Raw genomic sequence first — 144179 nt, forward strand, 5'->3', positions numbered from 1 at the left:
ACAACATGCAAATATGTCGAAGATATTGGAATTGAAATGGAAAGCTCCGTGGTCAAGCTTACGACGAGGCGAGTGCCATGAGTGGTGTTCACAATGGTGTACAAAAGCTGATAAAAGATCGCTCATCAAAGCCTGTGCCATTCATTCATTCATTGTGCAGCACACAATCTCAACCTTGTAAATAAATGATGCCGTAAATTCCGTAGTTGATAACGATAACTTTTTTAAAGTTATTCAATCCATTTATATATTTTTCTCATCGTCCATCAATCGGTCAAGAGATTTACAGTTGCTTGCTGTTAATTTGTCATTGTCTTTAAAAAAAGCTCTGCGTTACTGGGTGGTCGTCTAGGGTAGATTCAGTCCGTGGAGTACGAGACAGGTTTGTCGACATTTTGAAGCGACTGACAGTCATTTCGTTGACCAGCAAGGAAAAAAAAGAACGTGATGAAGCAGTTGGCATCAAAAAGAATTTTGAAAAAATTGATTTTATCATAAATCTAGTTTTCTGGGAGAGAATTTTGACGTGTACCAACTCCGCATCAAAAGAATTGCAATCGAAAAGTGTCGACCTCAGTGCTGCTTCGAGACCTTTATCCATTAGTTTGTCAGAACTAAAGTATTTACGAGATTCGTGGGAGTCCATTCGAATGACCGCAAATGCCCTTGCTGCGTCATGGGGCATACCCATCGAATTTGAGAAACGACGTAAGCGTGGGGTAAAAAAATTCTTCAACGAATTAGCCTCTGATTCTAGGATCGAGGATTCAGAAAGAGCTTTTAAAGTAAACATTTTTTACAGAACAATTGATGTTGCAGTGACACAGATAGAAGTGCGTTTTAAAGGAATGCAAATGGTCGCAGAAAAATTTGATTTTCTATTCCCAAGAAACTTCGTCAAACTAGAAGCTTCTGAAATTAAAGAAGCCACCTCGAATATACTACGTACGTATGGCGAAGACTTTGATGGTGATGACCTAGAAAGGGAGGTCCGTTCATTTCAAGTTGAATTTCTTAACGAACTAAAAGGGGAGGACGTTACCTCGGTGTCAAGCATTCTTGAAATAATTTACAAAGCCAGAATTGCTTCTTCCTTTCCCCAGTTATGCAAATTGTTATTGTTATTCCTAACAATTCCCGTGACAGTAGCATCTGCAGAAAGGTCCTTTTCAAAGCTGAAGATCATTAAATCCTACTTAAGAAGTTCTATGGCTCAAGAGCGCTTAGATGGTCTAACTTTGATTTCTATTGAGAACGAAGAAATAACTCAAACATTAAAAGATGAAGTTATCAATCATTTCACTTTTGTTAATGCCAGAAGGAAAAGCCGATTTTCGTGTTCATAAAGTGTATAGGGTTTTTCGGACGGGAAATTGCCAGTTAATTTTTTATTGTGACGTGTTTACGCGTAGGACACATAGAGGCATAATCTTAACAATGTAAATAGCTTTTCTGTAGCCAAAACATGCAAGTGAAGATTGCCATTATAATATATGTCGACAATTTTTTAGTGGACCAAAAGGGGGCCACATGTGGCCTATTGACGGGGGGCCTCAAGAGGTTGCGTTACGCCACTGACCTTACTATTGGTTTATTTGTTCAAAATACAATAGACATGTGACAAATAAGGAACAACTTTTTGCATAAATGTTCCCCGACATAGATAATGAGTACTATTGTACTTTTATGTAGTCCCCAAACCATGTATATTCTATTAACTGTGCTCAAACACACTTGCCAGCAGCAACCAAGCTTCATTTGTACATGGCATCTTTAAGAGCCAGGAAGACAACACATCAAAGATTGCTTGGCATGTTTCCACAACAATATCAGAAATTACCATCCTGCCGTCCTGCTAATTCTAAATTGGAACTCCGGAGACTTAAACAACTCTCTCGTTGCAAGATAATGTAGGATGAAAGCTAGTCGTTCATTAGGTTTGATACTTGGCCTCACGTAAGTTTCACATTTTCGAATCCTGCTTTCAAAGAGGTCAACAAGGAAACCAAAGTGTTCCTTTTTCATCCGAAAATAATTAAAATATGAAGCCTCGTCTCCCAGTTCAAGCTCAGGAATCAACTAAACCAAAAAAAAGACCGAAATTATCTAGAAGTGATCGTTAAAAAGCCGAGAAATTTGTACAAATCACATACCTGATGAAAACATCCTCTCTCTTCTCTTCTGGAAATCCATGGTCTCACCCAAACTTTTTTGTGTTGTTTTCGTTTTGCTTTTCATCGAAAAAATCCGTCATTAACAGGAAAATCGCAACTACTTTTCTTTTGCGCTTATTGTTGGGCGCCATATTGAACAGATTTTTGTTTTTCTCGACTGGCATTTGCAACTTGTGACATTTTTTTACCATGCGAGTTGCGTGGAAAACGTGTCCTTCATATATATGTATATGTATATGAAATGCTAATGTCTCGGACGTTTCAGAAAGTATTGGTATTGGACCTAGAAATGATACAGAAGAAAAAGATAGAAGGTGCAGCAAATGTGACGTTCTTGCAAACAGAGTTGTAAAACTTCAAAAGAAAATCAGTTGGCTAAAAAGATAAAAAAAAAGATAAAAAAAAAGCTAAATGACAGTTTAAACATGGTAGATATATTGACTTCTTTCTAGAACCTCGATACTAAATATTAGCAATCGCTTATATTGTATTTTGAATGGAGTTCATGCCCTTTTTTTCAACAAGTGTTTTCTTGATTTTACAATCCAGTATTTTCGTGATTTAAGTCATTTAACTCGACTGCGTGTTTGATGTGCCAGCCGCCGGGTCAGACATATGAGACATTGTTTACAAGATAAGGTCAAGTTTCAAGGCACTTTGCACCCGGCAAATGCCGGTCAAATTTCAAAAATCAATGTATGCTGTTTGCCTTTGAAACTCGCTATTTTAGCTATGTGTATGTATATGTATATGTATATGTATATGTATATGTATTATTATGATGTATATGTATATGTATATGTATATGTATATGTATATGTATATGTATGTGTATATACTGGTTATCTGATATGCATTTTTTTGGGACCGACTTTCGACCAATTTTGAAAAGCTGGCTGGGGGGGTGTCACACCCCCCCACACCCCCCCTAATGTGCGCCCCTGGTCAGATGCTGAAAGTGAGGATAGTCAATCGAGTACAGAAGAAAATGAGTTTTTTGATATTGATGACATCCAGGAGATTGTAAGTGATCAGGATAATACAGATATGGACTGGCAATATGAATATGAACAGTTTCAATGAGAAGCGGAAAATGTTGATGATTCCCAGTCACGAAACACTGTTACGTAAGTTAGAGAACATGAATGATTTACAAACAAAATTCAACTTACAGAAATATATATTTAATCATGTTTAGGATGGAACCTGGTAGCCTGCCATGCGATGAACCGAAATTTATTGGTTTTTACGGCATGCTACTATCGCTGTTTACTATGTTTTGCTTCAATTGCAAGAGTCCAAATCCCAAAGTAGATATCAAGAGGAATGGCTCAATGGCTGTTGTAACTCTATGTTGTTCAGCCTGTGGAGCTATGAAAAGTTTTCAGTGGAACAGTCAGCCATATGTATTAGGAAGGCATGCAGCTGGTAACCTTATGACAAGCTTTGCTATCTTAATGTCAGGTGTTAGTATAAGCAAGGTGTTTCTACTTTTCAAGCATTTGGGCCTTTGTTCAATTACCAGTAGAGCATATTACATACACCAAAACAAATTCCTGATCGCCTGTGTGATGACGCATTGGGAAAAGTACCAAAAAACCCTTATTGAGGAACTGAAGAAAATAAAGGATGCTACTTGGTCTGGCGATGGTCGTTTTGATTCAATGGGCCATAGTGCCAAGTATGGTGCTTACTCTATGTTCTGCAATAGTATTTCCAAAATTGTCCATTTTGAAATCAGACAGGTAAACTATAGACTATTTAAATTAAATGTCAAATTAATTCAATACATAATTAGTTCAATTTACTTGGCTTGGAGTTTCATAAGCAATGTTGACTACAGCAGGTTGTTGCACACCCTCCATTTCTTTTTGTATAGTCAAATCAGTCAGGTAGCAGCAATGCCATGGAATTGGATGGAGCTCAACGGTGCTTCCAATTTCTGAAGGATAATGGACTGAAAATTCCAATATTTATCAGTGATCGGCATAAAGGGATCGCAAAGTGGATCAGAACTACTGAAAAGGAAACCCAACACTTCAATGATTTGTGGCATGTTTCCAAAGGACTTTCCAAAAACATCTTGAAAGCTAGCAAAGAAAAAGGATGCGAGTTGTTGGCATTGTGGATGAAAGGTATCCGTACCCATTTGTATTGGAGCGCTATGTCTACAAAGATGGGATATGGGGATATGATTGTAGCGAAATGGAAATCCATTGTCAGGCATATTGCAAACAAGCATGAAAATCACCCTGATGAGTTGTTTCCACAATGTGCTCATGACGAACTTGATGATCGTCTTTGGATTCAAAATGGTATGTATTAACTTTTAGATAGTTTTGTACCTTCTATTCTTTCTATGAATTTGTTTATTTCATCTGCAGGAACAAAAGCCTTCCAGCAGCTTTCCTCCATTTTGCTAAAAAAAACAATGCTAAAGGATGTTAGACGACTATCCTCTGAAGCACAAACCAGCTGCCTAGAAGGTTTTCATTCAACATTAAATGGCTGGCATCCAAAGATGACCCACTTTTCATGGCTTGGCACCTACTGCAGGTAAAAGAATTATTGCTAAATCTATACAATATCTTTCCTGTTTCACTTGTAACTTTTAATTATAACTGATTTGCTCCATTTAGACACACCCTAGCAGTACTTCATTTTAATGAAAACCTTAACCGCCAACCGAAAACAACCAAAAATGGAACACCGTATTATAGTGTGACATACCCGAAATTTAAATTTGGGGAAGAAGTTGTGAGAACAGTTTCTTCAGCTCCATCATATAGTAAGTGTGGTGATGCTGAGCAATGTGAAGAGGAATCTATAATCAACCCCAGGTTTAACCAAAGTACTTTGATATTATCTTTCCAGACTATGTTAATGAAATAAAAATGGTCGTGATGTTTAGTTCTGAGGAAACCCTGGACAAGGTGACAAAGAAATATAAGGAAAACATCCCAGAAGCCTTGAATACAAGTTTCCCAGGTCGACTGTCCAAAACTGAAGCAATCAAACGCCAGTTGGATAGAAAGCAACTTCCTTCAACTCCATTGTTTCCTTCATGTAGGTTGTTCATGCAAACATATACAACAAGCATGGATAACACATTCTAAAAATTCCAAAATAAATTGTTAGCCTTATATTTGCAGATCAAGATGCGATGCAAGCTAGAGCTTTGGCTCTAGAAAAAGAAGCTGCTTCAACAGTTCCCACTAAAACAAGGAAAACTCCTTGCTGCAGAAAATGTGGACAGCCTATGAGGGGTCATTCAAAAAGTCAATGTTCACAAGGATCAACTGACAACCAGTCTTAAAAGCAACCTTTCTATGTAAATATAATTGTAAATACTACAGTGTAAGATAAATAATATAATTATGTGTTGAATGTTTCATACTTTCATTAGTTTCTTTGCTGTGAAGACTTGTAGCCAGCAAATTCATTGGGATTTCCTAGTGGAAATCTCTTTCTAATGTCTGTGTAGATGCATGCAGGTAAAGGTCTAGAATTTTCCCAACCAAGGCATCCACACAGCCATCGAATAATCCACCGGTATGCAACTGCTCTTAAGTATCTATAAAAAATATCCACTTATCAAAAAGTATCTATTTTGACCGAGTCAAATTGACTTACTCATTTTCATGGATCCCACGGCGCTTGTATGACCTTCCATCTTTGTCTCTCAAAAGTGGGCCAACATTTTTCAAGACTGTTGGATGGGTCATCACCGTATATTCCTCATGAAGGGTGACACAGCTTATTTTTTCAATGCTGCCATCGAACACCAGTTGATGCAAAGCAGGCCCTACCTCTCTACAACATCGGTATTCGATAGCATCTGTAAGCATTTCCGTTCGACACAAGCTACATGCGCACCTATAAAACAAGAAGTACTAATTTATTTCACAACGAAATAAGAGAAAAAACTTCAATTTGATAACTTACCATTCTTCCAATTGAGCCGTTCCTTCGAATCTCGCTTCCAACGTCCGAGGGTCGATGCCATCTGCGTCGTCTTCGACAGACACGAAATTCTCCTCGGCGTCGTTTGCCAAAGGCTCGTTTTCATAAGGATTCACAACCGAGTTTACAACTAGTGTATCCTCATCGCCGGAATCCGAACGCAAATTTTCATTTTCAGCGTCAGATTTCTCGCTTTCGAAACTCGTTCGCTCTCACTGCTTGATAAACTCATGTTTATTCATGAATATATTCAGCGCATCTATCAAAACACTAGCAAAGCTATGCTCTTACTTCGACTTCCGTCCTTTTAATTACGTCACACCGGCATCATATATCAGGAATAAAAATTCGCACGCATAACCTAACTTTGAGGCAAAATCTATTTGTGTTCCCATTATTCGATTTTGATAAAAGATATACCAAATTGATCAGGAAAGTTTGAATTATCCAATAAAGAAAAAAAAAAGGTACCCAAAATTTCGTTTCAGTAGCACTTTAATTCCTTTGCATGTTTATCCAGAAAGAGGGAATCTACAAACCAAAAGAGCGTAACGTTAGGAATAAAATACAATTAGTCTAAAATATGTCGTAAAAGAGGAGCGAGTACAAAAACAGAATAAAAAACTTACCAAATTAATGTGCTGATGATAATATTTTTACACATACAGTGACAATAAATATAATAATAACATAGAGAAACATACAATAAACATTAAGGAATAAAGATAATAATTTATTACAGAATAAAGGGGTTATGAGATCTACATCACAATCCGAAGTCCAATTTCAAACCTATAATATGGTTTGTCAATTTAAAATGCACTGCTGTTGGTAGTCTGTGCTAAATGATCTAGCCGGTATTGTAAATTAGCTGATGATTTCAAGCTTGTTAATCACTCATATGTCATGGGTTCAACGATGCAAGATGAAAGAGACTTCACTCTGCTTATAGCCACGTATGAAATTCCAGCAGTTCTTTTCCAATATCTATCCAAGCCTTTAGAAGAGTTAATCATTGTCTCTTGTGTATTGTTAGAGCCCAGGCGAGTCTTAGAGGCAACTGTTGCCGTTCATGAAAACCTGTTTCTGACTGTGATGAGACTGTGATGAGACTGTGATGAAACTGTGATGAAATTTAAACTGAAAATGCTTCAACCTATTTTAATATATACAAACAAAAAAAAACCTATAATTGCATTGAAATATTCTGTATGTTAAATCAGTTGTCGTCCATATCAATGTCCTCTTCACATTCACTTTCATTATCTTCACTATCACTTCGCTCTTTCTCATCATTTGATCCATCATCGATATCACCACTACCATTAAAATGCCACTAACCCCCTATTTTTTTTTCCCATGAAATAAATTACCATTATTTATGGAGTACAAAACTGGAGAAATTTTTTCAATCGATTAAATCCTCGCGATTTTATGCCCTCTCAAAGTTGGTAAAATTGCCCAAAAATCGTCGCCATTTTGTTCCACGAGCGCTAGTTGATTGATTAGAGCTTTGACGTCATTTGGTGAACCTGCTGTTTTTATCAACACTAATAAAAGTGTTAGGTTACAGTGCTATGCAAGTTTGCTAGGCGGGTGAACAAGGGAGAAAATGCCGAAAAGATGCGTTGTTGCTGGTTGTAGCAACATAGGAGATAAGGAAAAAGAAATATCGTTACATGCTATTCCTTTTTTGGGGGATGAACGAGCGGAAGCAAAAAAAAGACGAAAGAAATGGACTGACTTTGTAAGCCTCAAACGCGCAAAATGGACGCCGACGGCGTATTCAGTCATATGCTCTGAACATTTTAAACCTGAAGATTTCTCGCGACAATTTTCGCATGTCGAAGGTGAAAGCACCGTTGCCAACAGATGGCTCAAAAGGGACGAGATCGGTATTTGCGTATTCCCAACAATCATGCCACCGACTGACACGCCAAAAACTTCAGACAGGGACAAAAGAATGGTATGCTAATTCACATTTATTTTATTTACATAACTTTGCGTAACTTTGAATCTGTTCGACTGATATAATTTGAACTGATATTAAAAAGGCGCTTAAGCTGCCATAAAGTATAAATTGACCGAAGCATATATATAAGAAAAACACATTTGAAAGTCTGAACTTTGTTTGTCATTAGTTCATAGTAATGATGGTATCATGTGGCTTTTTGTTTCACATGCAACTTGATACAATTTTTAACTGTTTTGTAGATCTTAAAGGAAGCAATAACCATGCAAAGAGGGCCAGAATCGAGTTCTACCACTGAGCCAACCACGTGCAAAGAAATTGACCTATCAAACAATCCAAGCACTAGTCAAGAGAGGGATGATTTTAAGACCCCTGACCCTGAACCTGATCAAATTACTGCCTCATCCGAGTTGCCACCTGCATGCAGGGATTGTGAACACCTTTTAGCAGAGAACAAAAAACTGTCCAGAAATGTGACAACATTGGGGGCAATTGTAAAAAAAAGACAAAATGAAGTCAAAACATACAGGAGAAAAAGTAGGAATAAAGTTACCTTCTATTGCAATTTGCAAATCAGTTTAGTAGGACAGTTCTCAAATTTTCTGTTTGGAAATAAAAACTGCCTATGATGTGATGTGCCCATTGTATTGTTTTATTGTGACAAAGAGTCCTTTAATTTTTAGTTAAAAATTTGGAATCAAGAATAAAAAGGGTAAAAACAGCTGCAAACAGTGCAGAGAAATACAAAGGGGTAGAAGAAGCCATTGCTGTTGAAAGTGATGAAAATGAGGATGAAGAGGAGTATGAAATGGATGTTGAATACCCAGAAGAGGAAAGTAGCTCTTAAATATCCCAGTATGAAACAGAAACAGAAACTTCTGAAACTGAGGATTCAATTAACTTAGAAATGTAAGTCTACATTCGTATGAATTTTCAAAAGTTCAAATGGTTTTTTTAACTATCACAATTACAATTTTTTGTACATTCTTATTATTTGTTGAGTGATGTATTTTGCAATTTCTTTATCTTATAGATTACCTCTGGCAGGCACAAACCTTCGGACTGAACCTAAGCATATTGTGTTTCTTTCCAAGTTACTTCAATTGTTCAAGTTCTGTCAAAAATGCAAACATGACAACTCTGAGATAGAGGTGAAAGAATGTGGAACTAGTATTTCAATAAAATCAAAATGCCCTTCATGTAATCAGGAGATGGAATGGCATAGTCAGCCATATATGCCTGATTCCAAATCACAAATAAGAGCGGGTAATTTCCTCCTAAGCTTCTCAATACTAGTCAGCGGAGGATCACCTGGGAAGACTCTAAAGCTTTGCAAACATATGGGACTTGGTTGCATCAGTTTGAAAACATACTACATATATCAGAGGGTAAGTAAAAGGACATAAACATGTATATAAATAATTCAAAATGGATTGCCTAAATACTTTACCAGCATGTCCCGAACACTTCAATACCGGTACTATATTTATAGATGTAATTAGATAGTTAATACTGCAATAGTATGAACTTATACAATTGTGAACTGTGAATTAAAACTTGGCTCAAGTAACAAAATAAATTGGTCATTCCCAGTTGTACACAAAGGGTACTTATAAATACGAAGATGAAGATGAAGGCAAGCTATTGATTTGCGATGAAGCAGCAGTATGTTCCGAGCTATTTTACCATCGTAAATGCTACCAGAAACTGACAAATAAAAGAGTAATCGAAATGGCGGAAAAACGAGTGGGAAAAAAAGAGAAAAGTTTAGAGAAAAAAAACGAACCAGCAAGAAAATCACGTCGAAGCTCAACCGAGACATCAGCATCAACCAGTGAAAATGTTAAAGCGAAAAGTACTGGAATACTCCCACAGATATGTATAATATGCAAAAGAAAAGAATTATACTACAATGACAAGCTAGTAAGCTAGTAACTATGATGTATACAACACAAGGTATATAATAAAACATGCATACACAAGAAATTTCAAAAGGTTATGCTCTCTGAAGGAGGTCAGAAGGTCCATATTTTTATCATACAACCAACACCGTACTTATAAATAAGGGTAATTACTTTTTCTGGTTTAGGAGAAATTACTTCCAGCAATCAATATCTGTTGGGAGCAATACCAAAAAAATGCTTTAGAGAAAATTAAAAAGAAGGTGGTGATGAGATTGTTGTTGCTGGAGATGGCAGACATGACAGTATGGGTCATAGTGCCAAGTTCTGTGCTTATACCATGTTCTGTTGCAATATACCTATGATAAATCACTTTGGGATTGTTCAGGTACCTAAATATTGCATAAGATACTCTTGTATCTAAAAAGTAGTCCTATTAATATTATTGATAATGTATTGCATTTTAATTAAATTTAGAGAAATGAAGCTGGAAGCAGTCCTGCCATGGAATTCTTGGTTTTCAAGAAGTGCATAGACGACCTTATTGGCTGGGACTTGTTGATCACAACATTCATTTCTGATAGGCACAAGTCTATCTCCAGTCACAGGAAGAAAGTGTTGAAGCACATAACACACTATTTTGATATTTGGCATCTAAAGAAAAGTGAGTGAGATAGGGGAACATTGAAATAGTGTTTACTAATGATTTGAACTATAGTTGTTTCAAGTTGAAACAAGTTGTTTCCATTTTCATAGAAATTCGTAAAGTGCTGTCAAAGATACCAAAGGAGAAAGGCTTTGAATTGAAGACTTATAGGCCATCAGCCACTCACTAGATTTATGAATTTTCGTTGCACCCCAACGGAGACTACAATTTAACCATTAAAAATAACGCTTTTGTGTCCATATAACACGATTTAAAATGTGACTAGATTCGGCATGCAGTTTTAATCAAAATGAGCTCAAAGTTGAAGTATCTTCAAAATTTTCATCGCAATTTGCTGTGCATGTAGTTCCACGCGTTTTCACGAATGAGTTCTGGCATGCTATTGGACAACTTTGTATCTTGCCAAGGTCAAAACATAGAGCTGTCATGGCGGACACAATACAAGACAAAGAGAACCGATGTTTTATTCATTTTAATAGCACAATATCAAAGGATGACGAGATTTTAATTACGGCTACTAGGACGTCATTGTGTAAGATTGTTGAGTGTAGATCACAATGGATTGTTTTGAATGGCGAAGCCAGAGAAGTAAGTGAACAAAGTTTTGAATACATGAACGAAGATGAAGGCAAGCTATTGATTTGCGATGAAGCAGCAGTATGTTCCGAGCTATTTTACCATCATAAATGCTACCAGAAACTGACAAATAAAAGAGTAATCGAAATGGCGGAAAAACGAGTGGGAAATAAAGAGAAAAGTTTGGAGAAAAAAAACGAACCAGCAATAAAATCACGTCGAAGCTCAACCGAGACATCAGCATCAACCAGTGAAAATGTTAAAGCGAAAAGTACTGGAATACTCCCACAGATATGTATAATATGCAAAAGAAAAGAATTATACTACAATGACAAGGTAAGCTAGTAACTATGATGTATACAACACAAGGTATATAATAAAACATGCATACACAAGAAATTTCAAAAGGTTATGCTCTCTGAAGGAGGTCAGAAGGTCCATATTTTTATCATACAACCGACACTGAGCAAGGTAATAGGGATCTGATTTTTTTACTGACACCTTGCCAAATGTCCTACATAATGGCTTTATATTTATACCATTGTAACAAATATTATTTACCATTAATTTATACCAGAATTCAAGAAAACGCACAGTACAATATTTAACCCAGTGTGAAACAATCAATTGTGGTCAACTACGTGAGGCAGCAGAACAAAAGAAAGACGAAGATATTCTGATCCATATTAGAGATGAAGATGTGTAGCAATTGAAGTGTGCTACCACAAGACTGTTACAAGAACTATACGTTTTGTCAAAGGAAACATTGACGATCCTGTTGATTCAGATGATACTGTATAAAGTCTCTGTAAAGAAATCGTCGATGATCGAATTTGCAAAAACAAGGAACTTGTATTTATGACAAATTGGTGGAAAGTGTTTCGAAAGTACATTATTAGTATGAAGAAAATCAGGAAGATCACAGTACAGGGCAAGCAAATTAAAGAGACGGTTGCAGAAAAGTCCCACAGCTAGTGTTCATGCTCCGACAAGACGAAACAGAAGTGAAATTGTCTTTGCTGAAGACCTTTCAGCTGGTACATTCGCTGAACAGTTTAGTGATGCACCAGAAGATGAGAGTTCCAACATAGATGAGATAGAGGAGGATGTGTCAGTTAACCCAACCCAAGAAAGTGAATCAGTAGACTTGTTTCGAGCTGCTTTGGTCTTAAGGAACACTATAAAGGATGTTCCTTCACTTCAGTGTCAATGGCCCCCAACTACCGATGATTTCAATGAAGATGCAATTTTACAAGCGGTCCCTACACAACTGTTTAACTTCCTTTGCTGGTGCCTTGGTCTTTCTAATGTACCATCTTTGGAGTCATTAAGGGACTCAATTGCGGACAAAGATGCTTGTAAAGTGGATTCAATTGCACAGGACTTAGTGTACATTTCATTACTTAGATTATGCACAGAATGTATCTGTTTCAAGTTAAAATTACAAAGATTGTCTTGTCAGTAATGTAAGAGTTTAAATTATTTAAATCTATCCACGCCTTCATCGATTTTTTTTAAAAAATATTTGTTCATATTGTTCTGCCTGTGATAGAAAGCGAAACAGAACAGATTAGATATCAAACTACGCCCTCTTTCATGAACCCATATGGTCGAACAAATATTTTTGAAAAAAAATCGAGACGACAGACACGTTGCCTCATAGAGCGCTTCTACCGGTGGGACTATTGTTTGAAAGCGTCGGTTTGACTGTCCATCCGTAATTGGGCGTAGAGACAACACGGCGTTACCTCATTGAGCGGTCCCACCGGTCTTCAACTTCACCATTCATACACTATATACCATAATACAGCGTACGTACGTTATACGGCTACCAGCTGTGATAATGATTTCAAGGTGGAAACTCTCTAATATCAGCATTCATAAACCATATACCATACAGCATACATACTTTATACGTCTACCAGCCGTGAATATGATTTCAAGATGCAAAAACTTCAACTTCACAATTCATACACCATATACCATAATACTGGGTACGTACGTTATACAACTACCAGCCGATACCATACAGCGTACGTACTTTATACGGCTAATAGCCGTGAATATGATTTGATATCAGCATACAGCGTACGTACTTTATATGGCTACCAGTACTTTGTAGTACTTTGCAAAGGTTTTTGCATTCGACAAACCACCTGCTTTCAATATTTCTTGCAGTGTCAACCCCCCATTCATTCCTTCCATAAGACGTCGATGCCGGCCTAGCGCTATTTCCAGAAAATGTGGTCACATCGACACCCGCATCTTTTAAAACAGATTTTATCCACTTGCTGATTGTGCTACTCCCAACTGGCTGATTAGATTATGGACAGAATGTACACTTAGATTATGGACAGAATGTACCTGTTTCAAGTTCAAAGTACAAACGTATGATCTCAAGGTTTTTAAAAAGAAAATAAAATAGAATACAATAAAAAGAATAAAATCTTCTTATATGGGGCCATGTGGGTGATGGATTTGCTTTCAAACAAATAGCCCAATCTCACAAAATAACACAACTTACACAAGAAACATTTAAAATTTAAACATCAAATATGGTGACCAGTATGTAATTTGAAGTGCACCTACGAGGAATTTCCTTGATACAAATTGTGCAGCCATGCATGCTCGAGAAAGGATGGATACACTTACAGGTAAGTCGGCGAAAATAACTGTTTAATTTAAACTACGCAAATTGATCAAATTTACCGATAGAGAAAAGTTATCTGGGTAAGATAGCAGAAAATCTTTTAGATTTCGCGTATTTTACGGGCAACGAAGAACTTTGCCGAGCTGTCATAAATGTTAATGACATTCTTACAGACATACGTTTAGAGCGACAAAACCAAGCGCACATAACCGATTTTTTCAAGCCATCTTAGCTGAACTATAAATATAGTATCATGTTTACAACGACAATGTAGATATTAGATTGGTAATGTTTGTATATAAACTAGGAGCACATAGGTTTTACAGTGGGGTTTTTAGACTTTGTGATAATAGCTATCAATAATATTAATATAGTCATCTTTTAAAACATTATTAGAAGAATCATGTTTAAAGAAATACGAGAATATGGCATCACGGCAAAAGTGATGTACAGTCGAACCTCCCGTTAAGAGTCAGTTCAGTTTATATATCGAAGAAACGTTAAAGAGCCAGAGGTATTGGATCGGAAGAGCAAAACATACATAAAACTTACCCTGATCTTTCTTCAGATTTATGATTGTTTTGACGTGGTTTATCTACGGACTATTGTAAAGATTGCTTCGACTTTGGAAAACCTGTTTAGTGTTTATATCAAATTAAACAACACGTGCAATCCGTTCCCAGAGTCAGGAGGTCAGTCTATAAGAAAATTTCAAGAAAGAAAGTTTATTTTCGAGTCTAGGTTTCCTGCGACCCAATTGATGGCTGCGATAGTTTGTGCTGTGAAAAAGTCTTACGACTCAAGTCCACGTCAAAATGTGCTCCACAACAAACTCCTGGGTCCCGTAACTCTGGGGCGTAAAATGAAATATCTCCATTTTACAACCAAACATTTAATTTAAATGTGTGTTGCCATATTTCTTGTCCCTTGCGCGGCTAGTTCCGGGATTTGGGAAAGGGATAATTACGCTGTAATACAGTCTGGGGAAACCCACACGATTGCACTGTATCAGCGTAATTACAAGATGTACAGGCTATATTTCCCCTTGTTGAGGCTTAATTTTGTACTAAGAAAGCATTTATCACTTTGTGGTGGCGGATTCTTACCCAATGTGGTTGTTTTACATATTGAATTATTGGATTATCAAGCTGTGTATATCCTCACATCGCGCTGCCATATGTACGTTGTCAATGAACAACCAATCAGGATAGCTTGGAGGATTGGGTGCAGGATTTTTTGAAGGCTCAAAATAAGCATGTTCCAATCTCTTAGAAAGAAATCAAACGTTAATATATACTTCCATTTGCAAAAATCTGCAAATAACAATAGTTTGTATTTCTTGCAAGGTCCTGAAAAGAAAACAGTTTTTGTTAAGCTTGGTTTTCATCGTTGCATGGTGCAATAAAGAACATCGCTGATAGAGATACATTTATTAAAAAAGCAGTTCCTCAAAAAGAATCGAGCAGCTCCTCGAAAAGAATCGTTAACTTGGCTTACCTGGGTTGGACAACCTGCCTTGTATAAATTTGCTTGGACCCTACTGTAATACAGTCTGGGGAAACTCACACGATTGCACTGTATCAGCGTATCGGCTATGTTTAAGCCAACACACTCACGTTAGAGTTCTCTCTAAATCACCCTCTAACAATCACGACTTACACGATTCTATATCTAGATAATCATGCACCACCCTATATTTGTGTTCAATTGAATGCTCGTAATTCAAACATAAGATGATAAATTGCATAGATTCTCAAAGATTTGCTCGATTTTTACGCCTGGAATGTTTTGAAGCAATGCTCGTTGCTCCTCGTTTCTTTACATCGTGAATAATGTTCAAGGCTCTACAGCACATGCGCAGTTGCGACGTATAAGAAAGAATCGGGTATTCCGGGGGGCAATTCTGCGCAAATCCCCTTGAAACAAAACCCAAACCGCCGAAAAATTCCCCAATATCTTGGTGGACTTAGCAAAAGGGATGTAGAGCATTAATAAATAAAACAAGTTAAACTGATTTACAAACTTTAAATTACTGATCATATCATATACAAAAAGGTACTACACGCATAAAGCAAACTACCGACACTATGACTGACTGACTGACTTAGGGGCCGATTAAATGGACCAGGCTAGCCCGGCAAACCGGGCTGGCCAGCTTTGCCGGGCTAGCCCGTTTCCTATATTATCGCAAGCAATTTTGACGTTTCGATTACATGCGGACTTTCAGCCCGGTTATGTCAACCGGGCTAGCCTGTCTTGCCGGGCTGAAAGTTAGCATGTAATCGTTTCAGGGGAATTCGTCAACACATGCACAGTGTTACACACATGCATAAACACCAATGGCTTCTGCGTTTGCTAAATTTTCTTCGTTTGCTAAATTTCAGCCCGGCAAAAAATTACTCATATAATCGTTTGCTAAATTTCAGCCCGGCAAAGCGGGGCCCGGTCCACGTAATCGGCCCCTTACTGACTCGTTTGAATTTTTGCCACTCATCACAATGCCTGTAGAAGTTTCTGCAGGAGTGGCGCGTAGCTGGCTACGAAGATATGCCCAAAAATCATTCTCGCACTTTCCACTTACCCTTAAATTTTTTGCCCGGGAAGAAATGGCCATAAAGCCCATCCATGGATAACTTCGGGCTAGTTAGCTGATTATGTCCACTTAGTACTACTACTGTAAAGTATATTTGGAAGTAACATGAACTAAGTAAAAAAATGTATTTCGTATCCGAGAGTAAATTTGATTTTTCATTCACAGATGCATTGCCAGATATTATTCACAACTGGACAGTACAAAGGCAAAGTGAATATGGCTTTTCATCCATCGCGTGCGACCAGACCATAGAACAGACCTTCAATCGAGAGTCCAAAACGAAGGGTGGTGTCACTGGAATAATGCTGAATCGCGCTGCTCTAAACCGTTGGATTCTTTCACAGTCCCAAAGAGTTGGAATAGCCAAACAATGCAAAGTTATGGCCGGTTTAGAGAAGAAAACAAGGTTATTTCCGATTTATTATTTTAGTAACAAGATTCTGTTCCGGTAATCATGCTGTCACGCAAAGCAATGCATAGTTATACTGAGTCGCCATAGATTTTGTTGTAGTCTATCTTAGCGATGTCTAGCTAACATTAGTCAATATCTCACGCATTGAAAAAATAAAAAATTAAGTACAGTACCTCTGTTTATAGTTAATACTTAAATTAGCTTATAATTAGATAATAATTATTCAATTTCAGAGCGCGAAAGGATAACAATGTTTCCAGAATCAGTGCTGATGAAAAGCAAGTACTGCAGGTGATCGACACAATTCGCGAAATGGTAGATCCGTTCAAGAATGACCCAGAAGATAACGACCTCGTAAACCTTTCCAGTGGTGTTGTTGCACCGAACGACATTGTCGCTGATCTGTCAGGCGCATTTGACAAAGGGAATGAGGCGTTCGAACAGTTTGTTTCTAACAAGTTACTTGTCGAGGAACCAGATATATTTGATCCTATCCCTAAGCAGAAACTCAAAACATTCGCATCAACTAAGAAGCCAGTCTCAAGGCTCACATCAAAGGGTCAGGTTGTATCATTGAAAGCGGATAGAAGTACATTCGCCAGGCTTTTCATGATCGGACAGAAGAGATCGATCGATGTACCAGAGATACTCTCGTTTTGTCTTGGCCCCTATCCCCTTTTGTTGGCAACAGTGTTTGGAAATATTTGTAAAACAACGAAGTCGAAGTTATTACATATTTTCGAATCGGACTTCTCCGATTGTGTCGTAGATTCTGTTCCTCGTGGCGGTAGTGTTCTCCTCGATGCAATGGCCATACTACAGTCAACCGTCGTTGTACCAGAGACATATGGTGAGCTTGCTGATGTCATCCTTGCACAAATAATTGCTATTGCATGCAAGTTCAACGCATCGCGTGTTGATATAGTTGCGGACCGGTACCTGCAACACAGCATAAAAAATGCAGAGCGAGAAAAACGAGCGTCTTGTGGCACAAGTAACGTACGTATCTACGGGAAAGATCAGAAAGTATTTAAACCGTGGAAGAAGTTCCTTTCAAGTGGCAGCAATAAAGAGAATCTGATCGCCTTTTTGTTGGAATCTTGGTCAGTGGTTGACCAACAGTCTTTGGGTGGACTTCAGTTGTTTGTGACGCCAGGTGAACACTGCACGAAGCTATATTCTGTTGGTGACGGTATTGTCCAGGAGAAAGTGGATGAACTCTTATGCTATCATGAAGAGGCAGACACAAGACTATTGCTACATGCAGTGCATGCCGCACGTTCAGGCAACCAAACTATTGTAATTAAATCATCGGACACAGATGTGTTTATTCTGACATTATTCTTTAAGCTGACTTTGCCCGAACCTTCCATCTTTATGCACACTGGCACTGGAGATCGAAGCAGGATAATTTCAGTCGACATTATATCGAGAGGTATCAGCCATGAGCTGAGTTCTGCTTTGCCCGGATTTCATGCATTCACAGGTAAAGTATCAAACAAAAAGGGTTTTTGTCAAGCAATGATACAATATTTACACATCTTAATATAAACATTATTATATCATTTAGGTTGTGATTACACCAGCTCATTTCATGGTAAAGGGAAGGCAAATGCTCTTAAGTTGACTCGATCAAACGAAGAGTTTGTTTCAGCGTTTTCCGACCTGGGCTCTTCAGAAGTGGTTTGCGAACAAACAATCAACCACCTGGACCTGTTTACCTGTCGTCTTTTTGGAGATCAAACAGCAACAACCGTGAATGAAGCCAGGTATAACGCGTTCACTAAGGGAAAATTTGGCGAAGACTGTCCACCTCCTAATAAAGACGCTCTTCTGTTACACATAATTCGTGCCAATTAGGTCGCTTACATCTGGCGCCGATGCCTGAGTCCCACAATCAATCCTCCTGATTTTTGCAACCATAGGTGGCTAGTGGACGAAAGTGGCGATGTAAGAGTCAAGTGGTTGTCCTGTTTACCTGCGATGGACAACATTCTTGAAAGTGCCAGTTGCAATTGCAAAACTGGTTGCAAGAATAGAAAGAAGATCTGACATGCACCGAGTTATGTGGTTGCGCTGAGTGTGAAAACCAGAAAAAGCCAATGAGGATAATTACCAGGATGTCGAGATGGATATATATATATATATATATATATATATATATATATATATTATTTTGGATAGTACTATTAAGCCTTTGTAGCCCTTGTGTTGAAAGAATTTCAGGTATATATTGATGCATACTTGTAAATATTTATATACAATTTTTACATTACTTGTCTTAACTTATATGAGCTTTTTCACTGCACTGTACCTAGTTTAGAAGAAACAAAATGGCTGCCAAGATGGCGGAAAAAAGCAATTTACATAAAAAATTTTTTTTGAAAACTGCACGTTTTCGGCGGTACAACATTTGTGTTTTTTGATTGAAATACATAACTGAATGATATAACGTTGAAATTTTGTAGTCTCTGGGGGGGGGGTGCAACGAAACTTATTTTCCAGTCGTTTTCTGGCCAGTGGCTGATGGCCTATTAGCTGAATGAATCAAGTCATGTCTAAATCACCTTCACTGGAGTGCCACATCAACCTATGATTGTAATGGCTTGGTCATATGGGCCAAGTTTAAAGCATTTATGAGTCATGTTGTGAATGAGCACTGTGATTTAGAAGATCCTCTCTTCAACCAATGTGCTCATGGAGATATTGGTTCTAGGAAATGGCTAACAAAAGGTAATTTACTTGTATATAATATATCCACAGAGCAAATTTGGGTATATTAGCGGTACCTAATTTTTTGCCACTTCAAAATGTAACATTGTAAATCTCATTTGTAACATTCACCACATATAGGAACCTTATTACATGATCGACTGTGTGCAGAGCTGACAAAAAAAGCCCTGGTCGCTGGTATAAAGAAAGCTTCGCCATTAGCCCAAACTAGTTGTCTGGAAGGTTTCCATTCAGTGTTAAACCACTTTGCCCCAAAAATGTTGGCATATTCGTACACTGGAATGTATTGCCGGTATGTGTACTCAATGTATTTACTCTATGAACCAGTTCTAATCTGTGTACACAGTCCTTATTGCTAGTGATATTGCAAGTACTATCGCACAATATTACTTTTCAAGTTACTGTATTTTCAGTACAGGTTTAACACCAGATATTACATTGTTTTCCATCATGGTATGGCAGTAGACAGGATCAAAACATCCTTGAGACATACACTATTATAGTCATAATTTACATAAAATTCAAATTTGGTAGGCATATCTTGGCAGCTGTTCATTTCAACTGCAACCTTCAAAGAGATGTTCAGTTACACAAGACGACCAACCAGAAGAGGATTGCAGTATCATATCCAAAGTTCAAAAATGGTGAAGCAGTTGTTCGAGACGTCAGAGTAAAGCCAAATTTTGGTAAACTTTTTTTTTCTAATTTTATTATCCATCATGGATATCCATTATCGTACACTAATTTTAGCCAAACACTGTATTGATCCATGAACAGTATATACTTATTGATCCATGTACAGTATATCACATTAATAAATACTTTGATTTGTACAGAATATGTTGAAGAAATATTTCAGACTTTGCTCAATGCTACCAAAGACAATCTGAAAAAGGCAGCTAAGCAACTCAAAGAGCCACCACCTATGAATGTTATACTTAACAAGCAATCAAAAGGCAAGGCAATTAAAAAAGAGGAGAGGAAAAAGATGATTGTGAAAGATGTCCCTCCAACCACACCAGGTATTTATTTGTAAACATGGAAACCCATCATTTTTATTACACTGAATGGTGTCTTTGTGAGTTTGTCACATACACATCCACTGTAATCAAGCATGGTTGCTTATTTCAATTACATTTCTTACTGTAGTTTCACAAGTTGCACCGAAAAAGACAAAAACAGCACCAAAATGCAGGGCATCTAAACAACCCATGAAAGGACACAAATTTGTAGCAGACTGTCCAAGGAATGCAAAGAGCACATGATAGTGATCACAAATGAGGCATTTAAGGGAGGAAAACATATTATGAGACATTATTTCACATTGGACTATTGCTAATATTACAAAATAATTTAGGTTACGCTAATAAACAGGTGGGATTTACTGGGTGGATACTTTGTAGGGATATATTGGGAGGTTACTTATTGAAAAAGTGTTGCTTATTATTGAATGGGTTTAATGGGGTGGGATTTAATTTAAGGGTGGAGATATTTGTTTATTTAATTAATAAATTATAATTTTTGCCATGCATGTAATAATTTTAAATTTAATCAAATATTTCATCCTCATCCATTTCAAATCCAGTGAATGTTTCCTCTGTTGTAAGTGGGAGTTTTTTTCTTATTGCATGGTATGCACATGCAGGCAGTGGGATCCTTTTCCTTCCAATTACACCATACACCAACCTTGTAAAACTCCTGTATGCCACACTTCGTGGAAGATGTGAAGAAATATTATCTATAGCTACAAGAACAACTATAAGGGCATCCATAATTTCCAAATTTTGGTACATTAAACATTCTTTGTGAAATAAAATTTTATGATGTAAGAGATTCATAAAGATGTACATTAGCAATAACTGTTACAGCAACTTAATGGATAACAGCTCACCTTTCTTCACCAGCCAATTGTTTGTATCTTTGTTTATTTTTTGTCTTAAATGTCCATGCAGCCATTTGTAAACTCCACTTCTCAAGGCAAACAGGTCTGAACCCTGGATGCTGTGTAACACAAATAACGTTGTCCTCACCAGCCAAATCCTGCTGTACGATTTCACTGCACAAGGCCTCTTGGCACTTATCCAGCTCACAACAGCAATTGCATTCTTCCCACTTGCTTAAAAATTCTAGGCTACAATTTCCACATTTGCAACTAGTAAAATGTATGTAAATTTGCAAACATAATGACTTTGCTTATTAAGAGCCCATATGCCAAAATGTAAATAAACAAATTGAAATTGTATCGTATAGTTAGTATGGTATCATTCATCATTAATGTTAAATAGTTTACCATTCCTTAAGTTCTGTCGTTCCATGCAAACGCTTCGACATATTGTTTTTAATTTTCTCGTTTGCCCTCATATTTTCTTCATATTCTTTTGTCCACTCATCATCTGTAACAGGATCATCTACCCAAGCATAAGCGTCATCGTCGCTTGAAAGCACAAGACTATCAGAAGCAGTTATTTCAGCAGTGATTTCGTCAAATGTCCCGATTTGCTGCGCTTCGGATACATAGGCTTCTAAATTCTCTAGCTCAGACATTTCGTCATAGTCTGATAAATAATCGTTTTCGGATGCGAACGATGATGGTTCGGAAGACGAATCCGTCAAAGACATTAAAAAACTAATAAAATACCGCCAAATTTTGCTGCAAAAGAAGAACTTTGGAAAATATAGAATACTTGAGATACCTTATCACACGAGTTCACCAAATGACGTCACACTACTCTCTCGCCAGTCTCCCAAAAACTCGGTCGTGGAACAAATTTGTTAAAACTTTGAGAAGCCATAAAATCGCGAGGATTTAACCGAATAAAAAAATGTTTCCGTTTTTTTACTCCATAAATAATAGTTATTTATTTTGTGAAAAAAAAAATTGAGGGGTTAGTGGCACTTTAAAACACTCTTCAGGATAAAGGATAGCAAAAACTTTTTCATGAGCCTTTGCTGGGAGATTATTTATAACAAGGCTTGCTGCTCCATTGCTAAGAAACGGTTGTTGCAGCAAATGCGCTACACATTCAGCATCTCTTGTAAATAGTTCGGAGGATAAACTTTCGACATCTATAAAATGTTTTGGGACAACAACATTGGGTGGATAGGTAAGAATTTCCATCAGATCTGGAATTGGGCATTTGGCACATCGGTTATATACTCCTTAGGCGCTCTTCTGAAAACGGGTTTCGCTTCCTAGTAGCAGCTTCGGTTTTGTTTTCTTTTTTCCTTCTTTTCTTCTATCCAGAACCTAATAGCCCCTTCGTGTTGCACATTGACGCCTCCAAAAGCGGGTTGGGCGCTGTGCTTTACCAACGACAGAATGGTATTCTATGAGTCATGGCTTATGGTTCCCGCACTTTAACGACAGCTGAGAGAAATTACCACCTTTACTCCTGCAAGTTAGAATTCCTCACTCTGAAGTGGGCAATTTGCAAACAATTCAGAGACTACCTCTACTATGCGCCAGGTTTTGTTGTGTTCACCAATAACAACCCATTGACATATGTCTTGTCTACATCCAAATTAAACGCAACAGGACTTAGGTGGATAGGGCCGATTATTGGCCGATTTCAACTTCACCATTCGCTATTGACCTGGAAAAGCAAATGCTGACGTCGACACATTATCTCAAGCACTGAAAGATATGGACAACTACATGAACTTATGTACTGAGGAGACGGCACAAGACGAGTTACGGATCATAATCCAGACAGGGAAACTCCATGGGCAAGGAAAGTTGAACTGGGTATCTTCGTTAGTCAACGATACAAGTACCCTAGATGCTTACACATCAAGAACTCCAAAGAGCAATGGACCAACATTGGAAGCAGAGAACATTAGACAAGCCCAAATCGAGGATAGTGATATTGCTACAGTATACTCCTTTGTCAAAGCAAACAAGCGACCCACAGCCAGCGAGCGAACTCGCGAACCAACCAACACTCAGTTGCTTTTCCATGAATGGCAGAGACTGTCAATTGGCTCAGACAGAGTATTACGGCGGAAGAAAGGAACCCATGACCAAAGAAAGTACCATGCGATGGTACTAAGAGAACTTCACAACAACATGGGTCATCTCGGTTCTGATGGTGTTCTACATCTGGCCAGAGACTGATTTTACTGGCCCCACGTGCAGCGAGACGTTAAGCATTACGTAAAGAGCATGTGCCACTGTGTAAAACAAAAACCCCCACGGCTGAAGACACGAGCCCCACTGCAACCAATTATAACATCCTCGCCATTTATCGATTTTGTTCATCTAGAGAAGTCCAGTGGTGGGTTTGAGTACATCTTAGTGATCGTTGATCATTTTACGTGATACAAGCCTAACCCACCTGAAACAAAGCTGGAAAAAATGTGGTAGAGAAGGTTTACAACAATTTCGTGCTACGTTTCGGGTTCCCCGCCAAATTCCATCATGATCAGGGCGGAGAGTTTGAGAATCAACTCCTCGGTAGGTTGGAACAACTCTGCGGTGTGAGACATTCTCGGACAACCCTTTACCACCCACAAGGGAATGGTCAAGTGGAGAGATTCAATAGAACGCTATTAGATATGCTTAGAACACTCCCTGAAAATCGTTCATCCAACCACAGACGGCAGCGAGTTATCTAGTGATGACGAAGATTTACATGAAGCAGTAGTGAACGTAAACCCCAGCGATACAAGCCTTGACGTTCCCAAGAACGCAAACATAGTTGAGAATGAGAACGTAAATGTCGCTCAGAACGAGAATGCCAACGTAGTAGAGAACGAGAACGCAAACATAGTCGAAAACATAGTCGAAGGCAATAACACAAACGAAGTAGAGGATGAAAACACAGCTGAAATGGAGAACGCAGTTGAGACCGAGCCACCACAGACTGAACAGTCAAGAACAAGAAGACCAAGGCATCCACCTGACCACTTGACATACTACGCACCTGGCCAAGTTGACCCAGCAAATGTGTGCCACATGACAACAACAACCCCACCACGTCCTCCAGTTATGTGACCGCCTCTCATGAACATACCCTACCGACCCCCTCAGCCATCCAGCGTACCACTTCCCCGTTTAAGTGGCCCCCTCTCGTGAACATACCATATCCATTACCCCAGCCACGTCCTCTAAACCTACCTTACAACAATATATAATGACATTTACATAAAGTAATTGACATGTATCACATGACTTGTAAAAGCTCTTTCTGTCCTTGTGTGTCATGGCAACCATGTGTAGATATAAATCTTTTGTATTCTGTTTTATCCTTTAATATCTTGAAGAATATACATATATAAAACAACAGGTTATGGGCCCAGGAAACTTTAAGTGATCCTGAAGCAATGTATTTGCGAAATGATCTGCAGAAGATGCTGCTGAAACGGTGAAACAAGCTTTCCGAACTGGGGCAAAGAAGGCATGGACTTATATCTGTCTGGCTATTGAGCCTGAGCAACAGATTCACGTTAGAGACACTACTACTGCCAAAGCAGCGTGGGATGCGCTGAAGACCCAATTTGCATGAGAATCAATTCTACGAAAAGTAAGATTGCGACAACAGTATTATACTTGTAAATTGTAGGAAAATGTTAGAGCACATTAACCACATGAGATCACTCCATGATGGACGTCAACGTTGATGACAAGGAACTGGCAATGACGTTACTTGGAAGTCTTATACAGAGTATAAACCGTTAATTACAGCCTTAGATGCTGTTGGGGAAGATAATTTATCTTTTGAGAAAGTAAAAAGAATGCTCTTAAATGATGTAGACCGGATGTCTGATGCCAAGAAGATGGAGGATGCTTTTTCTGTACAACGCAAAAGATGGTCTCCACATGAAAATCCCAAGAAAGGTGATGGAAAATTTAATGATATCTGTCATTATTGTCAAAAAAGAGGACATATGGCCAAGAACTGTCAAAAAAGAATTGCTAAGAGCAACTCAAATAGCAAGAATAAGTCTGCTAATTTTGTAAACAAGGAAGAGCAAGAAGATCACGAAGATGCTCTCACAAAGTCACTGATCAAGTAGCATTATTTATTTCTAATCATGGTAACAATTTTGGGTAGATTATAGACTCTGGTGCAACACAGCATATGTTGTATGAGAGCCTTCGTTTGAGAAATTATGTTGAGTTTAAACGACCATGTGAAGTGAATCTTGGAGACAATCGCACCATTTTTGCATTTGGAAAGGGAGTTACAACCTTGTAGCTGATTTGGGTAATGGGCATACCCAGAACACATTGCTCTTAAAGACGTCCTATATTTACCTGATCTGAAGAAGAACCTACTGTCAAGTACAAGCAATGGGGAAGTTGGATACATCAATTCAATTTGACGGTGTCCAGTGTAAAATTACAAGAAATTCAAAGTTGTTAGCTCTCTGTGAGATGCACAACAAAGCTGTATATGCTAAAAATCATTCCTAATACGGAGTATGTAAACATTGCATGTGAAACACCTGACAAGAGTTTATGGCACTGTGGATTTGGACACTTGGGAATGAACAATATCACTAAATTAATCAGCGAAAATATGGTTGAAGGAATAAGTTGTTCTAATCATGATAAAGAGCCATCTCTATGTGAATCATGTGTGATGGGAAAGCAACATCTTACACCATTCCAAAAAGGTATTCCAAAATGAGCAAGTCAACCATTTGAAATCATTCACAGTGATGTATGTGGTCCCATGCATGTAAAGTCATTTGGCAATTCGCAATACTTTTTTACCTTTATCAATGACTATTCAAGGTATACACAAGTACATTTCCTTAAGACCAAAGATGAAGTTTTCAAAAAGTTTCAAGAGTTTGTGAGCTATGTGAATACACTTGGAAGCAAGGTGAGAGTTCTTCGTTCTGACAATGGAGGCGAATATTGTTCTATTGCATTCAAAGATTAGCATAAAGAGAATGGAATCCTACATCAAACAACTGTTCCATACAATCCTGAACAAAACAAAGTCGCAGAACGAATGATTCGTACCCTATTAGAAGCTGCACATTCTATGATGTATCACACAGGCATGCCTAAAGAGTTCTGGACGGAAGCAGTGGCGGGGTCCACCCAAAATTTTTACTGTTCTTCAAATTGCTATAAAACAGTCACTTTTGCTAAAAACCATGACAAACTATATATCATTGAGAAGCTTATAACTCATAGAAAACGAATATCCAATTTATAAATTCAATTTATACAATGTTACCTGACACCACTCGCCACATGCTGCGAGTAAGTAGGTTGCCTTTAAGAAAAGATATCTCTTGATCTATTCAACTAATGTTTTTTAGTGTTAAACAAGAGCTTATATAAATGTTTCTGGGATAACCATAGAACTTTTCAATTGCACAAATAATTTTGACAAAACGACTGTTCTATTCTTCATCCCTAAAATGCTAACATGTTCCTGGCCATAACTTCTTCAAAACTTATGTATAGGAAAAGTTCTATGCTCATCCCAGGTATCACCCACATTACTTAGCATCTGCGAAAATTTTATGCAAATCGGATAAATACATAAGAAGATATCCTTTCTCGACTGCAAAAAAGTCCGATTCCGGCAAATCAGCTTTAAAAAACAATGAACACTGAAAAAAAATGAATTATGATCAGTTTTGCCAAGATATGTCACTATACTTTCTTCATTAGTACAAACGGTTATCTCTAAAAGCCCCCAGCTTCATATGTCACCCCCTCAGCATCACACAGTGCTTCCTCTCTCCTTGTCCGAAGGAGAGCCTTTCCTTGGTGGCGTTTCTTGTTTTTCTTAGTTGCTTCGCGATCTGATTTTCTCAATCTCTTATCTCGTACATATGAAGCTTTGAGTGTATGTTGCCCAGCTGCTGTTCTAAGTCTCTCCATCACCCTTACTCTTCTGGCAGCACCACTGTGGAAATGGCAAAAAGCGGATTACTTTCACACCACGATGCTTGTGCTTTTGACACCGACTCCAAACCAGTGAGTTGATACTTTCATTTGCATTTGCATGGTTACTCTGACACATCTTTCCAGCAGTTTGGTATCACTCAATGCTAAGAAAGTTGGGCGAAAGACCTCATGAAATACTGGTGGTAAAAGATCATTGTCTTTGTAAGTGGTGGTGCCTGTTGCTTCATCCTGTTGCCACTGGCACCATGATTGGGCACCTGGTGGACAAAACCCATGCTGCTTAGTTGCATCTTCAGATTGTACACAGTGATGCAATATTGCAATTATGTTCTTTTTCATTTGGTATACTGCAACATCTACTTCTTTCTGAGTAGGATTCAATTTTGACAAGGTATTTTGTCAGATAGCAAGGCCGTAGTATGTCTGTAATTGCTTGATCTTGCTTTCAGTTAGACGACCTTTCCCACCAATGGTCTTTCCATCTGGAAGTTTGCTTTTATTTGTGGCTTTAAGGTTGAGAAGATGTTTTCACATTCTTTTCCGAACATGTCCAACACAGTCCATCTACTCAACTTTGCAATCTATGTAAACATCTTCTACGGATGCAAATGCTTTGCTATCGGCATCGCTGACCATCTACTTGTATCTGAAATTGTGTTTCTCTATCGATCTTTTCCAAAGTGTGACTGCAGCATCACATTCCATTGCTGGTGAGCTTCCCTCATAATTGATATTACACTCCCCAGCAGCAAGATGCTGGGTGCTCCACTCTTCAAATTCAGCATCATCTTTACAAACTGACCGCTTGAGAGAGCACTTCTGGCACACCTTTGACAACACATGATAGTCCAACACTTTTTCTGTGTCTACTGATATCACAAACACAATCCCTGTCAATGATGTGAAACCTCTTTTTGCCCAGGTCCCGTCAAAACTTACAGCCACATCCAAAATATCTCAATTGCTGGATTTGTCACTTCCTTTAGAAACATACTCATATAGTTCTTGTCCAGCCTTTTTCATTTCATCTTCAGCGTCCGCTTCTAGGGCACATAAAATGTGATCAACCTGCTTACGATATGCAGATTTTGAAGGGCAAGGCATGTTCATTATGCTACAGAATGTTACTAAGCCTTCATATCCAATTCCAGTCTCTATTGAATGGTAAACTGCTCTTCAGTTGATGTCATAAGATGTTCCTGCACTTGTCACACTGTGTGATGTCGGCACTACAACATCACTGTCACATGAGCTACAACTAAGTTAAAGCAAACTCATCAATCTTCTTGATGAAACTTCTTTAACAGTAATGTTACCTAGAATGTTCATATAAATGTTCATTGAAACTGTTAGAATACCCCTATAGTTATACACAAAACAAGTGTTAACAAATACCACTGCCTCTAGTCTATTGTAGAGATTCTCTAATACCATTCTATTGTAACAAATATATGCCATACATATGTCAACAACGCATATTCGAACTCTCCCCTGTTAATCACATTGTCAATTTGAGCTTCTTTGCTCTGACTTTTCTCTGAGTACCTCTGAGTACCAGAGAACCTTTTGCCTTCACGCTTACGCCTATAACAATTTTTTTCTCTGACCATCATAAACAGAATTTAAAATGCACTTCCTATATTATAAGGCCTCATGCAAATAAAAATGCCCCACAGTCAGCGAAAATGACCTATGCAGCGCCGTACTTCATGTTAGCAACGTACAAAGTTGTTTCCCGTGGTTTGGTAACAAGAACGGTGCAGTAAACAACAAAAAACAATGTTCGGTAACCATGGCAACCACGCTAAAATCTTTTGCCCATGATTTTCAAGCATGAAATAAACAACGAAAAACATTAGAAAAAGCCATTTCATGTTTATAATCACCTAAACAAATAGTTAAAGGGTAGGAATCCCAAAGAAGAAAAAATTCACTTTTTTTTCAAATTTTGGGTGGACTCCCACTTTCTTAACACAGCTTCTTCACCACCTATACCCGAAATCGAAGTCCTACCAGTGCTTTGAACCATGTTACACCGTTCGAATGCCTTTTCAATGACAAACCTGACGTGTCTAACCTGAAAGTTTTTGGATGTATTGCATTTGTACATGTCCCAAACCACCAGCGGAAGAAATTAGATGAGAAATCCCAAAAATGTGTGTTTATTGGATATCCCGATGGAACTAAAGGATTTAAACTGTATGATCTAACAAGAAAATCTTTCATTCAAAGTCGTGATGTTATATTTAAGGAGAAATGTTTTCACAACTTCAAATGCAAACAGTCATCTAAACCAAATCCTGAGTTTTATAACCCTGCAGATCATCAAGTCAATCAACCAGTAATTACTGATCAAGATCAGAATGATAACAATGAAGCAAATGAAAACCAGCCAGATCTCCAGAATAATGAACATCCACAAGTAGACCATGATAATCCAGTGGGAGCCACATACGAGGAAAATTTCATGCGTGAAATCGGAAATTTAAACCAACCCAGACAGCGAAGACCTCCCGAAATATATGAAGAGATTACATTATGGAAGATCTTACTGCAGACATAAACAAACCCCAAAACATTTCAAAAGCCTGGTCTGGGGAGTATAATAAACAATGGAAAAAGGCAACCGACTCAGAGTTTAATGCATTAATGGAGAATGATACATGGGAACTTGTACCTCCACCTGAAGACAAGAATATCTTTGGAAGCCAATGGGTTTTTAAAGTCAAACGAAATACAGATGGTTCAGTTGAAAGGTTCAAGACGCATCGCGTAGCACAGGGATTCTCACAGAGTCTTGACTATGTGTGTAAGCCAAAAAAGAGTCTGAATGGTCTCAAACAGTCTGCCAGATGTTGGAATTCTGCATTAGATATTTTCCTGAAGTCCAATGGTTACAAGCAAGTAAGCGCTAACTCGTGTCTATACATGAAGTCTGTCAAGATGCAGGATGGAAAAATTAATTTTGTTATTCTATCAATCCGTGTTGATGATTTATTGTTGTTCTCAAATAACTTGGTCACGCTTGAAGAAGAAAAGATAGCAATTGGCAAGAATTTGATTTGGGTGAAGTCAGTCGTATTCTTGGAATGTTAATTAAATGCAACTGAGAATCAAGAACACTAACCATTAGTCAATCTAAATACCTAGAGAGGATCCTGAAAAGACTCGATATGGAGGACTGTAAGCCAATCTCTACACCTTTGGAACCTAGGAAACAATTTCATGAATTATCTGAGGATGAAAGTCCAGCAAAAATTCATTAATATCAGAAAGTCATAGGCTGTTTAACCTACATTGCAACTGCGACACGCCCTGATATACAGTAGGAGGCAAAAGTTTGAGTCCAGTGACTGTATTTCATTGTTTTAGCAGCATATATTAATATTAATATTCTACAGAAAACTTTACCGATAGTGAACTAGAAAAAGTAAATAAGTAAACTGAATAATACATGCTGTACAACAACTATGAGATGTTATGATATTTATTTAACATATGTTAATGTGGAAACATGCATTACATGTCAATGCTTAGCATCCCTCTTTTTTGCTCTTGAAACGGCCTTTATTCTTGCCGCACTGGCATAGATTCCATAGGTTTTTTAATGTTGCACATTCAATACCTTGCCAGCATTCATTGGCCACTTGTCTCAAGTCATCCTGCTGGTGGGTCTGTGCCTTGCCCTTTTCCGGTTAAAACGGTCCCACAAGTACTCCGTAGGTTTTAGATCTGGAATTTGGAAAGCCATGAGAACGAGATCACCAGAACTAGTTTGCTTCTAAAAGATTTCTGGCACATAGAAAATGGGCATGTGCTTAGGGTGATTATCATGTATTTAGACGTGCGATCATCTTTGTACCAGATGAAATTCCATGTCCTTGAAGAATTGGATGATACTTTTTTTTAATTAGGATCCTATTATGTCTTTCAATATTGCCAAACCCAGCATGATCGAAGCAGCTAAACGTTTGCTTAAGTAGGATGTAAAGGAATAAGAACTTTATTTTGTTATTAATTTAGATCATTAGGACTAAAACAGTGTGCAATTAATATGGTTTACAGTACTGAAACACTAGCATGGATGTCTTAACTTGAATACACTGCCAGGATTTAATACTGGAATTCTACAACGACTGGACTCAAACTTTTGCACCCTACTGTAGTATGACCAAACCAAGCCAAGAGCATTGGAAAGGAGTGAAGAGAATTTTAAGATACATCAAAGGTACAATGAACTTTGGTATAACTTTTCAAGCAAAAGATCAAGCATGTAATCTAATCGAATATTCTGATGGCGATTGGGCAAACGATGTCGAGACAAGGAGATCAACTTTTCTGGATACACATTCGAAATTGATAGAAGCACTGTCAGTTGGTGTAGTAAGAAGCAATCATGCGTATCTAGATCGTCAACCGAAGCTGAATACATGGCATTAAGCTTTGCAACTCAAGAAGCTATCTGCCTTAGCCGATTGCTGGAAGATATTGGAATCAAGCAGAAAGAGTCCACAACAATCTATGAAGATAATAAAGGAGCTATTCAATTATCCAAAAATCTTAAATTCCACAACCTTACAAAACATATAGATGTAGCTTTTCACTTTGTGAGAGAAAGAGTACAGGATAAATCTATTTGAGCTAAATGATACCCTCTCTGAATAGACTCCAACGCCACACGGGGGGAGTTGAAGAACGTTACCGTTAACCTTCTCCAGATGTCTCCAACCTTACAGCAGCGGCGCAACCAAAAAAAGCGTGGTAGGCGGGGTATGAATGTAACAGAGGTAGGCAGAACTAGTCCAGTAACCCAACAATTGGATAAGATGATCCGGAACACCGGTGATAGCAGCGAATGTTGCAGCGTCGATGCAGAAGCTGAGCGACAAATACTGTCTGGATACGCCAGCACGAGAGAGAATGGAGCGAAGATAGGAGTTAACGTCTGAGCCGTTAAAGGGGAGCCATCGATCCAGACGAACAGGGGGCCAGGTGAAGAACCACAGAGCAAGAGGTAGGTTTGAAGAGCAGCGACCGGACACAAGTGATTCCCTGATGCACCAATGTAGAGGAAGTGACCAACACCAATCAGGTCCGTCTTTGGCCACTTGATATGAAGACAAAGGCCAGAGGGAGAGGGACCAGCAAGAAACGTGACGTCGGAAGCAGCGAGGTGACAGGCAGGATTAAATGGAGGGGAGGATGTGAATTCACTCATGCGTAGAAAGCCAAGGCGCCATGCAGCCCAAAACATCAAGGTGTCAAAACCACTGTCCGCGAGGGAAAGCGTGTGATGGATAGCATGTAAAATATCCCGCGTAATAGGTAGCTGAGGGGGCTGAGACAAGACCAAGGAACGGGAAATGCCACAAAGGACACAACAGATACGCAGCGTGTTTTCCGTTGGATCCCCAAAGCCCCAATCAATATGGAGGGAGCGCACTGCAGATAAATAAACTGCCACACTTGTCGGGGACAGCGACTGAGCCAGCCAAGACACAAACATAATTAATTGGTACTCGTTAGCAGGAACAGGAGAAGGGAATAAATTGGAAAATAGGGTACAAAAGGACCAAAACTTTCTCATTCCAGAAAGGTAGGTATGACGCAAGGATTTGGCAAGATCATGAGATTAAAAGAGAAAACACTGTCCGACTACCTGACAGTGAGCAGGTCCAAGACCAGATCTGGAGGGACAAAGGTTGGGTTTGCATTTGCCAAGGGATTGAGGTCCCGAAAGTCCTCTGATGCTGGGATGAACAGCACCAGGAAGAAACTGTGGCATATTTGGGTCTGCATGAACAGAAACCGTAGGCCAAGTTGAAGGGGAGGGTAAAGGAAGTGTGGCTCCTCCTGTTGGGTCGGGAAACGACGAGCTCGTATAAGGTTGGAATTGGCAGTCATTGACTTCCTCGCCAACATAATGTAAAAGCAAAGCACGTTTCCGACCCGCATCTGTGATGTTCATAGCGGTCATTAGGTTGTTAAATCTTGCAGCTAAGTTGCTTGGGTCTCGTAGATTAAATTCTGGAAAAACTGGAAGTGCAGTGGCCATGTTTGCGTATTTGTAACTTCGTATTTATTTTACCATTCTCGTCGCCATTATTGTGTTCCTTCCTTAATCTATTTGTTAACACGTGATCTATATACATTTACTTCATATAAGCAAACATTATACACATTTTTTGGCCAAATTGGCAAGTTTAGGCCCCAATAACTTTTCTTTAAATTATTTGTAGAGCTTGCGACTTCAACATAGTCGTTTGTACACTAAACACTTCACGAATATGAAATAAAAAATTTCATTTCATAGGCACTTTAATATCTTGAACAATATACATATATAAAATAAATCTTTTGTATTCTGTTTTATCCTTTAATATCTTGAACAATATACATTTAATATACTCAGATAAGGCCCAACGAGGCTAGGCGAAGCTTAGTGAATACTATGACTATAGTAACCTAACTAGTTATGCCCGCTGCGGATCGGTAGGGATGGAGACGGCAGCACGGCGAAACGAACGAGCTCGGCGAAGCGAACGAGGTTGGCGATGCGTAGTCTTTACTGTCATTTTCAATCATGCGTACGTCCATCAGATATGGAACCTAAACGGTACCCTCTCCATCCCGTGATCACACTGTCACACGGAATCACAGAAGTGAAAGCCGTGGAAGGAAAACATGCATGAACACACACGATGCACACATAGTAATAATTGGATACATACCGTAGGAGTCTTTGCAGACCAACTGAACCTAGAGAAGCTAAACTAAAAAACAATAAAGGGAAACCATCCCCCGACGGGTGGAATGTCAGGGGAGGCAGGCGGGGCGAACGAAGTGATAATAAGCAGATAAACAACAAGGCAAGCCATATAAATACTAAGGCCCGGGGAAATACCCCCGTGCCAAACACCCGGCTAAGTACCCAAGCGAGGGCCAACTCTTCGATATTAACTTCTTTTATTATACTAATAAATACATATATAAAACAACATAAAGCCCCTATTGAGAGCTTTTATGTACATTTTGTCCCCTTGTGATAAGATATTATTAAATGTAATCTTCGACCAAGACGATAAGGGAAAATTTCAGGCCGTTAGAAGCGCCGATAAACTCATAAAAGCACATTGTTAGCCTCTCAAGTAAATACTTAAGGTGGCTCGATACAATTTTTCGAAATTTTTAGATGCACATTTCAAACAGGGATGTTAAGCACCTAAATATTTCACCAAAAGGCTAAAAGTTAATATACTTTGCAGGAAACATATCTAGAGCAGAAATATTCTCAGAACTTTTGCCTGGCACCCGTTACCATGGCAACAGAGACTTTTCAAAATGGCCGCCAAACAAGGTTTAATCGTGTTTATATCACAAACGAGTTCGGTGACCCCCAATTTTTTTTGCATTAAACGTTTACACTATAAATGCTTTATCTATAAAAAAGTTTTAAAAAAATGTGATATAAACACGATTAAACCCTGTTTGGCGGCCATTTTGAAACGTCTCTGTTGCCATGGTAACGGGTACCAGGCAAAAGTTCTGAGAATATTTCTGCTCTAGATATGTTTCCTGCAAAGTATATTAACTTTTAGCCTTATAGTGAAATATTTAGGTGCTTAATATCCCCGTTTAAAATGTGCCCAAAAATATTCGAGAAACTGTATCGAGCCACCTTAAAAGTTCATTACCTTGATGGACATCGGCAGAAAGCAAAAAAAATGTACTTACCTTGTATTTTAGGGAAAATTTCGTTCAATAACTTGGCAGTTTGCATTCGCACTCCAGCACAGGGAATTGATTGCACCAGATTGCACATGCGTTACAAAATATAATCCATACGTCCTCTCCCTTAATTTTTTCAACATACGCACGCTTAAATATTCCCCTGGAACAAAAATCTTTCCGGACAGACAGAAATGAATCCAAATTTTGACAATACATAAATGTGTGCAAAAGTCTAGATCGAGTGAACTCTGGAGAAACATCAGCACATCCAGAATAGTGTACTGCCTCGCTGAGGCTCGGCAGCAAAAACACAAACTTGCAAAATAATATAGTTTAAGGTTTCAGTAGTTTAATGTGTATAGTTTATAGTAAACAATATAGTTACTCTATTCACAAGTACAATAATGATATGCGAAGTGGGAATTAAGCAGTAAATTACCATGTAATGCTTGATTAAGCATGAATATAGTCTCATGAACTACGGTCAGTATAAATATGAGCGAAATCCTCTAGTTTCGCTCAGTTTTTTCCAGCGAACGATCTGGGAAGGAACTACAGAATGAATTTGGTTGTTTTACGACCCACGTAAACTCTTACTCAAATATGGCAGAAGTTCAGTTCCCAAACGAAGTTAATCAAGCCGTCGAAGGCGATCCCGCACCACATCCAGCTGTGCAAGAACAGGAAGCAATCATTCAAGAAGAAGCTGCCGCAGGGCTGAGTGAACCGGGTTCTGTGCAAAGTGACAAAGAGCTTGAGGTATATCTTTTAAACTATGTTATCAAATAACGTGTGTAGCTGTGTTTGAGGTTGTGTCTAATAAGTGTATTATGTTATTTCATGTAAAATTATTTATGACTTGTTGGGTTAGAATTTGTATTCTGTTAGGTTTGCGTACATTGTGCAAGCGTAAGAAGTTATGTGCAGCTTTAATAGTGTTGTCTGTTATTTGAGAAGCAGAGCAGATACACCTAGATTTGCTTTGAATATGATAGAAGGCAGAAGTATAACTTCGTTTGACGCCCGATGTATGCCATTTAATAACATTTTTAAAAAATATACAAGATCTTCCTTGACGATCTTTGCCTGTTTAGTAGTTTCGTTGATTGTTTGTGCCTGACTAGTTAGAATAGAATTTTTTGTATACAAGTGCCTCCTTCGACGGGCTGGTTCGAAGGTAGATTATATTTTTGTTAGCACTCTGTTGTGACATGCGAAATATAGGCGTGATTCGCCTGGCTAGCGAAGGTGATTTATATTCTTGTTACCACTTTGCTGTGAAATGAGAAGTGTGGGTGTGATTTGCCTGGCTAGTCTGGAAAAAATTTGCAAGTGCTTCCTTCGACGGGATGGTTCAAAGGTGATTTATATTTTGTTAGCATTTTGCTGTGAAATGAGAAATTTAGGCGTGATTTGCCTGGCTATAGTATTGGATAAAATTCTGTATGCACGTGCTTGCTTCGACGGGCTGGTTTGAAGGTTAAGTATATTTTTAATCGGTGTGTATATTATAAGAGAAGCAAAAATACTAAAGTGTGTGCATCTGTTGACTATAACTTTGTTTTAGCTGGGCTGGCAGGTTGTGACAAGTTAAAAACGGGTACCTAAATCAACCCTCTCGTTTTTCGGGTTAATTTGTCACCTCCTCGCTGGTCTGGTTGGGGCCTTGTAGTAATACTATTTTTCCCGTTGATTATACTTTAGATTAATTTTTGGCAGTGGGAATGTGACAAAGAGTTTGATAAGTCTCTCCTCCAGTTAGATTTTGACATGTCACAACGTCCTATTAAATGGGTAAACTGTCAAGGAGGCCCCACCAATCTCAGCGGGGAGGTGGCTCCTAACAGTAACTTGGCGTCCGAGGTGAAACGTGTTCTTGAAGGACAGGCAATTGGAAATGTTGACAGCCTTCTTTTCCGTGATCCGGACAGCTTTCAGGCAGGCGAATTGCATCAGCATTTTTCGTTCTGGGAGCACATCACTCAGGGCCAATCGTCGTCTAGACAGTCAGATGTGTTGCATTGGATTCGCGAAACTGTATCCATCTTTGAGTTTTTTCGGCGTTTTCCAGTTATAAAGGTCAATATTATGATTCCAAACGTCCACCACAGAAACTCTTTGCAAATAATCTTTCATGTAAACCATTTGCTCAATTCATCCGTCAGACGCTGCTGGAACGTGTCTCGATAGGAGCGGTTTCTTTGTTGGGAAAGGTTGGTGAGGTGGATCCTGCACATACATATTGTTCTTCCTTTAACAGTGGAACCCAAAAAACCGCGTCTTTGTTACGATGCTCGGTTTTGAACTTATGGATGAAAGATAAACCTTTTACACTTGACAAACTTTGTGACTTGCCTCGTTACGTCTCACAGGCGTCGTATCAGACAGTACTCGACGATAAATCGGGATATGATCATATCTTTCTTTTCAGAAGATATCTTTCTTTCGTTTGATCGGTGTGCCATGTCTGTTATATATTGACGATCGGCATAACGGGCAGTTACAAGTTCCATTAGATCAGGGTGCTTATGCTTCACTTGGCACATCAGATCGTCGTTATTTTGCGGCAGCTCAGTTGGCGATTTTTGTCGTAGCATATTATCTTGTTGCATTGGGCTATTTTCTGGGGCTAAAGAAATCAGTGCTTATTCTGCAGTTGGTGCCTTATCTTGGTTTTTATCAGATTCTCTGCGTGGGGTATTTCAATTGATCCCAGACAAAAAGCCCAGTTTCTTACGACTTGTTCATGACGTGTTAACGTGCAAGACAGTGACGGTAAAAACTCTTCAACGCTTAGTTGGGAAATGTGTGTCCTTTTCTCTAGCTGTGCCAGCGGCTAAGCTTTTTACAAGGGAAATGAATGGAAGGATTTCCTGGGGTTTATGCACGCTTCAGCCAATCCCTATGTCTGGGTTATTGAGGACGGAGGTCGAAAATTGGTTGTTTTTAGAGAATTGGGATTTGCCGATTCCTTGGCGTGATGAGCGTCATTGTCGGATCTCTATTGCAACTGATGCGTCTGCGTCTGGATGGGGAGGTTCGATCCTATCCCCTATGACACAAGAGGTTGCAGATTACTGGGGTACCGATGAAGTATCATGGGACATTGCCACCAAAGAGGCCACCACCATCGAGAGAGTGTTGGACACATGTAAGGATGCCCTCTATAATTCTAGAGTCGATGTTTTGGTTGACAACCAAGCCGTTATTTCCTCGTGGAACAATCAAGGCGGAAGAAGCCCATCACTGAATCGAGCTTTAAAATGGCTGTTTTTTATTACATTGAAGTTAAACGTTTCTTTAAACCTTACGTACGTTCCTACCAGTCAGAACCCTGCTGATATCCCTTCTCATCGTTTGTCATCGATGGATAGTATGTTAACGGCTTCGTTGTGGCAAATCGTACAACGAGATTTTGGTGGGTCAGAAGGTCATTCCTGCGATTTGATGGCCTTGGACTCTACGCTATGATGGATAATTTTGGAGCACCCCTTCCGCATTTTACTCCTTATCCGACCCCGGGGTCGTCGGGAGTGAATATTTTTGAAGATTTGTCATCTCTGGGACTATTAATGTGCCGTCCTTATGTTTTTCCACCCTCGATTTTGGTAGGCCCTGTCCTTCGATTCTTAAAGGCATTCAAGCAGTCTTGTACCCTCCTCGTTATGGATATATATCCTAAAAAGTTCTGGTGGCCTTTAATTATGGCTCAAGCACAATTTTCCAAGAAGTAGCCTCTGCTGTCATGCTCTTCTTATTCCATCATCTAATGGTTGGGTGCCTCACGGGGGCATTCCTGGTGACCTATGCGCCTTTTATGTTGTGTTCTAATTGTTTAATTATGCTATATTTAATTCAGATGTAACATGTCCATCTTGATAAAAAATAAAAATTGGCTCACGCTCATTCTGTCTTCTTAGATTCTGCTCCGAGAAGGTCATCGTTGGGAATACCTTGGGTACCAATAATGGGACGAAGTGGTTAGGTCTCCATATTCTGGATGGCGTCGGCCTTGCAGCACTTGTCCACATGATATAAATTGGCCTTTCTTTGCGTGGAGGTCTGAATCGTACCTACAAGATAGGCTTTAGTGTCCGTTATTTTGGCTTCAAACTTCTGACAGCGTTGAGCGTTCCAGTCTTATTTGAGTTGACTGATCCAGCTCAATAAGCTTCATATACAGGGTGGTGTATAAAAAAAATTCGAATCGAAATTTTGCGTTTAATAATGCAAAATATATTTGACAAATTTCGTTGATTTTTACGCCATTGTTAAGTTCATTTATTTCTCTTTCAAATGACACATTGTATGTGTAATTTAGTTGAAAAATGAAGTACTGGTTCGACAAAAAAAGTTTATAAAAAACACCATTTTCCGCTGATGGGAACTAGAAGTTTGTTTTATTGAAAATTAGTCCCAAAGGGCTTTAAAATCTAATCATTACTGAAAACTAAAACGCAAATTTATCACAAAAATTCTGCTTATTCAATGTTCAAGGAAGAACACAGAGATACAAAATTCTAACCACTCCCAATTGACATTGTGTCTAAATACCACCTTCAAAACACCAGAGTGGATATAACAAACCAAAGAACTTACTGTGACACACTGGGTTACAAGTGAGAACATGCAAGAGCCAACACATGACAAGCAAACCTTGTGGCACTCTCCTGTGAAAAGAACAAAACTACATGACCTTAACCAGTCACCTCAAATCTGGCATCCTGGGCATCCTGCTGACATAAGTATAAAATAATTTTTAAAAATACTTGTCCTTAGCAGAATTAGGCCATAAATGTGACCAGATGCTCAAACAAAACCTAAATGTTCAACCACACGGATTAAATACACTTCAAATCAAACCACATGGACATGGTCACGGGAAACACAGACACGTCCAACAATCTTTATGTAATATAATGTACAATCCATATGTTGTATATATACGGTAATTTAAACGCACGACAACGTCGACATCGACTTCGAATTACCGATGATAATTCAAACACCAACTAATTAATGTTATGTATATACCTACAACCTTACACTCACAATTATTGGCTTTAAATTGTGCAAATCATTACCAAGGCTTATAAATCAAAGCAGTCTTCACAAAACAGAATGTTTCACTTTAACCCCTTGGAAGTAGAATCTATTGCAAAACAACTCAAGCAACTTAAGACAAACAAGACGCCTGCTCAAGGCGTTACTCCGCCTGCAGGTGAGGAAACTACAGAAGGTGAAAAAAGGTCACAAAATGAGGTGATTTCGCTTTTTGTACTGTTGGATGTCATACTGTTGTCTGTCATACTTTTGGGATTTTTTGTTATACATTTTGTATTCATTAATATGAAATTTTTCATTGATTGATGCATCTTTATTCATTGATGTAACTTTATTTAATGATGTAACTTCATTCAGTTGCTTAACTTTGTTTACAGATGTAACTTCATTAATTATTATAACTTTATTCATTGTAACTTCATTGTTGGCATTCAAAGGTAAGTTGGCATTCAAAGTTAAGTTGGCATTCAAATGTGACTTAAATTGGTATTCAAATGTGACTTGGTATACAAATGTGACTTGGTATTCGAATGTGACTTGGTATTCAAATGTGCATTCATGGAATTCACACTCAGGGACATAATTTTTTTTTGCAACTTCCTGCAAATGAGCACCAAAACCTGGAAATTAGAACAAAAATAGGGTTTTATAAGTTTGGCAAATCAATCCTGTAATAGGAACAGTTTTAATAATTAATACCCCTTTAACGCTGTTATCGCTTGCTACTCTGGTTTATATAAATGATCACAAAGCCTGGTCACATTGTAATCAGGACCTAACGTTTCGACAGTCCAGTCTACTGTCTTCATCAGGGGTGATCTGACATCATATCCAAGGGATTCATACCCAAGGGATGATGTCACCTGCCAATAAGAGGCATATATTCCTCTGGCAAATGGGCACTGTTGTCCCTATTCAGAGCATGATTACTCATATTTATATGCCACGCTTTTAGGCAAAGTCTTCGACCATGTATCGATTGTTAGTGGTAATTACTTTAGAGTTTTCTCATGCAATCTTGTGTTTGATGTCACACAGGTGCTCTGCCAAGGGAAAAAAGTAATTACCACTAACAATCAATATGGTCAAAGACTTTGCCTAGAAGCGTGGAATATAAAGATGAGTAATCATGCTCTGAATAAGGATGACGGTGGCTATTTGCCAAAGGAATATATGCGTCTCATTGGCAGGTGACATCATCCCTTGGTTATTTAAGAAGCTTCGATTCCAGCTTTAGATCACCCCTGATGAAGACAGTAGACTGGACTGTCAAAATGTTGGGTCCTGATTACAATTCGACCAGGCTTTGTAATAATATATACATTTATATTTGTGATAAAAGAATATCTTGGTGTAATCTGAAATACGACACAACTTGGCCATTTTTGATTCTGTGAAACCAATTGCAAAGAAACATGTTTCATATAAAAATTCATTGCCGAATTGAGGCATTTTATAAAACAGGCTTTAAAATAGACTCTAGTAAATAGAAATATTGAATTCTTAAACATGCGGGGTCGCTAAATTTGTAGTATGTATAATTTCTGAGAGCAAACAGTACTTTGTAGGTAGTTTGTATTAAAACATTACGTCAACGTGAATCACTAAATCAACTATAAAACAGAAAATCTTGGGTATACTAATATGCAATTACCGCCACAGCATATGAATACAATCTAAATCTTAACAACTTACCTTTGTAGTTGTTTAACATGGTTCTGAAAGCTCTTTCAATTCGACATTCATATTTTTCAATTTTTCACAAGGGAAGAACCTCGATTCGAACACGACTACACGAGGCACAAGGCCACGAAGAAAAATAAACATTGCACAAAATCAACCCCAAACCTCCCTAAATGCCAACTGATGTACATATTGATGTACATAATTCATCCGTGTAACCCAGGGCTTCTCGGTCAAAATGTTTTGGGTTACCTGTAGAAATGCCAACTTCTGTCGCCCAAAACTACGACGACTACGACGAAAAGGAAAAAAGACCATGGCATTTTAAGACTCCGCTGCGCATACGCAGGCGGAGTAATAAAGCTGCAGGATTAGATAATATACCAGGTCGCTTGCTGAAATTATTTGCTTCGATTATTGCACCATCCCTTACATAGATCTACAACCTATCCCTTTTTACTGGCATATCCCATATGAATGGAAAACTGCAAAAGTTACTCCATTATACAAGTCAGGTGATCGAAATCTTGTGGGGAACTACAGAGCAATATCAATCCTTTCTATTATTGCTAAAATCTTTGAAAAGGAGGTACACAACCAAGTGTATGTGTTCCTGTTGGAACATAAGTTATTAAACAAATATCAACACGGCTTTTGGACCAAACGTTCAACGAACACGGCTCTCTTCAAGGTATGGATAATAGTTGTGTTACTGCAGTCGTATTTTTAGATCTTGTGAAAGCATTTAACACAGTACGACATGCCATCCTTATGGAACAACTTTTGCTTATGGGAATCTCTGGAGCTGAACATGCATGGTTTGGTTCATATCTGTCTCACCGTAACCAACATGTTGTATATGATGGCGTTCTTTCCGAAGTTCAACCAGTTGAACTGATCTAAAATTAATCTCCCAATGGCTTGAAGATAACGGCCTTGTCATAAATCCAACAAAAACAGAGTTTATGGTAATCGGAACGCACCAAAGACTTAGCCGGTTCCAACCTTTGGAACTTTATTTAAACAATCATAAAATCAAGAAAGTCAGTTCTTCTAAATATCTTGGCATTATCCTTGATAGCAATTTAACTTGGACCCCCCACGTTGACAACCTGTATTGTAAAGCATCACACAGAATCGGAGTTCTAAGGCGAATTAGACGGTTTATTAATACTGAGACAGCTAAACTTGTTTATAATGCAACCATCCAACCGATATTTGATTATTGCGATGTGGTTTGGGGTAATTGCAACACAGCTTCCTCAAAAAAGTTACAAAGACTACAAAACAGATCCGCACGCATCGTAGAGTTGAACTTGAAGAACAAATAAGGCTTCACTCTGGCATAATCTTCGAAAGAAAAAAATGGAGGGTGTAAACATCAGTTCAGTTCGCCATGAAGATGTACACAGTTATAACACCATGCACAAAAATGACCTCAATAAGCTCCCAAAGCCTAAGACTGAAGTTATGGAACAGCCTGAAGTTATGGAACAGCCTACCAGGCGATGTAAAAGTCTCATTTGGAACATAACTGTTCAACTCAATATAGTTATAAATTATAGGTATACTATTAATATTAGTACTTAATTTAATATAAACTACAAGTATGCATACATTATTATTTTTAATATTAACACAAAATTTAATTATTCTATATCCTTCTAATATGCAATAGTACTTTTATCATTAGAAACAGCTCTCTAAATTTGTAAATAGTTTAGTCATAATGATAGTTTTATAAATAGTAATGGTAGTTTGTAATTAGACAGGTTCACTTTGGGAGAACAGTAATTTACTGATTGTGACTCCTGCATAAATAAAGCTTCTATTCTATTCTACTCTATTATATGCACGTTTTACAAGCTTATTATAAAACTTCAAAATACATACAAACCTTAAAAAAAAACCTTGACTATCTCAAATTGATAACCCTAATCACGATTGAAACCCTCACGGTTGATGCATCGCCGAACATCGACCCACAGAAGTTTTTAGGACCCTGGGTAGTTTACTACCCACAGATGACAATATTGCACTGTAATTCTGTAATTCCTCGCCAAAAGTCCAAAACACTTCGACCATACTTGTATTAATTCATGACTATGGTGATAAAACGAAACTTTAACAATAATAACCAACCATACTACATAAGTACAACCCACGACCAAAACACACTTAAACCTCGGATGTCCACACACAACCATAATTGACACGTAAACCCCCACCATCCCCAACACAGACTTTGACACCTGACCTCAGTGACGTAACATACTAACGCATTTTATGCACACATGTGTAATCCCTGACCCCTTTTCGATCAAGCCTCTTGAATGAACACAAGCTCTGCTCGTAAGCAAATCCAAGCCGATTTTTAGTAAATTTCTACTTGGTTTTTTTATATCAACTCTGAGATGGCTCACCACGTTGGTTTATCCAAGGTCAACAAAAGCTTTGGTAAGACACACAGTTTAATTTTACCATTTTACCTTTTATGAATATACTCTTGTGCAGGTTTGATTCCTTATGATTCTCCTATAAACACACACCACTTTTACTCACTTCTTATCTTCATGGTTCTTTCACACAAAGCCAACCCTGCTCCCCGCTGACGAGTCCACAAAAGGATGAAATGCCGCGTACGGGGATACTGATTCACATGCTTGCCTATCTTGTCTTCTGTTTTACTTCTCTACCTACCTCCTTACATAACTTTGATTTAAACACCACCAACAACACTACACAACTTATTACTACACACGTAACTACATAGTTTCTTGAAGAACTCCATCATATGCCCGTTAATACGCAAAATTAACTATTCAACAAATTACTCGTCCTAACTTTTTTCTTTATTTCGTTTAATTTAAACAATTGTTACATATTAACTTATAACTATATAAGAATTACAATATGGTTCCAATCACCTATGTCAAACATAAAATAAACAACGACAACGACAACAAAAATTGAAATTGTATTAAACCAGAAAAATTCCAAGCAATTCTCAATTATTTACCTCCTACGGACATAACTACTGGCCTGGAATAATTTACGATGAAATATAAATTATCTTAGCAAAACGAAAATTTACAAATCACTCAAGAAAAAAGCTGGGAAAAAGCTGGTCACAGTACTCCATGATTGTTTTAAAATTTTACAATGTCTCTTTAATCTAAAATTAGAGTGTTTACCAACTTTACAATGATTACAACATTACAATACATTGAAAAGCAATGCCAATTAAACATATAACAATTAATTTCACTTTTTTCACAAATTTCAAGCAACTTTGAAAAAATGGGATACATTTGATTCATATCACAATACTATTCTTTAAAAGATAAAATACAAATGAAATTTATTTTCTCATGTCTAAAGAATCCAAACATCTGAACACAAAAAAGCAACCACATCATTCCACCCGCATGCATAATTAATTTGTAAAAATCACATTTTAATTTTACTACACCATCGTCAAACGGGAATGTGATCGGATTTTTCCCTCTGCACCTTTGACCCTGCTATGACGTCATTCAGTGAACATGACACCACCATCACCATGCGCGTAAGTATTATCGCAAAGTTCAAATTCACTCAGTCGGCTCAACCAAGGCTTCGGGTAACTTTTTCGCTCCATCACCACAAGCTGACGTGTGACCTGTTTGCCATTAACTTCATTTAATTAAGTTAATATCTTTAAAACAGGTCACATGACATGCAAACGTGAACCAGTAAACTTCCTTTTTTCACACTATCTCATTTTTTGAACAATCTGGACGGTTAATGTTATGGTACCCCCATCCGTAGAGCCTGATTTCTTGCGTAAACAGGATGTGACATCATTTGTTGTAATACTAAAATATAATAAATGTGTGCTGGTTCAGGCTCCCCCCAAAAAAAATCACATCAACTACTTTATAACCTATGAAATGCATATTTGTTCAAAAATAATTTTGTGTGTGAAAGGAAAATATGACTGCAGTGATCAGTACTTGTTTATTTCACTGTATTCTAGATTTTTTTGAGGAAAAAGATTTAGTGTTTTGGCTGCAATGTGAATGACACAGATATTACATAGTTGCCAACCCTCTCGTATCTCGCTGGAGACTTCCGCATATGGATGGATACTCCAGCATTCGAAATTTCTCCAGCATTACCACCACATAATTCTCCAGCATTTCTGAGTCTGTGAAATACTGACTTGACTTCTTATCAGGAAGTTTGTATTCCCAAACTGGAAATTTATTGAGTTGTAAACCATTATCCGGGCACACGCCGGGTCAGCAAGTTCAAAAAATGTGTCATGGCGTTGAAGCCAAAAATTTTGTTGAACCGCACGTGTTTGGGAGGAAGTCTGGTTACTAGGAAGTAACTACGTAAATATGCAGCGTTTGTGCGAAATTGATACGGGGTACGGAAATATTGGAGGGAAAATTGAAAAGTTCGTAATTTGCGCTTCAAATTGGTACCCAATATAACCATTTAAACTGTCCTTACGCCTTCATGCAATCCAAGACAAAGTAACCTATTTGCGTAATGTGAATTTATTATGAAAATAGCCGTATTTCGGCTCCATAAAACTTTTGCGTTTCATGTATAAACAAGATATATGGGCGCTTGATAGAATGCCTGTTATTGAGGTAAGAATCGTATGTTTTTTGTTTTTCGTCTTTATCTTGCATTTAGCTGAAATATTAAATTTAATGTGTCAACTTTTTGACAAACCACCATGTTGAATATGAATATGTGAACTTTTATGTAGAAACTGCAGCACATGATATGCTGGCATGAATCAGTATAAATAGGATGTGTGTGTGCTTCTGGGATTCCTAATTGTCAATGTAAGAACCCTTATATATTATTTTTCACGTTTTTCCTCCTCCACAGATAAAGATATGTTGTTTAGTCGATAAATGATTCAACTTCCAGCCATATAATAAGCTGTGTTGTTTATATTAGTAGCTTTAATATTTGTGGAAAACGCCAAGTAGGAGAAACAACCGATTCCCAGTAGCTGAATTTATGAAAGCTCAGAACGCCTTGCTTGCAGCAGAGAAATCTGTCCTTAAAAAAGAAATCAGAGGAAAACAGCAGAAAGTACGAAGGTTGAAGTCAAAGGTAGACGCATTTTTATAATGTAGTATATATAGCAGACAGACCCTTAACCTATGACCCCCATTGACATTGTTTACAATTTCGTGTTATTCATGTTTTGCATTTTAAGCGGGCATAACTTGCAGTTTAATTATTTATTTATTTTTAGCTAAGCAGAACATCGTCAAAATCTGAGGCTTTGCTGCAAGAGGTGAACAAACTGCCAAAAGAAGTCAATGTAAGTATGAATACTTTAGTTGCAATTAACAATGCAACTGAATATACGTTCTGTACGATATCGGATTCCTATCGCAGGAGGCCAAATTCTGTAGGTATTAAACCTGACGAGCGAACCGGTATGATGTAAACGCAATCATAGATATAATGTAGTATAGTAAATTGTTTGGAAAAAGACCGTTATATTGACAATCTGTATATTGTCATCATGACGTTTCTTTTAAACAGCTAAGGTATCCTATTAGAACACCAACACCACCAAACAACCAACAAAATAATGTTGCGTCAAGGTCAACCCTCTCAAGGCGAAGAGAAGAGACATTCGTTGCTGCATTATCTATAAATGGTGGAACTTTGCTCAACAAACGACCAGCCTTCAATGGTCTTTTTGATACGCTCAGCAAGAAGTGCAAATTAGATGATCTTGGTAACTATGTATTGTCTAATGATAAGCTCACTTCCTATGTTATTGAGCAAAAGCAAAAGAAAGACAGGTTTGCATTTGAAGCTAGTGAGGAAAATAACTTAAGGAGCATAGCCACATATTATACTGCTGGGGTAATGGGTAAAAGGAAGTACCAAGCCGTACGATTATCCTCTACAATGAAGTTTGTAAATGCTAAAAGAACAGCAATTACTTTTATGTCTAAATGTCCCATTCCGAAACTCCTTACCTACAATAAGTTAGCTGCTAAGCTTAAAGAAATTAATATTGGGAAGGTGTATTCTGTGGAGGAGATGTTTGATGATTATATAGAAGCTGGTGAAAAGGTGAATGGTTGTTTTAGGGATTTGGGAGAATATTTGCCCAGATTAGCTAGATTTTACTTAAGTACTGGGACCCGGGCTAAAGCTTTAAATTGGTTTGGTAAACCCGTGGGTACCTTTCTTGTTGCATGGGGTGGTGATGGGTGTCCATTTGGCAAAAATGGTAGTGCTTGTTCTTTTCTCATTAGTTTTCTTAATGCAGGCAAGCGAGTAGTCTCAAGTAGTGATAATTTTCTTGTGTTTGGGGCAGACTGTGAGGAAACATCATTAATTGTTAGAAAATACATACTTGCCACATGTAAGCAGATGGCAGACCTACAGGGGAAAATATTTGAAATCAATGGTCTGTCTGTCACATTTTCATTTGAGGAAATTCCCAATGATATGAAAATGCTGGCTATGCTTGGTGGAGAGTTAAATAATGCAGCAACATATTTCTCTACTTTTGGCAATGCAACTCTGGATAACTGTCGCGATGTAAAAGGAACTTTCGGAAAGGGACCTTCTTGTACCTGGAAGGCTTGGTCTTATCAGGACAGAATTAAGACTGCTGCTGCTGTGGAAAAATTTAAAGACTCTCTGAAGAAAAAGACTGTCTCTGATAAGACTAAGCGTTCGAAGGTGACAGATTTCATTGCCAAAAGGAAGAGTCGTCAAGAATATGCACCATTGATTGGAAATTGATTGACAAAGCCCATGTAGAACCCCTTCACTTGAAGAATAATGCATGGCAGTATTTCTTTAAAGCAGTTCTGCGCGAATCAATTGGTAAATCAAACATAGAAACATGCAAGTCATTTTCAGATGTGCCAAGACATTCCTGCTTTGCGAAAGTTGTCTTTGCTCTGCAATATGAAGTTAAGGCAAACCGGGTGGCGAAGAAAGCAATAAAGTGGTATAATGAAACTCAAGCTCACCGAGCAGATTTCGCTTATCGCTTCACCGGCAAAGATTCCAGGCTTTTCTGTCATAACTTCATGCGGCTGATCAAAGCAATGAGTGATTCAAGTGATTCCCGAGCACAGCAGCAGAATGTCTTGGTACTTGCATACATTGGCCTAAGGTTGAGAGATGCTTGCTCTCTTTTTAATAGGTTTATTATTAATGAAACTAACATTAGTGATTTATCTAAAGCAGCATTGGAATACTTTCGTGCAAATTCTCTATTTGTACCAACACAAGTAACACCTACTATATGGACAATAGGTCATGTAGTACCAGTGCATACAAAGTACATGTATGATACATATTGTCAGGGTCTTCTTACTGTTTCTATGGAGGGACGGGAAGCTAAGCACATTGCTCTACAGCGACTAAGTGCCAACACAACCTATCAGAACCGCTGGAGTGAAATATTTAGGCATGAATATATAATGTTAGTTTGGCTCCCAGAGCATGGCCATGAACCATGCTCCAATACACCAGGCAAGGATAACTACATCCCTGAGAGAGCTGCTAATGACCCAAAATATTGTTATTGTGGATTAGAGAAGGTATCGTCTGATGATGAGAAGTGTACTTTCTGTGGCCATGATGTAACAGCTTTAATTGATAAAAGTGTACAAAAAGCTGAGATAGTCACTGAATTATTAATTAACTGACCAGTTGCAACATGAAATTCTGCTGCATATTTAAATGTGAAATATTTGGATACTTTAAAATCCAATTGGTCAGTTAGCTTATTAATTCACTTGCAAAAGAGTATATTAAAAACTTGTGCTTTATGATGTTTAACATTAAAGTTTGTAACTAGAGTATGAAGCTTAATTTAGATGAGTTGGGGAAATGCATGTTCAAATGCTAACATTTCAAAGGAATCTCAGATATTTATACTGAACATGAATTTCGATTTGCTTGTTGTTCAAGTTTATGCAGTCTGAATACTTGTACAAATAGTAAAAATGTTTTTAACCTGTGCAGTGTCTGTGTACATTTCCATTACTGTGTGTACATATTATCTATTCATTGTCTTTCTTTTGCTATTGCTCAATAATACATTATACTATATAATTAGAATAATCTAATTTTTTTAGTGATGAAATATCAAAAAGCTAGGAGAGGCCAAAGTTTCAAATAATACAAAAAGTTTTTCTAAAAATATCTTTTATTGAAAAGGGCACACTTACATAAATTTAAGATGTGTCATTATTTTAATATAACATTCGTAAATATTTTATGATAACGATTGTGTATATTCATATATATAATAATAATGTTTTTATTTCTGATAATTCTTGAAATGATGAAATATTAGAATATTTGCCATAACTGCTAATTGCAAAAGTGTGAATATTCTATTAAATATATTTGTTTGCAAGGCCAAAGCTACACACAATAATTGGTGTATATTTATATACTCATGTTCACATGAGTACATATTTGGTATCTCAGTTACTTCTGCTTTAGCGCAAGGGCTCTCATCTTTACTAGTGAAATCTGCTGGCATTAGACTGGGCAGAGACTAAAGTAGGGCAAATCAGGGTACAATTCCACCCAATTAATTAGGCACATGGGCCAGTTAACCCATTGTATCACATTGTAACCTATTCCAAGCACTCTGCTTCGTGCTCAGTTAGGATAAGGAATGGGAATAAATATGGATCAGCATAGTCCCGGGCAGGCTGAAACAGCCTGCCCGGGGTGGTGTGACGGAGTCCGGCCCATATATGTCGGGGAAGAGGTGGGTGGGTCGTTCTTCGCCACACCACAGCTGTCGTTTTTTATTAACTGAGCCAGAAGCCAGTGCTTTCCTCAAAACGTGGTATTTATAGCTGTTTTATGACCTTTGTACCCTCGTCATGCATTTATTTCCGCTAGATTAATTGAAATATTCCATATCCTAACTTTGCATCTCATTATCTGCGCTTTGAATAGTAACCTATTCCAAGCACTCTGCTTCGTGCTCAGTTAGGATAAGGAATGGGAATAAATATGGATCAGCATTATCCCATTCAGTTTCTTCCACACATGTATTCTGTCACTCCTGTAATGCATCCCCGAACCCTCATGCCCAGACCTTAATATTCCAATTCTCAATACCCCAAAACTCACTCTCCAAAACTAAACATGTCCAACGTCCCCCAAAATTTCAGAGGATGGTGAGGAAGAAGAGCGAGTTTTTTGTGCTCAGCGTCAATTGTTCAAATGAGGGCGCTTAAGGCTATTACCCGGAGGAAACGCACAAACGAACTATTTTAACTCATTGAGATCTTGCAACGTATGAGTTGTTTCAACGCTGACGTTAGAAGCTAATTTTGCGGATGCTCCACAAGGATTTAAGACCTTGGCCAGCTGCATATAGTGTAATGCCGTATGACGCCGAGACCAGCCAACATGGTCCATAATTTCGGAGAGTTCTGCACCTGAAAGAGCTAAAGTGATAGCGCATCCAGACCGAAAACCGTGCAGGGTCTCACCTTCGTCCGCTTTCATCTCGCGCAAGTAAGTCTTCAACCGCGCTTCCACCGTAGAAGAGGTGAGAGGAGAGTCCTGGATTCCACCCTGAGGGGTAGTTGGGCGGAATAAATAACCCGAAGTTAGTTCAATTCCGAGTTGACGGGTTGTATCCATATATAATTCGATCCCACGAATGGGACAAATAGCAACCTGTGGATTGCGCCGAATACCGAACACATTAGCGTCACCATCTCGGAGAGTCTTTCCCCACACATGATTAAAGAGAAAGCCGTCGTCGTTTGGGAATCGTAGAATCTCTGGTACCTTAACCTGTCCTAGGTCACCCGGACGGTCGCCGCTAAAGAACGCCATCTTAAAATAAGCTTGGTCACGAGCAACAATGTATTTGTCGAGTGGTTTGACCGATTCCTGCAGTTTCCGGTCCAGGTGTAAGGATAATTGTGTCAGTTTATCCACAAAGAACGGGGTGGCCTGTTTCGGAGTTACTCGCGCTCGGAGTTGTTCGGCAGTGATCACACGCAAGTAGTCTTTTACCATTTTGTCAGCAGCAGGGTTTCCTAACGCCAGGCGCTTATCCCATTCACCATCACGGCCCATAGCGTGGAAAATCGCGCGAAGTTTACCAATGTAAGAATCGACTGTCTTATAGGACAATCGGCAGGGGCAACCACAAGAGTGAGTACCTTTCTGTCCTATATAGCTACAGCCTTGTTGGTGGACTTGGGTCTTACCATGTCGGTCCTTGAAAATAAGGAATCGGCAAAGGTCACGAGGTGTGACGGTCTCCAAGGTGGCATAGGTAGGAAGTACACTTAAGAAGGCTGCTAATTCATTCTTTAGTGAGTCTTTTTGTTTGGCATAGTTTGTAGCACTGTCCACGGCCAGTAGTTGTTGTAGACGAGAATCAATGGCATCGAGGTTACATTCAGTTGGGTTAAACTTTGCTCGTGTAATAGTGTTGCGATGATAACCGCAACGTTGGCAAAAACGGAAGTCATGATCATTGGCATGATGGCAGGAAGGGCATCGAACCGAGGGACAAAATAGTTTTGCAATAAAAGGGAGAGCCTGTAAACAAGGAGAAAATACTAAATGTCAAAATGTAAATATATTTGATACCTCAAGTAGTATTGAGAAACAACAATTACAATGAGATGGAATAATAAATCGTAACACTAATTATTGTATTGTTCACTGGTGTCTGTCGTGTAATGGCAAAGAAAGAGTCAATCGAAGAATGACAGCGAAAAGACCGAATGGTCTATGGGAACTCCAGCATGAAAACCCATAAATCAGCAGGGAGGCCTACCATAGGACTCCAACCATGTCTCGTAGGGGTTAATAGAGCCTGGTCGTTGCCTTGGGAAGCGAGAATGAAGGATTTCGTTGAAAACCGTTGAAGTATAGCCCACCAATATTTCCGAGGGTATTGATCCAAAACAAGCATGGTGCACCGTTGCTTGTAAAATTGAAGGGTTTTAAGGAGGGGACCGACTAGGATGAGAGGGGGAAAGACGTAAGGCCGTTGCATGATCGATTTGTAGCGGGCAAAATCTTGTGCAAATACATTTACAGCTAGTGCGCCCGGTGAGGGAAATGGGCTGAAATAAGGAAGGGGGGTTCCAGCAAGATCAACCATAACATTCGAGTCCAGTGCCATTAAATCACAGGAATGGCCTAGAGGTCCGCCACATTCTTGTTGGACCTTTTCCCACATAACTGGGGTGAGTTTTGAGTCGAGTAGTGATAAACGTCTCGACGGTGGGTCGGCTGGGTTGTCGTTCGTCGAGACATAAGACAAGTGAAGGGACACATTAAGCTCGGAGGTGGTGAAGAACAAGCGTCGTAACGCAGCATTTAGAGATCGGCTACGGCTCCCTTGGTTAGCCCAGGCATGGATGACAGCTGTGTTATCCACTAAAACGTCGACACGTGCATGGCGGACATGAGTAGAGAAAGCGCGAAGAACTCGTTCGATAGCGGTGGCCTCTTTGGTGGAAATATCCCAAGGTATTTCCTCGTTCGTCCAGTAGTCAGACGCGTGGTGTCGTTCTGGAGCTAGTAAGGTACCTCCCCAACCGGCCTGTGACGCGTCAGTCGCCATCTTAATCTGGACGTGCCTTTCATCCCGCCAAGGGAGGGGATCGTCCCATGTTTCGAGGAAGAGCCAGTGTTCGATCTCAGCACGAAGCAATCCGGTAAGCAGGAGGGGTTTCTTTGTTGGTAGGCCACGTGAAATAGCAGCGTTCAGTTCCCTGGTAAAAAGACGAGCCGCGGGAACCGCGAGGGAGAACGAGACACATTTACCGACGAGACGTTGGAGAGTTTTCACCGAAACATAGTTACTCTGGAGGACGGTACGGATGAGGTGAAGAAACTTTCCTTTCTTCTCTGGAAGCAAATGAAAGGCTTGAGTGATAGAATTAGCAAAGTAGCCAAGGTAAGGTACTCCCTTACGTGGTGTCAGTATGGATTTCTTCAAGCCTAGGAAATACCCAAGGCGGATTAAGGTATACGCCACGAGAAAAATGGCGGCCTTTGCAGCAGAAAAATTACGAGCGTCAGCCTGCGGGATAGAGGTGTATGCGCCTTTTGTTAGATCGACTTGGAGCTGTCCGTTATGACGATCATCAATGTATAAAAGGCACGGTATGCCAATGGAACGGAAGTAATGCGTTGGAATGAGGCCAGTGGAATGGTAGACATAGGGTGAGATCTTCCATCCGAAAGAAAGAGTGTTGTAGATGAAGTACCATCCACCCCACTGAAAGCCAAAAAAGGTACGACTATCTGGGGACATGAAAAGGTGATCGTATCCAGATTTGTCATCTAGTACAGTTTGATACGTATTTTTTGGGACATAACGTGGAAGGTCAATCAATTTATCGAGTTTAAAAGGCTGATCCATCATCCACAAATTGAGATAGCGTGCGTCATAACACAGCCTGGGTTTTGTTGGTTCCATGGTTAATGGTAAGACCAGATGAGGGGGTGTCACGCTCCCAACTCGGCCCAACAGGGAGATTGCACCGGTTGAAATTCGGTCAAGAAGGGTGTCTTGGATAATCGAGATAAAGGGTTTGCATTCTTGAAATGACGGGATGGTGGACGAGGAGAGTCATACTCTTGCCCCATAAAGGTGCCGCGAAAATGTCGAAAATAAGGGTGCACCGACACACCGGCCTTTAGCCAAGTCAATACTTGTTGTTGAGCGGGTGATGAAGGTGAATGACTAACAATAGTTTCCCAAAACGGCAGGTGGTCATGCAGTTTTCCGGCGCGGAAATGCGAGGGGTCTCGGAAAATGAGTTGAGAAATATCTCCGATAAGGTCCCCATGAATAATGCGTGGCACTTGTGTATCGAAATGACTGTTGTTAGCTGTCCACGCTCCACCGACAGTCACGGGTTCACCATCAGCAGTAACCCATCGTTCGTCAAGAAGTTTTTCTACTTGGGATAGTGCGGAATCAAAGGATGCAGAACGTTCCCACGACCAGAAAAAATCATGCTAAAAGAGAAAGGAAAATGGGAGCGCCGATGGCAAAGGACAATGTCGGCGGAGAGAGGACAGCTTTGACCCGGTATGACCAGGAGGGTTGACTGAGGTACCCCGTTTTCAAAGCTTTCCAATCTCGAACCAACGTATAATGAACGCTGTCTAAGCAGACCTATAACATGGGGAAGTGTCATGAAATGTGGAATAGAAACGAACAAGAAGTGATAGAAGAAACGGATTTTATTATTACTATAAATATGTATAACTTTTTCTTTTTTTTTTTTTTTTTTTTTTTTTCAAATTTTTTAATCATCTATTTATTAGATTATTAAACACGCGTTTCGTATCTCAGCTTTAACTACACGTATATAATAACAGTACGTTGAAGAAGTATGACTATTAATATGAAACTATGACGATTTTTGACTATCTTTCGCTGCCGGGGACTTGGACGAGGTAGAGGAATTTGATTGCGCCATCCGAAGGAAACAACGGGCTGCCCTATGACCAGGTTGATTGCAGTAAAAACATCTAAGAGGGGAAGGCCGTCTGTATGGATTGGTACGAACAGAGCTGGTTGGAGGAGGTGTACGACGATATGTAGAGGAGCTGGGAGGTAATGATGTTTTTTGCATTGATTTTTCTACTTTGGCTAGGACGTCGAAGACTCTTTGGTGTTCCTTGTCACCTAATAGTCGGAGGACGAGGGACCGGAAGTGATCATCCGGGAAACTGATCTTGCTAGATGCGGTTTGGTAAACCAGGCGATAATACTCGCATTTCTCATCCTTTGTATCCCGAGCGATATTTTGGAGGTTTTCCAGGTGGTCCAACGCTTCATGTTTATTAAATTCCACAGACGGACGCATGGCGTAATCCATAATTTTCTTCAAGACAGAAGCTACAGAGGGACGAGAAAGTCCTTCCACCACCCGGTGTAGATTTTCAAAGGATTTTTGGAGGTTCTAACATCACGGTCATAAAAAAAATAATGAATGAACGAATGTTAATAGTCTCCCTGACAAAATAATAGTATCTCACGAGAACAAGGGTCGTATTCAAAACGAGATAGTGATAAGCGAGTGTATTTATAGAAATTTTTAACATCATATAGGTAATAAGATGCTGTTGATCAGGCCCCAAATCTGTGTATGTTTTCCAGTGAACACTCACAGACAATTCATACATCAAGCCATTAATGAATAAATAGTGGCGATCTCTCGCTCGCATCAGCGCCTGCATTATCGAGTAAACACGCGCACAGGCAATACAATAACTCAGGCATTAAACCATCGCCCTTGCGAGCAAAATAGTGGCGATCTCGCGCCCATGCAGATTAGCGTATATTGTCTAGTAAAATACACACAACAATAACATCATATATGCGAAAAATGCTGGTAATCACTCACCCAAATCAGAGTATATTGTCTAGTGGACCCTCACACAGACAATAACGCATATATGATGAATACAATAGTGGCGATCTCTCGCCCAAAGCAACGTATGTTGTCTAGTGAACACTCACACAGACAGTGCCATAATTCACGTATTAAACCCTTGGTGATAAAAGTACTGGCGATCTCTCGCCCAAAACAACGTATGTTGTCTAGTGAACACTCACACAGACAGTGTCATAATTCATGTATTAAACCCTTGGTGACAAAAGTACTGGCGATCTCTTGCCCCAAAGCCAACGTGTGTAGTCTAGTGAACACTCACACAGACAATGCAATAAATCATACATCAAACCATTGGTGAATAAAGTAGTGGCGATCTCTCGCCCAAAGCAACGTATGTTGTCCAGTGAACACTCACACAGACAAACATTAATTCAGGTATGAACCATCGGTCAGAAGATACTGGCGATCTCTCGCCCAGAGCAGCGTATTACCCCTTATATTATGTAGTTATACGCATACACACACAATTAAATACAGTCAAGTGGGCGTACACCGGCTATATAGCTGACACGAACTCCTACAAGCGATAAACATGTAATAGAATACACTATTGGGGGGAAAACGATAGCAAGTATTTCTATTCCAACTAGTAAACACCCAATCTGACCTCATTAAACCTAAAGTAAATGTTGGCCAGCTCGCAAGCGAGTGACCGGGGTTGTTTTGTTGTGTGTGTGTGTGTATGTGTGTTAAGTCAGTTAACTTAGAGATCACGCAGGGAAGTACAATGGCTTCGTAATTTAATTAAGAGTATGCAAAATGTAGGGACCAAATACCTGCACTATTGCCCGGGCGGCGGTCAAACTTAAAGCGGAATGCAACGTAAAAATAAGGTTTTGTTATTTCGGCGTACATACAACAAGAAGATATAGACGTGTTACAAAAGGACAAATTTAAAAGAACAATACCTCGAGTTGTGTCGCATGATCAGCTGCATGAATAGCGACGTCGGGTTGTGCTGCTCGTTCAGCTTGGCCTGCTTGAGGCGGTTGACCGTCTGCTTGAATTTCTGCGTTTGGTGGATCTTGAACGGCAGCTTGACGAGGAGCAGCATCTGGATATTGTACTATTCCCTGATCATCAGCCATTATATTAACGAAAAAACAAACAACAAACTGATCTTTTATGGGCCGGACGACGGCACACGATTTTCCTTATTCGTTCTTCGCCACACCACAGCTGTCGTTTTTTATTAACTGAGCCAGAAGCCAGTGCTTTCCTCAAAACGTGATATTTATAGCTGTTTTATGACCTTTGTACCCTCGTCATGCATTTATTTCCGCTAGATTAATTGAAATATTCCATATCCTAACTTTGCATCTCATTATCTGCGCTTTGAATAGTGCCCTGATGCACCCTACCTTAGTATTTACTCTGTCTACAGAACTGCCAGATGATTTTACTTTTAAGGGGAGAGCACTGGAACTATATGAATTGACCATAACAAGTAAAATCATCTGACATTAGACAGAGTAAGTACTAAAACAGGGTGTATCATGGTGCAATGTCACTCAATGGCCTGAGAAATAGTATAGTGTTACCTTAAATTTCTGGGCTTTGCACATAAATAAATAAGGTATATACTGGTATTGTTGTAAGGCAGAATTTTGAAGAGATCATGAAAATGTCTATGCAAAATAGAGCTATTATAGCCACTCAAAACAGCTTGAATCACCTTGCACATTAAGACTGGATTTCTCTCAGGAGAAATGCAGCCTAAATCTCTGTTGGATAAATTAAGTAACTTCATTATTTTCTTTGTATGGATTCAACTAGACTTAACACTTTGAGTTTTTTGTGTGCGATGAGGATTTAAATGTAACAGCAACTATAATATAAACTAGCTGTGAAAGGCATATCCAAACTGGTTCCAACAGCCATAATAACATGATACAAAAACCTTCATTTTCTTTTCATCATATTTTAAAGCAAAAGGTTTCGTCTCCGTACATAACAGTTCTGCCTTACAACTATTCTGCCGCCCCTTAAATTCCTTTTTCCATCTTTGCTGAATATCTTCCCGAGAAAGCCCAGAAATTTTGGCAAAATCACGTACCATCCTCCTGGTATCTGTATATTTGACACAGCCAGCATCAACTAAGATACCAAACGAGGTAGAACCACCGCTTACGCCACACCGAAAGGCATCAAATAAAGCCTTTGGCATATCGCGCGCAAATTCGATGACCCACAGCTTGTGAAGTTTCGGCTTATAAGCCATCCTTCGATTCACCAATTTTACCCAAACCGAAACTTCAGAAGCAAGCATCGGCCCAGTGCTAATATTGGTACCAGAAAGTACATCTAAATGGTTCTCTGGACCTTTGTTTAAGAGGCATCTTTTATAGATTAACTCAAGGGATGCCCGAGCTTCCCTTTGAAATTTTGCCACGTCAATTGTGCCATCACACCGATTAAACAATTCCAGTGATTCGTTTAAAACATTGTTAAATGAACTGGTATTATTTTCGGTAGAAATAGCATCATCTTTCTCAAACGAAACGGCTTCAATAACCTCGTCAACAGTGAAGCGTTCTTTGCCCGACGCCATTTTCAAATTTGTTTACTTTTTGACGAACGACCGCAGAGCGATATAGCTTAGTAGCGCTGACGCTCATGAGACATTTTTCGGAGTTGCTGACCCGGCGTGGCAGAAAACAGCTAGGAAAATAAAATCTGTTACTCAACTGAGTTCGTTGAAATTGTAACTCGATTGCTTTTGTGGGGGTAGTATTGATATAGAGGACATATGTGGACGTCTTTTGTTTCAGCTTGTATCCTTCTATATCATCTCTTCACATACAAAAAGAAAATGGCGCCATATGCAAATGCAAACGAACAACAAAACACAGTATGGTTTAATTAATAATAATTTATTTATGGAGAATTTTATAAATTCTACCAAAAGAAAAGCACTGGAGAACGACGGTAACCCTACTAAAAGGTCTAAAGCGTGAGAGAAAGGCAAATGTGAGAATAAACACCGATATAAAACAAAATACAACCCTGAGTGGGCAAAAGAATTTCCAATTCAAAGAGCAAACAACAATCCATATGCGTTTTACTGCATCCCATGTAAGAATGTCGCTTGTGAATTCCAGGGCAAAAGAGATGTGGAGAGGCACTGTGACCCAAACAACAAAAAAAGTAGCCACAACAAAATGGTAAATGCTTTGAAAAATGCTTCTACCATTTCTTTCAGCGCTGCAAATCCAGTCTTGTCTGATGTTACAAGAGCGGAGGTTTTGCATACAAACATGAGAGTACATCATAACCTCGCATTCCTGCTAGCAGATCATTTAGCAATGGTATTTCACTCTGTATACTATTATCTATTATTTATTTATTCAAATTAAATAAATTTGATTACATTGAAAAGTAAATGCACTTATGCACTACAGAGCGTCTCAAAAAAAGTGAACCCATTTCAACAGAAATTAGTATTTTCTTTTGAACAACTTATTGTTTCCTATTGTGTTGAATTTCAGAGGGTTCACTTTTTTGAGACACCCTGTACATGTATACATAGTAAAAAAGTTTTCATTTTAACGATGATCAATTTACTGCACAGATTTAACAGAAAATTGTTTTTCACCTCAGAATTATGGAGCTATGTTTCCAGATTCAAAGATTGCGAAAAGTTTTGCATGTGGACAAACTAAAACAACCTGTATCCTTAACCAAGCCATGATGCCTCAGTTAAAGTCATACCTCAAAACATAGATGCAAAATAAACCATTTAGCCTTGTTAACGATAGTACAAGTGACACAGGGTTAAGAAAAATGAATACAGCTTGTGCTATGATATTTGATACAAACATCTCAAAGAAGGTCAGTGCTTCTCTTAATTTGTAATGTTTAACTAATCAATGAAAGTGAAACTTGTTATTCTTAAGCATTTACAGCTGTTTCTTTTCAGGTGGAATTCAAGTTTTATGATATGTGCTCTGCATCTGGGGAAAATGCATCCAAGGCAGAAACACTTTCTGCTATTGATAATGCTTTAGTCAGAGATGAAATATCATGGGATAACTGTGTTAGCTTTGGTGTAGACAATTGCAACTGCAATATAGGTTTGTGTAATGCCAGCACAATGCTATGTTTTAGAATTGACAATGTTTATTTTGCAAACTGATGTTTTTCCATTTAGGTGAACATAATTCTATAAAATCTCGGATAAGAACAAAGAATGAAAGTTGCTTCATTGCTAGTTGTTCATGTCATCTGGCTGCAGGGAGAGGTGGAAAGGCATACACTGCCTGCCACATCAGGCTTTGATATTGAGCAGCATCAAGTTGACTTGCATTATTATTTCAAAAACAGCACTCGTCGTAAGGGAGTCGCAGAGTATCTAGATTTTGTTGGCTTAGATTGGGAAGAATTTACTCCTTTTGTGAAAACAAGGTATAGTATAGGTGCCTGAAAATGAGAAAAATATTATCAGCATCTCTATCACCAATTCTATTTAAAATATGATTTAATTTTTTCTTTGGGTTTAGGTGGCTTTGTCTGGAAAAATGTTGTGATAAAGACCTGAAAAGTACCCTGCCATAAAGCCGTTGTTTCAGAGTAGAACATGTGACAACAGTGAACAAGACAGAGGATATGATGAAGATGGTATATGCTTTACTGTATACTTTCATTAGAAATTCATTTTTTTTTAAAGTATATCAAAAGGAATTGATAAGAACTGTTGTATCTCTTACAGTCCAACAGAAACTTATCTCCACTTGTAATTTGTGTTCTTGCATAGATGCTGATGAGAACAAGTCAATTTCAACAAAGTTTCTAAGATTGTAAAAGGCTTTTGATGATCCATTAACCGAAGTGCATGTTGCATTTTATACCTCGGTGTTGCCACTGTTTACTCATTACAATCTCTTTTTGCAAAGGTTTGTACACATGCATTGTTAATAGAATGTGAAAATTTAAAGTTGCCTTTCAATTAATTATTTGTAAAATGTTATTGGCATTCTTTCACCCATGGCATTCTTTTTTATTACTATGTAGGTCAGATCCACAAGCATACAGTGTTTACCCTTTAACAAAGGAACTTTGCAGAAGGATAGAAATGCAGTTTTTGCGTCCAGAAATTTTGAGGTCACTTACAGTTGAAAATGTGAAGAATGAAGATAACTATCTCCCAATATCAGAAATGCACGTAGGGTTGTTAACATTAAGCACTTTGAAGTTAACAAATGATGGTTCCATCACACAAAGCCAACGAAAAAAAACTGCTTACCGCGGCTCAAGCATTCTACAGAGAAAGTCTAGTCTATGTTCTAGAGAAGATGGACGCTAACAATGAGTTCTGGATGCATGCTGTATGGGTCAACTTCCTGAAACGTAATGAAGCCAGTTGGGAAGATGTTAACTATTTTATTGTTAAGTATCATTCGTTACTTAGGTTATCTTCTACTCAATACGATCGACTATATGAGGAGTTTATTGATTTCAAGTCCATTGAGGATGAGATTGATTTGGAAGAGGCTGTCCACTGCATCTATGATGATGGTACAAAGGAATACAGGATGGACACCATCTGGTACATTTTGCAGTCCTTAAAATCGCTGGTTGGAAATCATTACAGATTTCGACTCTTGTTTGAAGTGCACAGTATTGAGTGCACATTTGAATGCAAGTATTGAGCGTGTTTATTCACTTGTTAACAAGAACAAACGTGCTGGTTCAGAGAGAAACAGACTTGACATTGATGGTTCCTTATCAAGCATTCTTGCCGTAAAGCTAGACAAGCCTGAGTCAGATTTTAAATGCTACGAGTTTAAACCAAGCAATGAACTTCTGTTATCAGCAAAAACAGCCACGAGGAGATATAATAAGGAACATTCTTCTACTTATGCTAGTTCAAGTGACATGTGATAAACTAATAACAGCTGAGAGCTGATGATGTTATGGACATGAAAAACTGATAAATCAGTTTCCAATGCTTGTTAAATGATCACTTATGTTTTTTGATTTGTTATTTAAACGTTGCGTATTTGTTCAGTGATAATACCAAAATCTTGTACTTTTTGCGCCCGCTGTCCTTAAGGACAGCTAAGCTATGTCATCGCCTCGATCTTGATTGCGCCTGCTGTTCTTAAGGGCAGCGAAGCTATGTCATCGCCTCGATCTTGAATGTTTGGCAGACCGCAAGTTTGCGGAAAAGGCCTAAGCCGAGAATAGGATACGTCATATCCTGTCCGTGCCATGCGGCGTTGCTCAAGGGCTCAGAAGGCATCAGCGCGCATCGTAATAAAAGAACTAGAAAGAAGTATTCGTGCATTTTACAAAGTTTTCTGGCAGTTTTGCTCACATTTTCTCTCATTTGCTCTTCTCTTGGCGGCCAGTTCTTTTATGCCATTACTTGTTACAACTATTAAGGTATAGGAATATGAGCCAACTGGAAACTCGAATAATCTACTAGTTGTTCGGAAACAATAACGACCTTGCGCTATCGCTGTACAGTACTAAAAATGTCAACGACGTTTTCAGTTCCAAGCAGTAACTACGAGTATTCTCTGAGTCTTCAAGATATCTCCGAGAATTCAACCGAGGCCTCGTGTCTGCACTGACTGACCCATTGCTAAATCGGTCGGGCAATTGCGTGTTGTTTCGCAATCTACCAAAAATCTGCTAAAAATCTGCAAAACATCTGCTAAAAACCTGCTAAAAACCTGCCAAAAATCTGCAAAAAAACCTACAAAACTACCAAAGCTACCAAACAATCTACTGAAATCTTGACCAAACGAATAAACTCAAACAACAATATTCACTGACGTCTGACACTACCTACTAGCACTGTTAGTATACCGGAAATACTGGTAATATGGGACTATCAATCGAACAGTACAGAGCAAGAATTGGTGCACATGTATGCTTACTCAGGCAAAGAGAAGTTGCTAAACGTCTATCAGGTATTTTCTGGAACACAATGCTAATGTTATTTTATTTAAATGTCTTTTACTTTCCAGCTTTAAGGCAAATAAACGAACAATATAGCAAATCAAATGAGACAATTATCTGGTTTATTAAAATGGTTTGTTATCACCAAGTCTATGTACCTGGTTTATTAAGATTGTCAAATGATGTTGAAACTAACCCAGGACCAACACTGTGTGATATCATCGATGGTACCCAAACTATCTGTGCTGATTTCAGTCAAGGTTGTCAAATTAGATTTAGGGACAATGCAGGAAAGCAATGTGTGTTGGTATGTCTTTGACAGCAATAGTTTTCAGCCAAATACAAGATGTTAATAGCTGGAATTCAGCATTGTTAAATACAATTTTATTACATGGAAATGAACTTTATACAATTATCACTAATTCTGTACCTGAAATGGTTTCTATTAAGGAAACAATATACAATTTACAATACAGTGAGTCATATGCTGGGGATGTATTTATGGCACAGAATAATGAACCTTGCAAACAAAAGCTGATGTTGCCAAAGTGGTCCAACTCACAATTAATTGGCATGTCGTAGGAAGATGTGAACCGTCGTACTCCAGTTTCAAGGAAGGCTTACGATCTTTGGGTGTTCTTGAAGCCTGTTATGCATAATGAATATGACAGCTTTAAAAATGCAATGGTTTTTGGAATTAAGAATGCTCGTGGATTTGGCTGTCCATAAAAGACTAAACACTTCTTTGGCATGTTCAGTTTTAACATTCTATTTCATGTGAACTTTAGTGTTAAAAACATTTATTTTTGTTTCAATATCTGCACTCAGTCTAGAAGAATTTAATGCACAAACATTGGTGGCATTTAGGAATTGCTTTTATATTCTTGCATTGTAAACTGAGTTTTTTTTATTCAAGTTTTATCATTTCATGTGGGAAAATTATATCATGCCCAGTGGTTGGTAACAAATATATTATCTATGTTATTTTGTGAACAACTGCTACAACAATAAATACAAATCATTCCATCATGTTAACTAGTTGCTGAAACATCTCAAATGCTTCGTTGACATTCATCGGAGAGCGCCAATTTCTCATTTCAAATACATATTCAAAGTACTCTTGAAAAATGTTTTGTCTCTCTTCATCGCATTGGACACTTGCTTCTAGCTCACATATCTTGGCATGCGATGCTTCACAAAGACAATTTTCTCCACCATAGTATTCAGGTATAAAAAACAACAAATCGGGTATTCCAGCAATAGTTTCTTGCTGGGATTTCCTGATATAGTGGCTGTTCCATTGATCTCTTACATTATGCAGCTCTTGTTGGATAATCCTATTATAACAAAACCACAGACACTCCATGTGGTATACATTTCCAAGCTCTAAAATGCCAGTTTGACACATATCTTGAAAAAGATCAACCCACCACCCTGACCAGTTTCTTAAAAAGGACCACCATGCCTCAATTCTCTGATTCGCTGGGGAAGAGCCGTAAACATGTGATTTCTCACTTGCCCATTCATCCAAACCATCTGCATGGAGATAGCATTGCATTCCGGCCAATACAACATTTTCAGTCCCACAATCTGTTCTCACACGCTGAGGACAACCACCGACATCTTTAACAAAGTCTAAATAAATTCCAGCAACAATCTGTGGATCATTATTTGATCTCAAAACCTCCAACCAAAGAATGCGCCTACTATACCCACATATTGCAGCATAGATTGCAAAACCATATGGTTTCAGTTTATCATAACCTACAATACAAAAAAAATTTGACAAAATGAAAACATCAAACAATGAGCAATCACTTCATGCTAATTGTTCATGAGCTTGTAGCCTTGTACAGGATATTAAAACATTCCCTGGAGGGAAACAAATATTTGCTGAAGTCATACCGTCTAAGTGCCAACAGGCATTGGCCCCTTTGCTTGTGTATGTTCTTCTGTGTAGTCGTCTGGTTTTCCTGGACTGAACACCATCGGGGTCGATCTCTCTCAACAATCTGCAAACAACGTGGCGGCTCACATGGATTCCATGTTTCAGGCGCAAGGCGTGCCAAATTCCTCGGTACCCAGAAAGTCTTCCTGGGCCTCGAATTTCTTCTGTGATGAGAGCACGCAATTGATCCTCTTCAAAAACGTTGCCTTTTCTTTTCAATCCTAATCGTTTAAGACGCCTTTTTAAAGTGCTCAGTGACATATTGATGCCATTATTCCCAAGCAATTGCAGAATAGCATCGTATGGATAGCCACGATTAAAGCACACTTTTATAGCATCACAGCTTTCGCAGTTTATTGCCTCTGCTTCAATGTCAGCCGCAGCGCATCCCGAACAAGGCATATACTTTATTCAAAGACGTACAAAGACGGAATATATAAAAGCAAGCTATTCAACAAGTAGAATAGGATTTTTACCTTGTGGTATTAAAGTGGTGGTAACAGAACAGAACAATTGAACAACAAAATCAATATGCGCCCGCAATAGAAGCGTTTGCGGTTTTCCGTGTTAGCCCATGCATGCGCACAGTTTCACTTTTTTTAATGTGTGTGATATTTTTTTAATGTGTGTGATATTTTTTTATTGTTGCACTGCTTAAAAATGTTGTTATTATTTTTTTATATATTCTTCTCTTTTCTTGAGAAACCGACAGCTTTGATTATTTTCTTGAAATTTCTATAACTTTATAATTTGATATATTCATTTTGATTTTCACTTTTAATTCAATTTGCGTCTTTATTTACTTGCCATATGTTTTAATTATTGTATTTAGTTAACTAATGTGTGCATATTCTTTTATATTTGTGTGTGACCCTTGTGAGCCACCGTAGAATTTAGTGCGTTTTTCTTTCTTATTTTAACATAAAATACGCATTCTTTTAATTTTTCAAAGAGGAATCATAGGAGGGTGGTGAAACACGCTGTATTATGCGAGAAAAATCAGAAGATATGGATAATTTTGTGAATGCCTGAAACGTGACTATAGGATCGTGACTATGGGATGGTGAGTAAGAAGTGCCATGGCAATGAGAAATTTCTAAAGTCAAGAAAATAATCAAAAGTTCATTGACTCATCTACAACAACATGTGTAGCTAAAGTATTGGAATTCAGTGGTGAGTGTGTTTTGTATATGCTATAAATGCTATGTGTTCCAGTGTTTGTATAGGCAACATATGTTCTCTATACCATTATAATTAATCTTATAAATTTTTATTCACCTTTAGATTAAACTTTTTATTTGAACATTTTATTTACACCTTTTATTTACACCACTATAAATAGAGCCATTCCAACTAGCTCTATATAAATTTTATTTATCATTAAAAGTGAATTAAATATAAGCTAGGTCTCAAGTGTTTACCTAATTGTGTATTTACTGTTAAAATTTACAGATTTCCTTATGTCCAAACATCACACTAACCAAAGGTCAAAATAGAGCTCTATTAAAGCAAAATTAAATGTAAAAGATTTTGTTAATGCAATGCCGTGGATGCAAGAAAAACTTTGCTCTCATTCCATCACTGGAAAGGCTTCAAATAAATGCCTAGCTTCAAAGAAAAGGATGCAAAACCAGAGCCAGAGAAAGTTAAGTATGGTGGCCCAGGGCTGCCATATCATATTTTAAATTATTTTTTCAATATATTTTTTTACAAATATAAATAATAAATTTAACATAGATTAAATTCACCTAAAAGAGAATTGAAATAAATTTCTCTTAAATTGAAAAATAATGCACGTGGCCCAGAACTGCCAATTGCCAAAAATTGTATCATTAATATCTGTCGATACTTCAATGAAGTATCATGAAGTATATAGTATAATAATTAAGCGCAAAATATCATTTTGCCAATGAATTATAATAAAGTCGCTGTATCACGCCATGTAAATAAATGGAAGAAGTTTGCCAATGATATAAAATTTAAACGAACAAATGCTTCTAACCAAAAGAAAACAAATAACAATAACCCTGGGAAGAACACTATTGGTTCAAGTATTTTACAAAATAGAGAAATAACTATACAGCCGCTGGCAGCCGAAGCCACTGGGAAGGCTAAAAAATACGAGCGCACTGGACCGCAAGAATTTGTACCCTTCCCTTTTGAAGAAATGAGCATTCCCAACATTGTTACCGCTTGTAACAAACATTTCAAAAAAAGACCAAAGGGTACATCGTGTGACATTCTGGCGAGTGAACAAGGCCCCTCATGCACGAAGATATCACAGTTACCAAACCTAAAGTTAATCCATATAAGATTTGTAATGGTAGATGATGAGCCCCAATGTAGTCACGTTGGTCTTAGCTCGGTTGCAATGTTTAATGTCAACTCTAGCCCAGATCGATTTGGAGTGCCAAGCTCAAAGCGAACTGACCCAATTGTCCTGCCAAAATCAACCAGTGCTATTGCTGTAAAACGTAATCTAGAAGGTGCTTTTCATGTCCCTTCTAAAATTCCAAAAAGTCTTGGTGTCACAACAATGTTGAAGCTTGGTAAGGCAATCACAGATACAGAAATATTACATGAAACTGTGGAGGTATCAAGGTTTGACATAAATGAAATGATGTGGTCACAACCAGCATCTGCCCAGTTTACAGTTGAAAAGGAAGAATTGGCCCGGGGAGGTTTTCGTGCTGCCTACAAAGCAACATCTAAGTCAGTTAATTTTGAAGGTAAAATCTATATTTTCAAGCGATTCCTGCCTCAAACAGCTGAACTGATCACAGCAGTTAATGAGAGCCAGGAAGACCATGCTCGCAAATCTATTCAAATGCAAGCATTAGCAAAAAATTTTGCAGATCAAGTTGTATCAACAGTGGAAAAGAATGGAAATAAAGAAGCATATGGAAAGCCATTCAGATATGTGGAAGCATATTTAGGAAAAGTCCAATCAACAGATGAAATTGTAACAATAGAACAGTTTATTTCTGGCAACTTTCAAAAGTATGTGAATAATGATGGATCACTGTGTCATAACAAAGACAAACAGAAGCAAAAAAAGGCTGAAAGCCTTGTCCATTTCTCATATACAAAGTCCAATAATAGACTGTTGCTGGTTGATATACAAGGAAGTGAATACAATTTAACTGATCCAGAGATTGCCACTATGGGTAGTATATATGATGATGGTAACCTGCTCTTTTGTGCTGGAAACTTATCAAGTGAAGCTTATAAGAAATTCTTCTCAGCTCATGAGTAATGTATTTTGCAACCTTCTTGGACTTGCACCTGTGCCAATAGATGTTGATCCCAAATAACATGTAGCATGATATAGAGGGATGTACAACTTTTTAGAAAGACTACTCAAAAGTAGCTAAACAACTATTTGCAATCTTGTAAAATGTTAACCATTTTGTTTGATATTTGATTTTAAATTTCACTTTGATACTTAAAAGATGTTTAGTTAAGTTATTTTGTAAACAAACAATGAGTAATAAGAAAAACAAGTTTACATGTTACAAATTAATTTCTACAGTTTTGACATTTAGCTAAATAGCCCAAGACACTACATATTTTTAATTACTATTTGTGTCTGAGTATCTTTGTTTAAGTAATAAATATGTTTGAACAAATTCATTACACTTGCCTTTTTCTGGCTCTGGTAATAAAGAAGTAAACAAGGCACGCAATTCTGCTGATAAAAATCATCTGGGGCATCCAAGACACCAGATAGTTCAGCAACCTTTTGTAAATCTTCATGAGTAACCTTGAAACCTTTAGGGCAGAAAAAGGATATTTTAGAATGATTATACATGCAGGTTAGCAGTGGTATAACCAAGGTTTGAAAGGGGTTTCAAATTAAGCACAAATGTGTAAAAACTCTCAGGAGTTCTTGAAAATAATGAAATGCCATTTCATGCATTTTGGAGTGAGATTTTAGAAATTGGAATTGGAATTGAAATTATATTCACTTCCAGTCCTCCTCATTTCTCAACAGATTTAAGCATACCTTGACAGCAGTTCTAAAGGAGAATGTGGGGAAGGCTTGTCCCCTTTGTAGTTAGCCTACCGTTGTCAGCCTGTTAACCTCCCCCCCCCCCTTAATTCTCCTGTACATAGCAATTTTGTTCAAAAATATGTATATCAATTAAATTTGACATTTGCCTTTCTTTTCCATCCCATATCTCTCTGGGAATTCAAAAATATGGTTGGGAATTCCATCTGCCATCAATGTTTCTCTTTGTGCTCTGATTCTGTGTGTGTTCCAGATAGTTTCACGGAATTCGTCAAGTTCTCTTTGCATCAGTGGGACCATAACATATGCAAGCATCAATCTAACATAAGAATATCACAAGTGAATACTGAAACAAAATATACTACTTTTATTTCTGATGGCTAGCCTATTGATTACCTTTGTATTTCATCTTGTGGATCATAATGGCACTCCTCCTTTAACCAATTGAGACCCACTTTGAAGTACTTCTCCAGGCGATCATGCAACTCCCTCCACCATCTTTCAATCTAAGTGTATTTTTAGTAATATTTTTAACTTTACAAAAAATAAGTACACAAAAATGGTAAAAGAGTATGGTGTGTAATTTGGTTGAAAATGGAAAACCTGATTTGATGGTGAAGGGCCAAACAAAATTGAATCAGCTGGTTCTTCTAAATCTCCTTGTTGACTTCTGAGGTATGCATGAATAGTGCTCATAGTTGTTGTCTCAGTGCCTTTGTCAATGCGTACGTAGTTTGGCAAGACACTGCTTTCCAACAAGGACTGCAAGTACCACTTGCCAATAAATATCGGGTTTGAATTTGTGGTCCACACTTTTAGCCAAATCAATTTTCTACTGGCAGTGTCCAAACATCCGTATATTGCAATTGGGAATGTCGAATTTTGGAATCCCATCATCTTATCATGTCCATCCATAGAGTAAGTCCAATTTGGACCCGGAGTGACGAAGTGTCCTTTAGGTTTTTTTTTCTTGGCACCAGGTGCCCTTCTTGCTAGGCCCTCGGGATCAAGTTCAAACATCAAGTTATGAATTAGGGCTCTGAGGACTTTCAAATCATACTTTTGTCTTATCTTTTGAGTCATCGCTCTATAGCCAAGCATTGCACCTGGGCCGTCAAGCTCTTTTCGCACTGCTTCCCTTGTAACTTCTAAAGGTACATTACCATCAATATAATTTATGCCGAAATGCCTCATTCTTCGATCTAGCGTTCTTAAGCTCCATCTATAGTTTCTATAATCTTTCCTCACAAAATCTAAAATTTCTGAGCGTTGCATATTTGAGGCTACATATTTTTTTAAATCGTTCTCCAGTTGCGTATTGTTTTTCCACGATTCCGCCATTTTTTAATAAACGCACGCTACACCAATTGTCCCAAGAAGTAATACCACTGGCTTAAAGCAGTTTAACGTCTTTTGGCAATTGGCAGTTCTGGGCCACGTGCATTATTTTTCAATTTGAGAGAAATTTATTTCAATTCTCTTTTAGATGAATTTAATCTATTTTAAATTTATTATTTATATTTGTAAAAAAATATATTGAAAAAATAATTTAAAATATGATATGGCAGCCCTGGGCCACCATAGTTAAGAGTATATATGGTAAGTAGTATAATTGTTATAATTATGTCTGGTCCAAGTTAATATATCTTATATACATATCTTGGTTCAGTTATTGATGAGTTTTACTTTTTCTACCTGTGTCTAAAGTATGGTGCAAAAAGGTTTGGGGGAAAAGAGGGTGACATATGACAAGTTATGGCACCAAAGATTAATGATATTGTGCAAGGTGAGAAAGCCAAGATGAAAGCATCCGGACATCAGTAACTATATGGCATTCCATTTTCTACTATTTACATGTTCTGTGCATGTAAATATATTTAGTATAATATTATAGCCTAGTTAAATTTTTGCTATTTTCTTGCACAGTCATTTTATTTGGTCGGAAAACTGTATGGTAATAATTTTATCTAGAAAATATTGATTAAATTTATACATTCATAAAAACCAAGCTAAAATATTTAAATTTGAGTGACACCATATTGTTTTCAATTACTTAGTGCATAATATTTCAATTGAATCCCCCTCAAAATGTGTGAAATGTATATAATTTTCACTTAACCACCATTTAAGATAAACAGCCTTCAAACAACCGGTGTCACAGGAAATTTGGTGTCACAGGAAATTTGGCCCCCCGAGCCAAATTTCCTAGGAAATATGCCCCCCCCGGGCCTAATATTCTAGGAAATTTGCCCCCCCCCCTTCGGAAATTTGGCCCCCCTCTAAAAAACATAGTTTACCTTACCATTTTAGAGCTAGAGAACAGGGGTGATCAGATGTTGAAACTTGGTTCCTTATATACTCTCAAAATGACGTCATCTATTAATCAGATGTAAATATTCTTTTGGCAAATAGCTTCCGTCATCCCTATTAAGGCACAAAGACTCGCATTAATATGCCAGGCTTCCAAACAACGCCTTTGTCCATAACGATCATTAGTGGTAATGACTTTTGAATCGTTCCACCCAATGTTATGGTTAGTTTGACACACGTGTTCCGCCAAGGCTGATTTTGAACTGTCTAAGTTCGAAACGGCCTTTTGATGTTCTTTTAAACGTGTGCCCAACTGGCGTTTTGTTTGACCTAGATACTCGTTCTCGCAATCACCACATGGTATAGAGTATACAGCATGAGTTTTCTGTTTAGTGGGTACGCGATCCTTGGGTTTCGCGAAAATATGTCCCAATTTCTGCAATTCCCTGAATGTATGGAACTATAGCAAAACCTGTTTTTGAGGAATCACCCTCTGAGGAATTGCATCTAGTCGAGACAGGGGATTTTAGACAATCATTTAAAAAGTTTCAAGGATAATTGTTCTGTCTCAGTACACTGAGGACATAATCACGCTCATTGTCCCTAGCAACGCAATTGGATGGTAACGATTCAGTTCTTTGAAACAAAGTTTTTGCAACAGACTTTTTATGACTTTTTGGATGGTGTGAGTAGAAGGATAGATATTTGTCCGTATGTGTAGGTTTACGGTAAACGTCAGTTTCTAACTGTCCTTCGATATTTCTATGAACATAAGTATCCAAAAAAGCCAACTTTCCCTCACTCTCGCGCTCTACAGTGAATTGAATTGATGGCTCAATAGAATTCAAATGTTTCAACAAATTATCGATCTCATTTTTGTTAACCGCAGAGGCCACATCGTCAACATATTGTTTCCAAAACAAAGGTTTGACCGGACTAGAGGCTAAAGCTCTTTGCTCGACATCTTCCATTACTAGGTTAGCAATTACTGCCGAGACCGGGGATCCCATCGCTGTCCCAAAAACCTGCTGGTAATAGTTGCCTTCGAAAGTAAAATAAGTCGTATTGAGACAAAAGGATAAAAGATCGATTATATCCTCCACAGGTAACGATGTTCTTTGTGATAAAGAAACATCTTTTGTGAGTATTTTTTCAGCAACTTTGATGGCAAGATTGACAGGGATTTTGGTAAACAAGGAAACGACATCAAACGATACGAGCACTTGGTCTGCGTTTAGAGTTTCACCTCTAATAAATTCCGCGAAATGAGTGGAGTTTTTTACTGTGTAGACAGTATTCCCAACAGTAGGAGACAATATTCTAGCCAAATACCTCGAAAGATTGTAAGTGGGGGAATTGACAAAAGACACGATAGGTCTCAAAGGTATTCCCGACTTATGAATCTTTGGCAAGCCATAGAATCGGAGATAAACGATCGCTACTACGCAACAGTTTATAAGTGACCTCGCTAATTTTGTTAGCTTTCTTAAAGAGTAATAGGCGTTTGTTCAATTCTCTTTCAGTCTTACCAGTTGGGTCAGACTTAAGGACACTATAGGTGTTTTTGTCATTGAGCAAAGCACTCGCTTTCTCGCGATAGTTTTCTCTGTCCATTACAACAACACAATTGCCTTTATCTGCTGAGAGCACAACCCTGTCTGGATCTTTCTTTAAAGAAAGCAAAGCTTTAAATATGTTACTGTCAATATTTCTCGGGGGAGCCTTAGCACGTCTGAGGATGCTACTGACTTCAGCTCTTACCGTCAGCTTAGTTTCGTCGTTAAGGTGAAAAATTCCTTCTTCAACCGAAGCGACAATTTCAGCTAATGGAATTCGCCTCGGTGCAATAGCAAACTTAAGACCATGCCCTAGTCCTTTCCTTTCAATCTCCGTTAGCTCCTTAGTAGAGAGGTTTTTAACCCATCTCTTCTTAAGAGCCGAATCTGAGTGATCCGGTGGTTTGTGTGCCAACAAACATAACGATTTTTTAGAATACCAGTATTCTATAGAACATTCTAATGAATGTTCTGAAGGATATTCTATTGAATATTCTATAAAACATGGCATATGTTATAGAATATTCTATTAAAGGTGCTATAGAACATGTTGTAGAAAGTTCCATAGAATAGGTTCCAAAATCCCTTAGAATATTCTATAGGATATTCAGTAGAGAATTTTAATGGGATATTCTACACAAAACTTTAAGATTTTCAAACACAGGCAGAAATTCAAAAACATGTTTGTTTTCTTTTGTAAAATAGATTTTGGACCGGTATGGTCCAATATCAAATATCAAACATAAATATCAAACATCTTGCCCACAGCTGACTTTTATGCCATGGATGGCGCAAGACATTTGGATTTAAAGGGGGGGATAAGTCGCTAACGTAAACAAACGCTTTGTTTACATCTGAATTTCTTACAATTTGCTAAAATTCAGGTGCAAACGGAATATCTCACACTATTTTGGCTTGAAATGGTCTGAAATAGTTATAAACAAGAGTTTAATTTACTAAAAGTTCAAAAAATGTTAAATTTAAACAATGTTTATATCTCAGGAGTCTCCTATTGTTATGTGCAGAACGGACTTATCTCCCCCTTTAATAGTGACTTGGTGAGCTAGCGCTAAATCAGTTTTAGGAGTATTTTAAACATGTTTATTAATATCAACAGAGAAACTTTAAATTTACAAGAATGTTGTATCAATGATAAATGAATGAATCTTCCTCATGTCATCTATGTCATACCTGAATTTCAAGATAACAATTTTAACCAAAACGCAACCAATGGCAATCTAAATTGTCCGATATAAACTATAAGTATAAGTCTCAAGTCTCTTTATGTGTACTGGTATATCTCACTACACAGTACACTCATCACCATGATTAGCTTGTCCTTTGTTGAAACTTGAAACCCAACTCTTTTGATCAACAGGAGCATGTCAGTGATCATGCTCCGCGAAAGGTTGGCTACGTTTGTTTTGGCGATGTTGTAGTTGTCGGCTTGTGAAACCGAAACCATCATCTTGTTGAGAACAGAACCTTCGCAATAAAATCAGCCTAAATTTTCGCCTTTCTCGCTCACAATCACCAGGCTTTCGGAGGCCGTCGCCAAGAGGTTTTCCTTCAGCATTCGAAGCTTACAGCTTTGGCAATCGATGAAGTCACAACATTCATCATCGTCGGGCGTTACACGACTTTTGCAATTAATGCACAAGCAATATTTGTTGACATCCACTGCTGCAATACGGCCAATAACATCTTCCATCTCTTTCTCTTTTGGTTTCAATAGATTTGCAGCTTCCTCACTGTCGGCAGGCAACCATATATCTGTATCGGACTTTAGTACGATTATTTCCTTGGTGCCGTTCAAGCATTTTCTTTTAAAAAAACCAACCTTCAAATTGGAAAAAAGATACGATGGCTGGTCGGAAAGCATGGCAATTTTTTCCTCCCAAATCGTTGCACCAATTGTGCCAGTATCATCGGCAAGAACTAATTCACATTTTTGGAGATCCTTTCTCATGTTTCGGGAATACACAGTTTCGACTTCGCCTTTCCAAACGACTTTGGCTTTCAGTGAGACAATGTCTCCCGTATCAGTATTGTCGTGTATTTCTCGAATCGTCAGTTCCTTCCCTGACTCTGGCAAATCTTCCGATGGAAAACTGAGATTTTTCGTAACCAGAATCTTCGATTTAGACGTTAGCTTATACTCTGTCACATCTGGTTCAAACTTTCGTTTCTGCAGAGACACGTTTATTAGCCGTACAGGCGTTTTGGATTTTTCCTTCTCTTTGATTTCATCACGCTTGTGGGGTAAGTAACAAACCACACGTTGTTTCTCGTCTCTCTCCTGAAGTTTGAAATCAAAATAGCGCACTCCAGAAGACGAATTCCTTACATCTGAAACTGCATGCAAGTAACTGTCGACATTTTTAAAGTTTTGCCCACTGCCTTGTGCTTTTGAACCACTCACCATGTTGATTCTCAAATTCCAAGCACACTGGTCACCTTGGTGCGATTGGAGGAGAGTGAATTATCGAAATATGATTGGTTGGCAAAGTTGAAAGGAAATACTTTATTTGATTTCATACTCCAAAATCCACTGTGTGCACCAGTGTGCGAGTCACGACACCACTGATCTATATATTAGCGCATGAAAATCGCATCAAAGAGCTCAAATATGGAACTTCTATACTGACCTAGATGATCAATGAACTATAATAAGATGTTGCCTCAGCCTTATGTGCTGGTTAAATAGCGATTAAACTTGAAGTGAACTCGTAAATAGAATAGATGTCAAAAGACTTGTTTCAGAACTCAAACTGGACCCTGATCCCGATGAGATTTATAGTTTTTTTAAAACCTTCATGGGCGTTACGACCCACTTTTTGTCTCTATGTTCCTTTTACAACCATATTTTACCTAACAAGTAAATTTTTAGTGAGCCTTATGTAAGTACGGACCAGAGGCAAGCTGCTCCCACTCCCTCCCTTCTCGGTGGCTTTGAGTGGTGACACTGATAAAGCTTTTGCAGTATATACTATTATTTACAACACCCCCGCGCACTTTCATTCATATGATGAAAATAAATCAAAAAACAAAGAAACGAATCAAAGCATGTGACATTTTAATAGTGACAAGCGAGGCACGTGGTTACATATCCACTCTGTGACTTGGTGGTAGTAGGTTTAACGTCAGCAAATTATTAACTAACGTATTCGCTGACGCGGCCCTTCTAATTGACCACCACTGATCTGTATATGTTATCTACATGTCAGTGATTGCTCGCGAGCCGGAAATGGCGTCAGTGAAACCCTCCTATAATGAATCAGGGGGCGCATGTCTGCACTGCAGACCTATTTTTGACGCTTAGATTTCTTTTTCAAAAGTCATCTCAGAAGTTAGAAGAGAACCCTTCAGAGACTCTACAAACCCACGTTTTTTAAGGGGAAAGGGGGCGTCCCACACAACCTTCTGGAAGATTTGCAGCATTGTTGCTCACCGGAATCTCCAGCATGTTTTTTTCATAAAGTTGGCAACTATGGATAACAACAGCTCACTCAATAATTGGTACCTATGACATATCCAGTTTGAGTTTTGTTTAGAGCATTTTATTTTACCTCACATTGGGTCATTTGCAAAGCAAGAAAAATGCGCAGTTGTGTGGTTCTAGATAACTGCACCATACACTATTCTGAACAAATTATCAACATGGTTTGCAGCAAGGTTGGCCTTATCATATTTTCACTGTAAGTATTTACATAACTCTTAGTACTGACTAGAGCTATTTACAGTGTCTTAACAAATGAATAGATTGCCCCCATTGGCACATTCATCAAATAGACAACAGGAAAAGTAATTTCCAATGATATATAAATGCACAATTGACATTGTCCATTACTTGCTTTGCACTCAAAATATAGGGCGAAAGGTATGACACAAAAATGGGAAATGCCACACCTATCAATAACCTATAAACATGCATCTGTGTTTACATATAGACAATATTCACCAGACCTAAACACAATCAAAATCGCATTTGGCACTGCTAAAAAGTGGCTACAGGGTCATCAAGATTTATGTGTGAAAAGTATCTAAAACAATGCTTTGAGATAGCACTATATGAGGTGTACAGTATCGTTTCCATATGAATTTCTTATGCTGTTGTGTGGATCTATGTAAGATTAAAAAATAGCTGCTATAAACAACAAGTCAGCTGTATTTTAAAGTTGGTGCAACTACAAAAACTAGAAAAGTTTTAATATTCATAACACTATAAAAAACACAACATTTTTTCTTTATATGTACCTACTGACCTGTATATGGAAAAAATGTAGTGGTATAATACCACATTTTGTCATTATTGCTAAGTCAGACAGATTGCTCAGAAACAAGTGCATGATAGAAGTAACAACATTTGGGAATTTCCAACTGGGATTCATAACTTAATGTAGTTACCAATGGCTGGACGTTTACTTAACCTATGCTAATTTATGCATGTATGGAACACTATTTAAGCTGCCCAGCAAATATGTATTTGTTGAAATAATAACCGCGAAGAATACAGTGAACTTGTAGAAGAGATAAGTTAATTGAATATAGAAACCTAAGAATTATTGGTTTGAAAGACTAAGAGACGATATAGTCGGTATGTTTGTATATGTTTGTTCAAGTATTTATCTAATTTTTATAACTAGCTATACTGTAATTATGTTCGTAATGTACTTATGTTTATTATTAGAAAACCTCGTTCGTTTGAGACGTGAGTTTTGGCTATATAGTTTAACGGATGGAAAAATCGGAGGATGTCCAATACAGTTTTCGACTTCATCAAACTTAGAAGTGATTATGTGGTGAGCGAACGTTTATGAACAAGTTTGGATGTTTATCAAGTTGAGCTGTTATTGAAGTGCGATGTGGCACTGAATAAATTATGTCGACTTTGAAATCGTCGGTAAGAAGTAATTTTGGAGAGAAGCTACCAGAAGCGTTTCCAGAAGAATATTTACAATATCAAGATGCGGACTCGAGAGCTAGAGCACGAAGCAGGAGAATTTATGATGAAGGCTATATACAGGGTGTATCAAAAAAAAGGTAATCCAACTTTGGTGCGCTATTGTACGTGAACTATTCATTCTATTAACGAATTTTTTTCACATTCCGAAAGGTTATGCTTTTAACTATCGAATGACATGTTTTTGATACCAAATGGTGAAAAAATGAGCAAATAGGAGGCTGATAAAAATTGTTAGTCGAAATCGCATATTTTCACCTCTGAGAGTTGGGACTAAAACCATTGAAAATTAACTCTCTTTGGGACTTTTGCTTTTGAATAAACTACCCGCATATGCATATTAAGTAGGAATAAGGAGAACATTCCAAGCAATGCGGCATAAAAGCAGTGCATGCTGTGACATGTTCATGATTAATTGTTTTTCTCTTTTGTTATGCACTGCTTTAATTAGGCTCAAAGGTGAAAATATGCGATTGCGACTAACATTTTTTATCAGCCTCGTATGTGCTCATTTTTTCACCATTTGGTATTAAAAACATGTCATCCGATAGTTAAAAGCCTGATCTTTCCGAATGTGAAAACAATTCGCTCATAGACTGAGTAGTTCACGTACAATAGCTTGTTGAAGTTGGATTACCTTTTTTTTGATACACCCTGTACAAGAACGAACACGCCAACTTTCAAAAAGTTGCTCAGGGCACATTAGTTTGTTAACGAGGATTTATAATGAGATTCATGAGTTAATTACGAATGAGAAAGGAAAGGTGGGCGATATATCCTCAAAATATGAAGCTTTTCGTGAGGCATGGTATAAATTTATAGATGCGCACGAGAAATATTTCGCTTCATTGGAAAGGCAAAGTGATAGAAAAGCCACTAATGTTAGTTATGAAGAACAGAGAATGAGAAAGTTGGAACTTGACGCCATGGTAAACGAGTGGCGTGATATGGTTGAAATGGCACGGCCCAGTGAATCCAAATCTGGAAGTAAGGGATCAAGATCAAAGTCCAAAGGCAGTCAAGTAACAAAAGCAAGTTCAAATTTGTTGATAATATCAAAGAAAAAGGAAGAAATTGCGCTGGCGCAATTTAAACTGGAACAATTGAAAATACGTCAAGTATTCGAGGAAAAGGAACAAGAACTGAAACGAAAGAAAGAATTAGCCGAAGCTGATCGGGTAGCTGTTTCCTTAGAAGTGTATTAACGAGCTGAGGAGGAGAAGGAGAATAGTTCTAAAGGAGAGATCCGTCAAGAGCAATCGTTGACATCTGCCTTGGCAAAAGATTAAGTACCTGTTCATTGTGCACCTACTAGAGTGGATGAACAGCTTCCAGGAAACGTCACTGGAATGAATCATCATGAAGTAGTATTTTCAGTCTCTAATTCTAGATTTAACAGAAGCCATAAAATTGTTGGTGGTTTGTCTGTCAGAAACTATCCTTTCACAAATGATTTACCTTCAACTGATGCATTACCAAGCAGAGACATCTCATTTGGTCAGACACAAAAGACTAGTACAACTTCTGAAGCATATTGTCCAATTCCATTTACACGGCAACCGTTTCTCCCGCAACCCATCTCAAGATTTGGTTCATCTGCAATACCTACTGGTACTCCATATGAAGACCGAATGTCTCGTTAGTTAAACCCGATGTTAGATATGTTCCTAGAAGCTTGGGTCCTACAGCAGCTAGAAATGCTGTGCTGCACCACAGAACATACAATTCCCAACCACCAATAGCGTATAATGCGACTTCAGCCACACCAAACACAAGTGCTAGTGTAGATATGGTGCAAGCTTTAAGACAAATTGCTAACACGCCTAAATTGGAGTATCTTCGTTTCGATGGTGATCCAATGAAGTACGGCGCATTCATAACTTTGAGAACTTTTTAGAACAAGATAATTCAGATGAATCAAGAAAGCTACAATTATTGATACAGCATTGCTCAGGAAAGGCAAGAGAAGCAATCGAAAGTTACGTGAGCTTATCAAACGGAGATGGTTATAGAGTTGCGAAAGACACATTATATGAGAATTTTGGAAAGCCACATGTAATAGTGGAAACACACATAAAGAGATTGATGAATTTGCCGAGTTTGAAAATTGGGGATGGTCCTTCACTTTTACAGTTTGCGAGACATTTGGAAACAGCACAAAAAACTTTGACTGGTATGGGATCCGTCTATGTGGCTGATTTAGATCATATGCACATATTAAGAGAACTTGTCAAGAAACTTCCAATGTACCTCAGCGCCAAATGGACAGAACTTGCAGGAAACCTTTTCGAATCAGAACAAAGACCACGTTTTGAGCATTTCCTGAAATTTGTCAAGGAGAAGGCAAAGCTTGTGAATAATGAATTTGGAAAGGATATGAGTATTACTACTTACTCAAAGCCGAAGTTGAGTAGTAAAGATTTGGCAGGAAATATTGGGAAATCGGACTTGAAATATACCTCATTTGCAGCAAGTGGAATGGAGGACTCAGTTCGTCAGATTTCACCCAATCGGAAATCAACTTGTGAAGTGTGCTCCGGACAGCATCGAATATGGAATTGTGATCGCTTTAAGAAGGCTGAATATAAACTGAAGCGTAAAATCGTGTTACAAAATGGATTTTGTAACAAGTGCTTAGGGAAAGGTCACATTGCAAAAACGTGCCCCAAAACACGTTTCAAATGTCAGGAAGTTGGATGTGATGAACCACACCACACTCTAATGCATCGTCCCAATAATGGAAAAGATCCTCCTTTGCAAAAGCAAGTAAAAACAATGAAGTCATCGCAAACCCAAACTGGGGCTGGCGATCGGCAGGAAACTCCTGATTGAGAAACTAATTCTAGCAGTTCAGTTGCTGCAACCCATGCTGAAGGTAACAGAATTTGTTTAGGAACAATTCCAGTTAGAGTCCGAGGAATTGAAGGAACACAAGAAATACAAATGTACGCTTTGTTAGATAGCGGATCGGAAGTGACTCTGTGCGATGAGAGACTAGCTAAGAAATTAAATATAGACGGTGAAAATATGAAATTTACGCTAACAGGAATTAATGGTTCAGTTGAAGTGGAAAGTCAACTTGTCAACATTGTTGTTACATCTTTGGATGGATCAATGGCGGTAGAATTACAATCGATTAGTGAAAGACACTGAATTTTTTAAGAAATATACGAATGCTATGCAGGATTATATCAATAAAGGACATGCTCAGAAAGTACCTAAAGAAGAATTGGACAAAGACAACGGAAGAATCTGGTATCTCCCACATCACCCTGTCACTCATCGATTGAAACCAGATAAAACGAGAATCGTATTTGACTGCGCAGCGAAGTTCAAAGGTGAATCCCTCAACCAGCATTTATTGACTGAACCCAATTTAACTAATTCTTTAATCGGAGTCATAATTCGGTTTCGCCAAGAACTGATCGCAATTGTCGCTGATATTGAATTAATGTTCTATCAAGTATTGGTTGAACCCAAAGATTGTTATGCATTTAGATTCTTGTGGTGGGAAATTAATAATCTTAACGACACTCCTACAGAATATAGAATGGTGAAACACGTATTTGGCACTACGTCTTCGCCAAGTGTTGCTAATTTTTGTGTAAAGAAGACAGCATTCTGCTTCGGTGGAGAGTTTGAGAAGGAAGTCGCGGAAACAGTGAACAAAAATATGTACGTCGACGATCTGATGAAATCTGTAGATACACCAGAGAAAGCTATGAAGCTGTCAAAAAATCTTCGAGAGTTATTGAAGAGAGGAGGCTTTAGATTAACAAAATGGCTTAGCAATGATCGGAAGGTGTTAGAAGAAATTCCCGAAAATGAAAGTGCAAAATCTGTTGTCAGTTTGGAGGTTGATAATTTACCTACAGAATGTGCTCTTGGAGTGAAGTGGAATGTCGAGACTGACAACTTCATATGGGAGGTTCGTGAGGAGACTATGGCATTGGCTAATGCTGTCTGTAATATATTAACTTTTCGACCCGATAGGATTTATTACTCCATACATAATGAAAGCGAAGCTACTGTTACAAGAGTTGTGCCGGAAACGACGAGGATGGGATGACAAGATTGACGAACATGAAAGTCAGCAATGGTATCGTTGGTTGAATGATCTTCCTAAGTTAGAAGAGGTGAAGACAGGACGTTGCTTTAAGCCACAATATTTTGGTGAGATAAAGAGCATGCACCTGCATATTTTCAGTAATGGTTCACATGTGGGATACGGAGCTGTGGCTTACCTACGTCTAGAGAACAACGACGGACGTATTCATTGTTCATTCGTACTTGGCAAGGCTCATCTTGCACCCATTCGTGAAATCACCATTCCAAGGTTGGAGCTGTCCGCAGCGGTTATGGTTGTACAACTCCGTCAAACAATTGAAGAAGAGCTAGCATATAAGATAGACGGCGTAACGTTCTGGACGGATTCCATCTCTGTTTTGAAATGTATTAAGAACGAAACAAAGCGATTCCATACATGCGAGTCTAATCGTTTGACTGCGATACGGAACGGATCTTCTATCTCTGAGTGGAGATACGTCAACAGTGAAAAGAATCCGGCCGATAACGCATCTAAAGGTTTGAAGTTGAACGAGATGTTAGCAAATAAACAATGGTTAGAAGGACCTGAGTTCTTGTAGAAGACCGAGCATTATTGGCCGACAATGATAGACATACCACCTTTGCTAAATGAAGACCCTGGAGTTAGAAAGGAGATGAAAATTTATGTCACAACAGCTAACGATGATTACCTGCTGAAGTTACTGCAACGATATTCGTCTTGGTGGCATTTAAAACGATCGGTTGCCTGGCTCACTCGATACAAGCAGTTCTTAAAGATGAAAGTGCACCAAAGAAAGGACGGTGTTGATATAATGAAAATGAAAACTGGCTATTTACGACTTAAAGAGTTGAAACAAGCAGAGATAGGCATTGTTCGTAATGTTCAGTCTATGTCATTTCCTGAGCTTGTGAATTTACAAGCCACTTATCATCTTTCAAATAAAAGGTCTATGAAGAAAAGTTTAAAGAATACCAAGACGTCGTTATACAAGTTAAATCCGTTGGTAAAAGACGGCTTATTGGTTGTAGGAGGACGACTCAAGAAAGCACAGATTAATGAAGAGTCAAAACACCCGATAATCCTTCCGTATAGGCATCACGTGACAAACCTTACAATTCAGCAATACCATCATATGGTTGGTCATATGGGTCAGGAATCTGTGCTAGCGTCATTAAGAGAAAGATTTTGGGTCGTAAAGGGACGATCAGCAGTTCGCCAAGCTATTCGAAGATGTATTGACTGTCAGAAGAGAAAGAAACCACCAAGTGCACAATTTATGGCAGATCTGCCTCAAGATAGAATCAAAGCATACGAACCTCTGTTTACGTTCATTGGAATTGACTATTTTGGGCCATTGGAGGTGAAACAGGGAAGAAGTCGAATAAAAAGATATGGTTGCATTTTTATCTGTTTGAATGTCCGAGCAGCAGTACATATCAAGATCGTTCATTCATTGAACACAGATGCAATGAATAACGCATTAAGAAGATTTATTAGTTTACGAGGATACCCTAAATTAAAAGTGATTGTGGTACAAATTTCACTAACGCAGATAAGGAGTTGAAAGCTAACATCGAAGAATGGAATCAACAGAAGATTAGATCTTTCTGTAATCAAAAGGGAATAGAATGGACATTTAATCCACCAAGTGCGAGTCATATGGGAGGCGCATGGGAGCGGTTGATAAGAATTGTACATCAGATTCTTCGAGCACTGCTGAAAGAACAAATAATTGGAGACGAAGTCCTGTTAACCGTCGTGGCTGAAGCAACAAACATTCTAAACAGTAGACCACTAACGCGAAATAGTGATGATCCACGAGATGAAGTACCACTAACCCCAAACCATCTGTTACATTTACGCCCGTATTCTACAGGTATATTACCTCCTGGAGTGTTCACAGAGCATGACCATTACAAACGTAGATGGAAACAAGCACAATATTTAGCTAATCTTTTTTGGAAAAGATGGATAAAAGAGTATCTTCCTAATCTCCAAATTCGACAGAAGTGGACAGAAAGAAAGGAAAACTTAAAAGTTGAAGTTCTCGTACTTCTCATGGATAAGAATTACAGAAGAGGACATTGGCCGCTTGCATGTGTTGTTGAAGTGTTTCCAAGTGAAGATGGTTTAGTTCGTAGTGTTAGTCTCAAGACAAGTTCAACAGTGGTCACTCGAGCCAGACGAACACGACGTGGAGAAATAAAAACAACAACGACCTACCTTACCCGCCCAATAACAAAACTATGTCGTTTGGAAATGGACACTGAAGATAAGTACAATTCATGATGAATGAAATATATAAAACATTGATAGCTTTAGTTATATTGTAGTAAATGACACTTCCCCAAAGTAGTCATTTAGGGGCCGGTGTAGCTACCAATGGCTGGACGTTTACTTAACCTATGCTAATTTATGCATCTATAGAACACTATTTAAGCTGCCCAGCAAGTATGTATTTGTTGAAATAATAACTGCGAGAAATAAAGTGAACTTGTTGAAGAGATAAGTTAATTGAATATAGAAACCAAAAATTATTGGTTTGAAAGACTAAGAGACGATATAATCGGTATGTTTGTATATGTTTGTTCAAGTATTTATCTAATTTTTATAACTAGCTATACTGTAATTATGTTCGTAATGTACTTATGTTTATTATTAGAAAACCTCGTTCGTTTGAGACGCGAGTTTTTGCTATATAGTTTAATGGATGGAAAAAATCGGAGGATGTCCGATACACTTAATTTGAATTAAAAGTGTTAAGATATAACTATTTTATGAACTTAATATCAACACAGTGTGTTTTTTGATTTTAAATTATGTACCCTAACTCAACATTGACAGATATCAAAAACCTCATGTTCTTGGATGATATCTTCCTGTGGCTATGGCTAAAGCAGTGCATGTGAGTATTGTATCTTTAATCTTCATATCCCTGGAACTTCACTTTATAGATTTCTCTGACTAAAAGTGATTTTTCATCTACCAAAACTTGCCAGGAAACCATTACCAAGAGTGGGGTGTATCATGGCTTCAAGGAGGTTATTATCTATGTGATTATCTAAAAAGCATTGGCAATAACGTTCCAGCCCTATCTTTTTCAAAACTCTTGATACATTCTGTTCTGTAACCTGCTGAATGGCTCGCAAAAAATAGCAAATTATTTAGATACCACATATTTTGAATGGTACTAACTGTGTGATACACTTGCATTATTTTAGGGAAAATTAGAAAATGGCTAAAGCTTATTGTCAGGCAATATACAATGTGCTGGTGATTTTCATATGTATTGCTGAATAAAAAGAATATGAAAATATACCTGTTTTTGCAGTTGGCTTTACTGGTCAATGACTGTTAAATATCTAATCGCATATTTAAATCTCACCTGCACTGGTAGTCTAACATTTGAACTCATCATTGCTAGTAAAGTATTTTGAAACATATCTGCCCGCTTTGCCTCAATTTCATTCGCTGTTGGCTCTGTATCATGAAATTTTCCAGCAGGTTGGTATAGGTGCTACGAGGTTGGGTGGTAGGGTTGGAAGTTGGCGATAAACTTGATTCACTAGATACAGGTGGGCTTGTGGTTGCTGTCATATTCTTAGGTGGAACTTTTACAATATCAATAAACTTTTCCCAGTCTGGCTCATCCCCAATACCAGATGCTTTTCCAGCCACAATTTCGTCAGTGGACATCATTCCATAATTCATTTTAGAAAAATATTAACAGCAAAACGGACAAATTTTACTTGGGTTGTTGACTGATTGTGGTTGTGAAAAAATGTATTTTTGAATATTTCTCTCCCCCGTAATGCTCTCCAAGAGGACTCGTCCTGGAGTTTGTGTGAGACTTTCAAATTATTTTAAATCTTTCGCACTTGAATTTCATTCCCGATAAACAAAGGGAGGTTTTTTACTTCCAAGTTGGACAAATGCTTTTAAATTTTGGATAGCTGTTTTAATAATAATAATAATAATAACTTTATTTAAAGTGGTTTCAACACTTAGCCTCAAGGCTACTTTACAGGATGTCCACTAATAAATAATTAATGATATATACTATCTAGGTTAAAATATTCTATATGTTATGAAATACAAGGTTCTATATAATAATATGCTGTATATGGTAAAATTAGTACTAATTATAAAATATCCCCTCCCTCCAAAACAAGTCAAAAATCTATTGTCTTAACTGCCGAATCAAATTGCTTAGACCCAGCCAATTCTCTTATCTGTTCTGGAAGTGCGTTCCACTGCTTAGCTGCATAATATTTAAATGATTTTAGACAGTATTTTGTGCTGCTGACTTTTGGTATAGAGAGCATATTACAGCCACGTAGGTTGTATTTACTGTTCCTTAGTTCAAATAAATTCCTAATAGACATCGGCGCGCGATTCTGAAAACATCGGTTTATGGTGATCATCATATTTTGAACACGGCGACTTTCTAATGTGTTATCGAGTCCAATCCATTCCAACAGTTTAATGTATGGAGTTTCCTTATCCTTATATACATATCTTAAAGCTTGTTCATTTGCCCGTTCAAGTTTCTTTGTATTTCTAGCTCCACAATGGTGCCATACTTGACTGCAATAATAAAAGTGTGGTAATATAAAGGCACGATACAAGGCTTCCTTAGTTTTGCACGGTAGAATGTTCTTTAGCCTGTTGAGGGCATTTATTTGAGCACCAACCTTGCGGCATATGTATCCCACATGAGAATCAAATTTTAATTTGTTATCTATAGTAACTCCTAACAGTTTCTTCTCTTTTGAAATTGGAATAGAATTTCCTGCGCATTTAATATCCATTTCATACTCTGTGTTCCCTAATACCAGAGCCTGGTATTTCTCTGGATTTACCAACATACCATTTTGCTGAAACCATTGTATTGTGTTTTCCAGATCTCGATTTATTCCCTCTTCCACAAGCTGAGGATTATTATGAGATAAATAAATCTCAATATCATCTGCATAGCCCAGCAACTCACTTTCCCTGATCGCATAAGCTAAATCGTTCATAAAAACATTAAACAGCATAGGCCCCAAGATACTGCCCTGTGGTACCCCAGCTGTCACACCCATCCAATTCGAGTATGCTTCCCCTAACTTCACCCGTTGACTACGACTCGACAGATAACTTCGCAAAAGGTTTACTGCTTTATCGCCCAAGCCATAGAATTTCAGTTTTTCCAAAATAAGTTCGTGTGGAAGACAATCGAAAGCTTTACTCAAATCCATAGCAACAGCCCCAATCTTATTATGTTTATCAAGTTCTTCTTTCCAACGTTCCGTCAATGTTAAGGAGTGCGCTGGGACAGCCATGAAATTTTTGATACGCAAACATAAAGGAATGAAAGATCGGCTCAAAGTGTTCCATCATTTGAGAATGTATAATCCTCTCAAACACCTTTCCGAAGGCAGGTAATACAGTGACTGGTCTAAAATTTGTTTTGTCCAGCACACTATCTTTTTTATGATGAGGTGTGATCTGTCCTCTCTTCCAGGTGTCTGGGACTTCCGATTTTGAAATTACAATATTGATTAAATCACTTAGGGGTCTGGCTATGGTTTGTGACGATGCTTTTAATGCTCGTGGTGGAATAAGATCATATCCTTGTGCTTTATTCGCTTTTATGTTATCGAGTACATCCTTAACAGCATTCTGATTTGTCATTCTAAATATAAATTGATTTCCATTCATCACACTGTTTGTCTGTGGCATCCTTGATATATGGGATTGCTCTGTGAATGGACAGTGTTTTTGCAATATTAAACCTTTAGTTATATTTCCAAAATACTCATTTAGTGTTTCTGTTACTTGTCTTTGATCCCTTATCATGTTCATTTTTTCCTTGAGAGTTATAAACTGTTCTGGCGACCCTTTATTAGTATGCATCAAGGGTCGTAATGCATTCCAGAAATCTCTTGGATTTCTCGTTCGTGAGTTACATAGCTGATCAAAATGATTTTTAATACATTTACGACGCAAAGAGACCACTTGATTTCTTAGAATCCTATAGGCTTCCCAATCAACCGACGATTTTGTTTTGTGATACTTGCGCTTTTGTACTATAGCAAACTTTTTGTACTATAAATTATTTATCCATGCTGTGAAAAAAATACAACTGGGGATCAAAAGTGGCATTTATCGTGCAGAAATGTTTAGAATGCGCTTGCGAGGGATGGCAAAAAACAACGATTAAATTTGCAAAATATGGCTGTAACTGTGTTCTGACGGGGGTAAGTGAAATGAAGTATGTCATATCGCAACAAAACATTGTTATTGCCTGGGAAATTTATAACAAATATACTAAAATAAGCATGTTTTTTCATCCTATAGCAAAAATTTTTAGAAAATAGGAAAAATTAGACTTTGCCAGGTGAATCTGTAATTTTATGCATAATCAGCAGTTTACCTGGAATGGTAAACATTCATTTTCTTGTAAAATATGAAACTTAGGATAATTTCACCCTCCAGCAACCACCCCTAAAAGCAACCATTCTGAACCATATAAACAATTCAGACAGACTGTAGCTTGGATAATTCAGGAATTAGAGCTATGTCAAATATGCTGTTTCTGGGCGTGGTCATTTTCAGGACTTTCATCCCGGATTCGGATTTTGGCACACATGCCATGTTGACCGGCATGGTCATTTTACCCTAAGACAATCGAGATAATCTGTCCAAAATTAAATGCATACAAACTCCTTTACAGGTCCTAGACTAAAGTGAGAATGAGGCTTAACCGCTACCCTGAAAACTTTAACATTTCCCAAAACAAGCAACTTATGTTTTCATTAATGTGGTACAAAGAATATCCTCATATAGAGTACAGTATAAAAGCAGGGTTTGCATCCTGTTTTTTTGTGCTCTATTTCCTAGTGGACCAGGAAAGGAAGAAAGCATTGGGTGCTTGGGTGACTGGGGTTGGTTTGTAAGATAAAATGAGAAGCGTTGTGAAGGATAAGAAAAGAAAGCTGCAGCAGCAATTTTTCCTCAGATTCCCACAAAGTTGCATTGAATGATCTAACACACTTTGCCTGTGATATGAGAAACATTGATGTGATGTTGGAAAAGAAATTACAAGAAGTCCGAATACGTAAAGAAGAAAACAACCTGTGAAACCAGGAAGTCATAAAGATCCTTTCAGACATTGCGAGAACATTGGCAAGACAACAACTAGCTTTTAGAGGGCATGATGAAAAGCACAATGGAAACTTCCTCCAGATTACAAATCTTGTTGCAAGGCATAATAGTCGACTTCAGTCATGGTTATCCGACAATAACATAAACCCTGTGCAGCAAAATACCTATCACCCACTTCACATGATACCTATCACAGCAAAATACCTATCACCCACTTCACAAAATGTTAAAACTTGTATTGTAGAGGATGTTGTGTCGGCTGAAATGTCTTCAGTTATGGCTGATACATCTCCAGACACTTCAAATACTGACCGGCTCGTTGTGGCAGTGTGTTACATTGATGAAAACAACATTCCTAATGAACAAATACTGGAGATGACCAGGAAAAAACCCTGTGCAACACACTTTGCTCTTCCAGCTACAATATGCGATGTCCTTGTGTCAAATAAAGGACCTTCTGCCACAAATGTGAACCAGATTTCCCATACAAAGAACAAGGTACAGTTGAACCATAGGTTGTCAGATTCTTTATTTAAAATTCAAGTACTACTTGAGGAGTTTGATGTTATCAGCCAAAAATGGGTGGATGTTACCAAGGTAACAGCAAGTATAGAAAAGGCTAAATTTGCCTCTGGTGGATTACGTGATGCCTACCATGCCACACTGACAAAAGATGATTTTACAGAGGAGTTTGGAAGTGAATGGGTGGTTAAGTACTATAATAATGCAAAAGCTCTTGCAACTATTACCAAGACATTAGATTCCACAGTAGAAGACCACTGCAGGAAGCAAGTTCAAATGCATGCAGTCGCAAGGGATATGACAAACAAATTCAACTCAAAAGTACCTGCTGATTTTGGACAATGTATAAGTACAATCATTGCTATTACACAAGGATTAATGACCATCCACTCACAATTGAAGAATTTGTCCCAGGATCGTTTGCCAAGGTTATCAACAACAATGGTATCATTATCCCATTTGCCGAGGATGCTGTTGATGACCTCATACAAATGCTCCAGAAGGCTGAATGTTTGGTACATTACAGTCATAAATTCTCAGATACAAAGTTAATGTTGTTGGATATCCAAGGAGCGGGATATAAACTTTTCGACCCAGAGATTGCAACCAACACAGTACAGGATGAACAAGAAAATAAGGTGTACTTTTGTTGTGGTAATTGTTCCTTTGTTGGGATCAATGCCTTTCTCAGTTCACACAAATGCAATAAATACTGTGAAATATGATGGGTTTAGCAGAAAACAAAGAACACATCATAAGCGACTAGAGCATACATTATGTGTATGAACATTAATTCACTGTATGTTATGATTGCAATGCTGTTATGTTGTGTTGGAATTTGATTAAAGTACAAATAACAAAATCAAAGATTTTAATTGTAGCATCTAATTGTTCAGTTTTATTAAACTACACATTGTATTTTGTAAGTAACTCTGCTGTTAATAAATAATTATGCTGTTTGCATCTATTGAATGTGCTGGTAATGAGTCTTGAGAAAAAGAAATGTGTCTGTTGCATCAGCTGGCTTCACCTGATCTACAAATGGAATAATTCTCTCACATTCAGCTCGTACATGTTGTAGCAGATAGTCATCACCTGATTGCATAACTCCAGAAAGTTCTGCAACTTCAACTAGTGTCTCATTGTGCACCGGCATACCTTTGCAGATGTAAAAAACCACCTTTACACATCAAAATTAGAAACATTTACTTTTTACCTACTGTATTGAAGATAGCACTGCCCTTACAGTACTATATTTAACTCATTAAGGTTATTCTTTTGAGAAACTCGAGACAATTTTTCTTGTCAATGAGGAAGTCTAACTTATAGACCGTAACAGGTTAATCCATTAAGCCACAATGAATCTCTTTTCTGACAAATGCCAGATGATTATATTCAGTGGAGAAGCTCTGGAGATTAATGGGTTGAACAGATAATAATGAAATTATAACTGTAAAAATGGGGCATAAAATAAATTTTTTTGCACCCTCCCCAACTTGGTACAACCTGCTCTGTGGCACTATGTGGACTATCAGTAACAAATTGAAATTTTCTGCAAGTCTGTATAGATCAGTTTATCGCACTCTTCTGTGTTATATTTATCGGGAAAGGAATAAAGATGGCTTGGGATTCCTTTTGGCATCTGTGCATCTTTCTGGCACCTTACTCTATATGAATTCCATATACTTTCCCGGAAAATTTTAAATTCTTTTTGAATGACAGGAATGTAAATGAATGTCAACAGCTGTCTGTCAAAGTAGGTAAAGATAACATCTAATTGTACAAGTTTTGCATTTTTTACATTTTTTGAAAGTATATTTTGAAATAAGATGACGTTTATTTGTAAATGCAATTTGTTTTCTTAATGAGATCAATGGGCCACCATACTTGTCTGAAACCAAACTATGAACAGCGCGTATCAATGTTTTCCGAAGCTCCCCCACAACTATGCTTTGTCAGGTGAATAACAGAGTCAATGTCCATACAATCCTTGTTAAGCACGGCATCACAATGCAGCAGTTTCCTAATCAAAGCAATTGGAATCTCTTGGGCTATGAAGCATTGCTAGATTGGCCCTCTCGTTCACTAAAACCAGAAACCAATTCGCAAAACCACATTTTATGCTTGTTCAAACATGAGCAGCATTTAGTAAAGAAGCAAATACAAACTCGATAGGGAGCGTTCCATTTTTTTAGCAGTTGTAATAATTTCAAACGCCTTATTGTTTCCAGATTCACATTGGGAAGTGACAACTAAAACTGCATTATCATACACACCTGATGATGCAGTGCAACACTCTTGCATCTTCGGAGAGGCAGATGACTAACTTGGCCATTATCAGCACAATCCTGACAAACACCCTTGTTGTCAATGCACTTCATTACATGAACTATCACAACGGCTAATTTCTAATTCTATTATGTGATCCTTTGAGGGCATTGCTTCCAAACATGATAAACATGTTTGCGCAAGTCGCATTTTCTGCAGAAACTGGCTCATCACATCATCACCTGTCTTTCCACTTTTTGGTTTGTATTTAGCACTGACCGGAAGAGAAATGCTGGAATCAAGAGAATAGGCCACAGTTATGTTTGCCTCTGTAACAATTTTTTCTTTTAAAACTTCAGGAGTTGGTTCAAGATCTTTCCATTCTGACAAGCTCATGGACTCTTCAAGTCCAACAATGAGATGCTTAGCTGGGTCAAACTGAAGAGATGGCTTCAATGCTGTTCCATCATTTTGTAAACCAAGAGATCCAATTCTGGGGTGTGAATAAGAGGCATTGCACTATCATCTATTAAGTGTATTATATTAGACTTGCTATGCATGGTTTAATTAAACCACTCTTCTAGCCTGAGACACGCTTTTCCAAAGCAGTATGAGATGGTCCTCTAAGGTTGAGATTTACTTTAAGAGGATCCATTTACCGCCTGGAACATCTGGACAACAACCACTCCACATGGCACCACCAAGGTACTTTATGGTGTTAAATAACTCAATATCTGGGTTATATTCATTGTTACTATCAGCAAGTGATTTTGTGACATCAGTGAAGAACTTGTAGAGAATCCTGTCCTTACTTAGTAAGCCAGAGCTAACCTTATGCATAGTGGATCTGCATGGCAAATGGCAATGGGAAGAGAGTATGTGCAAAGGTATGGATATTATAATCTGTCCTCGGTTTCCTTGCCTTCTTCACTGGAGCTTGTATCAAACATTGTATTGAAACTACCTGGATTGTCTACACTATCTGAAAGACATTCATCATTGTTCCAAGCCATCAGTCGTTGAAAGTCTAATTGTCTGTGTCAACAGGGGTAGTGTCTCTGAAATATCAACATCACATGATCATATTGATGTTGTATATAATTGGACACATACAAAAAAATTAAACATCTGAATGTTTTCTGCATTCTAAAGACTACTATAATAATATATTTACACAGTGTACACTAAATATTATATAGTCTACTTTATATAATATAGCCTATATTATATGATCTACATAGTGTGTATTGTCTAGTTCTTTAAAACCATATTAATCAGTTAAAAACTAGACAACCACAAATTAATCGACTGAGGTCAAATTTTATGTCTAGTTTTTTTTCATTGCAAGTCTTATAAAATCATAACAAGAGATGACTTACACTAGATCATCACTTTCTATGACAGTATCACTATCTTATACATCGTCTGATGTATCAGATACATCTGCAGTGCATTCTTCAGCTTTCCCAGTTGGAAGACTTGAAGCACTTAGCCAGTCTTTCAGGCATTATTTTATCTTGTCTTCTTCTTGCGCTCTTATCTGTCTGGAGTGGTTGCATTTCCCCATATGCCCTACATAGTAAAAAGGCGAAAAGTTCTTCAGTTCTTTGTTATCGTCTTTTAGGAAAGGACACAGCGCTGTTGCTGGCCTTTGGATTCACAAAGTTAATTACAATTCCACCCTAAGACCCGGTATGTCCGCCATATTTGCATTTGCAGCTTGCTTATCCTTTATGGGGGATGAAAAATTCATTTGGGGACATTGGGGTTAAGTAGGTATTCAAACAATGTATGTTATGGTCCCATAAATACCAATACCTCTGAAAAAAATGATAATAAGATAAGGCCCAATATAAAACAAAGCTAAATAGCGCTGAAAACAGAAAACAGAAAACAAATATTAAATTAACCACAAACAAGATGCACACAATCTATTACAGAATCGAAAAACATTTAATAAAAAATAGGCACTCAGTGAGTGGATAAGGATTTGATTTTTGTCACCAAAATAATGAAATGCAAGATTGGGGTATCCACCATCTACTGTCATCAGAGTAGCCTTCCCACACTCCAAATGCAGGGCAGAGATTGGTGTAAAAACTGTTAAGTGAATTATCACCAATAACACAGACCAACAAGGGAGCCTCAATACAGATTTACTACAACACGCCATATTACAATATTGTAACACACCCGACCCCAACACAAACCTCTCCCCAGCCCAATGCATCTTCGGCAAGCCCATCAAAGACTTCATACCCATCCCACCTGGCCAATACTTGGCTTGAGAAGAAGCACTTCGCAATCGACACACACAAAAGATGCATGCACGTCTGAGCATACCAAACAACTACCACCCCTAAAAGTGGGAAATCATGTTCACATTCAAAACCAAACAGGCCCCACCTGAACAAATGGGATAAAACCAGTGTCATCATCGAAGTACGGCAGTTCAACCAATACATGGTCAGAGTTGATAGTTCCAGCAGCGTTACAATTCGTAATCGCAAATTCCTACGCCAGTATATTTCCATCAATGCTCCACCACCTCACCAGACAATCACAGTCGACCTACAATGCACCACTGCAATAGACAAAACAGAGGAAAACCCACCACAAATAAGAAGTCCCAACGATAAACCTACTTCAAACTCCTCACCACAGACTAAAATCAACAATCCCAAGCCTCAACTTATGCAAAACCCACCATCAACCGTCCCTGGAAACAACACACCCCCAGTCCATCTTCCCCAGCACCCCCTAAACAAAACAAACCCCCTTTAGCCCTACGACAACTCTGGATCATAATAAAAAGGGACTAAAAGAATGAACTAAGAACAAACATTATTCTAATAGTTCAGATTGTGTTCAATATCAGTCTCAGATGCATTTATAGAGTATAGGACTAGTGACTAGTTGATGTTTGCTTACATCATTCTTCCTTCTATACTTATATAAATTCTTCCTTCTATATTTATATAAACATCATAAATATGTTACCATTAATGGATGCCATCCTATCCTATCTAACCAGGAATATTGAAATGCTAGGCTTGGCAGACGTATTCTAAGGCATATATTATAATGGTAGTATAAGCTATTAGCATAGTATTTTTGTCAGCAGAATTGAGTGATAAATTCCCAGTGATAAATCAAGGATAATGAGGTATAAATGTTAAATTAACTCACAATAGTACTCTGCCTATACTGAATAGGTAAAGTTTTGGTGGAAGAATACAAAAAATCCTGAACAACATTAATATGTTGACAATATGCAATCACAGAGTAAATTATTACATTTTAAATTTTCTAATTTGTTAATACAGATATACAGTGATCATGTCATTCATGTGTATAAAATGGTAAGTGTTTTAGGATTCCATGTTGTCTTAAATTTCAGTTATAAAACACATTTTTGTAAAATGAAATACTTGAAATGCTTGCCTAAGGTTTAATTTGATAAGTAAGCCCAGAGAGATCAGTTTAAGGTTTCCTTTAAAGGTGGATGGCAAAATGCCAGAAGTGAAGCGTGATATGTGGGGTGATACAATAAAGCTGAATTTATTTGAAGATCATGATTGCCAAGTTTGTATTCCTATCCATTTAGAGTATTTTGTTAATAAGAGATTTTGAACATAAAATTTTCAAGGAAATTGACTGATTGCATCTTTTAGCCTGGGCTTGAAAGAATCAAGGTTCAATCACCTTTTTGGCAATAAACTTCTAGGACATTTTCCATGACCTTCCATTACCAATTAGCAATGCCTTAAATGCCCAGATTTAGCTATATTACTGAGGTCAAGGTTTGGGTCTTGAAACCAATGCACTAATCCTCATGTCTGGTATCCTGGAAAAAATTTAAATTTTCTATATCTTTCATGACAGGAAGTGATTTCCAGTTTATTCATGTAGGGTTTGAAGTAGTGAAATTCTATGATTTTCCAAGTTTTCATGACTTATTGGTGGGTTTCACTAAACAGTGATTTGAGTGGGGGTCTGAGCTGCAAATGTTTGATTATGTTTGGTGTTTATACTGCTAAGTGACCAAATGATATAAAATTGTGCATATTTTTTGCCAAGCACAATAACAACTAACTCACTTTGATTACTGTGCCTCGATATTAAGTTGACTCCCAATCATATCTATGACATCACATGAAACCTAAGAATAACAAGTACGATTGTACTATGGTATGGTGGACCAGGAACTGTGTGACCGAGTTTCTCTCTCGTGAAAATCGTTTAATGCTCAAGAGCTTCAAGATTATGACTTGATAAACAAAAAATTAATCATCTAAATTACTGCTATGTTTCTCAGTATGGCATTTTATTTCTCTCAGTCGTGGTATGTCCTGGTTTGTGCGGTTCGCAACTATCTATACAAGGCCCCGTCCACATGTATCAAATTTTGGCGGCTACACGTAAACACAATAAATATTTGAAAATGCAACATTGTTTACTGAGCATGTTCTTTAGACTGAATTCAAATTATAGTGCAATCTTGCCAAGATCTTGATTGATGTCTTTTTTAAACGTTTTACGATAACATTCCTTGAAGTTGGCGATGAAATAAGCCGAATTATGTTTCTGTGCTACTTCAAATAATCCTGTTGTTAAATTTAGAATAGCAATATGAAGATGAAAATAAGGCACAAAACGTGAAAAATAACCATTGTATTGAAACTATAGCTTGTTTGTTTGCCATGTTTTTCATGGTTTTATGAAGTGTTAAACACTTAATTTATGGTCGGCCGATAGCATGTGTTACATCATTGTTTCAAATTTATCACGATAAGTCGTCAACACTCTGGAGAACGTTTTCAAATCTACCCTTTTTATTGGAAAACTAATAAATATTTATTTATCCTCAAAGATTTAGTCAAAGTAATTAATGCTTAATCGTTAGCGCATAAATGGACAATTGTGTTCATTCAACAATAGAGAGCATACTCTTTTTCTTATATGGTTAATACATTTATAGGATGTTTACATGCAGGGTGTCTCAAAATAGAACACCTTTCAAATTCATATTAGCTTCCAATTAATGGTATAAATGACAACAAAATGTCTTCTCAACAAAGGAAATGAAAGTTTAAAAGTTATTCACTGAAATGCAAACTTCCATCAATTCTTTTAGCCTCTCTTCTCTAAACATATACATTACACGCAACTTTTCTTTGGAACTTCTGATTTGGTGGTAATGTCCTTTATGTTGAGGGAATCGTTAAAAACTTCTTCTAATAGACTGTTTAACTTGTTTAAATCTTGCTCCAACTTCCAGTTTTGTTCCCTTGTTGTGCAAATTTAATGTTATGTTCTTTGTCTGCCTTTAGTTCTTTTGTTTAAATTTAATTGATTTGCAGCAAGCCTTACATTGTTTTGCAACCCTCTCTATATCTGTCTGTCCGGCATCTTTATTTCCTTGGTTCATTTTGTGTAGGCCTCCTAAAAGCTGCAACTCTTCTGCCTCTAGCATTTCAACATCACATTTGATGTCTTGCATTTTAATTATTTTTAGTGTTTCTCACAAAATAAGAATCAGTGAGAGTGATGAAGATCAGAAAATCTAAACTGCTTTACCTATTATTTATATAGGCGTATAATTAGCAAATACCATTAGCGAATGTCATGGTGTGCGGAAATGGTAATTATTACCGGACAATTAAACCATGGTTATAATAAAGAAATTAAAGAAATAAACCAAAAAGGCCCAATGCATGAAGTGGCATGAGCATCGACCAAATCACAAGCAATAAGTCGCAGACTCTTCAAGCATAAGCTAAGACGAAACAAAGGAAATTTCACAAGAATGTATTCCCTGCTTGGTCATATTTGCATAATTCAGCTAAAGACTGTGTTTAGGCCTGATTCCACAGGTGCTTTTTCTCAGCAAAAGGCGAAATATTGAATTATGAGCAGTCAATTAGAAATAATTCATTCCAGTGGTCACAGTTGAAAAGGAACAGGCGAAATATTTTGCATTTCGCCGAGAAATTGCGCCCATGGAATCAGGCCTTTAAGCCTGGTGTAGCGGCTTTCAGCTTGATTGAACAATAGCAGGAACTTTTTGGTTAATTAGTGGTTAGTTATGACGCTGTAACTAGTTCTGATTTGGGACAGGTAAAGGTTTGCACAATCTTGTTTTTCGCTCAGTTGGTTATGTGTATTCGTCGAGAAAACTTGTAATAAGTTTCAAACAAGTTTTCGTAACTCATCCAGCTGTTCGAACATCTCGGTTTGTGCATCGTTCACCTCGACAAAGCGGGACTGTTATGTAAGTTTATCTTTTACGATTTTTATTTAGTTAGTTTGTAGTTTCTCTTTTATAGTGTTAGTCTTAGTAATTGCATGATAAGATTGAGCGGTTTTAGAATATGTTTTGGTGCATGTGATACGTATTCATAATCTGTATAGCTTATTATTCCTTTAGTTTAAGATACAGTTATAGTAGTTTTTGCTGGTATATTAATTAGGAATGCATGAACTTAGTTTTATATATTTGTTATTTCAGTTTACGACTACTATAATCGACAACTTCAATGATTCTCGAGGAGCAAGGTTGTTACTTGGTCAAGACTAATAAATTGTTGCCTGTAAAATATATCCCAGAATTTGTTTCTTCAAACTCTAAAACGCGTCGTGACGTAGGCAAATCGTCGTCATTTTGAACAGCTTGCGCTGCTGCCATTACAGTAATAATATAACACCAATTGGCGAGTTTCGTTTAAATTTACAAACCGAAAATCGAAATGTCTTCAGAAGACCCAAACGAACATGTTTCGAACATCGAAATCAGCAAAGGGATTGATTTGGCACAGAAACAATAGAAAATGATTTATCTACAAAACAGGAAAACCAACAAACTGCATCATCGGAAATCGAAAATGATCTTCCCCTTCCTGAACAACAACTTGGCACTCGTTAGAGGAAACCTACAGAAAAGGGTTTTCAATATCGAAAAGAAATTTTAGGACAAAAACGTCAAACTTGTTATCGCAATTTGGCAGGGCATATACGGTCGACATATAAACTGCTCGATGCGGGAGAACAATCCTGCACGCTTGAAAACCTAGAAGGTTTAAGAGATGCCCTGGATAAGTCGAAGGAAGAGCTTAATCATGCCCATCAGAATGTTTATTAACGCGCTTGAAATCGAATCTGAAAAGCGCGAATCCTATGATTGGTTTGACCTTCGAGACAGAGAATTTATGGAATGTAGACAAAGGCTAATAGAGCGCATTCAATCCTTTGAGAGAATCAACAGTTATACGAAAGCCAAGTCAATTAAGTCTGATTTAAGTTTCATTTTCAAACAATCTTTTTGCTCTTGATTCACTAGTCTTGTTTGCTGACAGGAATCATTGGAGTCAGTTTTTGTTTCAGGTATCTGGATACCTGGCTTTTTACAAGATTCTTCACCACAATTACACTGTTCAGCACGTTTGTGACAGCATGAATGCTTACCTGTTATTTGGGTATCAACTGAATAAATTATTTCATCATCAACATTCTTCTGCAGCCTGTTTCTGTGTGAAGAATTTCCTTCATATCTTGGGTGGAATGGCATGATAATAAAGCATTAAAAAGTATGATACATTCACTACGAGTTCCATCTCTTCCAGCACATCCACTCTTCTGAATGTAACTTTCAATGTTTTTTGATGGACCAAAGTCAATTATTCTCTTGACTTTCTTAAAATCAATGCCAATCCCAAATGCTATAGTAGCTATAAGAACTCTTATATGACCTTTGCTATCAGACATGTTCTTTAAAATATGCTTTTTGACTGTCTTGGGTGTTCCAGCATGATACATTCCCCTAGTCGATTTCTGCAATTTGGCAAAGCAACCTTGTAGAGGATTGTTGCAGGTTTGTCTCAAACACTCTATACAAAATTCCACATTGCTTAGGTGTTTGGCAATAAATAATTGTTCGCTCAGCAGATTCTTGTTCACTTTTGACGTTCTCAATGACTTCAGAGAAAATTGTTCCTAATGGAATATCTTTATCCATGAATATATTGCATGTAATACTTTAAGTTTGCTCGATCTGGAGACTTAGCCACCACCAATGTACCGCTACTTAACTTCAAACAGTTGTTAATTATCGTTTTAGTTGCTTTGCTGGCTGATGCAGTGGCCACAATTAATTTGACATCATCTGGGATAAGCGATCTTAACTCTCCAAGATTACAATACTAATTTCAAAATGGCAGATCACACATATTCCCACCAGGAATTCCTCTTGAGAAAAAACAAATAATACAATAGGAAACCTGCATGAGAAGAATAAATGAAAAATGCAGTGGCGAAGCCAGCCCGACTATTTAGCCCTGCTATGTTAATTTATAATGATATACACATTTCAATAACAAATTATTCCTAAAGATTTGAACGTGTTAAAAAATTAGCATAGAAGGACTAAAGTAGTTGGGCTGGCTTCGCCACTGGAAAAATGGGTGTTAAGATTACATACCACTGACTAATGCAGTGCGCTTCATCTACAGCCACACACACCAAAAAAGACCTGAACTTCTTTCTTGCGGAACAACCCTCTCTATGTTGTTGAGAGGAAGCACTCAGGTGAACGGTAAACATGGGTATATCTGCCATCAATTATATTGGTGACTACTTTATCGTTATGCTCTGTAGTTAAACTGATCGCAGGAATGTTCATGCCGTTGAGATAACGAATTTGATCATCCATTAAAGATCCTTTACTTCTTCGAAGCAAAACATCAGCTACTATTGGAACGGACTGGAAGATAAGAGACTTGCCATACGAAATGGGAAGGTTCACAAATACATCTCAGATAGAAAAGAACTTTCTCAAAGCATCAATTTGTTCTTCATACAATGAATACATATTAAAAACGTTTAAAACACTCCGAATCGCTATATCCCAAATTTCTTCTCCGTAAGCCACCATGTTTTCATTGATTGTCATCCAATCAAAGGCAGTTTTTTAAAGTTGTATGATAATAGCCAATGGGAGTTCATTATAGGAAATTGAAATAACACTGACATCACTGAACATGATTAGTTAAAAGTATTCACAGACATATTTTACGGGTACATTATTACGTCTGTCTGTGCGCAGGCTAAGGCAAAGTGAGACAGGTTAATTATTGATAGGTTCTGTTAAAAAACATGGCAGTAAGTACTAATAAAATAACAACATATGATTTTTGATCAAAATTTCTGTAATTGTTTTAAAATTTCTATAAAACATTTCTCTAAAAACTACAAAATAGACATTTAAATAAAAGTCATACATAATTGTAAAAAGTGTATGACAAAACATTTAAAATAATGTACAATTACTACAATATTATGTGAATGCGAAGATTCTGTGTTCTCTGTTCATTCACAAAGACAGCAAATGTCATCTGTGGTGCACTCTTCATGAACCCATATATAACAAACTGTACATTGTACACATGTATTTTCCATAGGAATGTGTTATATTCTGAAGTGTTTAATGGTGCATGTTATGCATATCAATTAAGTTCCTTACTCAATAAATACCGAAGTCTATTGAAGCTCTGTCTCTCACTCTCGCAATCCAACGCTGTTTGAAGCAATACAAATATGACTGAAAATCAAGCGTGTATATCTCTAAACGACAATGAATCCACAACGGGAAACAAAAGCGGGCAAAATACACAATTGGTTGAACCAGTTTTCTCAATGTTCAAAGGTTAGCTCACCTTGCAGTTAGAAGGCAAAGACAGCCAAATAAGAGAAAATATTAACAATCCTACTAATGTAGAAAAGTTAGCTGAGGAAGGGCATAACCTAATCAAGAAAAGGCAAAAGTTAATCAAACTAGCGGACGGCACTAAAGACGGCTGACAGGTAGCTCAAGAATACGAGTCGGACACCCTAGCCCTAGCTTCAGATTCGGAAGATGAAAAACGTATTTGGAAAGCACAGAGAGCCGTCGAAAAGAAGAGAAAGAAAGCAAAACCACAGTTCGCTAAGGTGTAAGTCTGCGGCTGATAATCAACCTTTTTCGTGGTATGACCGTTCTTTCATCTATACTTTGTGATTTTCATTGTGGTTGGATTGCCTGAGCAACCAACCATCAGTTGTTGTCTATATTGTTATTCATGAATATATAGGAATGGAGATAGAAAATAATTTACGTTCGGTTGAACATAGTGAATTAGAACGTAAATGTATTTTCCATAGGAATGTGTTATATTCTGACGTGTTTAATGGTGCATGTTATGCATATTAATTAAGTTCCTTACTCAATAAATACCGAAGTCTATTGAAGCTCTGTCTCTCACTCTTGCAATCCAAGGCTGTTTTAAGCAATACAAGCAATGATTATTGTTAAAAGGAGTTAGTATTTTGGCAGCGTAATGCTAAAAAGTTGAACGCAAGACATATTGAAAATAATGATACAAAGAAATCGAAAAACATTATATACTCGGACGCCAGCAGGACCGGTTGCGGGGCATATTTTGATTTGAATGGGGAAACGTTTTGTCACAGACAATGGGATCATCTAGAAAGTCAGAAAAGTTCAACCTGGAGGGATTTAACAGCTATTGAATTTGCATTAGAATCATTTTGCCACTACTAAAAGGCACATATGTTAAATGGCTCTCTGATAGCCAAACGGCTTGCAAGATTATTTCGGTCGGTAGCATGCGAAAGGATTTGCATATGATTGCACTGAAAATTTTCCAGATATGCGCTGACAATGCAATTCATTTAGAAATTCAGTGGGTTTCTCAAACAGAATTGGACAAAGCGGATTTTATAAGTCGTCTGATCGATATTGATGACTGGCAAATAGCTCAGAATTGCTTTGAAATCATGAAAAGCTTTGGGGTCTGCACACAGTTGATTGTTTTGTTAACTATTGTGAAAAAAAAAACAAAATTGACAAAAATATTTTCACGATTCTGGAACCCTCGTTCCAGGGAAGAAGATTTCTTTGTACAAAAATTAACAGGAGAGAACTGTTTGGTGTGAGAAAATATGTCGGTTTCCTAGTAGGACACCAATGCTTCAACGGACAAAATGCCTTAATGCACGGTAAAAATACAAACTCGCATTTGGGGTCAGATCAATTTTTGGTGACGTCCTGGCCATCCGTTTATAGTTTGGTTGTTGAGTTACTTTGAGAGTTCAATGTACGGACGTGATAATCGTTGGAGAATTTATTTAATAAAGAGGCCACTGGCTTACATGAGGCATCTCAAATAGCCATGTCAGATATTCCATTGTCAAATATGAGTTTATAAACAGGCACTGGCCTACATGTCAACTATGAGTTATAAACAGGCACTGGCCTACATGTCGACTATGGGTTATAAACAGCCACTGGCCTACATGTCAACTATGAGTCATAAACAGGCACTGGCTACATGTCAACTATGAGTTATAAACAGGCACTGGCCTACATGTCAACTATGAGTCATAAACAGGCACTGGCTACATGTCAACTATGAGTTATAAACAGGCACTGGCCTACATGTTGCATATCTAGGACCTATGTGGAAGTTGATGTTTAGTTGGCACAGGCCGAAAACTTTTAGGTGAACCGCTTGTCGCTTATTTAGTGTTCAGTTGCCAGTTGGCACAGGCCAAAAAATTACGTGATTTTATTTAATGGTTTAAAGCTGAATTTAGAAAAAAAAACGTTCGTGTTAATCTCATCTTTTATACTTATTTAGTGATTGTAAAGAGTGGCTGGAGTTGCCAACAACCCTCATCAGACCGGTTATTACAGTGCCATCCACATCTAAAAGGTATCTCAAAGAGTTAAGCAAATTTTGCGATTGGTGCAAGTCAGTCAACGTTAGATCAACACCGCCGGTTTCTGTGGCATTAGCAGTGGCTTATATGTATAAAACATACAGTCAGTCTAAATCATACTCCAGTTTAGCCCTAATTTATGCTGCACTCAAGTGGTATCACTCGTTTATGCCGCGTGCTTGTATCTGAACCAGTTCAATAGTGACTTTGTCTCGAATTTCCTGGAGTCCACAAAGCGCGGAAAGCCAGCTGTTAATAGAAAAGTTCCAGTTTCTACTGATATGATAAAAGCCATCATTAACAAACATGCTACACCCACCGCTAATTTACACCCTTGGATTAACAGCTTTTCTGCGGTTTGATGAGTTCAATGACATTATACCATCTCATATCACCATCACCCCTGATTATTTGAAGTTATTTATTCTTCAGACTAAAAACGATATTTAAAGAGAGAAACTTTGTGTATGTAAGTCGTCTCAATAATCAGTACTGCCCAGTGGTGATAGTGGAAAGATACATGGCGAAGGCTGGTATCCATTGTAACAGTAACCTTCCATTATTTTGAGCGGTTCGTATTTTACAAGAATTGTGATACTAAAAAATTTTGTAGAAATAAATTGTCATATTCCAGATCCAGAGAAATTTTCAAGAGTTGTATGATCTTGGGTACAACAACAGACAATTTGGATTACACAGTTTACATTCAGGAGGAGTGACAGCCGCGGTCAGAAATAACAATGACCTATCAGAAAGATCACTCAAAATTCACAGACGATGGAAAACCAGCAACGCAAAAGATATGTATATTTTGGATAATGTAACAGAACGTTTAAAAATCTCAAGTAATTTAGGGTTCTATTGAGCAATGTATAGTATGTTTATAATATTGTCATGTAAATAGTAAAATCGAAGTGTACACATTTACATACAAATAAAACAGTTGGATTGCCTGAGCAACCAACCATAAGTTGTTGTCTATATTGTTATTCATGAATATATAGGAATGGAGATACAAAATAATTTACGTTCAGTTGAACGTAGTGAATTAGAACGTAAAATCTGTTTCAGATTCTTTCCAGGTACCTTCACAAATTGGGCAGATCCAGTCATATGATTATCATTTTCATCAGCTAACTTTTTGAAAATATTCTTTAAAGTGCTACTGAAACGAAATTTTTATATTTGTGTTTTTAACACGATCGGTTTCTTCGTGTTTTACTGATCATTTTGAGTTATTGCACAATGAATTCTGTTGACAGGAACGTGTTTAAAATTGTGTGCAAATCTGGCAATTTTGCTTGTTTTGATGCGAAATTGACCTGGCATGTGTGACGTCATTTAAAGGATGGAAGTTAAATTTGATAATAAGCCATAAGCCTATAAAGATATATACAAATTTGTTGCTTCTCAATTCGAGTTGTAGCTTAGTTTTAACTTCACGCAGATTGTGTAAATTAACAAAACAATGCACGCAGGTAATCCACATTCACAATCACTTATAAATGTCTTGAATATAGATAATTTTTGGGAAATAGCACAGCATCCTTGATGCATTTTGTGGTTATTTCCTACGCAAGTATTGTCAGAGAAAAAGTGTAACTTGCTTGCTTGGCAATGATGTAAGAAGAATAAATTTCCGAGGAGTTAATCTACACTCTGTTGGGTAGTCTGAACAAAACGGTACACAGCAAGTTAAATATGGCGAGCACACAGGATTATGCAACAAAAACTCGCAGAGGTCAATACTGTGTTGCGGGATGGCCCAACAGACCACATTAAACAACATTTGTAAGACATCAAGCAAAATTCATTTCTCAACAGTAATTCTGCACTGTGTTCAATACACTTTGCCAATTCTGCATTTACTGTGAATGTAGAGGTTGCTAAAGCGCTAAATATGAGATGACAACTGTGTCCTGATGCTGTTCCAACAATAGACTCAATAGAAAACCATTCTACAGAGATTTGAGTAATAGGGACTGCAGGATGGTACTGCAGGATGGTACTGCAGGATGGTATGTATAAATTAATGCAAATAAACAACAGCACAAGTGTGAAATACCATGCTATTTAAAAATGTCACTTGTTGTCTTGAACAGGCATTGCAGGGGCGGATCTAGGGGTCGTCAAACCGGTCACGCGACTAACGTAAAATTTGCAAAAAATAAAATGATAAAAATTCGACTTTCGAACAGTAGTCCAGTTATCTTTATCATGCAGTGCAGCTATGGCAACTGAAGATTATGTTTCGTAAGGCAGAGCAGTCCAGTTACTGCAGAATCTATTATCATACAGCGGTAGTATTTACTAATCTAATCTTAGTAAAGTTGTCTAGAGTTTAATCTAATCAAATCTCAGTGATCCAGTGTTTAACCGTGCTTACACAGTACAGTGACTGAGCCGACGAGCAAGTTTAAGTCATTGAACAGCTGGCATACGCAAAGTCGACCGGTCAAAAAGTCAAAATCCAGCGTTCTGATTGGCCTAGACCATTATTACCATGGCAACTAGTGATTTCTCACAATTTTGACCGATCTGTGGGGAGTTCTGACCGAATTACAAAAGTCAGGGGCGACGCAATCTAATTAATATTTGACGCATGCTAAAGTCTTTGACTCTTTGTTTGGCACGCTTCTTCCAACTGTCAAGTTGTATTCGAGGTTATCAGAAAGTTGGAAATGTCCGCTATTAAGCCTACTCTGGCTACTCTGTACTCAAAGGTTCGATCCGCATTTGCGATAAACGATTTACCAGTCCTACAAGATTGCTGGGATGATATTATAACACAATTCGAAGCTAAACCTGAGATTTCAGTCGAGCTGTTGCTCGATGAATAGAACGAACACCAGTTTAAGTAGGAATATAGGCGCCGAGATCTATATTATCTATATTCTGAAATGTGTGCGAGATAATAACAAGGACAAGTCGTGCACTGCAATAAGGTAAATTTTATTTCAAACGTCTATTTTATTTCGTTGATTTAGGATTTTCGGTATTAGGTTGTTTGTTAAAAATAATGATTAATGAATATTTAATATAGCGAGCAAGACGCGCGCCTTGCTGTATGCTGTCTGCTACGAATTTAGATTTACATGTTCAATAAATTTGCATATATTTGCGGTTGAAATTCTAATTTCTAAACTCAATTCGTAACGTTGAGAAAGGTTTGGATTTTGAGTTAGGTTTGGATTTTACTGTATTTTTAACTTGAATTTACTCAATGTTTGACAATAGGTGTAAAGTAATATGACACTATGACTCTAGCATTAGTCACTGAGAAGTATAAAAACATCTAAAAGTGCCTTGTCACTTGTCATTGCCGTAAATAACTGTCGCTGCTGAATTAACTTGCTTAGGTTGAAATAGCGAATAAAATTTAGAGTTTTATTCTGTATCCTTTGATTTTGTATCTTTGCTTTGTTTTGCTATGCAAATGTATTTCCTAGGCATGCTGATGAGCCCTGATATGGGGCGAAACAGACTTGAAATTAATGAACATTGATAATATGGATGTGTATGATTATATTCCATTATGATTATAATCCATTTTTATGAATTATAATAGAAGACATAATGATTATATTTCTTCAAGTACTTTCAAGAGCGAGTTGCGAATGGCTGTTGAAGCGAAAGTCAATATACTTTTGTCTTTTGTCCTATCGATTGCCCACTAAGGTTTTGTTATTCTCAAATTGCCGCAAATTGCTTTTTAGAGGTGGGAAAAACGTTTCCGAAAATAAATCCTGAACCCCTCAGAGAGACCCCCTGGAGCTAGCTTACAATACGAAAATTTTGACTAACGTACGAAAAATCCTGGATCCGCCCCTGAGGCATTGTGTGAAGCGATTTGCATTGTAAGTGGTGTTGATTCTACTGTTGAAAATATTGAATACGAGGCCGACTTCTTCCTTCTAGAACCTCGATACTAAATATTAACAATCACTTATAATGTATTTTGAATGGAGTTCAACCCCTTTTTTCGAATATTTGTTTTTTTCAACAAGTGTTTGTAATCTTCTATTGTGAATAATCTTCAAGAAAGTGATGAGTCAGATGCTGAAAGTGAGGATAGTCAATCGGGTTTGGAAGTAAATGAGTTTTTTTATATTGATGACATCCAGGAGATTGTCAGTGATCTGGATAATACAGATATGGGCTGGCAATATGAACTAGAACAGTTTCAATCAGAAGTGGAAAATGTTGATTCCCAGTCACAAAACACTGTTACATAATTTAGAGAACATAAATGATTTAAAAACAAAATTCAATTTGTAGAAATATATTTTTAATCATGTTTAGGATGGAACCTGGTAGACCTGCCATGCGATGAGCCAAATACCATTACGGTATGCTACTATTGCTGTTTACCATGTTTTGCTTCAGTTGCTAGAGTCTAAATCCCATAGTAGATATTAAGAGGAATGGTTCAATGCCAGGGTGCATTCGGTGTAGACAAAGCGGAATATCTTCGGCGTAGAGTTAGGGTATTCTTGGCGTACTGGCGCACAATCAACTTTCCTCGGCGTAGTGGCGTACACTGTTTTTAACTTGTCGGCGCATAAATACCAATAAACACGCCAAACAGCGTAACAGGACTAACAGATTTACGGCGCAAAAAATGGCGGTATGTCACTAAAAAAAACACAGATGAGCTATATACAGATGTGAAACTTCTGTGTTTTGTTTCTGTGTTGTTTAGTTCATCTGTGTTATTTGCATTTTGAGTGCCATTTTTGCTGTTTTTCTCGTCGGTTCTCCTCAATTTTTAATCCATAACAACCCACTGTTCTATGAAAAACTTTTTTATTGCTTTATTTGCAATTCACCTAAATCGATATGCAGAATGTTCGGATTAGTCTAGGATCAGTGAGATGGAAGAGGTATGAATGATTTAAATAAAATTTTGAATTAATGTTCAGATTATCATATCACTTAATGTTTTGATTAATAATTCATATTGTTCAATCCACATCACATGCCTATGGGCAAATGACAACACGGTAACAACTTTTCAACAGAAAGCAGTTCGCATACAACATTTTTGATTGCAAGATTGTTTTACTGGAAATTGATTTTAAATTTGACATGTTCGTGTAACATCACCTGCAATATTTAGGCTGACCACAGCGTTGAAGCTGAGCCCACCGAGGGTATCTCAACTACATTAAATTGTAAGGTGTGTGAGAAAGAGGTTGGAGGGAGTCATAAATGTGCTCGCTGCAAAAGTTCCGTGCATTTAATTTGTGGTAAGTCCGTGAGCGAGGAAGAGGAAGGATATGGCCAGAATGTTGTGTGCTTTAAATGTGAGAACCAAGGTAAACAGTATTTTTTTGCGACTATGAATACTTGTCCAATGTCCAGCCAGTCGTAATACCAAATGCTCCTCGGAAAAAAATTTAAACGTTCTTCAATATTTAAATGTTTCAGCAGAAAAACCTACTTATATGAATGTGTCTGAACAGACTGGATCATGCAAACAGCAACTTACACTTAATTTCGGAAGTGGTAGCAAAACTACAACACCACACACTCAATCATCGAAAAAGAAACGACTTGATGAGGCGAGTGGAAAAACTAAGCAAAAGTATGTGTGTTTACAGTGCCTTGAACTTCATCTGAAAGGAAAGTTAGATGAAAAGTTTATCAGCATTTGCCATGTGGATAAAACGAGTATCCAACGTCACAAAAAAAGATGGCATAAGACTCCTGAAACAGACACATGTACCTTTGTACCAGGGTCATCGCCAGACGTCACTAAGCTTAAAAAACAATATTCCGCCATGATACCAAAAGTTGCAATCGAAAAGGGACGAAATAATCATGATGACGAAGTCCAAGTAGTGGTTGAACACTCAGACTCAACAATCAGTGTTGATCATCGCAATGATAGATCTGCCCATGGGTCCCACGGTGTAGAGACACATAACATTACTGAGGTAGGTGAAGATGATCAATATTCATCACGAAGCAGTTTGTCTTCAAGTAATCAAGCGACACTACTGTCTTTTGCCCTAAGAGAAAGCAATACAGTGAATGAAGAGCCCCCACTCAAACAAGTATTGGATGCAATTTCAGGGTTGAGTATTAAGGTAGATAGCGTTGTAAAACGTCAGGAAACACTTGAATACTTAGCTTGTGAAGACGACAGCGTACGACGTTCAATTGAATGCATGAGGAAAGCCGTAAATATCATTGAACTTTGTGAAGCTACAGATTTCATTAAATGGTTTTACGATGAAAAATCAGAATCTGCTATTTTGCGATGTCTTTCTTGTTTCGAATTTCACACCATTGCAAAGGGGACCCTTGCAAAGTTGAATCCTTTCAGAGCAGCACAGTTGCTTAACTCAAAATCGACTGGAAACCTTGCTACTGGTATTTTTTTTGACAAGGAAGCAAGCCGTTCGATGGTAAGGGGTCACAACCAAGGTTGGTATCGCCAGAAATTTCACTGCATAGATCATTTGTGCTTTGTCGGAGATGGATCAAAGCTTCACAAAAGGGCGATAGAAGAGCATACAAAGAAGAAGGAGTCGTTGAAGAAGAAGTCGACTGTGTGTAGCAATATCTTTAAGGCTGCCATCGCTGATCTGAAGCTTGGAGCTGCAGGAAAACAGTTTGAAACACTTATTTCTTTTCTGGCGTACTGTTCAGTAGATGTGCGTTGCATGGGTCATGGGCGTAACAATTTCAACGACATCATATATTGCCTGGAAAAAGTTCTGGATGAAAAGATTAAAGAATGGCTGAGTACGCCACTTCCATCTACTCTTCTCCCCCCACACTTTTGGGCTACCACCGATAAGGCCACACCATCAAAAATTACCAACCAAGCTGTTCTTATTGTTGCGAGGGACGAATCTGGTGTACCATGCTCTATACCTGTTGCAGCACCACCCGTGTATGATGCTTTCCAAGAAACCTCATATGATGTTCTATTATGTTTTGTTTTGCTTAGCACCCTGAGTCAAATTGACTCAGTCAATGTGTTTGCCCTACCACCAGAAAACTGTGGCATTTAAAAAAAAACAGAATTTACACCCACTGCAGTATATAATTGTTAATTGTGTGTTAGTAATTGTTTATGCTTACTCATTTTCATGGATTCCACGGTGCTTGTATGACCTTCCTTCTTTGTCTCTCAAAAGTGGGCCAACATTTTTCAAGACTGTTGGATGGGTAATTACTGTATATTCTTCATGAAGGGTGCCACAGCTTTTTTTTCAAACACTAGTTGATGTAAAGCAGGCCCTACCTCTCTACTACAACATCAGTATTCAATAGCATCAGATAGCATTTCAGTTCAACACAAGCTACATGCACACCTATAAAACAAGAAGTACTAATTTATTTTACTATAAGTTACTATCGCAAGGGGAGTGCTGCCAGGCGCAAAAAGCATTTTGTACAAACAACGATCGGTGATTACTTTAGCACAGACACGGTTAATGAACATGCTGAATTTCATCCTGTTATTTGCCTTTTGGTTGCTTTTTTCTCCTGTTGTATGTAAAGTAGATGAGTTATGAATGTCTTTTATAATTTGCTTCAATGAGCAACCATAATGTTTTGTGCTTGAATACGCTCAATATCACATGCGTCAAGATGGGAAATTTGTCAAAAAGTATTTGACCGTGCAAAAGCAGCCTTAATCAAGTCAACTAGACCAGCAAGCATTATAAAAACAATTCAACATGAATCATGTTGAATTGTTTTTATTTACATGATTGCTCTGATGGAGGCTGGCAGTTTACAGCCGATCCGAAATTTAAGTTGTATTTAAAGAATTTTACTGCTTTAAACTTGGAATGTTTTTAACTAGATCAGTTTCAAAACTTAAATATTTTATCATGTACTCTACTGGTCGCCAGAATAGCATAATAGCAGCATATACATATATTCAATTTATTTTCAAGTGGGATTTGTTTAGAGGTTGCTTCAACAACAATTTAACCTTTGGCAGATAGCTGTTTGTCTGTCATCAAGCTTGAAGTTGTATCCTGCTTGGAATTAAATTGGATTATATATAGAATTCAGATTTTGTTCTTTAGTTTTTGTTGTTTTAGCTGGGGTAGAAAATAATTTGCACTATAGAAAAAAACAGTTTCAAGTGGGATTTGTTAAGAGGTTTTTTACTTTTATTTTAACAACAATCATTGGCAGATAACTGTTTGTCATCAGTAATAATTGAATTATATAGAATTCAGATTTTCTTCTTTTAGTTCAGGTTGTTTTACTTGGGGTATAAAATAATTTGTTGTTGAAATATAGCTGTGCTGTTTTCAATACAAACTCATGTTTACTTTTTATTTTTTATTATGTCCACACTTTGGTTGACTCCATTGGACCAATCCTGCGGTCATTTGTGTAAAACTCTTAACTTCTAAATTGTAGTGAACTCCAAAATTCACAATTCTTTTTATCTAATTTCTTTCCTAACTATACTTATACATAACTGTTCTTTATACCACTGGCTCCGGCTCTACCTTTCTGATGTTAAACAAAGTAACAGAGTACAAAAGCAGCTATAGTATATTAAATTGTTACCATTGATTGAAAATCAAAACAACACATGCTAAGCACTTTTGCAACATGTTATCAAATTAAAATAAAATTATATTTGGTACTATATGCACATACAAAAGGATGAAACCATATAGAAATTATTACAAGCAATGGATTCCAAATGTGGTATGCCTCAAACAAATTATTAGTGAAAAACATGTAATGTCTCCGAACAATTTTATACCTCTGCCCTGATGTACAACTGAAACATTTTCATTGTTGCTAATAATTTTATTTTGTACAGGCTATATCACAATCATTGTCCACAGAGATAGATAATAGATCAACACCTGGGTCTAGAACAATTAAGCCACTATTTAGAGCTGTTAATTACATTATTTTAGTTGCAGTAAGACATTCAAAGTTGTTTTTAATCAATCTACACAATTCTTTTTAGCTAATTTCTTTCCTAACTATACTTATACATAACTGTTCTTTATACCACTGGCTCTGGCTCTACCTTTCTGATGTTAAACAAAGTAACAGAGTAGACAAAAGTAGCTATAGTATATTAAATTGTTACCATTGATTGAAAATCAAAACAACACAATCACATGCTAAGCACTTTTGCAACATTTTATCAAATTAAAATAAAATTACATTTGGTACTATATGCACATATAAAAAGATGAAACTGTATAGAAATTATTATTTATTACAACCAATGGATTCCAAATGTGGTATGCCTCAAACAAATAGTGAAAGACAATTTGTAATGTCTCCCCATAATTTTATTCCTCTGTCCTGATGTACAACTGAAACATTTTCATTATTGATAGTGTCTCCCCATAATTTTATTCCTCTGTCTCTGTTGAACTGAAATATTTTCATTATTGTTAGTAATTTTATTTTGTACAGGCTATATCACAACCATTGTCCACAGAGAAAGATAATAGATCAACACCTGGGTCTTTTAGTTATACATAACTGTTCTTTATACCACTGGCTCCGGCTCTACCTTTCTGATGTTAAACAAAGTAACAGAGTAGACAAAAGTACCTATAGTATACTAAATTTTTACCATTGATTGAAAATCGAAACAACACATGCTAAGCACTTTTGCAACATTTTATCAAAATAAAATAAAATTATATTTGGTACTATATGCACATATAAAAGGATGAAACCATATAGAAATTATTACAAGCAATGGATTCCAAATGTGGTATGCCTCAAACAAATAGTGAAAGTAAAGTAAAAAGCAAATTCCGAACAAACAAGACATCTTGAGAATCAAAATATAATTCAAACAAGACACAGATTGAGACTGTAAATTTTCGATTACAGTCTCAATCTGTGTCTTGTTTGAATTATATTTTTTAATTCTCAAGATGTCTTGTTTGTTCGGAATTTGCTTTTTACTTTACTTTCTTAAATTGTCGGCTGGTCATGGTTTTTAAATAGTGAAAGACATGTGATGTCTCCCCATAATTTTATTCCTCTGTCTCTGTACAACTGAAACATTTTCATTATTGTTAGTAATTTTATTTTGTACAGGCTATATCACAATCATTGTCCACAGAGAAAGATAATAGATCAACACCTGGTCTAGAACAATTAGGCCATTATTTAGAGCTGTTAATTACATTATTTTAGTCGCAGTAAGACATTCAAAGTTGTTTTTGATCAATCTATACATTAAGGCCATTTATACGAGCGAAAATAAATCGCGGCCTAAATAAACTTATAAACCCAGCCCTTCGTAGAGCTCATTCAAAATAAGCCCCGGCTAATTTAAGTCGCGGCGACCACATCCTAAATTAAACATTGGTGTTCAGCATCAATTTAGACTGCAAAAACTGTCTTGGCGGCCGGGACTTGCGACAGCGAATTTCAGTCGTTTATACGAGTGTTTGCATGCGATGATTGCAATCAACTTGCGATCAATAATTTAAACAATATCCCATATAATTTAAACCGCGGCTTATTTTAGCTCGAAATAAACGGCTTATTTTAGCTCGAAATAAACGGCTTATTTTCGCTCGAATAAACAGCCCTATTGCTTACCTCTATATTGAACACAAAATTGACAAATATGTTCTTTACTTTGATGTAAATCAGCCGTATGGAAGGGCCTGCTCGATATTTAGCAGCATATGGGTGAAATATGAAAAATTGACGCTCCCCCTCGTTCCGTAAAAAACCCCCCCGGAAATCTGTGACAGACAGAAGGACAGACAAAAAATCGAGATTTCGACTATATATACGTGCAAGAATAGTGTGCTGCCGCGCTGGTGCACGGCAGCAACAAGGAAATAAGAGAAAAAAACTTCAAATTGATAAAGATATTTGATAACTTACTATTCTTCCAATTGAGCTGTTGCTTCGAATCTCCCTTCCAATGACCAAGGGTTGATGCCATCTGCATTGCCTTCGACAGACACAAAAAATTATCCTCGGCATTGTTTGCCAGAGGCTAATTTTTGTATGGATTCACAACGGAGTTTACAACTAGTGTATCCTCATTGCCAGAATCCGAATGTAAATTTTTATTTTCTGCATCAGATTTCTCGCTTTTGAAACTCTCACTGCTTGATAAACTCACGTTTATTCATGATAGATTCAGTGCATCTATCAAAACACTAGCAAAGCTATGCTCTTACTTCGACTTCCGTCCTTTTAATTAGGTCACAACGGCATCGTATATTAGGAGTAGAAATTTGCATGCATAACCTAACTTTGAGGCAAAATCTATGTGTGTTTCCATTCTTCGATTTTTATGAAAGATATATTAAATTGATCAGGAAAGTTTGAATAATCCAATGAAGAAAAAAATAGGTACCCAAAATTTCGTTTCAGTAGCACTCTAAAGCTTTTGGCTTCATTGCTTTTGGTTTCTTCTGTTTACTTGCAGGCTTTTTTATTTCTTTTTGCTGGCTTTCTTGCACTTGCCTCCTTTTGAATGAGTTTTCTCTTATACGGGGTGAACTGGTTATGATTTCCGATTTTTCTTTCTGTTTACTAGATGTAACTACACAGTTCGAAACACCCAAAATGTTGTTGAAGGATACAGACTGCACTTCTGGGGTTGGCATCGTGTTAGCTGTGGTAGAACTTTCACCAGTAGTAGGGCTGTTTGAACCAGTCGTTGGTTTCTCCACAACAATCGGTGTGATAGTACTGTCATCACTTGGAGTTGTTACATCACTATCCAAGAAATGAACTTCATTTTGCATAGTTGATAGTGCAGTTGGTGCAGGAAAATGATCTTCAATTAATCCAGAGTCAGGGATGTGAGAATCGAATGGTACAATACCACTTGTACGAAAAACCTACAGAAGCATTTAAAAAAAAAATAAACATGCTCATTTTGTATAAGAAGAAGATGTAAACAAATCTGAACTTTGCAATGAACTTTGAAACAAAATTCCAAATGAACTTCGCAAATTGAGATTGAATATTCGAATGGATATTCAAAGTGCTTTTTCAAAAGCAAGCTGAAATCGAGAGTAATTATACTCTTATGTTTCTTATATCATAATAAATACAGTAGTCCTGCTCTAACTCGCTTAACTCTAACTAAATCCAATTCCCCTTTAATTTGACGGTGTTTTTTATAGTAATTTACTCCGCTTAATTCAAACTCACTTAACTCGAACTCCTCGCTAATTCAAACAAATTTTGTTTTGCCTTGGTCAAATATATAATAAGCTCTTGCTCTCTTCAGGATTCTCCACGTGATCCGATGTTTGATGTTATTTTCTTTTAGTTTCCAAATGTGTTTGCTGAGCTCTGTATTAGTCTTCTTTTTCTAGTTTTTAAATGACGCCTTGTGGATTGTATATAGAGTTTTGAATGAGTTGGCGGTCAAGGCCTAGGCTGGTTTGCTCAGGCTCTCCGTTGTCTGTACGATCGCGTTCAACGTCATAGATTTGTATATATATACCTATATGTACATATATACATATATGTACATATATACATATATGTACATATATACATATATGTACATATATGTATACATACATGTATACATATATCTACTTATATGTACATATGTTCATTGTATGTATGTTCTGAATTTAACAGTAACCACACAACTTCAGCACAAAATAAGCTGCATTAGGACGTTATTTAACCGAATAGACACACACTGTAACACAGAGGAAGCAAAAAAAGCGGAATGCAAATACTTGTACTTAACTTTCAAAAAGAATAACTACCTGAAAAATTTCATTAACAAAGTACTAACAAAACTGAGCAACAAACAAACGAATGAAATTAATGAATCACAAAGAGAACCTGAAGTATCAAATAAAACAATTACCTTACCATACATCCAGAGCACATCTGAAATGACTGCCAGACTACTTTGTCCTTTTAATATTGACATAGCACATAAACCAGCACACGAACTTAGGTCATATTTTACAAAACACAAGGACAAAACGACAACCACAGAGACAAGAAATGCCATCTACATGATTCCTTGGAAAGACTGTCCACAACGATACATAGGTCAAACCTTGAAGAAAATCGAAACCCGAATAACTGAACACAAGAACGCTATAAAACGACACGACCTTAAATCTCTACCAGCAGTATACACATACGACAACTTTCACACCTTCGCCTGGACAAAAACTGAACTACTGGGACGAGCACAAACAAAACACGCACATGAATTAAAAGAAGCTTGGTTTAGTACAGACAACAATACTATTAACAGACATATCGACATTCCTGCAGTCTATCTGCAACTTAAGACAAAAACGTAAGGACTCTATCAATAATCACATTAACATAACTAATAATAACTTTAATCCACCCGCACCTGATAAACAAAAATCTAATCATTCCACAGCCACCATCCCTGACAACGAAATGCAGTCAACCATGACACCATGACAAGGCATCCCTCAATGACCACTCATACCAGGTCAACTTCAAAACAACCAATCAGACGCTCTTAACATATACAGAGTCTTAAAGAACAGCACGAAACTTGAATATATAAAGCCAGACACATCTAAATAATTCAGATATTCTGAAGAAGACTCAAAGTACCGAGTCGAAAGCTCAATAAAAAAATTTTTAATCCGGAGAACATTCATTGCCAGAGCTAGTGGCCTTCCACCTCCAGTTTTTCATGGTTCCTGCACTGAGGATTATTATGAATGCTTACAAGAATTTCACAGAAATGAATTAAGTGTTCTTTTATTTGTTCCTCTATTCTTAGCCCACAATCAGGCATCTCTGGCAATGTAATGAATTCCAATTTGTTTTGATTTTTTGTTTTCCATTGGCCCATTTTTATCATGTGTTTTGCTCCCATACGAAACATGTGCTCTCCCCCATTTATTTTCATGCAACTCTCGTGACAAAGGCCCTCGGTCGAAACGTTGAAGTGTTTTGTGTATTTCAGGCATTTGTTATACCACATTTGATGCTATATTATTCAATAATTCACTCTTTATTTTGTCTGACATACTCCAGGAGCAATAATGTTTCATATATACTACAACAACATTGCTATAATTTAGGATGTTACATGTTTACAACAGTGTAGCTATGATTGCCAAAAGACTGAAGTCTTAACAACCAGCTGCCCAAAGATTAAAAATCTTAACAGCTTAGAAGTCCAAGTGTGACTGTGTTTTTTAAGTACATAAAAATAATTACAGATACAGGGTGTCTCAAAAAAAAGGTAATCCAACTTCAGCGCGCTGGCGTGCATGAATTACTCCACAAACGACCGTAATTTTTGGAATCATGAAAGAACAGAGTGTTAGCTATAGGATGTCTTGTTGTTCGTAAAATATGGAAGCAAAATGAGCAAATACAAGCGCAATGAAAAACCTCAGTCGAAATCACATTTTTTCACCTCTGGGAGTTTAGTACAAACCTTTTGAAAACAAACTTTGTTTTGGCGCTTTAAGACTTAGAAAATTATGCCCCAATAACTATGTGAATGCAGTGCATTCGCATTATCAATGTTATTCCGATTGCAATCACGTAAAGAGAAGATGGTTCAACTTACGATAGAACAACGCACATTCATTGTTAAAAAAATTTACGAGACGGGTAGTTTACAAATAAATGCATTTGCTTCTGTTGCATCGGTTTAGATCCACCCCTGATATTACAACAATTAAATTCACGATAACATAGTGTAAAATACAATTAATATAAAGGACATTAAATAATCACAAAGTGTTCCACTTCCGTACACAATAGGGTAAGCAACTATTGCAAATCGATTGGTATGTGGGATTTTTAAAAAGCGGTTTTAAGTGTGCGTTATCAGGGTCAACCCTAACTTTTTTTTCTGTTTACGCTGAACTAAACCTATCCTAATTAACCACATGCATTGGGGTTGCTGCAAGCATATATGTCTAGTTTTAGTAAAAAAGTGAAATACATGCAGAAATATGAATTACTTAATGATGAAAAATTACGCAAGTTTAAGGAAACTGATTGGTCGGTGAATGGTCGGTGTAAGTGCATCAGTTGTAAACAGGTACCTTGTAAAATCGCACTTTAAATTTTGATAGGTTGCATTTGGAAAGCATTCAGATAGCAAACTCGAAGCGAAATGACAACATTTAGATCAAGAAGCAAAAAAAGTAAAGCACATCCATGGAAAAGGCAATACAAGTGTGTACAGGAACCCAGAAAACAAATAGAACAAGCTCACAGTCACAAACCGAGTGGACTACTTCAGCAACACAAGATGCTGCTACACAACACCTTGGGGAGGGCAAAAACTACGAGAAATACCAGGAAAACAAAACCAATAATAACTTATGACCGTCTCAAAGAAGAAATCTTGTGTAATAAGGATAGACTGATTGGCTGGCTTATGGATGAGAAGTTAATAGTCGGGAGTCGAAAATGCGGACATTGCTGATGAAACTAGTAAAAGTAAATGACAGATCAGACGGTTTAAAGTGGAAATGCAGGAGGCAAATTAACGGCAAACGACACAGGATTGAAATGTTGATTCAAAAAGACAGTTGGTTTGAGAAAAGCAACCTGACATGTTAATCACTCTAAACAATTTGTAAATACTGATGGTGATCAAGATCGAAGGTCATTGGCCAAAAGCAAAGACAAATATGCCAATTCATGTGGCGTTATGAGCACAAAGGAGGTGACCTATTTTTTAAATTTTTTGTAGACGTTAAAACAATGTATGGAAATTTTTAAAGTGGTAATCGGGTATCCATAGTGAAATTCTGTAAATAGCTAAGTACTGTAATGTTTGAAAGTATGTAAATGTCATTATTGCCTTGCAATAACAAGTATATTATGCATATTCTGAATAAAAAAATTCCTAATTGAAATAACAGTCGGTTATTCAGAATATCTAAAATTTGTGAACATGCATGACTAGACATAGTAGATTCTAAGAGATTTCGATTTTGTTTTATTTTAGTATATAGTTTATATTTAAAACTAGTAAAGGTTTCTATTTTATTCATACTGAAGCTTATAGAATCGAGTCATTCGACAGAGTCTTTAATGCTTAAAAAGGTCCACAACGCAAAAATCTATTTCTTTTCAGAATTTCTTTCTGCTCGGTGCTCTTGAGCATGTTGAACGTGTATCACTTCCATCAGCTTTTGACATAATTTTAATACGTTTTTGAAATAATCTGGATCTGTTGAGTATATGGACTTCGTACAAGAAAATCTCTTTTCACTGTTGCGCAGCTATAGGTCTTTTCAGAGAGACGGCAGTGTCAACATTTAGTGTATTTAGTACCATTTATTTATTTGTGAAAAGCTGAAAAGATACAGTACAATTGTTTACAAATTACAAGTATACATTACAAACATTAGAAAACATTAAACAAATTACATCCTTACAGATTTTGTGCTTGTCCCACCTCCCGAGTTCTTGTTGAAGTCTTGTTCAATCTGAGTTCAAAATGTATTACATAAATTAACTATTTAATTACGGTTATTGCAACACTCACTCATTGAAAATGATAATAATAATAAACTTGTTCAGAACAACAAATTTGTTGATAATAATAAATTAACTGATATATTATAAATACATGGACAGTATTGTTCATGAGTAAAAGGAATTAGATTTTCAGATACGCACACATTACATGTACAACAGCAGAACGTAAAACATGAACGAATACTTGAACAAATATGACCCAAAACATTTAGGTGGGTTTGGCAGTGCTGAACATCTGTAAAATGATGTGAGAAAGGAAGGGAAATAAGAATAAGCCATAAACAGATTAAAGCCTGGTTGATGGAACAAGTGTGTCTGTAGGCAGTCTTGATGAACTCTGGAAATGGATTTGGTAGGCATGCAATCCATGCAAAAATCTAATGAGGGTTATCAACACTTGCTCGTTTTTATTGACGTTTTCTCCAAGTACGCATGGGTGGTAAAACAGGACCCCTCTCCATGGAATGTTTAATTCATACCTTAAAAATGAAAATGTGGCGATACCTTACAGCCAATAACACCCATCGCTATATTATCACAATCATGGCATCCATCGCAGTATTAAAACAAGACCAGCATATGTTACTGTCGAAAACGAGAAGGAAGTATGGCACACATTGTAAGGCGATTATCATGAAGTGAAACATGACAATCATCATGAAGTGAAACATGTCAAGCATAAGTTTAACATTGATGAAGAAGTCAGAATTAGTAAAATCAAACCCACATTTGAAAAGAGATATTTGCCTAATCTCTCCAAAGAAATCTTTCCCCTAAGCAAACAAATACTACACACTCCACCAGTGTATAAAATCAAAGACTACAACGGAGAATAACTGAAAGGAGTGTTGTATTAAAAGAAGATATGCATTCAATTTGAGAAAACAATCTAATCTCTCGAGTTATGTTGATCTCAAAGTCATCTTGAATCGAAGTCCTAAAGAATTCTATTTCATGGCTGCTCCCCAACAACAATTCTAGACGGTTATCACCGACGTTTATCTTAAGATACAAAGTCCAAGTGAATCCGGGCATTATTGTCGCTCATGAACTTTAATTAAAAAAAAGGACCCGCCTCTACCCCATTCATCTTGTGGAATGTAAAAGTTTTATCATTCCCAGAGGAAATCTGCCTCTGTGCAAGGATAACATGTGGACTAGGCTGGTTCCAAAAGCATTTGTTGTTGGAATGGTCTCAAGTGCAGCATTCAATAGTGCAAACGTGGAAAACATGTTTAATTTTCAGCATTTTACGTTTTAGTAATTTTTTCGCCTTAAATTACACTCTTTTACTTACAATGAACTTCTGTTCCTTCTCTTTATTTCCGAATTAAAAATCCTGTCCTAGTCATTGCGAATTGAGGCTAAAAACACCTTTTGAAAATGGCCTTTGGCTAATTATTAAATGATCAATTTTAGCAGGCTGCTGAATCAACAATTAAACCTTCAATGTAATGGATTATGTAAGAATATTTTCCTATTTTGAGATGTACACTGCAATGAGAATGAGGAATTTTGGCAATTATTTATTCAGAAATTTATGGTCAAGTTCTTTTCTATAAGTAAAATGTTACATCAACTGAGGTCAAATATTATAAAACTAACCTTGAGAATTAAAGGTAGTGACACGTGTGTTCTTTATTATGTGTGTTCTTTGTCCACTTGTTGACGGCGTCCCTTTAAGAAAAAGAAAAGGGTCATATAAACAATGCATGACTATGATCATGAGGAAACCTGATTACACCCAGAAGCCAACGCACACCCAAAGACACAATTACCCTAGTATATAACAGAGTAAATATCAAATCTATCTATAGAACCGAATAAGACTGAAAAAGAGGCTACAACTGCAAAATTTTATGGCCAGAATAATTATAAGAAACTGCACCCACACTGCATTGGCAACAATAGTTATATGATGAAAACATATATAAATGTTACAGTGTTAGTTCTTTTTGGGAGAACATTCACGTGTATAAACAAGGAATATCATCTTGCCATGTAACGTCAGTCAGACTCGTTAAGGCCTGTGATAAAATGATAAATTTACCCTTCAGTTGACAATTCATGTCCATGCATCCCGAATCATTTATATTATATCAATACTGAATCAATGAAATTGTTAAGTATGAAAACTGTAACAAAAACAAAACAAAGTGGTACAAGTACTCCATAATTTGTAAGTAGCTATTCTTCGTCTTCTACGTCGGAATCTTCCGAATCTTCACTCCAGGCTTTTTCATCATCCATGACTGCATCATCGTCGCCATCACCTACTTGCATTTCATATAGCAAACATCTCAGCAGACACTGTTGTAGTCTGATATGAACGTCTTGGTAATACTTGGCGCCATTGGCCAACAACTAGTAGACTGCTCTCTACCAATATAATCGTGGACTGTGGGATAAGCAACAGCAGGTGTTATATCAACGCTAGTAACATTGCTGAAGTACTTGAAAGGTTGTACAGATGGATGGCATGGTCAGTCGTTTAGCAAACATCTTTAGCAAACATCAAAAGAGTAGACTGCTTCTTGCTTCCGCCGTGTCTTAAAGTACCCGAGATGAAACTACGTCGAACGCAATACGTTGCAGCATGGTGGACACATGCCGTGACTGCGGTCCCTCAGTACGGCTTATCCCAACTGAATATGGATGGCGCATAGAGGAGAACAGTTTGAAGCCAACGTGGTTTAATGGGCAAGCCATATACCAAGTAGTTTTTTTTCTAACGATGGGATAAGCAAAGATGATGAGGAGGGAATGTCTGAAAGTGAAGATGATGATGATTATGACGGCGATGATGATGCAGTCATGGATGACGAAAAAGCCTGGAGTGAAGACTCGGAGGATTCCAAAGTAGAAGACGAAGAATAGCTGCTTACAAATTATGCAGTACTTGTACCACTTTGTTTTGTTTTTGTTACAGTTTTCACACTTAACAATTTCATTGATTCAGTATTAATATAATATAAATGATTCGGGATGCATGGACAGGAATTGTCAACTGAAGGGTAAATTTATTTACGAATTTTGCTTCAAATTAACTCCAACTTCGTTAGACTAGATTACGATTGGTAATGTCAGACTGAAATAGACTGCAAATATTTTGCACTGTTGCTTTTCAGGCCGATTGGCATAGAGCGTAGGCTTAAAGTGCCTATACCACTCGTGGAAACTTTATGCATTTGAAATGAATGTAAAAATCTAGTTAATATATTGAAAAAGGTTTTTAGATTTAGTGCAATAATTTTGAATATACTAGCCTTTAAACTACTGCAGTTCCTGAGTCCCAGGCTCCTGTAAACAATGGACAGTTTCAATAGCCATGTTTAAACTCAGTAGGTTGGAACTCAGGAACCGCAGGTAGTTTAGAGGCTTGTGTCTTTGAAATTATTGCACTAAATCAAAAAACGTTTTTTAATATTAATAATTCTTTTCAAATGCATAAAGATCCCACGAGTGATATAGACACTTTAAATTAGTTATACTCAACTCACCACCAGAAAAGTTTGGCAATAGTCTTTTGTAACTGTTATATATATTTCCAAATATATAATTTGCTGATTATCTAAAAATAGATGATCATCAACAATTTTCTAGAGGTGAGGGAATTCGAGGCTGTCTGGCGTGGTCAATCCACCACTCGAAATGTCTGGCAGTGGCAATTTGGTACTAATGGAGTTATACCGAACATTATGCAAAATATTTTATTTGGTTATCTCACAGGTGATCTAGAAAAATTTGAGGAGTGGGCCTTCGAGGCTGTTTGGCGGGGCCAACCCACCACTCAATGTGTCTGGCAGTGGACATTAGTAACTACAAGAGTTATGCTGAACATTTTGGCAAATGTTTTATTTGGTTATCCCACAGCTGATCTAGCTGATTTTCTCGCATCTTTCACGTGCCCATCCTAACCACGCCTACCAGCGTATGCCCGGCAGACGTTCATTTTCGTATATTTATAGGCATGTAGAACATTACTATATACATTAAAATTGGTTTGCTTTCCAGCTAGGCTCGACCCTCTGGGCTCCCGGTCTAAAAACATTTGATAGAAATGGGCCAATAGAAAACAAAAAATAAAAAAAAATTGGAACGTTGCCAAAGAGACTCGTGATTGTGGGCTAAGAATAGCCTGCAATAAGGGAAGCCTGATTAGGAACGGAAATGCATTACCATCCGCTTTGATGTAAACAAAGAAATGAAAGTCATATTACTCTGGGTGAAGTAGCTTAAATTAATTAAATTGGGAAGTGCACTAATCGATGTCCGAGGCAAAAATAAGTCATATTAAGCTAGTTTTTTTTTCTATTTCTAAATGGGTTTGTCCCTAAAGTATCATTTTGGGATGTCTAAGGTAGTAAAAAAACCCTGTTTTTCTTCAAAAACTCAACGTTTCGGGCCTGAGGGTCTTCGCCAGAAAAAAAAATAAGAGAAAACACATGATAAAAATAAGCCAGTAGAAGATTCTAGGAGATTGAGAGCATGCGTAATAGCGAATTTTCTTAAGTACTGACTGAAATGAATTTTTATAACGGTCAGTACAAACCACCCCACAAAGCGATCAAAAAGTTAAATAGCAACAAACGTAACTTATGAACTCCTTACCAATAAGGGTGAAAAATGTTAGCTAATCAGTGCGTTTGTTTACATTTTTCTACAGACATAGTGTAGTGAAGACCCTATTCTGTGTTACAGAGTAATAATACCTTTCTCGTCGGACACGTGAGAGTTACAAGTGTAGTGTTATTAAATATCACATCCGGTTGGCTCCCTGGAAGAGGGAACTAAGGCCCAAGAGGTTATTTTTTTCAAAAAATTGTTTGCTGTTGTTTAATTCTGTTTGTTTTCTGTATCATCGTCGTCGTCATCTTCAGGATCACCCTCTTAGTCGCTGTGATCGTCTCTTCAACACTGATCGCAGGAGAAAACACAGCGTTGTTTAAAACACTTCCTTAGAAACTTTATACGTTCTTTTTGTGTTATCTTTGTCTTTGTTTTTGAGCTATATTATAATTCCTGGAGAACCAGCTTGCCACCAAAAAGCGTAGCCAAAAAGATGGCGGATTTTGAGCTTTGCTGACGCCACTTGGTTCCTTTTGCTCATGGTAGTTACCACTGACATACCGTAATGCAAAGTGAAAAACTGTGTCCGTCTCCGTCCTGGTTTTTATGAAAATATTTCAGTATCTTTTTTGCTTGGCATTTTAAAAAAGCAAGAGAAAATGCGTTTTTGCTGCGCTTTTGGGTGCCACAATTGTTTTACGAAGGAAAAAACCTTTCTTCTCACCGGTAAGAATCCGCAATTTTTTTTAAAGTTTAATTTGTGGTTTAAAAAGGTTTAAAATATGTATACTTTTTCGATAAATATTTACAAGCATAGATGGCGTCATACATTTTTTACATGCAGTATTAAATTCAAACATTCATTGTTAATTTCATTGTTGTTTATTAGTTTATATATTGTAGTGAACAATCTAAAGAAAATTCAACATATCAACATAAAAAAATTCTAACAAAACTGAAACAGTTAGTGCTTAAGAACCCATTTTAAAGCTTTTAGGTTTCCCGATCCGGAAAAAAATCCTGAGTTGTATGACGTTTGGGTGGAGAATATGAACAGGGATGCACCAGCAGTAAAGTTTATTCCGACGAAGGGAAGTCGTCTTTGCTCGGAGCATTTCAGAGCGGACATGTCGCAAATGATGGGACAAAAAATTATGCTGCTGCCAGATGCCGTGCCTACAATATTTCAGAAATCTCAGGTTTAATTGACAATTATAATTTAGTCCGATACATACATGCTGCGCGTAGACTAAGGTAAAGACTATGCAGTGCTGCTTCCACCCTTTTTCATATTGTTTTCTGTTCTCAGAAGGATTGAGAACAATCGCCTCAAAAACAATCGGAAACGTTACCGTGTGCAGCACAGGCTTGCGGAACCAGATTGCCTGGGCACGTAAGGTGATGTTACATGAGGATTCGAGTAGATGCATATTATATTGCGCACAATCAACAATGTACAATGTTGTCATCTGGCAATCTCTATATTACGCAAAACTGACTTTTTTTTGCGAGTAGTGCATTTTAAAGCCGAGCGAATGTGATGTTGTAGAGAGCCAACTGCAACGTTTCCGGTAAAACTCGGGCAAAATAGCGGATTAAAACAATCTGATCTTATCCAACTACTATAAACTAAGAAAAATCACTAAAGATGACTAGAATATATAAGGTATTGTTAAATAATAGTGCCATAGTTTATGTTTACAGAATAAAATTGTCCTTGTGTGCGTCCGACTTAACCACCTACTCCAAAAATGCATTGCAGAAAATTTTCTCATTTAACCTCGCCTGTACTCTCAGTGCTCTATTTAAAAAAACCGCCTAGTTCAAAATGTGCAGAGTGCTAATTTCAGTGTATGATAGGATGCTAAAAGTATACCTGTGTTTGAATGTTTGCATGAATTAACTGGTTGTAGAGTACATCATAATCGGAATTTAAAGCTTTTGTTGGGTTTTCCCCGGACGACATTTTTTGCGAGTGTATCGTGATTCAATTTTATTATGTTTAATATCATCTATTTAAGTATTTTGTAACATAAACAACGAAATATAATTTAGTACTATGACAATATCGATTAGTTTTGAGAGAAGGGCAATGAGGAAAGGTTATTTAGCAAGGGACGTATAGACGTCTGACGTCGGCAATATTTGATGTAAACAAAGGCCATAAATAGATAAATAAATGTTCAATCGAACGATTTATGTTTATGAACAGTTTTAACGAATTTGTCAGAACGCCTGATTTGGTCAACCTTAAAAAACACAGAATTTTATTGTAATAAACAATGTCACACAATGAACATCATTGATATAGGTTCATTACTTTCATACAGTCTCTATCGTTTATACGATTTGAGCCTTTTCCGTGTTCCATGTTTCCGATTCAAGGAGCTAGTCGAGAGAAATCAAATTACAACCAAAATATGCATGGGAGTGAATTGTGCTGAAATGTGCATATACCAATATATATGAAGTATTTTTTTGATGAATTAAGAGTCTAAATAGATATTTACAATTCACGAGTTATATTTATGCCATAAGTTATATTTATGCCAATTGCCACCTTTCCACATGCCAGCGACGTTTGAGCTAGATGGCTTAGATCTGGTGAGACAAAGATACTTAACTCTTTGTCGCCGGCTGTATTTTCCAACTTGAGTTTGCACATACAGTTATGTACACAAGAGCAACCGTTGCCTCAGGTAGACAGTCGTCTTCAATGCCCATTCCGAGGTCGACACAACCACGCATTCTCATACCATCCCACTCGGCATGTTTTCGTATGGACATCTCATCCAAGGTGAAAGTGCAAACAACTTCTTTATCATCTATTCTTGCAGCAAGGACCTTCGCTTTCAAAGCTGTCAAGGCTATGATATGAATTATATGAAGCTATGATATGAATTATAGTAATAATTTATAGATCTACATGTATATAAAATTTATAGTATGATTTATAATATACAAATATAGTAAGTGTTTTTTTACGGGAAAGGCCTGATGGGAAAGGAGAAACGGGAAAGAAAAAGCAGACGAAAGGTGCTTTGCATTCCATGCATTCTATGAACTGGGAATTTTTTTGAAATCATCACATTCATAAAAAACATGACGGACTGTGCCAATAAAAGTTATTGGTAAGACTGAATCAAATGAAAATATGTCTGCTACCAAATCTTCAGATGTGCGAAGTTATTTTGATCCAAAAAGGACAATGGTATCGGTGAGAAAAAACATCTGTCTTCTATTAGCTAATTACCAATACAGTAGTCTTATTTACGCAATTACACTAAATTAGTGCGTGTTATACCTTTGATTAGAAAACAACCCATGATACACATTTGACGTTAACAGGGTTGCGATCAAATGGACGTTGTTCTTGTTCAAGATAGTGAAAGAAACGATGAAAATTCAATAGATGAAACTATAAAAAATATTGAATGTACAGAATCGAGAACTGAAGATTTTATATCTCAAACAAAGCCTACTTAGGTAATATATTATTCATGTAGAATGAAATAATTAACTGCATGAGGCAAACAATTATATCAACATTTTTCTAGCATGGATATAATGGTTCTTGATTTACTTAGCATGATGAGTTTTCAAGTGAAGATGATGTGAGACTGGTAACAGACCATACAAATTGATTTCTGAAGATGTATGTTTTTTTTGTTGCCGACTCAATTAATTTCCTCTGACTTTTCTATCCTTTAGTGCCACTACATTTTTTCTGTTTTGCCAGTAGTCCACGTTTATTAATTGTTTTAATCAATTTTGTCATAGGCTACAAATAAAGAGATTCCGACATCAATGAATATGCGAAATAACAATGACAATATTACGGCGTCACCACACAAAAGCATTATAGGGGAAAATAAAACTCAAACTACTAAGAAATATTCACCAGAAACCTTTTTATGCCTTGCCGGAAGTCTCAAAAGTCTTGTGAGTAAGATTACAACACTTTCTACTCGTTCTACTAGTGTCATTGTGTTTTATCTGAAAAGTGAAAGATTCTGACAGCTGTTTGCATTTGAAAAACTTATCTAAAACGAGATGGAGTGCAAGGCCAGAGGCAATTAAAGCTGTTTGGTCCAGCTACGAAGAGATTTTAGAGCATTCGTAATGATGAAAGTGCTATCGACGACGAAATTCAAGCAGCATGCCTTCTCGCGAAAACGTTTGATGTCGACGCTGAATCTGAGTTTCGAAGGGTTCATCGCAGGAGAGTGCCTCCACGATGCTTAGATGATTTTCCTGAGACTGGCATCGATCAAACTATGACCGGCTTTTACAGAAAGGAAGTTTTTATGTATTTAGACACAATGCATAGCGTGCTGTTGTCCAAGATTAACACCTTCGATAATTCTTTACGACTCGAGGATGTGGCATCACTTGCTGCAGTCTTCCCTGTTGATATTCCAGACCCAGATGCTCTGGCAGCCGAGTTAGAAGTTTTCCATTCACATTGTGAGAAAGAGAAAGCAAAATGGAAAGAGTCCCAAGAGCCTTTTACACTTCGCGACGCAGCAAACCTCGCCATACAATGTGATCGCAAGCACAACCTTTTCCCGCACGTTGCCAAAGTCCATCGTTTGTTACTAACCTCGCCGCCATCCGTGTGTAAGAGTGAAAGATCATTCAGCCGGTTTAAGCTCCTTAAAACCTACTTAAGAAGTACGGTGTCTCAGAGAAGGTTGGATCATCTCATGTTACTTAACTGCGAGTGGGACATTGTTGACAAAATTGACCTGCAAAGTGTAGTAGATAATTGGGCGGCCGTTAGACATTGACGAATTCGCATTGCTTAGCTCGATGGAAACTGTATATTGTTCGAGTGTGTTTGCACTAGCTGACTAAAACTTTAATTTTTCATGTTAGTTAGGAAACTTTTACCGAGTTAGTCCCGTTTAGAAATTTGATTAAGTTTTATAAAGTCAATAAAATCATTAACTAATTTTATTAGATAAATTAGATACGTCACATTTTGATCTCATAGTTTTAGATCGTTATTGTTGTCGACTCAGCGGTGCAGGAGCTCTCTACGATGATCACTCACGCGACCACGCAGGCATACAAGTTATATTTTATCATTTAATTGTGAAACAAAAATGTTCCTTCAGGTCCCAAAAAATTGGTCATTTTCATCGAACACATTCGCCACGTCCCTGGTCCAAATAGTTTGGCTTTTCCTAGGTTTGCTTGTAGTAGTGGCAAAAATTGATGGAACATTGTTGCTGTATGTTTTTGCACCACATACAAAATGTGTTGAGCATACTCTATGACTGGATCCAGGGTCCCTTATTCCTTTTCTTTTCAACAAACATACCCACTTTTTCCTGAACTCTGGATTTTTTGGAATTTTATAAAATGACATCTCAGGATTTTTTCTATCACTTTTCAGTGTCATTTACACATTCTTTGACAAGTAATTTCAAACGTTTCACTATTATTCATCTCATGCAAAGTGCTTGGTTCACTCTCCATAAATTATTATATGGTTTAAAAATTTGTATCCTTATATTGACACTTATATTGACACTCATTTGACACTTACAGTGCAGTTGTTTCCTTATAAACTGTCGAGTAATTAGACCGAGTCAAATCCCTCTAAAAGTCAATACAGAACAAAAAATACAAAAATATTCAACAGCAACATTCCTCTTGCGATTCAGACCCCCGTGATCCAATGCATATCGCAGACTCAAATATTGTCCAAACTTTAAGTTGGCTAAATTATAAACAGTTTACTTGTTCCTTAACATTCCCCTCCCAAATGCATAGCATTCGAAAGTGACTGACAAGATAACAGTCCAAAAGTTTAACAATTATAACAAATCCTTTTAATTGTCATCCTTTCTGGTCAACGTACTTCAGCGGACTCAGGCGGTGCACCGGTCTCCTGTATTCCTTTCCATTCGACCACAACTTTACAACTCTAACCATTCCGTTCTTATCAGGAAAGACTTCCGTAATATGTGCTAAAGGCCACTCTCCTCGATTGTTCTGTGGTTCAGCCACTAAAACGACATCACCTACCGCAATGTTATGTCTTGGATGAAACCATTTCCGTCGGAGATTCAGCTGTGGAAGGAATTCTCTTTGCCAGCGTTTCCAGAAATGGTGAAGAAGTTGTTGAACCCTATGCCAACGTTTCACCAAGTTTCACCGGATGACATGCCTCGACTTTGTCCATAGCCTCCGGAGCAAATGTACCCCTACTTCTCCTACGAGAAAATGATTTGGTGTTAAAGGCGTCAGATCTTGAGGGTCCGAGCTTACGTAAGTGATAGGTCTAGAATTTAATAGTTTCTCAGCTCCGCAGATGGCCGTGTGCAATTCTTCGTTGTTTATCTCAGCATTTCTAAAGATGGCTTTTATCACTTTTCTGGCACTTTTCACCATTGCCTCAAACACCCCGCCAAAGTGTGGGGCGGAAGGGGGGTTGAATTTCCACTCGATGGGATGGTACTTGCCCATCATCTCAAAGATTTTATCTTGCTCCAGTCGTTGAACCAGCTCTCTGATCTCTCATTCTGCTCCAACGAAATTGGTTCCGTTGTCGGTAATCACGTAAGGTGTTCCCCTCCTTGATGTCATGCGTGTAAAGGCACTCACAAACGAGTCAGTATCCAAATGATATGCCATCTCCAAATGGACTGCCCTGGTCGCTAGGCACATGAACAAACAGAGATAATGTTTTGTGCGGCTCTTCCCACGACCTTGCTTTGTCAGAAAAGGGCCAGTAAAGTCTATGCCAACATTGTCAAATGCTCGTAAGGACTGTAGCCGTTCTTTGGGCAAAGGTGCCATGATTTGCCTAGTAGTCTGAACTCTAAATCTCCTTCGACACTCCCTGGCTCCTTCACTCCGTTCGGGAATGCTTCAGACTGGCATCGCTTGACCCAAAATTCTTCAGCTTCTTTAAGTTCAGTCGGCGACAATGTCTGAACAAAGTTCCGCTTAAGATCTAAGTTCTGTCTACAGTTGTGAATAAAGTGTTTTATCCAGCACGTCACTCAATACAACCGTCTCAGACTGGAATAGTCGGCAACAGAAATAAATACTGAGTATAGATCTCTTCTCTGGATCCACCTTTGCAACGTCTTTTCTTGGTGATGGAGGCCAACAGGACTCGTCGCTCTTGAGAAAAGATGGACCCTCCATCCAAAAACTGCTTTAGCTCAATTCAACGGCGGTCAGGCCTTTGGTTGCAGCATCTGCCGGATTCATTTCTCCAGGCACGTGGTGCCACTGCTCCGGGTTAGAGGTGCGTTGGACTTCGGCGATACGGTTTGCCGCAAATGGTTTGAACAAACGACTTTGGTTTTGCACCCAATCGTAGACGTTCTCTGCGTCAGTCCAAAATACAATATGATCAACAGTCAAAACGTGCGAGACGCTAATGCTTAGTCGGGTAGAAAGAACGGCACCTAACAACTCTAGTCTCGGAATGGTGACGGCTTTTAGTGAAGCAACGCGGGACTTTGATGCAACAATACGTGATGTGGAAGGGAGGTCTTTGTAGCGGCCAACTAGGTAAGCTACAGAGCCATACGCATCTTGTGAAGCATCGAAGAACAAGTGCAGTTCAACAGTATCTGGATCAGGGAGACGCAAGCAGCTTGGAATGGAGACTTTTGAAAGATCTGGCAGTTGGGATGTCCAACAATTCCATTTCACCTTCAAGACTTCAGGCAGTACATCATCCCAGTTCAATCCTTCGGTCCAGATCATGATAAGATCTTGGCTCTTATCACGAATGGGGAGAGGAACTGCAGCGGGTCGTAAAGTGACGCAATTGCACTGAGAACAGTTCGCTTCGTTGGGGTGATGACTTTAGTTTGAAAATGAATACGTCACGGCTAGCTTCCCACAAAACGCCAAGGGTCTTGGTCTTTGGTGATTTTCCATCGCTGAGCTCAACAATAGGGAGACGGTTGGCTGGTGGCACATTTTCCAGGACAGCAGGTTTATTCGAAGCCCACTTTCGCAAGTTGAATCCTGCTGCACTCAACATATTTGACAACTGGCTTTGCAACGACTTAGCACTCTCGACCGTTTCAGCAGAATCCAAAAGATCATCCACGTACATGGCGTTGTCCACAGAGTCTGCAGCTTCAGGAAAAGTTCCCTTGTTCTCTTGAGCATGGCTGTGAAGAATGTACTGAGAGCAGAAAGGCGATGCAGTGTTCCCAAACACTAGTCTTTGAAACTCGTACACGTCTGGGTCTCTGGACGTATGAAATTCTCGCCAAAAAAGCGGTGATAGGCGCGGTCTGGTTCGTGGAGCTTTACTTGCAGAAACATCTCAGAGATATCAGCCATAAGCGCAACCAGGGCTCTACAAAATCTAGTAAGGACGTCGACTACTTCTCTCTGCATCTTCAGTCCAGTGTGAATGGCGTCGTTCAAGCTTTTACCTTCGTACCTCATCGCGGCATCAAAGACGACACAAACTCTCGTCGAGCTCTTTTCTGGTCTAATGACTGGGAAATGGGGTAAAAACCATTGTTTTTCGCTGTCCGACTTTTGCACTTTCTTTATGTAACCCTTTTGCTTATAGTCCATGAAAATGTTGCCATAAGACTCCATTATGTCTACACCCCGTTTCTTCAACGACTTTTTTTGGCTTTGTAGTCGTACAAGCGCAGCTTCATAGTTATTCTTAGTCCCACCTCCTCTTCTTTCCACGGAACACCAACGGTGTATCGGCCATCACGTAATGAAAGAGTATTTGCAACCTTCTCTACGACATTCTTCTCTTCCATTGACATCTCTTGTTTCACATCCCGTATACCAATCGACTCGAGTTCCCAGAATTTGCATAATGTGTCGTCAAGTTGTGTCTGTGTCAGAGCTTGACTTGTCCGATATGTCCAAGCAAAGTTACTTCGGGATCTGCTACGAGGATTCTTTTCAGCCAATGCAGGACCAAAACACACCCAGCCAAGGTTAGTCAATCGAGCAATAGGATCCTGTGGGTGATTTCCAGATACTTCCTCGATAACAAGGTGAAGAAGCGGGTGGTCCCTCCCAATCATAACATCAATACACAACCGTTTCGACACCGTCTCTCAAAGGGAATCGAGTGTAAGTGTGGCCAGTTTTCTTTCAGCTGGGACCATGGGAAGGCAGGGGTATCACTAGCAATGTTGTCGAGGACGTTTGCATGTAGTTGGGAAGAAAAATTCTTATCTGGGCTAGCTACTGAAAAAGTCACTCGGTTCGATTTTTTATGTACCTCAGCTCCACCTGTGCCTGCAATTGTCAGGTCAAATTCCGGTTCTTTCAATTCAAGCTAATTGGCAGCTGCCTCCGAGACATAAGAACCTGTGGAACATGGATCCAACATAACATTAACTTGTAGGTCTTTTCTTCCATTGCTGATCAATGCAGGCAAAACCATTAGAGACACATTGTCGGCTCTGCTTGTTTTGTATGCTCGCTGCCCATTAGACTGTTTGGATCTTGATTGAGCATTTTCAGTACCAGGTGTCGCTGGAACATGTGGAGGATCCCCTGCTGCTTGTTGGTTGGGGTAGAAAGGGGGCGACTTGGTTGATAACTGGCATCTTGTTGATACATCGCTTGATGTTTCTTCATGAGGGTAACTGGTATGACCATCACTCTCACATCCATTTATGCCACACTTTCTTTACTTTGAACAATTCTTGGCATGGTGGCCTGCAGCCAAACAACGAAAACAACGACCAGTTTTAGCTATTAGTTCTTTTCTCTTGGCCACTGGCAGTGCCTTGAATGCGCTGCATACCCAAGGAGGGTGGTCTTTTTTACAAGTGCTCACAACACAACACTTGCTGTACAAGGATCTCGCCGAGAAGCCCAAGTGTGGTTTCTTGTCGTCTCTCAATCTGTTAGAACGTTCCTGCTCTCTCCTATGAAGGGCACCAGTTTTTTCTTTAGCTTCTTCCATTACATTAATGCGCAACTCAATCCAGTCCACCAATGATTTGAAGCAATCTTCTTGAGCATGATCCAAAAGCCAGTGTTTATAATTCTGAACATCAATCTCTGTCAGTTTTTCTTTTGCAGATAAGTTCAAACTCTGGTCTTGCAAAGGGGCACCGTCTTTCATATTGATCAAGATTTGTTCCAGTAGGGCTTGGAATTCCTCCAAATCTTGCAGATTGCGAGGTCTGAGTTTCGGCCAATTTCGCAGAGTGGTCAAGTGCTTGATTTGTTGTCCTCGTTCACCGCCAAAGCGCTTCTCGAGTTTTACTTTTGCTCGCTCGTAGGCAGCTTCTGAGAAACCCAAAGCCTTGATCATATCTAAAGCCTTTCCCGAAAGACTATTCTGCAAACGCAACATCTTTGCGCCAACTGATATATTTCGAGAGTCGACCATAACATTGAAAGCAGCTTTCCAGCTTTCATACTCTGTCTTGTTATATCCAGAAAAGTTAGGTAAGTTAACACCCTTCAAATGAAAAGCTGAGCATGCCAAAACCTGTCCTAGTTTGGGTATAGAGGTGACTGTGAATTCATCTTGAATGCAATCCTGTACAATACCATGATCTTGGGCAGTAGCTTTTTCTGCTTTAGATTTGTTGATCTCTGCTATTATTCTGGCTTCCTCTGTACGTTGTTTACTAAGTTCTAGCTCTGTTGCGATCTTTTTCATCTGTGCTTCTTTTTCACTCTGCTCTTTTTCCATTTCTTTAAGTCTATCTTCAGTCTGGGTAGCATTCAGTTCGATTTGAGTAAGTGACGTTGCATGCAGAAATTGTTCTTTTACTGCCATAGAAGCCTGCATTTGGACAGAGCTCTTTGATTTAACATCAGATCTCAATGACGATTTTTCACTAACTGAAGCTTTTGAATGAGGTGAGGTTTTACCATTTGACAAAACAGACTCATTCTCACCAGCATCAAGTTTAGCTTGCAGATGGTTGGTAGCTGCTTCCATGATAAAATCAAATGAAATTCCAATGTCATCTAATTCCTTATCTAATGCCTCTATTATGGAATTAGTATCAGATGCATGTTCATTAACTGCGATAAGCTCTCTCATTTTATCAATGATATTTGTAATAATTTGCATTTCAGACTTGACCCTGTCCATGGCTCTTCGAACAGCATTTTTACCGAGCAAAGGAATATCTTCACCTTTTGCTTCAATTAGACCAGTTAATTTATTTTTTGCCTTTGTTAAACAGGTTTTGGTCAATTTTTTGTGCAAAGTTTGACAAACTTTGCAATATTGTGATGAGTGGCGAAAGTTCAAACGAGTCAGTAAGTCAGTCAGACAGTCAGTCAGTCAGTCATAGTGTAAACTTTACAGGGGGTAGGTTGATTTATGTGTATAGTAACTTTTTGTATATGATCAGTAATTTAAGGTTTTTAAATCAGTTTAACTTGCTTTATTTATTAATGCACTATACCCCTTTTGCAAAGTTCACCAAAATATTGAGGGATTTTGGCGGTTACTGTAAATTTTGAAGCATTGCTTTTCCGCGGTTTGGGTTTTGTTTTAAAGGGATTTGCGCAGAATTACCCCCCCCGGAACACCCGATTCTTTCTTACACGTTGCAACTGCACATGTGCCGTCGAGACTTGAACATTATTCACGATGTAAAGAAACGAGGAGCGACGAGCATTGCTTCGAAACATTCCAGGCGTAAAAATCTAGCAATTCTTTGAGAATCTACGCACTTTATCAACTTAGGTTATGAATTACGAGCATTCAATTCAACACAAATATAATTTGGAAGGTTTATTCCATAAATAGAGCTAAGAGGTTAGGAAGAAACGACGCTGTGTTGTTTATGTATTGATAGACTCTTACACGAATGTATATTATGTCGATAGCAAGTCAATACCTGATATTCTGCATACAGTACATAAATGATACTATACAAAACGGACATTTTGTGCAGTAATCAAATCATTTTGGCGGTATACAGTATTGATTATAAGTATATTGTTTTGTATCGATTTACGCGTCGAAGTATCCACATCATAGACATAATATGCACCTCGGTTTATTTACATTATTTGCAACGCAACTATTTTGGCTATTCTTATGAAGTGACGGATAAATTGTAGCCATCATATAAATGTAGTGAATGTAGTCACAGTTGTTTGACGAAGAAAATAGACTACATTGAGAAAATTGTGCCCGGTTTGGCCGGTTTACATGGGCAACTAAAATTAGCTATAATTTAATAGTGACAGTACCGCAGCTAACATAATTTGACTACTTTGAGTAATTTCCTTTTGATTAATGTTTAACCTAGTTCGTTATATTTTTACTGGTATAAGTCAAAATGTCTATGTTGGGACAAACGTCTGGTTGCTTAGATATTACAGGGCATGAAAACTTTACACTATCCTTGGATCCCTAGTTTGTTATTACGAAAACTTAGAACTGTCTTACTTGAGTTACTTTCAGAAAATTCAGCTACCTCTTGTTTTTCTGCTATATTAGTCCCTGACTGGCCGCCATATTGGATTAAATCCAGTTCAACTCGCTGATTTGTCTCTTGAAATTTCTCTCGTCTTTGTAGTTGTTAAAGTACAGGATCCGGTTCGAAGGGTCAATTGTTTCCTTATAAACTGTCGAGTAATTAGACCGAATCAAATCCCTCTAAAAGTCATCTACTTTCGCTATAAGTCTCAGGCAAATAATACAGAACAAAAAATACAAAAATATTCAACAGCAACGTTCCTTTTGCGATTCAGACGCCCGCGATCCATGCATATCGCAGACTCAAATATTGTCCAAACTTTAAGTAGGCTAAACTATAAACAGTTTACTCGTTCCTTAACAGCAGTGTATATTTATTTAATTTCAAACTATAATCTATGTTAACTCAATTTACCTATCTATCCTATATATTTAATTTAATTTATCCTAATATCCTATCTATTTAATTTTAAACTATCTTAAACCAATTTACCTAAAATATCCTATCTAAATGTTTATTTACTATGTTATATTGTTAAAAAGATTAAATTTATATTCTATAACCGACAAAAATTTATGAAATTACAGTGGAGGGTATGAACCTATGCAGTAACACTTTCAAATTTATACATTGTTGCTACGGCCTGTGTTCCTTACTTAAATACGGGTATTTTCGCGCCAAAACAAGCTAAAAACATTTCCGAGGGCCAAGGCACAGAGCATACAGAGGTTTGACTGCCATTAATTTTGCGTACCCCTGGCTTAGCCAGTTCACTCAAGAGAGGCCTTCTCCCCCCGGGAAAGAATGCATATGGCGGCGGCTTGAACACATGTCTGGAATATAAACAGAATATAAACAGCCGAGACAGAACTATCTGGAGAAATCGTATTTTTGACAAAAACGTTGCTCAATTTTTTTCTAAAAACCAGATTTTGTTAGTTCTTATCCTTTAGAAGAGTATAGAAGTGGGAGCAATCTGTTTATTTATATAGCGATGGCTATTTATAATGTTTGGGGGGGGGATAGGGCCTCTCTTTAGCGCACTGGCTAACAACATGGCCGCTAGGAACACATAATTAATGCAAGGTCAAACCTCTGTATGCTCTGTGGCCAAGGGCAGCTTAGTGACAAATTCGAACAAAATCATGGCAACATATGCCAATTTCTGGAAGCCTAAAACGATATTTGCACAAGAATAAAAGTAAAATACTGCTGAGATCCAAATAGAAACACAATCAGTTACGCTTATTTTGTAAAAATAATCAGCCGATCGCAAGTTGAAAAGCGAACTCACCTGTTTCAGTAGACGTTAGTAAACTTTTCGCCAACAAATTTGAGCGAAGATTTTTCACAACTTGGCACCTTCTTGACGGATTTTTATCGCTTTTAACGCCCAGATCGTCATGAAATTTTGTCGTTTTGTAGTGACGAACCTCGCAATTTTCCAAGAAAACAAACATCCGATGGACACGAAATGATGTTAAAAATCCGCCGATTATTCTCTCGCACCAAATTCACCGCACATACGGCAGCCATTTTGTTCGAAAGCAACTTTGCATACTCCTACCGTCATGCTTAGCGCGCCTAGTGCTAAAAAGGGAAAGGTCTATTGCTTTCCACCTGCAAAATCTTTGCGTCCTTTCGTTGTCAAAACTAGACCTTCGTCCTGATTTCGCCAGATCTGATCACTCATTGGATTGCCTTTGTAAACAAAGGAAAATAAAATTCTACATCTTTTGTCCAGGAATCCTCTGAACAATCATTCAATCTAGATTTTGCAAATTCCTGTCTCAATGTCAAATCTTTTTCAGTAAGGGGATACCTTTCTTTCGACTTTGTGATATAGGCATACCCTAATTTACGGATTTCTCTGTGAAATGTTCATAAAGAGTCTCACTAGCGATATAGTTTGCGCTTTTCAAGAAAAAAATGTGGGAACAGTGCGTTGTGTATGGCTGTAGCAACTGGGCGAGTTTTTCTCAAAATATTTTACGTTATCGGAAGATCGAAGTAAAATTACAATTGATTATATTATGTTTGACAAGAACTTGGTTCCTGAGTCCCAGGCCTGTGAGAGCACAACAGAAATTTAGGCAAATTGTCATGTTTAGATGTAAATATTTCCGAAAATATTTAACTGTATGAAAAAGGGTTGTAGAACTTTTAAACTAATTTTTCAAGCTCTATTCAAATCTGTAAAGATCCCACAAGTGATATAGGCACTTTGAGGTATTTTTCTCAAAAATTCTTTTCTTAACTCTTTTGTGTCATTTGTGGCACTCGTCAGTGGCACTTGATTTCATCTTGGCTCCAAGTTCTAACATTCCTTTGCTGGTTGTCATAGTGGCAGGACTCAAGTGGTGGGTCTTCATTCTCATCTTAGCTTGAAGCATAGAAACCAATGTCGTTCATTTCAACAAATTTCGTTGATCATTTTTAACCAGCTTCAGTTGACTGGAAATTCTTTCAACTGGCACATTTGAAAACGGACAAAGGCGATCAGAACTGGGTATTTTGGCTCACCATTTGGGGTCTTTGAGTCCCGTATTTTCAACCAGTACTCATCCCAGTGAAGCGCAGGGTCTCCACTCCATATCAAGCTTGTCAATGTTGATGGTATCTTTCAAGTACGGCAATTTCTGACAAATGTGTCACAATGAACGAGGCATAACTGCAGAAGCATTAGACAGCAAAAGGCACTGAACAATTTCGTGAACTGGATTATCTAGATCAAATCAACATTGGATCTGAAGAATGCTTTCAATGAGAAAATTCTTACAGTCCGTTAGAAACTTATCAACATTTCTCTTTGCTCCGGCCTCAATTTTGTCCAGAGTAGCTGGGGCTGCAATGCCAACGTAGGTCTGGCGTAAGGGTACATGGTGTTCAACATTACTTGGGTCAAGGTTCTTAAGCTGTGTGTTGACGTAATGATGTCGATTTTCATAAGATCATTGGCGAACGATTTGACGAGGGCCTCAATATCTGGCTTAAGCAGGTGGAGGAGGGGACGCTCACTCTGGAACAGTCGATTAAATGCATTAAGACGATCGAGTTGGTAACTTGAAAACTCCAAATAAGGCTGAATAAAGCAATTTTTCAATGATGACAAAACGCGATTGTTTGAGTGAGAGATGGATCTTCATTGGCTGTCAACATGAAATATTGCTTCAACACTTCGTACCGGTCTAGCAGTCGGTTAACACACTCTTTTTACACATTAACACACGTTAACAAACTCCTTAAAGACGTTTTGACGCTTTGAAGATCGATGGAAATGCGCCTAGACATCCCTACATAGATCCTCCACACTTTTGGGGAGTTTCAAGGCAGCATGAGATGACACTAGATGAATGAGATGGGATGAACATTTCACAATTTGAACGTAGCTGAATTCTGATTTGAGTAATTGTGAAACTGAGTTATATTGTCCAAACATTACAGTTGTGGTATCGGACTAATAGCCTATGATATTTGTCATGGGGATGTTGAGTTCATGAAAAGTTTCGTTTATCTTTTCAAAAATCCCAGCAGCACTGCCATCTTCTGTTTCTAACATATCAACTAACCACAGTACTGCAGCTCAAACCTTTCAACATCAAAAAACGTATTAACAATTGCCAGTTGCTTTTTCACACTTTTGTCCATAGCTTTGTCAATTATAACGCAAAACTTTTGTGATCGCAACAAGGACATCATCTCGTTAAGGTAATCAAAACCAAGAACTTGACGAATGATGTTTGTAGCCTTCTGTTTTTCGAGCCTTAGATTTTTTAGCGCCGCATCATTTGGAAAAAGAGAGCGAAGTAGCTTTACTATGTCTTCGCTGATTGACAAAGGTAGGTTATGCTGGGCAATAAACATGCATAAATCCAGTTGTTGCTAGATGCACCAGTTGTGTTATGGAACTGGTAGTGGAACGTGATTCATTTTTTCGTGATGTTTTTGGCTTTCTGCATGTCGTTTCAGGGCAGTTTTCAAGCAAGGGAGGTAATTCGTACAATGTTTGCAGAATGGTTTCATTTTCCCATTCTTTTGCTAAGCCAGGTTCTTGAACTCCAGGATTTGCAACCAGTTGTCTTGAAATTGTTTTCATGGTAGACAGTATATGTGCAACAATAAAACTTTCATTTTACATATTTTCACTCCATTTTGGTGTTTAATGACAAATTTTTGCATTAAAAATGAATTACAAAGTGTTTACAAATAGGTCTAGTATGTAGCTAGTATTATAAATTAATTATTTACATAGGTTATTATAGTATAGAAATTATTTACATAATCAAAATGTGAGAAAATAGGTTAAAAACTACCCTCACAAAAAAGTAAAATGTAGGTTGCACAAAATGTATACTGAAATGGATACCATGTCCTTTTCTCGGCATTCAGTTATGCAATTGCTCTTGGAAAGAAGTTATTCTTGAAATGTTGAATTCTGCACTTTTATACAGTGATAGATAATTAATGTTTCTAATATTATAATGTTGAGCATTTCCCCTTTTGTCCATCATGTGCTCAGCGAGAGGACCTGGGGTCGTTTAATAATCTTCTGTAAGATTCAAATATAACCAGGGAGCAGCGTGGCAGGGTTTTCGAACAACTTAGCATCAAATGTGGTATAGCAACTGCCTAAATTAGACGAAACACTTCTCGACATTTTGACCCGAGAGCATTCGTCAGGAGAGTTAAAAGTAATGTAAAGATCCCACAGGTGATATAGGCACTTTAAAATAATTAAAGCTAGATCACAGTGCCTTTCTGCACATGTATCAAAAATATAAACAAATGTGAGCACATTTGTTTTGAATTGGTGTGCACCCCAGTCCCTATTCGAAATGCCATGCTCAATGTGCCAGTGGCGGATCTAGGGGTGTGCAGAATAAATTACACAGCTTACACAGCTTGTATTTGTGCATAAATCATTTATCTTACTGTATATTACTTGTTATTTGTGTATGATACTTGGTCTCTATTTTTGCATAGTTTTCACCTTAGTTTTTAGGAACGAATAAAATCTTATTTTTATTTTTGTTCTCCTCGGTGGACACTTTGCCCCATGTTGGGACGCAACAACTTGTCTACTACTGCTTTTTCTGAAATTAGAGCATTATATAGTTTTCTGTGGTACTGAAACTGGAGGTTTCTTCCCCCAAATGGTTTTAAAATCACCATCAACCAACCTCCTCTGGCCAATGTTGATAGTAACATCGTTGTTCTTGCTTTTGGCTTTCTTTGTTTTCTGGCCTTCAGACACAAAAGTGGAATTTCTTTTGCTTGTTTTGTCTTTAATAAAGTCATCAAATGACATTTTTTGGTTTCACTAAATCCACCTTGTGGTCTGCCAAACGAGTCACTGCTGGTTGCACCAATGTTGGTGCTGTTGCTATTGCTGGCATATTAAGGACTTTAAGCTGCAATAGTTTTTTAGACGGGCTACGGCGACCAGAGACGGGAAAAAGTCCACTCCATACCCATGAAAAATTTTCTCATTAAGCATTACAGACACGCAATGGCGGTAAAAATCAAATGCTAAATTGTAAAGAGCAGATTTCAATTCGTTTTATTATGTCTTTAAAGAAAACTAGAGAGCTGTTGCTGCATGCTTACACGATGAAATGATATCAGACGATTAATTTTTGTTGTTATATGATGCCAATAAGTCAACTGACTTGCCATACGAAATGTACAAACAATCCCACCTGGACGACATGGGAGACAACAAGTGTGTTGCCGAATTTCGTGTGCGAAAATGTGACTTGCCATTGCTTTCCGATTCTTTAAGAATTCCTGATGTATTTAGATGTGAGCAAAGAAGTGTTGTAGATGGGATGGAGGGTTTATGCATGCTTCTGAAGAGACTAGCAAGCATACCCATCTCAGTACAGCGACATGATGCAAAGGTTTGGTGGTTGAGCAATCCCTGTCCTTTGCATGGCAACAAACTGTGTGATAGACTACTTATATGAGCAACATCACTGCAAAATTACCCAATGGAATGATGACCTATTGAATCCAACAGCACTTCAAACCTATGCTGACTCCATGCATCAAATGGGAGCCCCTTTGGTTAACTGTTTTGGCTTTATAGACAATACTGTTCGTCCCATTTGTAAACCTGGAACAAATCAGAGAGTAATGTACAGTGTCACAAGCGCATGCACAGGCTATTGCAATTCCTAATAGTATAGTTGCACATTTGTATGGCCCAGTTGGTAGGTTCTGTTTTAATTAATTATGAATTTTATACTTTGCAAACCAGTGAAAGCTATAATTAAACTACTTTAAAATTGTTTATTGCAGAAGGAAGGAGGCATGATTCTGGGATGCTAGCAGACTCAGATTTGTTACCTGTTCTCGTAGAGAATGCACGTTCACCAGCGTCTTCCCATGTGTGTGTATATGGAGACCTCGCATACCCCCTGTGGGTTCAACTTCAAGCTCCATTTCGAAATGGTGTTGGCATGACTCAACAAATGGCTGTTTATAACAAGAGCATGAGTGAAGTTAGGGTTTCTGTGGTGACAATTTGGTGACATTGCAAATTATTTCAAGTTTGTGGATTTAAAAAAAAAATTTAAAATTCAATTAACCTAGTGTTGGAAAAATATATATAGTCATCACACATCCAGGATTACTTTGCATAGATGCAAAATACGGAGGCCACATTGTAGATATATAAACCTCTTTTGTAAAGATCAATATAACATTCCCATTCATGTAACAAATGTACCCAGTATAACTAATAATAAC

General features: G+C 37.8%; 5 protein-coding genes, 2 long non-coding RNA genes and 5 pseudogenes across 7 annotated transcripts; 7 read left to right on the plus strand and 5 right to left on the minus strand.

Moving 5' to 3' along the window:
- The first annotated feature begins 3833 nt into the window (after window positions 1-3833).
- Window positions 3834-5073, plus strand: LOC114526672. Its single transcript, XM_028548248.1, has 4 exons — window positions 3834-3919; window positions 4054-4489; window positions 4559-4730; window positions 4814-5073. The coding sequence occupies exons 1-4, from the start codon at window positions 3839-3841 to the stop codon at window positions 5064-5066; spliced, it is 942 nt and encodes a 313-aa protein (XP_028404049.1). The 5' UTR covers window positions 3834-3838; the 3' UTR covers window positions 5067-5073.
- Window positions 5074-5629: 556 nt separating this feature from the next.
- On the minus strand, window positions 5630-6294 carry LOC114526673. Its single transcript, XR_003687359.1, has 3 exons — window positions 6120-6294; window positions 5808-6050; window positions 5630-5748 (listed from the first exon to the last, which is right to left on the minus strand). It is a non-coding gene; the product is annotated as an uncharacterized LOC114526673 (long non-coding RNA).
- A 1455-nt stretch (window positions 6295-7749) lies between these two features.
- Window positions 7750-20677, plus strand: LOC114526657 (annotated as a pseudogene).
- A 6615-nt stretch (window positions 20678-27292) lies between these two features.
- LOC114526658 lies at window positions 27293-28042 on the minus strand (annotated as a pseudogene).
- Window positions 28043-28081: 39 nt separating this feature from the next.
- LOC114526659 lies at window positions 28082-29546 on the minus strand (annotated as a pseudogene).
- A 17485-nt stretch (window positions 29547-47031) lies between these two features.
- Window positions 47032-47608, plus strand: LOC114526604. The gene is made up of 3 exons (XR_003687356.1): window positions 47032-47116; window positions 47262-47330; window positions 47558-47608. It is a non-coding gene; the product is annotated as an uncharacterized LOC114526604 (long non-coding RNA).
- Window positions 47609-47855: 247 nt separating this feature from the next.
- LOC114526671 lies at window positions 47856-49699 on the plus strand (annotated as a pseudogene).
- Window positions 49700-64396: 14697 nt separating this feature from the next.
- LOC114526661 lies at window positions 64397-70679 on the minus strand. The gene is made up of 5 exons (XM_028548238.1): window positions 69942-70679; window positions 69735-69844; window positions 69488-69657; window positions 69002-69097; window positions 64397-65142 (listed from the first exon to the last, which is right to left on the minus strand). The coding sequence occupies exons 1-5, from the start codon at window positions 70677-70679 to the stop codon at window positions 64397-64399; spliced, it is 1860 nt and encodes a 619-aa protein (XP_028404039.1).
- Window positions 70680-76451: 5772 nt separating this feature from the next.
- Window positions 76452-77304, plus strand: LOC114526662 (annotated as a pseudogene).
- A 2652-nt stretch (window positions 77305-79956) lies between these two features.
- On the plus strand, window positions 79957-80999 carry LOC114526663. The gene is made up of 2 exons (XM_028548239.1): window positions 79957-80017; window positions 80065-80999. The coding sequence occupies exons 1-2, from the start codon at window positions 79957-79959 to the stop codon at window positions 80997-80999; spliced, it is 996 nt and encodes a 331-aa protein (XP_028404040.1).
- A 2012-nt stretch (window positions 81000-83011) lies between these two features.
- Window positions 83012-84525, plus strand: LOC114526664. The gene is made up of 2 exons (XM_028548241.1): window positions 83012-83767; window positions 83857-84525. Exons 1-2 carry the CDS (start codon window positions 83012-83014, stop codon window positions 84523-84525), a joined length of 1425 nt encoding a protein of 474 aa, XP_028404042.1.
- Window positions 84526-134299: 49774 nt separating this feature from the next.
- On the minus strand, window positions 134300-135928 carry LOC114526665. The gene is made up of 2 exons (XM_028548242.1): window positions 134661-135928; window positions 134300-134612 (listed from the first exon to the last, which is right to left on the minus strand). The coding sequence occupies exons 1-2, from the start codon at window positions 135926-135928 to the stop codon at window positions 134300-134302; spliced, it is 1581 nt and encodes a 526-aa protein (XP_028404043.1).
- Window positions 135929-144179: the final 8251 nt, after the last annotated feature.

Source organism: Dendronephthya gigantea, unplaced genomic scaffold, assembly GCF_004324835.1.
Source record: "Dendronephthya gigantea isolate DGI-Jeju-01 unplaced genomic scaffold, DenGig_1.0 000040F, whole genome shotgun sequence".
In the NCBI taxonomy this organism is placed as follows: Eukaryota; Metazoa; Cnidaria; class Anthozoa; order Malacalcyonacea; family Nephtheidae; genus Dendronephthya; species Dendronephthya gigantea.

Bases quoted from the DNA above. Each gene is read 5' to 3' on its own strand.
- LOC114526672 (XM_028548248.1), top strand. From the start codon at position 3,839: ATGGGCCATAGTGCCAAGTATGGTGCTTACTCTATGTTCTGCAATAGT. The intron at 4,490-4,558 runs GTATGTATTAAC...TTTCATCTGCAG, and splicing joins TCGTCTTTGGATTCAAAATG to GAACAAAAGCCTTCCAGCAG. The intron at 4,731-4,813 runs GTAAAAGAATTA...TGCTCCATTTAG, and splicing joins TGGCTTGGCACCTACTGCAG to ACACACCCTAGCAGTACTTC.
- LOC114526661 (XM_028548238.1), bottom strand. From the start codon at position 70,679: ATGGCGGAATCGTGGAAAAACAATACGCAACTGGAGAACGATTTAAAA. The intron at 69,845-69,941 runs GTTTTCCATTTT...AAATACACTTAG, and splicing joins GCCCTTCACCATCAAATCAG to ATTGAAAGATGGTGGAGGGA. The intron at 69,658-69,734 runs GTAATCAATAGG...TTCTTATGTTAG, and splicing joins CCACAAGATGAAATACAAAG to ATTGATGCTTGCATATGTTA.
- LOC114526663 (XM_028548239.1), top strand. From the start codon at position 79,957: ATGGTGCAAGCTTTAAGACAAATTGCTAACACGCCTAAATTGGAGTAT. The intron at 80,018-80,064 runs GTGATCCAATGA...AGAACTTTTTAG, and splicing joins GGAGTATCTTCGTTTCGATG to AACAAGATAATTCAGATGAA.
- LOC114526664 (XM_028548241.1), top strand. From the start codon at position 83,012: ATGAAAGTGCACCAAAGAAAGGACGGTGTTGATATAATGAAAATGAAA. The intron at 83,768-83,856 runs GTACAAATTTCA...TGTAATCAAAAG, and splicing joins CTAAATTAAAAGTGATTGTG to GGAATAGAATGGACATTTAA.
- LOC114526665 (XM_028548242.1), bottom strand. From the start codon at position 135,928: ATGGAAGCAGCTACCAACCATCTGCAAGCTAAACTTGATGCTGGTGAG. The intron at 134,613-134,660 runs GTAAAGAAAGTG...TGGTCATACCAG, and splicing joins CATGCCAAGAATTGTTCAAA to TTACCCTCATGAAGAAACAT.